General features: G+C 35.5%; 3 protein-coding genes, 1 non-coding gene and 1 pseudogene across 8 annotated transcripts; 3 read left to right on the forward strand and 2 right to left on the reverse strand.

Moving 5' to 3' along the window:
• Positions 1-667: 667 nt before the first annotated feature.
• SGCE (sarcoglycan epsilon) lies at positions 668-63,331 on the reverse strand. Of its 5 annotated transcripts, XM_036230359.1 has the most exons (12): positions 63,112-63,300; positions 37,580-37,702; positions 35,818-35,975; positions 31,944-32,016; positions 26,848-27,046; positions 23,925-24,032; positions 17,598-17,760; positions 15,027-15,238; positions 14,038-14,064; positions 13,115-13,303; positions 3,705-3,748; positions 668-949 (listed from the first exon to the last, which is right to left on the reverse strand). In XM_036230359.1, the coding sequence occupies exons 1-12, from the start codon at positions 63,218-63,220 to the stop codon at positions 933-935; spliced, it is 1,422 nt and encodes a 473-aa protein (XP_036086252.1). In that variant the 5' UTR covers positions 63,221-63,300; the 3' UTR covers positions 668-932. The 5 variants fall into 5 exon arrangements, with proteins under 5 accessions (XP_036086252.1, XP_016016353.1, XP_016016352.1 ...); XM_016160867.2 differs by lacking the exon at positions 23,925-24,032 and having other exon boundaries at positions 63,112-63,331; XM_036230360.1 differs by lacking the exons at positions 668-949; positions 23,925-24,032 and adding an exon at positions 2,741-2,823 and having other exon boundaries at positions 63,112-63,331.
• Positions 63,332-63,470: 139 nt separating this feature from the next.
• PEG10 (paternally expressed 10) lies at positions 63,471-76,030 on the forward strand. The gene is given in 3 exon segments (XM_016160872.2): positions 63,471-63,721; positions 69,683-70,848; positions 70,851-76,030. Coding segments are annotated over 3 exon segments (2,340 nt in total). The 5' UTR covers positions 63,471-63,716; the 3' UTR covers positions 72,020-76,030.
• Positions 76,031-79,456: 3,426 nt separating this feature from the next.
• LOC107518808 lies at positions 79,457-80,004 on the reverse strand (annotated as a pseudogene).
• A 12,086-nt stretch (positions 80,005-92,090) lies between these two features.
• On the forward strand, positions 92,091-92,196 carry LOC118610863. The gene has a single exon (XR_004954125.1). It is a non-coding gene; the product is annotated as a U6 spliceosomal RNA (small nuclear RNA).
• Positions 92,197-109,609: 17,413 nt separating this feature from the next.
• LOC118610799 lies at positions 109,610-111,692 on the forward strand. Its single transcript, XM_036231054.1, has 4 exons — positions 109,610-109,629; positions 109,663-110,284; positions 110,321-111,317; positions 111,430-111,692. The coding sequence occupies exons 1-4, from the start codon at positions 109,610-109,612 to the stop codon at positions 111,690-111,692; spliced, it is 1,902 nt and encodes a 633-aa protein (XP_036086947.1).
• The last annotated feature ends 32,487 nt before the right edge of the window (positions 111,693-144,179 follow it).

The following is a 144,179-nucleotide window of genomic DNA, read 5'->3' on the forward strand; positions in this document are numbered from 1 at the left end:
TCCCCCTAACTGGGGAACAAGTTGTTGCATATGATACTAACAGGGAATCTTTTGGAATTTTGCAGTCAGATTAAGGTAGTATTCATATGTCCTCTGGCCAATTAACAAGGAACATGGAAACCTGCCCAGAGCAGTATAAGAAGGTTTTCTGGCTCATCCACCCTGCTTGTTGTGGCCTGCTAGCTGGCCTGATAACCATGTTGATCCAATAGAGTTCAAGATGCAGGCAGCAGGCAGACATGCTATGAGGAAACTCTGCTAAGCCTTGAAAGTAGTGTTATTAGAGGATAGCCTGGGGTTTTGGAGCAAATACCCTTATCAACAGGTAACTATTCTCCTGGCTTGCTTCCAAAACCAAGTATCTGATTGTGGAATCAGGTAATTATACAGCCTGGGATGCTCTGCACCCACCGGGCCTACCCTAAGACACTCTAAGAAGTGGTATGTATATAAAAGAGCAGGTTTTATGAGCCACAAGGATAAAAGTATTATTTAAATAGGTTGCTCACTTAGAACACAGAGCCCAGACATTTTACATATTTATAAAATCTCGTTGAATGAAGAATGAACACATGGACCTGTTCCTTAATAATAAAACATTCCTGCTACATAGGAGGTGACTGAATACTTTCTGAAGTAAATTTCACCAGACATTACACTTCATTAATAATATTTCTTTTAAAGGCCACTTTTTATTGTAACAAATATAAAGTCATCAGTGTCTTACAAATTGTCAAAATGCTTTAAGTACAAAAAAAATCCATTAGTAAAAGGAAAGTTATATTGCATTATTTGGTACATACTTAATGCTGTCAACATGCATACCATACGCCAGAAAAGTTCATGCATTATTGGAAGAGAGAAGAAAGAAATAAGCTATAGTTGCTAGATTGTCTGATTACAAATTTATTGCTTCAGTCAGTTTTCTTTCTTCAGGGATTCCATTTACCTGCAGTGTGGAAGAATGAACATGGGCACGTGTAAGTCAGGGCACGGACACTTGCAGATTTTGAGCAAAACAAATCTTCTATCTTAACATCATTTAAAATAATTTCTCTTCATTGAGTGTAAACATTTTTAGAAATGAAAATTCTAAATTAGTCCTCTTCTTCTTGGGCCAAAGCTATAATGTTCTGTGTTTCTCAACAGCCTGAAAATTCCTCCCACGATAAACAAAAAGAACACAGTTGACTGCAGGATGTATGACTGTACCTTTTAATCGTGGCTTTTTAGAAAATATGACGTGGGCTGGAAGGGCTGAGAAAATAAGAAAATCAAGAGGGGCATTGACTTTCACACCTTGCACCTGGTCCAAACAGTTGGGCTATTGTCAGCTTTTAACGGCTCCATTAACCCAGCCAGTGCTTAAGTCCAGGATAAAAACACCAGCAGCTAGTTCATTTCTCAACTTTGGATGACCATTGAAAAGACAATAACTAACCAAATGAAACAAACTTCAAAATAGTCTCTCCCCTGACAAATTCCATGCAGGTAGTTACATATAAAATTTCTTGGTATCCCAGAGACAGACCTTGTGCTTAAATTACCTTCATAAAGAAAACTGACACTTAACATAGTGCCTTGAGGTACTTGAGAAAAGCAAATTATTCTTTCATGATAATCATGCACAAATATTATTGCCTCTTTGGGGTACTAGGATAACCAGGGTGGAGGAACAGGAAAGCTGGTGTACCCATGAAAATAACATAAACAGCACTGAATCCGTACATGTACAACTTAGAAACTGAACAGAACAACTTAGAAACTGAGGAACAAACTTTATTCATTCAAACAAAGAGAATGGGAGTAAAGAACATAAACTCTCCATTTAGCTCTTCTCTCCAGGAGGCATAACTCTATTTGGCTTTATATTTCTTAGAGGCAAAAACACAACAATCTGTAACAATCACACACTCACAAAAATGCTAGGGTGGTCTCTCTCCCTTCAGCACTTAGATACTTTGGGGACTCACCCAAAACAAGAAGAAAACAACCAAGACGGAATAGTGCACTTTAGTCAATAATATGCTCTAAATTACAGAAAAATGTAAGAAAACAAGAAGGTAATAGGCTATAGTGTTAACTAAAAGGGAGATCAAAGCTTCTTGACTTAAGCAAATTGCCTGCTCCCCAAAACCTGTTTTAGGAAATAACTTAGAAAATTAGGTTGAACCACCTAAAATCCCTCTAGGGAAATTCCTTGGCTCTTATCTTATTTGCTCAGGTATAAACTGTCCTTGGATTTGGAAATGCTGCCTATTACTAAAAAGAAGCACACTAACAGGTCTACTTGCTAAAAATCTATATGACTATCAAATAAATCTCCTTAATAGTATCTACTTAAGTTTCCTTACTTCTACCAATGGGGGAATAAGTAAAATCTGGGTTTTTAAAATACTCAGAAATTTTTTACTATTTTGCTAGATACTCTCTCCCTTCTACTCACTCCTTGCCTGAAATAATGATTAATCAGAGGAAAGACATCCTAGGAGAAATGGGAGTCTATGAACTTAATGAGAAAAGAAGTTTTAGCATTGCCATTGTAGAAATATTCTTTAAAAACTGAGGGAGTGGGGATTCATTCATTTATTTTTTGCTCTTTAGATAACATGTTTGTAACAAAGTTTTTCCCTTCATCCAGTGTCCTGAATGCTTACATCAATATATTGAACAGTCTTGTTAAAACATGTTAGCATTTAATTAAAACAAGTAATCAAAATTGTGGGGGAAAATTCTGATAAACATTATCTCATAATTAAAATCTGATGAACAGCTTCATTATACTTGCCTCAAATCTTTGAAAAGTTGTCAAACGAAAATCTCCTTATATTCCCGAAAGCAGTAATAAAGAAGATAATTTTTGAATAAAAATATCCAATACATTTCTATATGCGCCTAAAGTTTTTAAGAGGTGTACTTAATAGTTTCCCTACCACAATACTAGCATTCATATTCAGAATTCCACATCTGACTTACATTTTTAAAACTCCTTTTGCTCTTCCAAAAGAGCTACAAAGGCATTACTGGTTGCCTGGCAATTAGAACTAGGAATTGACCACTAATTAGAAGACAATCATGAATAAGTTATCTACTCAGTACTAAGATGAATGAAATAATTGGCTGTGGAAATTTTTTAGGGATACTTGAAAGAAATAAATTTAAAGAAAGCAAATCTTAGGGAAATAAGAATAGTCCAGGGAGAATTGTCCACCATCTTGTTGTCATTGGTCATGTTACAACAGCTTTTTAAAGTGGCATTAGAACCAAGCCAACCATTTCTCATTTATCCCCCTGAAGCCTCAGTGATTAGTCACAATGGTTTCCTTTTGTAAGAGTCAGTTTCAAGCTGCTCACTTACTGAGACAAATCCTGGATGCATCTAAGCAAAGAATCTTTCAAACCAACGGGAAGAATAGGGAGCTTCGCTGAAGGAAGAGGATTTCATTCAGCCTTCCTTAATTAGACAGGACCTCCATGGATGCTTTTGCTCTAAGATCATTTACTCTGTGTTTATCACTCTGATGCCAATCTATGCAATAATCTAAGCTACTATTTGGAGGTTCTAACTCTGATTAAGGAATAACAACATAACTGTTTTACTTTACCTGGTGAAGCTAAAGCTTCATAAATTATATAGTACACTAATTATCTTTTAATCTATTAACTTCATCCATATATATCAACTTATTATTTGTAGTACTCACCTGTAGTCTGCTGTTGGGGAATCTGAGTCTGATGTGGCAAGTTCCTAGAAATGATTAACATTTTTTGAGTAAAACCATGTTTATTTACATACATGTAAACAAAGAGAAGACATATTAGAATGAAAAACTTTAAAGCTAGAAAGGATCCCATAAATTATCTAATCTAGCACCTGCCCCACCCCAGTGAGTTTGTGGATGAGGAAACTGAGATTGGAGGGAGATAAATAATAACAATTTTAGTAACATTCATGGAGTTGCTACTACATGCTATATTTTACTTCGCAACAACCCTAGGAGGTAGGTATTGTTTTTCTCAGTTTACAGATGAAAAAATAGGCTTTGAGATCCACGACTGTATAGCTGGAAGTGGTGGATGAAGCTGTGAAACCAAAGACTCCAGGGCTTCTACTTGTAATCTGTACACTTTCAGATCTTGGTTTAAGAGCACACAGACACAGTCACACACTCACAGAACAACATATTTAACCATCTTCATTCACTATGCCTAACCTGTGCTCCTCTATCCCCATCCCAGGAAATGACCATGGCCATCCACCCCACTGCACTTGTCAAAATGTAGACGTCATCCCTGGCCCTTCCCTCTCCTTCAGTCCTCACATCCAGTCACTTGGGAACTCTAGATGATTCGCCTCAATTTTTTGAATCTGTCCCCTTCTTTCCCATCTCTATTGCTAACTTGGTTGAAGCCATCATCATTTTTCGTTTGCATCTTTGCAACTGATCCAAATTGTTTCCTTAGTCCTACTCTTACTCCTTTATAATCCATTGTGCGCATTGCTGTAAGATGGTCTTCTAAGACACAAATCTCATTATGTTATTCAAATACCACACATTTTGTTATTTCCTTACACCTACCTGCAAACTAAGTTTCAAGTGTTTTAGTGTGTCCTAGAAGGCCATCAATATATCTGGTCCATAAATGCAGCTTTCCCTAACTGCTCGACACAGAACCACCACCACCACAACCCACTACCATTTCTGGCACCCAACTAGTTCCCATTTGTCTTTGCAAATTCAACTCAAACTTTGTTACGGTGAACACCTATTACTCTTACGCTTATAAAATATCCCACAGGATAGTTTGTAAAAATTTTAAGTTATTACTATTTTTTTAATTAAAAAAAATAACCTCTCAAATACCACATCTTCTATGCTTCCTCATCCTCTAAGCATTCCCTGAAAAGGTTATCGTGTAGCATGCTTTCATATACATGCTGATCGTCACTGTACTTCTCCTCACATGTTTAATTGCCTCAAAGTGTCTTAACAGTAAGAACCGTCCTATTTTGTTTGGTATCCCCAGCAACAAGCATGCAATAAACCATGTTTGAATAAATATACGCAAAAAAAGATACTTGTAAACATTCACATAATACACACATGTATTATCACTGACACACACCTGTTTAATTTCAAGTTTTGATATTAAAATTAATTTACAAAAATGTACAATTTAGATTCTGTGTGGAAGAAATTCTAGGAGTCAGTTCCTTGCTACAAAGTAGGGTTTGTTCCAAACCAGGGATTTTCTAAGTTTTTTTTGTTTCTATTCAGCAATGGAATTCCTTTTAATTGAAATACTAAGCAGACTCTCGATGTACAAAAGAGATAAATGTGAGGTTGAACGAGTTGGCAAGAGAGGCGGAATCCTACCTGCTTTGTTTCCTACGCCCCACATGCTGGTTCCTGGAGCATTTCTAAAAAACCTCCAAGAAGCAGAGTTTGAAACATATTGCTCAAAATCATGTGGGCCAGGCAAATATTATATTCCAAATACAATGATCTAAAGTAGAAAGCAGTACATGCTAGTTAAACTCTTAATCTATAGGAATGTTAATGACTCTGAGTAATTTCTTAAAAATTTTCAGTTCCATTTTAATATATTGTTAAAGAAATAACAAAATCAATTCTAACTTAAATTGAAGAAGTTACTTAATAATTCATCTCAGTAATTGCATTCTTTTTTGCTATTACCTAATACCTATTTATCCCTATGTGGTCTCAGGGAGGTTGTTTTTTTTTTTTTTTTTTTTTTTTGGTTTGTTTATTCTTTTCATTCACACAATGTATTTAGAGTGGTTTTGATCATGAAAGTAGAAAGATTAATTTATAAACCACAAAGAGGAAATAAGTTCTAGATCTAAAGTGGGAAAACGAACATCTTTAACTACAGAAGTAAAAATTCAACTTTGTGGGCATTTGGAAGGGAAATATGAATTTTGTTTCAACTTCTCAGATAAAATTGATTTGGGTCTATCCTACATTAGAAACTAATAGAGCACCCCTTTACACACAGGCGTGTGCACACATGCAGTCATGCATTATGCACACACCCATGCAGGCCCTTCTTAATTTCTTATCATCTCTAGCTCTATCTAGCCTATTAATGGATTAAATCAATACATTTTGATAACATAATAATACCAAAGAGAAAAATTTAAAGCGCTTCAAAAGCTTAAGTATACCCAAAATATTTAGATGAAGTCATCAGAACTCCCTCTCCCATTGGCCAGCCCAACTTACCCTTCTTTGGAACACAGTCTGAAAAACACTGATCAAAATCAATCCTATGACCTGCCATTTCTCTTCTAGCCTTCATTTCCCCCTCTTCTGCTACACTGCTGAATTTTTTTTTTTTTTTTTAACATAGCAATGGTCTTGGCTAGATTTTAAGAGAAATGGTTGGTTGAAAAAGTGCCACGCATAACCTAGCAAGAAATCTGGAGCAGCTGTGTGAGAAAGCAACTGTGTGCATGACATTGGTTTGGGGATTTAAAAGTATCTGTGGTACGTATCCCAAGTGGTTACGTTTGAACAAAGTACATGCACACCTTGCAACTTCAACTGAAACTTAGTTATATAAAAGTGCTTATTTGTGCAAAAAGGTGCTCAACAAAAAATATGTGGAGAGTTGACGTCCCCACAGTCTCCAAAGTGTGCACACAGAGCTCTGTTTTTGTGGTTGTCCAAACCTGTGACTACATGTGAGCCTGTGAGTGTTAGCGTGTTAACGTATCTATGATGGGCATATTGGAAGTGTATGTTCCATATAAGAGTTGAAGATGCCAAAAGTGCACTCCTTCAGGCATATTGGAAAAATGACTATGACTAACTCTGCAATGGTTAAGCAGCAGAGAACACAGTGAAGAAATGGAACCATTTTCATCTTTGGTGAAAGCAGGTTGCTAAAGGCAATTATTATACAAGACAGTGGGGGTTGACTTCAGATAGCAGTCCTATAATTCTTTAAAGAAAGGACTTTCATAAAGTCATAAAACCAGAATAATTGAGTTATTAATGGACTAACTGAACAATTATTTTGTGCAAACTGCATTACACAGAAAAAAGATTTAAGAAAACTGAAATTCTTTAAATTATTAGCATTAATTATTTTCTGATTTTACTACCATTAATTACATGCATTTAATAGAAAATTATGTAAATTAGCTATTGCACAAACCTCATTCTTTAAGAAGGCAGAGGTAATAACTTGGAAATTAATAAATAAATGATTTGGAGGGGAGAGTATGCAATTATTCATTATTTGCACAACCATTTTAAGGTACTTTGACATTCCTGGATATCTTACAGAGTAATTCTATGAGTAAGGTTGCTGATTATCAACCCAATATACCACTATTTGCTTGAAGACTCAAAAGCAAAGAAAGGTTAACTGATTTGTATAAATCCACAGAATCAATGCCAGAGTTTAAAATAAATGACAGGTTAGTTATGTGGAATACAAAATATTTCTCTTTTGAATTAATATGGAATCATTTAACAATAAGACATCATAATATATTTTTAAAATTTCCAGTTATTTCAGCAAAATTGACATTCTCCAAACCTTGCTGATTTGGACCCTGTAACTTTTACTAACGGCACAGGCCATTATGTGAATTAATAAAAGGACACAAAGAAACTGGAATCACCATTATTTTTAATTTCAAACTTAACTTTAACCAAAATCAATGCATAAAGGAGAAAGAAGACTTTCATTTATTTAATTTTTTCCCTGCTGGTATAAAGCCAAAAGCAAGCCTACCACAGCTTCAAAATGGTGCAGTACAAACCTATAAAAACAAAATTCACCAAAGAGATAATGCATCTATTGCTTTTAGTGTATACTTACTAAATTTAAAAAAAAAAAAAAAAAAAGTCAATGGCTCCGAAATATCCTTGGCTGGTTGACACTTCTTGTCACCAGGAAATCATTATCTTGGTCCCCTGAAACATTCTCTTTAACTGATGCTAACTTTTATTGAAAACTAATTTTTTATTTATGGAATTTTATCATAAAGTTATTTCTCATTATTACCAAAGGGAAGACAAGTGGAAAAATACTTCAGATGAAAGCTAAAATAATTAGATACTAAATATCTTTAATTAGAAGACTTAATTCTACTTTTATACTTGTTAAGTTGCAAAAGATTAAGCACAACAGACCTCCTGTTTTAAGGGAGACCCAATTACCCTGGATTAGGTATTATGTTTTGTATAATGCATAAGGAAAATTTTTGTGTAGCCAATTAAAATCTTCCAAGAAAATGTTTGGGCACTTCCGCTATTATTCGCTACATTCAATCCTGTAAGAAGAAGCCTCCCACTCAGGAAAAATCAATTGACAATTGATGTTGGTATAAGAGAAGAATAACGAGGAGGCAGAACTACCCCCTACAAGACCACGTAATATAGTACGAATTTAAGAATAAGTTATTTTTTAGAAAATTGAATATTTGGTGGCCTCCACTCAATCCCTGCCATAACATTGCAAAGTAAAGACGATTTCCCAGTAGTGTTTAGCTTTTCAAAGTTTAGCATTGCTCTGTCCCATTCAGGCATTGTTTCCTAATCAACACTCATCTCTCACTTCCCACCATGCTCCTCAGGCAGCTTAAGGAGGTGTGAAAAGTCTAGAGGCTGATAAGCATAAACCCACAAACGGCCACAGCACTCTAATAATGTGCTGGGCTGCCCCCTTTCACACTTTTCTTTTGCACATATCCCTCAAGGAAAATTAGGAGAAACTGTTCCTCTTTTAAAACTCCTCTAGGTGGAAAAGTGTGAATAACAACCCCTTTCCTACCTCCGCCCCCAACAGAAATACCAGAAACACCAATCTCCTTTCTGAATCCTAACACTTGGGTCCTTTAAGTGTTTAAATCAGGGAATCTCAAGCTTTTTACCTGCTCCACGATGACACATATCCACTGAGATTCCTAATCTCCCGGAGGGAGGGCCCTGAGATTTGCACCATTAAGAGCCCTACAGGTGAGTGTGACCAGCAAGTTGGTTTGGGAACAACCAGGCTCTATAAGCTATCAACATCCCTTTTAGGACTCGAAATTCTATGACTTGGAATTTGATTTTCTTAAATCATTACAAAGCGCTATCTTTGAGGTACATCAGTTAAATCTGTAATATATTTTTGATGTTAAATCTTTGGTCAAAAAACATAATCCATACTCACAACAATGATTCTTTGGGCAAAGCAAATTTATTTTTAAGATTTTATAATGTGAATTCCAGCAATGAATTTGTAGCAAATAACGGGACTGCCTATGGAGGAAAAAATTCTTCTTACTATCAATGGTAATATTTATTCACTGAGCTACAAAGATAACTGATTAAATACAGATGCAGAAAGCCTGACTGTACTAGGGGATAGGGGGGCATCTACGGAATACATGCTCCTTAAGACTTTCAAGGTGATGGGAATCAAGAAAGGTCTAAGACACTGCCCAGATCAGAGAAAATTAAGATATGCAGTTATCGTACCCTAGACAGAACCATGGAAAAAAAAAAAGGACATTAGGGGAAAAACTAGTAAAATCTGGGGGAAAAAATCTGATGTATGGCTAATAGTAAAGCACCAATGTTGGTATCTTAGTTGTAACAAATATAACAAAATACTATAAGAAGAATATCTAGGAACTCTCTATCATCTTTGTAACTTTTCTGTACCTCAAAAATCATTTCAAAATAAAAAGTTTATTAAACCAGAAATACATTAGTGAAGTTCAAATTAAATTTAACTTATGTTTCTATATTATGTGATAATTTTAACAGCCTGTTTGTATTGTCTCTATAATCTGAAAAGTACAAAGAACAGTGTACAGATGAAATCCCTCCTTTCTAATCACGTGTTCCATCTCCAGTTTCTCTCTCCACTATGCGCTCACTCACCTTGTAGGTAACCTGGATGAAGAGATCCTCTGACCTTCTGAGGTCAATGACCACATTATCTACCCCTGACTTGATCAAGTAAATAATCTAATCTGTTTTGATCTGATTTAGCTTTGTCTCTTATCCGGGTCTCAATTTTAACATCTGCAAATGATTAAACATTTGTTATTGTCTAATTTAGGATGCCAGTCTGGACTCCTATGAATCACTATTTTACCAAAACCAAAACCAAAATGACCGTTGCTGTGTAATTGATAAATAACTCTGACAACTCCTCCTTACACAACTGCTGTAAGTTCTCTACACCTCACACTGTTATGAGGTTCTTTATACCTCCTGGATCAACTTGTTTAAAAGACCCAAAGAAATGTCTATGCAGCTTTGAAGGAAAGCTGTGAATGTTCTTGAGTCTTGCAAAGAAGCTAACATAAACTTTCAGCCACATCCTTATGCCTGAATATTTCTGGTGCCGAGTCTGAAGAATAAACACAAAATACTGTAGCTAGCCGATTTATGAGTGGTAAATTCAGTGCAGTTGCCATGAATATGTGAAGATGAAATGCATGCCCTTTTACGAAGAGTTAATTGATAAATACCAGGCAGCATTATCTAAGCATATACCCGGTTATCAAATACTATAATTCCTCATCAAATAGTTCACTTTAATGTTGAGAATTCAGTTCAGTTAAAGTGACCAAAATATTTGTATATGTGTATACTTGATGCTGAAATAGAACTTTAAAGACAGGGCTGTGCTTTTAAAGTAAGGAGTAAAAGCCGAATTTGTGTAAAGGGCAGTTGTGACGAACTTGATACAATGAATTCCCTATCATCTGGCATGGTTGGAAAATGAGGTTAATCACAAATTCTGGCTTATAGGGAGTTACCATAGAGACCATGCACATTTTATCCATTTCCAAGAATAAAAGAAAGATAATATACACTCAACACTGAAACTACACCGAACGTAATTTAATTTTCCTCTGATGAGTCAGACGCACTTGATAATCTCGCAGTGCCTCAGAATAATCATTGTGAACATCACCAATTATCTTTGTACCCTATTTATACAGAAGTACTAGTTAATGGAGTTTTCCCATTAGCAGAAACTTGAATAATATGAAGGTTTTCTGGATTTAAAATACATATATGTTCCAAGTATTTACAAATAAAGAGATATGATCAACAACAGTATTGATGAGATTATAGAAGGATCAGGAAGATGTATTTGGTTGTAAATCGGATAGGAAATTTTATTTTGCCTGTATGTTAATAGCAACATTGCAAAACCCTAACCACAGGGAATCAAAATGATTTTTAAGTAACTATTTTTGTGCTCAATATATATGGTTAGGAAGCATATTTAAAAAATGGCACAGCCTTTTTCCCCTCCCTTAAACTTCACAAGCAATAGAATTTTACTGATTTGCAAATATATTCAAGTTCCCCTACTCACTACAATGAATATTTCTCTATTCTAAAATTCAATAGCATTGGTATTTTGTAAATAGAAGCATCTCCTAAAAGTCACATTTTCTGACCTTTTGTACGGATTCACAAAGCATGTCAACACACTAAAAGCTCTGAGAACTCTTCTAGTTTAAAAAAAAAAAACGCTATTTCTCAAGTGTATTTGATCATTTCATTTTTGAGAATATGTATCAACATTTGAAGAAGATATATCAACATCTTACTAGTACTCTTGGGTACAGAGTATAAGAAACAGTAGTGTTAAAGAATTCTATAATTCTTTTCATTCTGAAAATGAATGATAAAGCTGTTTATAATTTTCATGAAAAAAAGGCAGGAGAGATTGCTAAATTGTAAACTATTACAATATTTTTGAAATTTTACTAATTTTGCTCATCAGTATCTTACCCTGATAAAAAGGATATTATAATGATCCATTAGCCATCAGAAAACATAAAAATCCATCCCTTTCATTCAGTACAACAAAACTTTGTGGACTTTAATATTAACATCCCTTATAGAATATTGTTTCCAAAACTCAGAATTTTTAATTATGTAATTTTCTCCACTGTTAATAGGACTTGAATCAATTGCTCACACACATATGTACACAATAACACAAACTTTTGCCTATTCGACACTAAGTAAATGATGTTAGAGGACTTCAGGAAGATATAATACTTTTAGATTTCCAAAGTATTTTGAACAAATTTATTGAGTTTGTCTATTCATAGAAATTACTGTTTAATCTTAAAATGACCACATGTATTTTACATGGTTACAAAATAAGTATCACAATGGGAAAATATTTGCACCCTCCCAAATAAATCTTTAATCAGTTAAGAGGTGACTTTTAAATCATATCCTAAGGTTTATGGGTATGGGAGAAGGGAAATTTTTCTGCATATCCATTCAATTCACAAAAGTGAAAATGAGGAGGCTCTCAAATGCAAACTTGTGACTTCCTTGGGGAAAATGAATTTAACTCATTTTGACATATGGTTAAAAAAATAAAGCCACATTATTAAAAAAGAAATGACAGTTTTACCTACAATTCCCTAAGTCGAAGTTGATCCAAGCATATATATAGATTCTTGAGAGCTAATGGGTAACCTCCTCAAGCCCCCCCATACCTACCCCTTGCCAAAGCCTCTTCTGGCTTTCTAATCACCGTCCTCCTAGTACTAAAAACTGTGTTTATAGCCAAGAGAAGGTCTGCACTAAAAACTGTGTTTATAGCCAAAATTGGAACCATTCATTCTGATATATAAACAGATCACAAAAACAACCTAAAAACCTTTATCCAGAGGAAAAAATTTAAAAGGTCTGTGGTAATAAAATTTAAAAAATAGGTTAACATAACCAAATAATTCTAATAATAGATTTTAAAAAACAATCAATTTATTATGCTTTAGGATATGCTTCTCTTCATAATTAACTCATCTTTGAGCAAACATGTTAGTTTTTTAGCTGTGTCAATTTCTTCAATAGTAAGGTAAATGTTATCTAGTTTGGATACGTGAAGGAAAAGTATTTCCTGAAAATAATTCTATTTATTTGAGTAAGTACAGCGAGGTTGGAATCTACACTATCAATGTTCTTTTGATCTTTTCCAGTTATAAACAAACACACACACAAACGAAAGGAACAATAATAAAAAGTTCTGGTCTTTATGGGCATTAAGTAGATATACTCATGCATATTAATAATCACTGTCCCAAGTGGATACTTACTGCTGTGTTTGCATCAGTGGCATATTAGTGCTCTCATAATTGTCTGAGTGTAGAGGAGGTATGATTTCCCCGGTCACAGGGTGGAACACAGGAAGCGTTGACAGGGGCCATGCTATCTCTCTATTCTTGGACATGTCACGAAGTTCTTTGGTAGATTTCTGAATAGCACTATGATGGACCAGTTGGATGCTAGGTCAAAAAGAAATAAAACAACAGATATTTAAATCACATATTAGCCCAATTGGTCATCAATTAGAAACAATTTTTAATTTTTTTTTTAATTTCTAAAAATAGGAAAACATTATTGCATTTTGGGCATTCTACAAGTTATCTCAGAAAAAGATACATTTCATATACTTTTAATAGAGCAATACTGAAAATTATAAACTAATTTAAAATAAATGTGTCTCATTAAACTAAGCTATAAAGCATTGTGTTAATGTTACAGGCCTAAGTAACAAACTAGCATTCTATTTAATGTCTATGATTAAGATTAAACTACCAGAGCTTTTATTTTGTTGCTTCTGATGGGGCATTTTTAAATACTCACAGAAGTTTCATTTTATGGTAGGTTATTATTGTAGATTCAGGAAAACGTGTATGAAAGGTCTTTTCATCTGTTCTCTGGTTTATAGAAATGCAGATTGGGAAATCACATAATATAAATGGCAAGTTAATATTCTGAATCTGAAATATTTTAGGTTTAGTTTTTATCTGTATAATCTTGGTTTTCAAACATTTTTTATTTTTAGTTTCTAACCCTCCTAAATATCTCTATTTAGAAAGCAGCTTTCGCATTTATGAAATAAACTATGAAAGATAATGAATGAAAAACAAAAGCATGACACACATGTGTGAAGCATGATGAGCAACTGAGAAGTGAAAAAAATGGTAAAGAAAATAACAGGAAAGAAGACACTTACTCTGGTGTTTGCATGTTTCTCTTTTCCCTAGAAACAAAACAAAATTTATGAATTAAATAATAGCATTGATATTTAGAACATTAAGACTATATGCTCATGGGATCTTGCATGATGTGGAAATGCTGAGACTGTTACTATTAAATGCCACCAGGCAGCACTTGCCGCCAGGTTTACAACATTACTTGGATGACTACACATACAGAGATGGAATACTGATGAGAAACATACAGAAAAATGAAAAAAAAAAATGGAGATTAAGAATCAAGCTCTTAGAAATAAATTCTATGACATAATGAAATCAGGCTACATGTAAAAATGGAAGAATTTGTTACTTGCTGCTTTATTAATTTTTTATCCTTGGCTTTGGTACCCTGACTTTCAGATCATCTAGGGAGATTATTTTAAATTGACACTGATGTCTTAAAAGTACTAACTATTCATGAAGTGGAGACTCATTCCTCAAATAATACCCTTATTGTCATTAAAATACTCCTAAGTTTATATATATATATATGTATATATACACACAAGTATATGGTTATTTAAATATTTAGATTGTGTCACCCTGTTTGACAGCAAAACAATTTCAAGAAGAATTCTGATCATTGCTTCTGAACAGCTAAGGCAATTTATTTAAAATGTAATTACCATGTCAACAGATTCTGAAGTCTTTGCTTACACAAGGTGGCTTGTATAACCAAACTATCTAGCCTCAATTATTGTTGGGACTGTTTTTGCCAGCGTGAATTAAATCTAGCCTTAATAATTTTTGAATAAAGTAATTATATCCCCTAATTTGATTTATATTAGACTCAAAACTATTTTAATTCATTTTGAAAGAATAAAGTACTGCAGTTTGACCTGAACGCAATTTCAATTCACTTATAAAGTGTTTCATGAACTAAATGAAACTTGGTTTTTGATGGAATCTTGTATGTTGTTATCTTAGTAGGCTCTATAACTTTTTATTAGTGTTTTAAAGTACTCACACGCCTTCCCGTCGGCAGCACATGATATAAGCAAGTATTAGAAAAAGGACCAATGCTACTGCCGAGGGCACAGCCAGTGTAATTAGGAAATCCGTATAATAGTCTCTGCTTTTCAAAGAATCGGAAGGGGGTTTGTACTCTCCACCATCAGGTAAAATCCCCTCTCCACGAATCACTTCCTGATAGGTGGACACTTGCTTTGTTTTATCAACCTAATATAAAAGAAGACAATTACACATCAAATTAATAGCTGCAAACATCACGAGATTTTAAGATCTAGACATATCAAAACAATCTTTGACAAATTTCTAAAAAGCAAATTTTTCCAATTACTTTATCACCTTGAACTTGAAATTATTTATGAGAGCTAGGAAGAAGTATTGAAAAAAACTGAAGCCTTTATGTTGGCCTACTTTCTGTTCTTCTCACAATACAGACACATCTGTGCACGTATATATACCTAACAAATGTGCGTGTATGTAGTTGTTCTTTTCCTCTTTCCTTTCTCCAAAGCAGAAGTCCTTCACACTACTATGTAAATTTCTTATTTCCTAGTAACAAACCTCTATTGCAGATGTTAACAAACCATAAACTGGCTGATAATCAGATAGGCGAATTTGGTTTCTAAGGTTAGCGAAAGAAAAGGAAAAAAAAAAAAAACCGAAAGACGACTTTTCAATAATTACAACCTTGATCTTACTGACATCTAGTTGACATAGTTTTTAGAAAAGACAGTCTAAGGAACATGTAACAAAAGCAGTGCTACGGTTTTACTAAATTCTATCCCAGATCAAAAGATGCCTACTTATATTAATTTACCTCCACAGGAATTGAATGGCTTCCACTGAGTTGAATTTAATTATGCGAAGGGTTTTACCGAGGGACACTACAAAAACAGCCATGTGAAATTTGTTACTACATTTGACACCCTTCAAAAAAAAATGTTGGGGAGAATTAGTTGTGGCGTTTCTCGGTATCCTGTCTGGGGGAAAAAAAAAAAAAAAAAAAAACTCTACTTAAAGAATTTTGTTTACAACACAGTGCTAGTAAAAACTTTTTTTCCTGCTTTTAAGACTTAGAATATCTGATGAATTTCCACTTTTAAGCCTGAACATTAGGAGGTTTGTGGTTAAACTCGATCTTAGACTTTTTTTAATTTTTAATTTAGGTCCTGATTTTTCATTTCTTTTATATTCGATTATGTTTATTCACTGATTCTTTCACTTAAGTCTCCTGAAAACTTCTGTGGTAATATGTAACATACACATAAATACATGTAAAATAAAAAATGAAAAGTCACAACCTTTCTATTTATGAAGTTGTACTACAGAAACTAAAACATTCAAAGCGTAAGTCACTTTTAAACCTTTAGAAATTAGATAATATTCCTAGACATAAACATTTTACAGCACAAGCACAAGTAAAATGGCGGCTAGGCTACCCCCTGCCCCCACCCATCCACTGACTCTGGTTAGAGGCATCTATTTAAATTATGATCCCAGCCACTGAGTCTCTCGCACCCTGTGCCATTAGCACCATGACTGAAATACTGCGCTTTGTAAACTCAACATTTATCTATAATACATATACACATCATCTCAGGAATTTTACTTGATTTAAGAAGGCAAAGAAAGAGCATTATTTTCCTAAGACACAAGCGACACGAAAAGAGGCCAGAGCCAAGGGCTACAGGTGGTAAGTACTGCAACGTGAGTAAGATGTTCTCCCCTACAGGATCCAGGAAAGTTGCCTGCAGTTGGTTCTCTGAGACATGAAGTGACAGTTTGTTTATGTGTCAGTAACTCTGTTCAAATGTCAACTTTAAACTTAGATCTAATTCAGTCACCACTAATCATCAAGAGTTGACAGAAGTTAAATCTAAAGGTTAGAGAAAAAGGACTTCCTTAGCTTCTAAAAAGTAGGATCAAAAAATATTATATAAATACTATATAAAATGTTATATATCTATTTCTTACATACATATAAAACTGTACCCACATTTTCCTAAGTCTTTCAGCATGCTAATTAAAAAGTGGTTTAGAAAGAAATATTTAGTATTTATGGGGCTGTGGGTAAGATTCTAATTTTCCTCACTTGGAGCTGTTTCTTATCCCTGGAACTTTCCCTACAATTTGAGTTTCTAGGACACTGAATCACAGCACAATATTGCTTCCTTTTCAGATCTATTATTGTACTCTGGTCTCTCCTTCCACAGTGCAATAGTAGCAGCATATCTGAGACTTTCTACACATGTCACACTGGCTCCACCATAGTCTGCCCTGATTTAGCAGCCACCTGGGTGTCCACGTTGAGCATTTGGACCACCTGCCAGGCTAATCCAGCCCCAGCAACTAATCAAGGGTAGACTGAGAACAAAAGTGGAGATACTCTCTCCCAGATGGATGCACTGTCAATGAGCTTGTCAAATCCTTAAAGCCACGGAGAGTCAATTTCAGTTAACAAAGTAAACCCAGGATTTGTTCCTGAAAGTAATTTGAGTTTTAGTCAAATGTTATCTCCAGTTCACATCACTTCTAATTACATTTGCAAAAACAAAATATAAAAACTCACCAATGAAATTTTGCACCAGTCAATGTAAAATTGAGTACGAAATTTTTTATCACATGTTATTACAGGCTCCATCTCTTGACTGCATCTCAACTGATTCTGTGGATTTTCAACTTCTCGTAAACAAGATGAAAACGGGACATCTGCACCAACCATGACATAAACACTGCAAAAATGTGAAACTTGCATGTTATCTTTTAAGAAAATTGAAAACACTGAAAAACAATCTACCCTGAAAGCAGGATTTATCTTTCTGAATTAAGAGATTACTTACAATCATCCCTAAGATAGGGGCATGGGCTTTAAAGGCAGTGATTCATGTAGAGGCTTCCTTTCATTCTTTTCTTTATTCAACCAATATTTACTGAGTGCTTTGGTGCACTAGACACTCTCTTGATTCTAAGATAATGTCTAAAAAATTTTTTTCATCCTACTTAATTCAAAATAATCATGTGTCCTATTCTGATTACCATATTTGGTAGATTATTTACATTTAAAATTATTCTTAAATTGTTTAGAAAATAACACTAGTGCTAAAATAATAAAATAATTATTAGTAATGAATCTTCACTTGAATTCACTAAAATAAGATTGTGAAATTACACCCTTGGAGGTATGGAGCTTTAGGCAGCCTTAACTGTTTTTACCCAAGAGTTCTGTTTGTCAGCTTTTCTACTTCACAGACGCCTACTGTTAGATCTTTCAATACAAGGTCTCTCAGTCTTCTATACAAGAAGTTAACGTAAGAGAAAAAATTTTGTTTGGTATATACAAACTAGGCAAACAAAATTTCTTTTCTTGGTGTGTATCTTAGCAATTATGGGGGAATAACTCTACTTAATTGGCCAATAAGAATTTCATGATAGAAAATAAGATAATGCATTTAAATAATTTTGGAGCAGCTTAAGATAGAAATTTCCATAAGACATTCAAAAGAAAAAACAAGAAAATTACTCTAAATTAAATATTATTTCTCTTCCTAATGACAATGCTATAGCAACTTCTAAAACAAAATAAACCCATTAAAGTTCAGTTGTCTTCCTTGCAGAAATTGATAAACATCCTAAAATTCACATGGAAATTCAAGAGACCCAAAATAGGTCCCAAAAAATCTTGAAAAAGTTAGAAGACTCACAAGTGCCAATTTCTAAACTTACTAAATTTTGAAATTGTAATCAAGACAACATGGTACTAGCATAAGGACAGACATATAGATCATGGAATAGAATTAACAGTCCAGAAATAAACGCTTACATTTAGTAAATGGATTTTTGTCACGAGTGCCAAGACAATTCAAATGGGGGAAAGACTACTCTTTACAACAAAGGGAGCTGAGACAAACAGATGTCCACAAGCAAAAGAATAAAGTTGGGCCCCTACCTCACATCATATAAAAACATTAACTCAAAATTGATCTAAGACTTAAATATAAGGGCTAAATTTATTAAACTCTGAGAAGAAAACAGGCATAAATTTTTGTGACCTTGGTAGGCAATGATTTCTTAGATATGACACCAAAAAGTCCCAGTAATAAATGAAAAATAATAAATTGTACTTTATCAAAATTCAAAACTTTGTGCTGCAAAGGACACCACCAAGAAAATAAAAAGGAAATCCATGGAATGGGGGAAAATATTTGCAAATTATATATCTAATAAGAGACATATCTACAATATATAAAGAACACTTACAACTCAACAACAAAAAGACAAATAATCCAACTTAAAATGGCAAAGGATTTGAATAGACATTTCTTTAAAGAAGACATACAAATGTCCAATAAGTGCGTGAAAAGATGCTCAACATCATTAGCCATCAGGAAAATGGAAATCAAAACCAGTGAGATACTGGTTTTGGATGTGCTGGGAAGATTGTGAAAAAATTGGAACTTTCCTACTTTGCTGGTGGGAATGTAAAATAGTGCAACTGGTTTGGGAAACAGTCTGGCAATTCCTCAAAAGGTTAAATACAGAGCTACCATGTGACCTAGAAATTTTACTCCTATGTATATAACCTAAGAGAAATGAAAATACATGTCTATACAAAAACTTGTACATGAATGTTTATAGCAACATTGTTTCTAATAGTCAAAAAGTAAAAACAATCAAAATTTTCATCAACTGAATGGATAAAAGGTGAAATACCCATACAATAAAATATTGCTAAGCCATAAAAAGGAATGAAGTAATGATACATGCTACATCATGGATGAACCTTGAAAACAATAAGTGAAAGAAGCCAGTCACAAAAGACCACATATTGTCTGATTCCAGTCATATGAAATGTCCAGAAGAGGCAAATTTATTGACAGCAAGTGAACAGTGGTTGTCTGGGACTGAAGGGGTGGTGACTGCTAATAGCCATGGGAGGGGAGTGCCGAGATATTAAAAACGTTCTAAAATTGCTTGTGGTGATGACTGCACAACTTTGTGAACAAACTAAATCCAATGTGTTATATACTTTTAATAAGTGAATTATATGGCATATGAACTACATCACAATAAAGCTGTTATTTTAAAAATAAAATATAATAAAAGTACAGCACAAAAATTCAAAGCTATGTCAATGTAAGTATGACGTCACACCCTGAGGTGACAGCTGTGTTCCGGAGCACAATGACACAAACTCATCTGGTTGCTGTTTATGAGGTTTATATTCAAACTTATAATTCATTTGAAAGAACATTTAAAAAAAAAAAACTATGGTGCCTTTGGGAGACAAATAGTGTATAATAAACTGAAATTAAAGATCGAATTAAAATTCAGAACAAAAGGAAATGTAAGAGACCATTGGTAAAGTATTAAGATAAACATATTCCATTTAAAACAAGTTGTTACTTTAAAGCTTCAAATAAAGCCAATTTCTATATCCTTATTAACGGCCTAGCAAAGACCATTATTTTTCCTTGATAACTGTGAAGTATCATTGTAAATGCAGAAGTAAAATGAATATTTCTTAAAACTGTTAACAATTCTCTCGCTTTAACATGACACTGATTTACATTTATAATTAGCAAGATTTTAAATTAAGTCACTTCAAGATAACATAAATGGGCACAGGCATAAGTTATTGGTGCTCTGAAAAGTTTTATTTTTTTCTCAAATTATAAAAGCAATATGAAACACTACATAAAAGTTGAGATAGAAAACAGAATATTACTAAGATAACTATTTTTTGTTTTCCAATGTACCTTGTAGAATATTTTTCAAATGCATATATTTTAACTTAACTGCAATCACCTCTAAAATACAATTTTGTATCCTGAGTTTCACTCAGTGCACATCATAAGCATTTTCCATATTGTCTTTATAATTATAGTTTTATGGCAATATAATTTTTTAAGTGCACATGATTTATTCAGCAATTATTTCAGAGCTGGATGTGTAACTTGCTTCCAATTTTTTGAAGTTATAAATAATATTGCAAAGACTATCTCTGTGCATTCTTTAATGTTACTATCTTAGAAGAGATGCCTAGAAGTGGAAACATTTTTATGACAGTTGACACATACTGCCAAATTACTTTCATCTCTACTTGGATGATCCATAAGCTTCACAAACTTAATATGTTCCGAACTGAGCTCATCATCACCCCACCCCACCTCCACCTGTTCCTCCTTCTATCTTCTTCTTTTTCTTGGTGACTGGCATGGCCAGTTGCTCAAGCACCATCATCTTTGACTCCTGTCCCTTCTTCCCACATAGTCAATCTATCATCAGTCTCTGACATTCACCCTGAAAGAACTCTCCTACACACCTGCCCACTTTATTCCATCCCACTGCTACAACCTGTTCTAGGCACCTTCACTTTCCACAGGAAGCGAAACAACAGACCCTTAATGATTCTCCTTGAAACCCAGTCTTCTTCAATGTCCTCAGGGAGCCTATCTGCAGAATAAATGTATAAATGGAAAACATCATACCAGTTTAAAAACAAGCAATTGTGTATTTGATAGTTGCTGAGAGTAGTTCTTAGAAGTTCTCATCACAAGAAAAAAATGCATAACTATGTGAGTTGATGGATGTTAACTAAACTTATTGTAGTAATCGTTTTGCAACGTATATGTATATATCAATCATTATGTTTTACACCTTAAACTTATTCAATATCATAAGTCAATTATATCTCAATAAAACTGGGAAGATAAATAAGTTAATAAAATGCAAACAGACTACAAATGTAATGCTCAAGAGGAGATATGGGATTTAATTTGTAGGTAAAATGTATATCTATTGTTCATTTTGTAGTACCAGTAAGTTTCAACATGTTGGTTTTAAAGAATAATTTTGTATGAGGCCATATATAACAATAACTGTTATATATGCTAAAATTACATTTTTCATTATCTGTTTTCCTTTCAGCTGGCTTTTTAATATGCAGAAATTAAAAACTTTTATAAAGTGAAATGATGATGATCTTTGCCTTTATGAACTTAGCCAGCTATTTTCAAACTTTTGAATGTGCTTTAACAGATGAGATGGGAAGATACTGTCAAAGACAAGCTCTCAAGCAGTGGTATAAAAACATGGTGCCTCAGAATCCTCAGAATTGATAAATACTTGATAGAACTTGTTCCTTATAAAGCTTTTTCTTCCAATTTAAACAACTCAGTTTTCCTTGAGGTAAAACACATTTACTAAGGCCTTAACACATATAATGTGAAGAACTGAGAAACAAGTAAAAATTTGAAGTCAAAACTCTACCTTTTTCAGCAATAGCTACATAAATGTATCCAATGATCAACTTTTTTACCCAATTGTCCAAATAATTAATGTATTTTATTCTTTATTTTTTTTGTATATCGAAGACAAAAATACAGTTTAGAGAAGAATTTGTCCACATATGTTACATGTTACCTGAGAATACTTGAGCTCTTAAAAGAAAATTTACCATGATACCTGCCTCTGTCTCTGACCCCACTCCTTTGTTCTGTGCATATCTGTAATCGATCAATCAAAAAATAAGGTGAAAATTAAAGAAATTAAAGAATAAATAAAACTAAATAAAGAATCCAATACAGAATAAAAATAAAAAATAAAGGACTCTTCTGATCTCTAGTCTTACTTACTGCTTAGTCCTCTCCATTGGAGAAGGAATGAATTATCAGAAGAGGGAACAGGCACATAGTTTTGGACCCTTCTGGGTTTTTTTTTGGGGGGGGAGGGGGGGTTGCGGGTTCCTGCTTGCAGAAAGGAGACATTTAGGTTTGCTCTATTCTCTCATGTGGCTTGGCAGGCCCACCTGCTAAAATGAAAACTTTAATATTAGCCATTTTCTGCGAAGGTCCCTAATGCTTCGGAATAAAGTCTAAACCTGTTTTCCAGGCGTGCAAAGGCTTATGTGGCCTGGGCTTTGCCTCTCGGGTAGCCATCACTTCTGGATCCCTGTCCCCCCATTTCCACATGAAGTAAGTTTCCAAATCTACCAGGCTTTCTACTACCTAAAGGTTTTTGCCCAAACTGCGCCCTCTGACTAGAATCCCCCTTACTCATTTTCTGAGCAGGCTCATTTGTACTCATATTTGAAACGCAGATCAGGCTTCACCTCCTCTATGAACTCTTTCCAGGCATATGCCTGACATGGGGGACGGTGACATGAACCACATTATTTTAAAAAAAATAATCTGATTACTTGCCTGGTCTCCTAACAAATTGTGAGCATAGATTGTATTTTTTAAATCACTGTACCCCAGAGACTAATACACTATTCTTCCATTAAAAAGTACTTAATAAATGAAAGAGAAGCATGAATCTATGCATAGAACTTAGAGGAATAGATATTAGACATCTAGTTGCATTAATTTCATTTATTTGTATTCTCATAAAAATAGAATTATATGGGTCTCTAATTTTTATTAAAAGCTTTGTTTCAAACATTTTTATGTCATATCACCATCATTCCAAAAAAGAAAAGATATTTGCACCAAAAATATAGGAGGCACATTAATTCAGACTAAAGAACAATCTTGTAAGTCACCAAACATGGGGACAAATTCAGCAGAACACAACACACTGGACCCAGGATCATGACCTTGTATCAGAGCAGTATTTGGCAGCCATTGACTTATATTCTCTTCCTCAAGTGCAACTTCTCACTGAGGCCTTTGTAAGGCAAAAAGCAGACAGACACTTAATTCGAGGGAGTACTTTGTGAGGTTGTCTAAAGAGTAAACTAGGATTCTCTGTTGCTGACTGAGGCTAGATCCACATGCTTTGGTAACCAGAGGAAATACTGGAAGGTTTGACAATCTCTTATGAAAAGTGAGTATATTCTTTAATCCTCACACCCCATCATTCCCTTCATAGCCACCATTTACACCACATCACTCACCCTGGGTTGGCAGCTATGCCACGTCTACAATGAAACATGAACCTGCTCCAGTTTCCACCAGCTTTATCCGAGGCTAAATGCATCCACGAGTCCTTAGCCTCTGGCTCCCTGTCAGGGGTAAAAGCAGCACCAAGACCACACTCAGAACAGTTGCCCTAGGTTACGAGTCTGGCAAGGGAGAGGGAGTCTTTCCAGGAGGCTCAGCTTCCTTTGCAGGAGCTTACTCACTTTGAAATAAATCTTTATAATTGTTTTCTGTTAGATTTAAGAGAAGTTTGAAAGCTGTCAGTGATTTCTACAGATATAAAAAAAAAAATACACATCTAGAAGGATGAGGGCTGGGATGCTGCTGAGTGGGTTCTTGATGATCGACATTTAATGGCACTTTGGGCTGTGGAAGGGCAGTAGGTTTACACTGAGGGTCTACTGTGAGAGCTTTTCTTACGCACCTCCTGTTTTTTGATTACACATAGCAAATACGGAAAAATCTTCAGTTAGTAGATTATGGCTGTCACGAGAAGTAGGAAATAATTTCATGGAAAAATTTTTTTTTTAATCAGAGACTGACACTTATACCAAGTATAAAGCAGAAACATTGTTGTCGGGTGCTTAATTAAAACTTCTAAAGTATAAGAGTATATTTTTAAATAAAATTTTAGGAAAAAAAACCCCAACGCAATGTTTTTGGTATTTCTGTCCCTCCCTACCTGTTGACCTTTTCAATATTTCATTTTTAAAAAGCATTTGTAGCCCATGTTATTTTCAAAAAATATTTAGGGCAAAAAGTTCATTAAGTGAATTAAGAATTATGACACACACCATTAAAAAGAAAGGAAGGCACAAAAGATGAATTAAACATTGGATTTCTTTCTAAATGTAAAGCAAAAGGGTAAAAAAATTATTTTTGCTACCATGACACTGTGTAATAACTAAAGAAAATGTGCAAAATCATTCCCAGGGACAATTTTTTTTCTTCTGGAATTATATTCAAGGAGGATCTTGTTTCATCAGAGCTTATATTGAGATATTGGAGTAATAAGAGTTGGCACCGGGTACAATTTATAGAAATGCTATTTTGAAAGACTTATCATATGAATACTTTGTAAAGGTTATGGCTTAACATTAAATTAAAACTCATGGAAAGCATTTCAAGTTGGGAAGGGATCTGAGACAACAGGGTCCAAATAAATGCCATGGGACTAACTTAAATATCTGATGGCACATGCCACCCTCTAGCAGGTGTTGGGGTCAGTCGGCTAATGACTGAATTCTCTAACAAGTACTTGAAGGACAAAAATTCTGTTCTTAATTTAGAGTCACATGCTCAGGCCCCAGACTCAAAGATTCAGACTCTCTTGGAGGAATCAGAGGCCAGGGACCTGTTTATATTTTAATAAAGCTCAAGCAGGACACGACTGGGATGCATGTTTTAGGTCAGAGTTTGCCTTAGAGAGTTATTCAGTTCAATTTAGTTTAGTTGTTTCTGAAAGTGCCTCTATGGGTGAGGCCTGCACTATTGATGAGAGAAGGAGTGAGCCCAGAAGAAAGCACCATGATTGAAAACCACTGATGCTTGGTTTTCACGTTGCTTCCTCCAACATCTTTGCTCATTGTTTTAACTATTACCATGGAACACGTTACTTGAACAAAGTGTTGAAAAGATTCCATATTTGGAGAATGTTTTCAGGAGAGAGACCCCTGTTCGTGTCTTTCCAAGGTTCTTCCTTAATACTTAGAGAACCATGTTGTAACTCTGAAGTAAAACTTTAAGCTCTAAAATTACATTTTCATACAGAAAGCCAACCGACAGATAGACAAGAGAGAAAGCAACTATTTTACTCAAAGCATTTCCGTGTGTGCTTGACTGACCTCAGAATCCATTACTGTAAAATACAAGGTACAATTTAATTCTAAAATTTGTAAGCTGGACTTTACAGCTCACTGCTTATCCCGTAGCCCCCTTTCTTTTCTTTTCTGTGTCTATGCCTTTTCCTTTATTTCCTCAAGTTTAATTCTTATTAATCCAGGTACTATACTTAATTCCAGATTATTACCTGTATAAAAATGTTATCAGGAATATGGATAAAGGAGTTGGGAAAGGATATGCTTCACAAAATGTGACTCATTTCATATCTCATATGTTTGTAGGATTGGGTTTAAAAAAAAGGGGAGGGGCAGATCTGTCTCAACAGGTTAGAAATTAAAGATCAAAGCTTGGTTTGACGCTGACATTCAACCCTTTCAATTTACCCAGGCATAAGGAGTGTTTCTTAATCTCAACAAGAGAATAAGTCATACTTCGTAAGGCTTGAGAACAGACAAATCTCTTTCAAATGCATTGTCTCATTTAATCATTTATAATGACCTGAGGGAGAGTAAAATCCCCATTGAACCAAAAGAGTAAATTAAGGTACAGAGGAGTGCAGCATTTTGCCCAATGTCACCAAGTTTGTGAGTGACAAGGCCAGACCTTCGGAATAGGTTTCAAATCCACTCTAGCCATCAGTCATCAACACATGGTGGAAAGAATGTTAAAGGCAAAGAAATAGTTTCCTAGAATAAAGTTACAGCAGTCTTCATGTCCTTCTGCAGCTGATAACTGGGGCATCAATTTCCTTTGAAATTCCAGGCCCTAAATAATCAGCTTCTCTATGGAAGGTACAAAAGGCAGTGCTGTAATTTATGATTGCTGATCCTGATCTACAATTAGATTTCACAGGACTTGGAACATCTGATATAAAGAACCATTAACGTAACCTCTTTGTCAATACAGAAAATTGCTAGTATTTTCGTATCTTTACAATACCCATTTCTTATTAAAAAGAAAAATGCAATTGGCCATCTTCTATCTATAATAAGTTTAATAAGATCACCGTATTTAAAAATCCATGGTTAAGGCAATGAGAGATAAAGGTCTGCTTACCCCTCCTTCATGTCATTAATGGGCAGCGGAACCCTGCCGCCCCTGTCCAGGGCTGACGTGATGTTGATGGCATTCAGACGCTCTGGCTGCCACACATTTTTCACTGCCCCAAGGAAGTCTCCAAGTACCTCACTGGCCAACATTTCTTCTACATTCATATTTTTAATGAAGAATTCTGCTTGATATGGTAATGGGAAGTCTAATTTTGGTAAAAAAAAAAAAAAAAAAAAGAGAGAGAGAGAGATGCATATCTTTAATGAAACAGTCGTTCCAAAGGGGAACAAAAAAACAATTCTAGATTTGTTGACTATTGCCATAATCCTGGCTTTGGGAAACTATGTTAATACTGACTATAATAAAGGCTTTCTGTATAACATAGGATATATATATATATATATATATATCCCCTGAAAAACATAACATATTTGACACAGAATTTTATGTACAAACCAATCAAACCCAAGAATACAGCAGGGCAATTTACAATGATAGGATATGGCCAAAAAAAAAAAAAAAAAAAAGTCAAATCAGGCTCCAACTTGCCAGGGACCTGCTGGCCTCCTCTCCATCTCTCCCAGGCGTAAGGCATACTCCCAGAACTCTACATGGGTAAGAATAATATTTTGTATTTGGAGAGTTTTAAAACTGACAGATTTTTTTTCAAATACATCATCTCATTTAATCATTACAACCCTGGGTAGTGCTACTCCCATTTGAACAGAGGAGGAAGTTGAGGCACAAAACAACATCCTTTTCAAATAGAGAAGATATTACAAAATATCTGCATTTGCTCATGGATTGCTGACATGTGATTTGAAATATCATAGTTTAATTTTGCAGTACAGTCATGTGTTCCTTAATGACAGGGATATGCTCTGAGAAATGCATCATCACGCAATTTAGTCATTATGCGAACATCATAGCGCCTACTCACGCAAACCTGAATGGGAGAGTCTACTACATACCTAGGCTATATGATGTAGCCTATTTCTCTCAGGCTATACACCTGTACAGTATGTTACTGTAGTGAATACTGTAGGCAACTATAACAGTATATTTGTGTATCTAAACATAGGAAAAGTACAGTAAAAATACAGTATAAAAGATAAAAAATGGTACCCCTGTATAGGGCTGTTACCATGAATGGAGCTCCCAAGACTGGAAGTTGCTCTGGGTGAGTCAGTGAGTGAGTGGTGAGTGAATGTGAAGGCCTAGGACACTACTGTATACTACTATAGACTTCATAACACTGTACACTTAGGCTACACTCAATTTATTTAAAATATCACACCATTGCATTGTGATGTTACGGCGACTATAGAAATTTGTCAGCTCTATTATAATCTTATGGGACCACATAGTTTATGTGATCCGAAAATTTTTTATGTGATGCATGGCTGATCTTTTCGTAGCATGCTAAAATATTACTTTTTACTTAAATAAGTCATTTTTAATAAGAATTATAAAATCATAATAATTTCACTATTTGATCACTCTATAAATGTCTATGAAATATTATAAGAGAAATTATATTTGAAATTTCTCATAAAATTTTCTATCTCATATTGTTAGAGATTTAATTAGCTTTTTTCCTCCTCAATGTCTCATCACTACTTCCCTTCAAAGATTTCAAAATTAATATTTTAAGCCAAACTATCGTCCAATTCAGACTCTCAATGTAAGAAATTCTAAATACAATTTATTTCAGTTTCTCAAATGTTGTTCTTCAATTACAAATCGTTTCCCATATTCTAACTGTTCTAAGATAAAGAATAGCTTTCTTTTTGTTTAATATTATTTCTGTAATAATAAAGTTTGCTTTTAAAAAAAATACTACGAGGCAGGACAAACTAAGGGACTGAAGTGAATTATCGCATTTAATACAACCAGAGTGAGCACATTCTTATCGTTCTCCGTATTTTCACAGTGGAAGCTGATCTTCAGTGAAGTCTAGGAATTTACCATTATTTGAACTTATGTGATTTTTATCTAAGCTAAAGGAGACTATATATAAAGTGCCCAGCAGAGCTCCTAGCATAAAATAAGACCTTACAAAATATTAAACTTTAACAATTAGTATAGTAAAATGAACAGGTTGATTATCTGAATTCTCCCCTTTGAAGGAAAAAACAATGTTTCTGGGATATGCACAAATTTAAAGTCCCCACTAGTAATTATAGTATGCATACCCTCTGATTTATTTCATTAAAACTTGTATTCTAAAACAAACGAAAACCTTGTATATCTATACAGTATTCTGCTACTGCTTAATACTAAAATAAAACAAAAACTACACAATAACTAACTAAAATCTTAATTACTTCATTTCTTATAATGCTTCTTTATTAGTAAGGGTATTTGCTGCCAGAGGTGATGTCAGGGAAGATAGTCTGCCTTTACATAAGTTTTAGAGAGTTTTCTAGAGTGTCGTGTCTCTTCCTAAAGACTGAGTTTTTCAAGGCCCTAAAGGTTCTTTCCTCATCTCCTACACCATCATTTGCTCTGCTTATGGTTTGGTTAGATTTGTCTGATATACAGGCCATCTACGACCTTCTAAAATATGAAATATTTAATCACTTTTATGTAGATAAGTTTCCAGTTTTATAGATACACAGCCAAACACTAACTTAATCATATTACATTTTCCCCTACACCAAGAAATAGTCATACAGAAATATGTCACAAAGAACAGGTCCTTGGCAATAAATAATATTTTAAAACAATGCCAAATACAGTTTCTGAGTATGCTGGAAATCTATCCTCTATTAATTTCATCTGGTGTTTTTATAGCCACTTTTCCAAAGAAGCATGCAAAACTGGTTTCATTATCAATGCTACGTTTTGGGCGCACTGTTATTTGGCTTTTCCTAATCCATGTGACGCAGTTAGGTGGCTCCTTCACGAGACAGGCTGCCACACCCCTCAGAGCTCTGGGCCATGCAGCTGCCTGCTGTCTACCAGGCCAAGCGTGCCTGCCAGGACTCACAGAGATGATTCACTGGCGCTTTCTAACTTTGGGGAAATCCCATGCCTGCTATATTTGAACATCACAGAGGCCAAGAGAACAGTAGGCCAACAGATTGGTGGCAGGTCTCTGAGGCACTAAACCCAATTTAGAGAATCACTCTGTGTACTCTCCTTGAGCTCTAGGCTGCGTGAGTCTACAGGGCTATTAGGCCTCTCAATGCAGGAGACAGCTGGGCAAAGAGACAGACTGAGTGATTATCCTGATACTCAACTCTTATTATTTCTTTTCCTGACCTTATCTGGGAGAAAGGGCATGTGTGTAGGTTGTGCACAGAGATGTACATCCTAGAGCCCACACAGATTCCATCTATACCAGAATGGAGAAACAATGTCATTTGGTTCACTGGTTTTCATAGTGTTGGGCCACTGAACGCTCTGTAAAAGGTAGTGGAGCAGTTCTGCCTGAAGTAAAAGTGGAGACTTCCAAAACCCATCTACTCTTCCTCCTTCATCATCTTCACAAACCCCCCTGATTTAGATAAACAGACCCTAAACCCACTTTCAATCCTACAGTTGTCTAGCAATCTTCCATTAGCATCTGCTTGAGCATGGGTCCCCACTCATCAGTATCACCTACTAGGATGCCTGTGGACTCTGTAGCCATAGGACTGAGGCCAGACTTCAGAAGATAGACTAGGCTACCTTTCAGTTTGTAAGGACTTCTGTCCTGGCAAAGTGTTTGAGTCCCTATGAGAACATAATGATAAGGTTAGTGGTACAAGCCCACTGCAGTGTAACTATATAGCTAACAATACTGGTGAATTACCTAGGAGAAAGGGAACCGTGCAGTTATTCTGCTCATTAAGGGTATTCCAATTCTACAGGCACCACTTAGATTGGATGCAAGCATCCAAGTACAATTGGAGTCAAGAACAAAGGTTTCCCTGATCCAAACATGAATACCTACCCTTAGGGAGTAGAGAAATAGACAAGGAGTATAAATCTTCTGTCTAGGCCCATAGAACTGGCACTTGGACTTGCTTTTCATATATTACAGTCTTTTAAATTTTAAACTAACACATTTATTGCATGCAATTGATATTGCTAAAATACCCGGGGAAAAATTCAAATATAAAGGGGTTTAAAATCTTTAAGCAATCTCCCAAATTATGTACTGCATTACCAAGTCTATAGAAAATGCTTTCTTTTGTATAGTGTAAAGGCAATTTTTAACTCAGCCTTTACTGAAGACTTTAACCTACTTTATTAGTAGGTTCTGATAAAATGTTTTGTTTACACATTTGTTTTTAATTATAGTAGTCAATAGAAGAATTCTATCCAGTACTCACAATTGTTTTACTGTTTCTGGGTTGGGGGGGGGGGTGGGCACTTATGTCCATTCTTCTCTTGTTATCCTCATAAATGATATCTAGTATACAGAGGAGTATCTCATGACTTATACATTTTAAGAACAAAGTTTGCAGTGGTATGTATTTTTCTCAAATGACAAAATAGGGTAGGAATATGTGAGAGTGCAATTCCTGGAATATTTCCTGTGTCCTTAACCTTCCAAATTCTTGGGAATCACTTAGAATTTGAGTATATGTAACTCTCAATCACTGATGGACTCCAGCTACTTAGAAAGGAGACTGTGACCCAAATTACTGTTTATTTCTTCCTATCAGTAACTCTTTATCTTCACACACAATTGGACTACTTCCTATAATAAGTTTTAAAGTAAAATAATGAAACTACCTAATAATTACTGATCGTGCACTCTGTTCTCAGCCCTGTGTTAAGCATATTTCAAGCCTGACTCATGGAATGCGTATCTTAGACTTATGAGAGAAATGCTATTTTTGGTCCTATTTTACAGATGATGAAACCAAGGCCTAGAGAAATAAGTGGCCTGTTTGGTTCCTGATCTTGAGCTTCTCAGCACCATAAAACATCATGACATTTTATAACAAATTAAATACTGCTTAGTTTTCTTTTCTATATTTTACTATTTCATTAGTTATATTAGGATTCTGGTACTTTTGAATCCTTAACTATATTTCACATAGATATAAAACATAACAATACTTCTTGTAAATAAGGAAATGAGCGACATGTTTTCTCATACTTACCTTCTGCTGACATTATATTAATTATTAAATTATGCCTTGCAGTCTCAAAGGTACGCCTATTGTAGGCAGTTATCTATTAGAAAAAGAAAATGATATTAAAGAAGTGAAATGTTATTTGGAAAATGAAATTCGTTAAGGACAAAATAAAAACAAATTGTCGTTCTTTCCATTTTCATTGTTTGTTTATATGTTTACAAAATATTCCTTCTCTGGGCAATAAGAACTCAGAGCTTTTAGCAATATTACAGGAAAATAAATAATTAGTCAGGTCTATTTAACATGCTGAAACAAAAAGTTAAAATCAGAAAGACTCTTTCACCAAAGACCCCCGTTAAATGCTAATCGCACTGCAGATGCACCATTAGTAAATGGATTAACCATTATGAATTACTTACCAGTACCGTTCTACAACTTCAAAAAAAAAAATCAATATATTTTTGTATTTTTAAATGAAGCTTAAGGATTACACTGGAAAGTACACTTTAAAGCAAGCACATCTCTGTTGTTTGCAGTCAGTACTAAATTGCACAACAACCAGTCAAAAAATGTCATGAATTACCCTTTGGAAACCATATCTCGCTTATGGGATTAAAGCAGTAAGGATCATGGTCTACAAAGCTTATGGCACATGCTCAAAAACACAGATCAATCCTTTGGAGAGTCAAATATTAGTAAACATTTGCAGAGCCAATGAACTTACATCAAAGTCAACTCAGAAACAGCCACTGCAAACGACAAACAAAGCAAAGGCCAACAACAGGATAATACTTCGAAAATGAAAGAATAATTAACTTTATAACATATCAAATCATTCAGACAGGTCTGCAGTACCTTAAATAAAACAAATGATTGTGTAAAGTCTTAGCATCCCAGCATTAGCCTTCTGGCAGTGATTGTGGCTGTAGTTGACACTGAGACAAAAGGGTGGGACAAACCTGACTCAAACTGAAAAGAAATACCTTGCTCAGTTAAAAACGAACACTGGAGATTTTTATAGGATCATATATGAGCTTTAAATGAAGTAAGTCACATTCATCAGAAATATTATTTGCAAAAACAGTAAAAATCAAAATTTTGGAATAATTCTGAACCTTTAAAAATATTTAAAAGTACATGTTATGAAAAGTATGTCATTCTACCAAGTTAAAAGAACTCTCCACAATTTGTCAAATTCCTGTTGGATTTAATGACTTCCTTGCTGTTATTTGCTGAGATACATGATTAATTAGGTTCACATTAAATGATGAAATTAAGACTAGTCTTTAAAAATAAACTAGGAACTATTGTTCACAGAGAAGCAAATGAAAAAATGCAAAAACAGATTTCATTTGGGAATCTTCATGATTTTAAAAGTTTACCCTGCAAAAAACTTAATCACATTCTTAATGGGGAAAAAAAAATAACTATCGATCCTCTATTTGCTATAATATCTCAAAGATAAAGCTCAGAAAGAAATATTATGACATTTTCAAACAAGTGGCAATATTTTTATGGCTAGCCTTTCCATAATAATCACAAATTTCATTATTGCAAATTTCATAAATTCTAAGAAGTTCTTTTTTCCCAAAAACAGGCTACTGAAGAAAGTGAAGAACATTACATAAATCAAGAGGAAGAATTTCATTATCTGATTTTATATTTAGTATTTAATTTTAAGAGCTATAACAGAATGTAGTCCTATCAGTTCTAATGAGATATTTAAATACTATAATAACCTCAATCAAATTTTACTTATCAAAATGATATAAAGATCTTCACGCCAGAGAGGTATGCATGTGCTTGTGTGCATGCTTTTTTGATGCCCTATTTCTAGAAGGGTGGCTGATCTATGTTAGATGCTTCATAAACATCTATGTAATAAATTATTTGGTGGACTTATATATAATTAAATATTAGTTTAAGATATGCAGAACTCTTTTGACTGTTATTAATAGAATATTTAAAAATACTGTAAATGTTACTAAATATGGATGTAGAAATGAGTTATTTACTACTTGTGTTAGATGAAAGATGTGCTAAATTTTCCTCATAGTTTTAGTATATTTGATATATAGTCATAACATCATATCTTAGTTATAAGAACATAATGAACCCCCGCAAATCCTTGCACAACACATTATTTCTCTAGCCCCTAGCCTTTCTCCAACCGCAAATGGCTATTTTTAATTTTGTATTTATCATCCCATTCATTTTAAATATAGTTTTGTTATCGATGCATGTATGCTTAAAATACATTGTTTAATTTGCTTGTTTTTGAGCTTTATAAAAATGGTAAACTTTTGGGACTGATTTTTACTATTATTCAACATTATGTTAAAAGCATTGAGGTTGGGCAAGCTTAAGTTTATTGTCGCTGTAAACAATCACTGTGTGACTACAGCCAAGACTTATTTACCTATCCTCTTGCTGGTGGACTTTGCATCTATTCTCTTCCTGATGGACTTTTGGGTTATCTTTGCTTTGTGAGTTTCCAGTGTTTTGCTACACAAACATTGCTCAATGAGCATGACTGTACCTGCCTCTGAGTGGACATTTGCAACTTTTGGGTATGTACCAAGAATTGGGACTGCTGGGGTAGAGGGTACAGTAATTCTCAGCTATGTGAGCTAGTCAGTGCTGTTTTCCAAAGTGGCTATGCCAATTCCCACATCCAACCACAATGAATTTTACTGAGGGTAAAATTCTCATTATGGTCTTAATTTGAATCGTTCTCATTACTGATGAGAGTAAGCTTCTTTACTTAATTAGCATTTATGTCTCCTTTTTAGTGAAATGTCTATTCATGTCTTTTTCTTATTGAATTGTAGGAGGAGTTCTTTTATATATTTTAGATATTCACCATCAGTCAGATACATATTTAAAATATCTTCTTTCAGTTTGTGCTTGGCATCTTTTGAACAGGAGTTCACGAGTTTAATATGATAAAAATTTATCAATCTTTTCTCTTAAATAAAAATATTCAGGTATTAATAAATCCTTCCCTACCTCCAAACTTAGATATTCTTCTACATTTTCATATAATAGCTTAAAATTTTGCTTTTCACATTTAAATCCTCAATCTAGACTTGAGTTTTATATTTCCTGTGCGGTGAGAATCTAATTTTACGTTTGCCATATGGCTAATCAATCGTCTCAGTACCATTCAATAAATAGACATCTTTTTCCCCAATAATCTGTGACACCATCTCTTCAGACGTGTATCATTATTCTTTATGTAGATTTATATGATTTTTTTAATGCCTTCGAGATTTTGATGTGCTGTTTCTTCTGCCTAAAACAGCCTTCCATTTTATGAATTGAATTCTCAATTACTCTCAAATGCCACTGCTTCAAACAGCACCTTCTTATTGTAAGAGTTACGTCGGCGTTGCAAACGGCACCTTATTATGAGAGTTACGTCAGTGTTGGCTAAGTATGGGCTTCCGTTCCATTGCTTCAGTCCCTCAACTCCAAGACATGGCAGGACTCATCATTTACTCGTCTTCCTTTCACCAGCACCTATCATAGTTCTTAGCACATGGAAGGGCTCATAAAATGTCTGCTTAATGACTGTATTTCAATGAACGTAAAAATTGAAATTAAAATATAGAGCGAATAAGTTTGTATTTATTTTCTAAAATAGCATTTGTATTATAGTAATCCATTTCTTTTAAATGTCTTTTATTTTTTTCACTAATTTAGACTGCCCTTCTTTATCTAAAAGATGAAAATAAAAACCGTGCAGATGAACAGAAAAAAATGATACATTTCCAAATGTGTGTGTCTCCATGTATAAAATACTAAAAACTATTGCCATGTAATTTTTATTTCGACATCTGAAACTCGAATTGCAAAAAACACAAAAAGATAATTTTGTTCATTCTGAGTAAATTACCTCGATGACCGTTGGTTTCCCCACGTTTTCAGCTGTTGGAGACCCATACAGGACGCCATCACTATATGGTGTCCTTTGGATGTATCGAAGCCATCCAGGTCGGTCTGGGTAACCCATTAAATTTGTATTAAATGTTATGGGATCATTACTAATCTCGCCTAGATAAGAAACAGAATTAAGATATGTCAGTTATTTTCACACATGTTGCTTTGGTAGTTTCAATCAAAATATTTGTCTAAAATTTTTTTCTCACATTTGTAGCAAACTAAATACATACCCAAAAAACAAAACCATCTGGGAACTCGGATTTGGCCCTCATGTAAAGAAAAAAATCTTTTTGGTTGTTTAGTTTGTCTAGAAATTTAATGCAACAAAGAAAGCAGATTCATACAACTTTGAGGGAGATTTTCTTTTTTCTTTCCTTCCTTTCTTCTTTTTTTAATGGGGGTGGGGATGGGTCACTTAGGAGTGGGAAACTTCTACCAATGAGATAGAAAAATCCCCTAATATGTTGATGTGTTCATTCTCTTGAGAAGCCTTCCTGTCACAAAACTCTGGACACTATCAAAATAATCTTAAGGGATATCTCAAAATTATAAAACTATCATTAAAACAAAAACAATGTAATTTTAAAGCAATGGAGGATGAGTTGTAAAAGATGCTACAAATCCAAAAGAATAGTAATAACAATTTATTAATGATAAGTAATAACAGCATCATTTATTAGCATGCGCCTGGCCCTGTTGTGTTTGGCTTCTACAAGAACTATTTCATTGGATTTTCAAACATTCCTATAAAAGTAGTACTATTATTGCCCTAATTTTATTGCTGGAATAGCTAATTTTCCACGTTAAGTAACTTTTCTATGGTTATATTAAGTGGTAAAACTAGAATTTAATCTTGGCTGATTCCAGAACCTATGCTCTTAACTACATGTTTTCTTCTCAAATACTGGAGCTGCTGCTCAAAAGGTTTAGCTATACTGTTTTGCAAACACAGAATGCAATGTTTAAGAAACATTTTTAAAAATAATTGATGAAAAGACTACTTTTTTTTCTTGAATGCTGGTGAGAACATGGAGAACTATATTTTGAGTATGCTACTCATCATTATCTACAAAATCATATTTATATTAATTCTAATGCTATAATTCTCAGAGAATTCATTTTTATCTTTTACTTAAGAGTTATAATTTATTTTCTCTTGCTAGTCTTTCTATATCTTCATTAATTTGGTGGCATTTGTGACAACTTGACATAACATAATGTAAACCAAAGTGAATTAAATAAGACTTTGATATTGGTATTACCTTGAAGGAAAAATTAATCTTCATTGTATTATTATGAAGTTGTATAAAATTATCTCATACTATAAAAGATTTTTCAAGAATTCTTTCTTAATACCATATTTCATTCTCTTATACAATATATGTATAGTTTTCCGAAAATCAATGTACTATGTAAGACTGTCTTAATATGAAAAATCATAATTGTACAGTTATATTTATTTCTACGCAAATGTAGGTAGATCATTTGTCAGAAGCACTGAGAAACCAAAAATATTCTTTAAAATTCAAAAATGAATAATTTCCTTCTGTAATTAAATTTCTAGTCTTAAAGTGGGAAATAGCCTATGACAAATTTATCAAGCATCCAGACCATTTCAAATAATGTTAATAATATTTTATATATCATCTAAAATATGCATATTGAAAAAAAAATTAGTAAATTAACCACTTTTTCTTCCCCCACCAAGAACATACCAAGTTTTGGGTAAGGTGGAAATTCTCCCTTAAAAGACTCTCTTTCCAAAACATGAACAAAGAGGACACCAGCAGATGGGTATACATCCCGATCGGAGTGCACCTTCGAGAAAATAGTGTACACTGAAAGCAAAGGAAAGATAAGAGATAGACAAATAATGAAACATGCTCTTGATAATTCGCTTACTCTGTAAAGAAGAGTTTCGCTAGGGATTCCTGGGAAAACTGAAGCAGCATGCAAAATCTTGTTAAGAAGTTTGTTTTAAAGGGAAGTGATTTTAGGACACAACACGAAACAAATCTTTCAGCTTGGTGAGTTTAGAGATTTTTCAAATACTACATAAACAAAATTAGGCACATTTAATACTTAAATTGTTATTAAATAATGAAGACATCCATGTTATCTTTTTTGGTAATTTCTTTTGATTGAAATTATTATGATGAATACATCATGAGAAATGAACACCTACATACTTGCTAGCTTTTTTCCCATTTTCAGAGCAAAGTTTAAAGAGTAATTTTTAAACAGTCAGCATCTACACTGTGTTAACTGTTTGCTAGACAAAGCATATAAGAATATATAACACCATCACTATATGTCAGGCAACTTTCATATATACTTATAAAAATGCACTGGATACTTTTTCTATGAGTATTATTTCTCATCACTCTCCAAGAAATAATTTATTCCATTTTATCTGATCTTGACTTTTAATAATTCACACAATATAATCTATTCTATTATGCTACATTCTAAATAATAACAATTACATAATAAAATTCGATACCAATAATTGCTTTAAATGAAACGGGGCAGATTTCATGATTTACTAGTTACTTAAGATATATGATGTGAGTACATTAAAATGGTTGAATTGGTTTGATTAGTTTCCACCTATTGTTTTTTCCTCTGATATCATTATCCCTACCAACCCATTACTGCCATTACCCTTGTCACCTCTACAATCTCTTTTGGTTTTCTATCTTCCTGACTGGCTAGTAGCTGCAATTTTTACACAGATAAACTCTATCAGGCCAGTTCCTTCTCTTAGTCAGTGACGGATTTGTAATTAACCTTAAGAACCCCAAGACTGCTTACTCTAGGCTCACGACTAACTAAAAGCTTTGAATAGCAAGATCGCTGACAGTAAATTTTTAAGCATAAAAATAAAAACTTCCATAAAATGTTTCTTTATCTGTGAAAACTTGTCCCTGCAGTTCTGTGGATGGCTGCCAAAAATGGAAAACTAAACTAAAATATTTGGCTTGTAGCTTCACGTATCCATAACATTACTACTAAAAACACAACTTCAAAGGCTATTAATGGAAGAAAAGAAGCTGCAAGCTAGGTTTAAACTAGGTATGTAGGGAGACTTGTCTCTTTCTGAGTCATTTTGTATGAGTATTTATAAGTAGCCTTCCCATGGCATTTAGAGTACACAACTTCTACCCAAGAATAATTAACTCACCGGTGGAAGTGGTTCCATTCCAAAAAACGTGTGTATGACTCAGAAAAATCATGAGGATGAGAACTGGAGATTTTTTACCAGTTGGATTCCATGACATCCTCTGAATACAAGGTGCTGTGGAGAGTGTGGAGATGAGGGAGACCCAGGCCCTGTCTTCTGTGAGTTCACCATCTGATTTGAGAGAGCAATGCTCACCTAACTAGGTATGATCCCTGAGGTATAAAGTGCTGTGGCAATACCTTGAAAGATAGGTGATGAGGACCAAAGAAGGCTGGAGAGATCTGGAGAAGATTTATATAAGAAGTAGAATTCAAAATGGCTCTTAAAGTACTAGCAAAATTCTGAGACTCAGAGATAGGGAATTTGGGCATTTCAGCAGCGAACACATGTGCATGACACAATCGTGGAATACCATGGAGCCCTTTCAAGGAAGGGGATTAAACCAGTGATGCTAGATCTTGAGGTATATTTAAGGAAGGGGAAGAAAAACTGGGAAGAAGAATCAAATAATGGAGAGTTGTAAACTCCTGCTGGGCATTTATTTCTCTCTATATGTAAAGGAGTTAACATTCTAGATCACAATCCTATATCCAAAGCACAGGGATATTTTAAATAATCTAAAGGAATCTCTTTGGAGCATATCTGATTTATTCTTTCTAGAGATTAAAAACATCTCGAAGTCAAGCACTGAATTTTATTTTCCTTCATTATTTTCTCAGCACCTAAAAGGTATGTGGCATATTTGAATAATTTTATCAATGCCTAGTGAATGGATGACTACATTCTAATACAAAGCACTGCGGAGGTCAACACAGGTCTCATGTTTGTGGACTAAATACGTAATATCCAATTTAAATTTCAGTTTTATAACTTTGATTAATTCTCCTATGTGTGTAGCAGTTTATAGGTTACCATTCTCTGTTTACATTATAAACTACTAACCGTCTCCCTTAGTTTGGGCTTCCATAAGGTGTTAAAAGCTAGTTTATAAAGCAAAAAAGAAAGGTTGTTGGTATTAAATAATATTGAAATAATTCTATTTTCTATATAGCCCTTGGCAGGGCCTGAAGTGGAACCATAAAAGGGTACCTGCCACTTCCTATTGCCTCAAGGACCAGTACAAAACATCTATCTCAGTTTCTGCTTTCATAAAAAAAAAAATTTCTGCGATCTATAGAGCCAAACCACAATCTACCATGGCCCTCCTGGGCTTTAAGATGACATGTACATTTCTTTATTCATCGGTACTCTATTGCCTTTCTGCAATCTGCTGAACTGCATACTTGCTGGTCAGTTACCTTGGCAACTCACAGAAAAGCCTGCTTCACTTTAAATATATAGTATGTCATTTACTTTGAGAAAAAACATGATATAGATGTATGACACATTCATCACCCAGAAATGGAAAATGACTAAGTGACTATGTTTTGTGAAAATAATACTTCCTTTCTGTAGCATCAGTTTAAATTATGGGCGCCCACACAGCATTTTAGAGAAGTAGTCTTTACCTTTACCTTTCTCGTTTAACTTGCAAAACAAACAGCTCTTAAATGGAGGCTATTTGGGCAGTAGTTACACTTTACTTCCTTTTGAAAACAATGGGTGACACAAAATTCGAAGTTATAGGCTCTTGTTCTAAATACAAGCTGTATAAATAAGGCTGATAGGGTCTGCAGCAACACCCACAGAGGCTGTTACTAACAGTTAACACGTGTTGCACTCCTCTGTCTAGGAGCTACTCAAACAGTGAGCTTGAAGCATATTGTTTTTATTAAAAGCAAGTCTTTAATAGCAAATTTAAATACTCTAAGAATCTGCAGTACTATAATATAATAATCTCAGAAATATACACGTGTATAGTACCATGCTAATCAAGCGGAGGTCACAGGGTCTGGCCTCTCTGTATCACATGGTTTTGCAATCGTCTCCGGCTGCAAATCCATTACCTCTGCAAACATGCCACTGGATACAAATGAAACCGGAAACCACTGTGTGGCTAAATCCGTGCAAATCCATCACCATTAATGGGAAAAACAATTAAACCAAAAGTCCAATTCACAGAGGGTCAAAAACATGGTCTTTAAACAGTAAGGGTAATTAGATTTGCAAGGATTAAAAACTAAAGACAGGTAGTCATAAAAGATTTTTTTTTTTTTTTAAGAAAAATTACATAAGTGAATTGAGAAGAACAAAAGGGTATACAGGGAAGTGCCCAGGGCAATTATTTCATCTACCTTAAATGTAGCTTCAATGTTCCTTGTTACCATGCTGGCGAAATCGTTCCACAAAACTGTTCTCTACATGTTCATCATAAGGTATAGAAACTAGAGATCATGTCGACAATGTACGGCAGAGAGCAAAGAACCAAATAATGGACGGTGACGGCAGTAGCAGTAACAGCCCATTTAACGTGTTCTCCCTAGGGGAGCAACATCATAATAAAAATATGATGATGTGCTTATCTACAATGACTTACAAACAAAAGCAAATCTAGATGTATAAACATTAAATTTTGAAAAAATTATAGTAGTGCATTGCTAATAAATCTATAGCACATAACTTCACAATTATCACAATGATTATTTTTAATGGCATCTAGGCATGTACAAAGTCCCTTTTCTACAAAAAAAATCCAGAGAACAAACACTTATCAGTCCTTTCTGTAAATCACCAAGAACAAGTACATGGCTATAAGGATACACTAGGTACTGAGTCTAAGACCTGGCAAGACCTCGTTAAATTTCAATCTTAAAGCTCTCTCTCCTCTGAAATCTTTGAGAAGAAAGTCATAAAGTAACGTCCATATTCATGTCCATGTGACCTTTATCAGGTATCTATTACGTGTACATCTCTCAAAGATGCTTTATCAACAAATTAATGACTTTTATAAAGTGCCCATTTATTTCATTTTTTGATTTTTATGGTTTAAGAGATTACAGTAAAACCTCAGTTTACCAGGAACCCCAAGAAGGAAACATTTCAGAGAGCCGAGTTTTCAAAAATACTCAGCAGTCGATGCTTTTTCATGACAGGAGAAGATCCTCATTTGGTACATCAATATTACACTCTGCTCTATTATACAGTGACGCCTTTACGGACTGTTTGCAAGCCTTGTCATTTACTGATCGCACACGTGCTAGCAGGTCCCCGTCTGCTAATGCTTTTTAAGGCTGTGTGTTTTATAGATTTTCTGTGTTCTCATCTGAGGACAGGTTGTCAGCTGTCATTTCTCATCGCCATCCATATGTTTCCCATATCAGCTTTTCTAGCCCTTCTAATTTGTCGCTATTAATCTGCTGAGAGTTTAGAAATGAGGTGGGATTGCGTGTTCAAGTAGGAACAAATCTGTACTGTCTTGACGCACACTCTGTTAGATGTGGAAAACAGGAGCCTGCTTTTGCAGCATCTCTTTCGGCTATCCAAAGACCCTTTCGTTGCACATTGCCTGGTTCTTGGTTGAGGCAGTATACTTCTGAATAGTTAATCTTACTACAGTCAGGATATAGGCATTATTTTGGGGAGTGGCAGTGTAAACTCCATGTATTAAATGCATTCAGAAATAAACAAGTGTACCATAGAAAGTCTTAATTCAATTTATATTACATAAACAGGAACTGTCAAAACAAAATGGATTAAATTGTATAAAATAATTTCTTATACATTTGATGTGTGGGAAATATACTGCATAATTTAAACAAAGAGATCTATTGATTAAGTGATCTATTACCTTTAGCAATAGCTAAATCAGCCTACGAATATTGTAACCCACTATAATGAATAAGGAATTAATTAATAAGAAATTAAGGTCTGTTTCTAAATGCATTTCAAGTCTGTTAATTTGCCTTTCATGTTCAGAGAGTTTTAAGATGTAAGCTATTGACTGGGAAGCATGACATGGGTGCTTTTTATGAGTGAAAATTACTTAAATAATATAGTGCATATTTTCCAACTATTGATAGTATTGCCTTAATAGTAAGTAATCTGGAAAAAAAATTGGATAAGAATGATGAAGATTTTTAAATACAGCTAAGATATCAAGATAATAATTAATAGCTATTAATTTGGTATGGCTTGTAAAAGAAACTTTTGCCTAAACAACTAGACATCCAATTCTTCAAAATTCTATTTACAGAAGAGACACCATCCCCCTGCTAAAGTTAAGAATTGGAATGTTAGTCTAAAAGAAAGTTACACCAAAAATATAACTGATAAACTTATTTAACTTTATGATCACCCCTGATAATTAAAAATTGTAAGTACTGACGGGAAAAATAAGGCCTGTCTTATATTTTATAGTTTTAACGGCTAAAAGCTTTTTGTGAGGCTCAGAGCCCCTGTGGACACAGCACTCCAAGAAGCTGCTACCAATTCACTGGAATTGTTTAAAAGAGATGAATCCCGTTTGCTATCTCTGTATCAAGAGAACTCATTTCAGGGTTTTCGGAGGCTGATACTTTATGATATCTTTCCTAATTTATTTTTAATGTGTTATTTATATAGTGAAATGGAAATTAAATTAAATTAAATAATTGCTACAGAAAAATATTTTGAGAGACATCAATATCCAGCCATGTGTACACAACCTGTTTTGTTTATTTTTCCCTTAAGATTTACCTTGTGTTTTAGCAATCCAGCCTTATAAATTTTGGCTTTGAATCAAAAGCTTTTCTCAGCAGTCTGCCCTTCACCTTTCAGTTTACTCAACATCAAAGTGATACAGGCCATTCACATGGCAGGTGTCGGCTACTGTTTTTATTTTAGACAAAGATAGCCCATGACTGGACTATACAATTCATCGCAGGGAAGGCGTTAAACTGTCTCTTTAAACTTCATTCTTCTAAGAGATGTGGCCACTTTTTAAGAGGCAGAAGAGAAATCATTAGTTGGGTCTCTTTCTATAAAAAGCAGGGTTTCTTCCTGAGATTCCCCTCCCACTCGCAGCGCCCCCTCTCCTTACCGCCCCCGAAGGCACTTACTGAAACCATTTTTCTGAACTGAAGTTAAATATCTTGATTTTCCATGTAATGATAACGTGGGTTTGTTTTGTTTTTTTCTTAAATGTCAGTTGGAAAGTGGTTGCACACCATTATTAATTGGTGATCAATAAACTTAGTCTCACAGAATGCTGCAGTTGAAAAGGGCTTTAGATGTCATCCTGTCTGGTCATGCTAAGAGACAGATCATAGCATTACTTCCTACTGGGATATGGCCTCAGCATTCTACTCAACCCAGAATTCCTGGCACATACTACCAATTGGAGTTGGCATGCATTTGCTCTCCTGGAGAGTTCAGTCCTTCATTTTACAGATAACGAAATTGAACCCAGGAAGACTAAGTGACAAATTCAACCCTATAGGACTAGTAAGAGGACAAGCCAAGACTTGAACTTGGGTAATCGTGTATGTTGTTGATTTGAGAACCTAAGGTAATACATTTGGTGACTGTACATAATAATATTACAACCTACAACAGTAAGTTCATTATCTAGCATAACACCTTAACTTTAATTCTCTCTCTTGTTTCACAACAAACCAGAATTTGACCAGATAAACCAAGTTCATTCTATAATTTCATGAAATTATCATAATTACACTGCACAATAAAAAGAAGTGAGTTGATAATCACAATTCCAAGAAACAAACCAACCTGAAATTTCTTTGGTTTCAAGAAAGAAAAAACCTGAAGGAGACATTTTGGCCCTAGAAGTCCTAGAAGAGGGTGGGTCCTCCCTCCTGACTGCCACATTTCACAAGCAAAGAAGAATACACACTTTAAGCCCTGCTCCTGGCCAACAACAGAGGAAGTCATTGAGAAAAATTTCTGGCTTCAAGCTGTGCAGTCCCTTGACCATCAGCAAGCTAAGGAGGAGCCTTCTTTAAAATGGCAATAGAGAATTCTACCAAATTATTCAGAGTACACATTACTTCATTCTCATGAATGTCCAATTAAAGATTAATATTTAAGTTGAAAATAATTAAGAAATCAAGACAGAATCATTTTGATTTTCTCTTTGATTCTAGGGGAAAAAAATGAAAGTTCATCGGTAAACTTAAGGCTAACCCATTTTAGAACACAAGTGTCCTAAGTAAGAAAGGAGAATCTGAAGAGGTTTATCTAAGCGAAGTATATACAAGAATAACATGAAAGCTTAGCCCTTTTTATTTAAATTATTCCAGGAGTAAATTTTAAGTTCATCTACCCCCACTCCAGGAAAAAGAAAAAGGAGTTCATATTTAGAGCGCCCTTTATGATTTTTATAACCATTTAATGTGTCAAGGTAGAATGATGCTCAAAGTGTTGGTCTGAGACATTTAAATTCCTTGAAATCCTGTTTATAGAAGAGGCACCATCTCACTGCTAAAATTAGGAATTGGAACATTTTTAAAAAGAAAGTCACACAAAAAAATGCACTTGGTAAACTTTTACTATGTAAATGCTCTTATAATATTTGTGCTCTCTAGAAATTGTCAAAAAGAGATGACTGGGATTCATGGTTAAGAATATCTCACAGAACATTTGATAGATCTGAAATAACATTTAAAATGCCCTACTATACTATAAAAGCTATTAGAAACAATTTTCTTCACACAGTTGATAAAACTTATTACTCTCTGTATAAGATATTTTGGTAATACAGAACTATAATAATAGAATTTAAATTGGACGAGGTAGCTAGAAAGGGAGAAAAAGCAAGAGGATGAGTAAAAGAGAAAATGAGGAAATAAGAGAGTGTGATAACCTAAACTGGTTATTTCAGTAGTTCAACATGCATTGATCATTTCTATTTGGAGAACTACAGTTATCACTCAGGTTCCAAAGGAAAAATAAGTTTGAGGTCTAATGGGAGCATGAACTTTGAAACAGGAAGAGACATGTATCTTTTGGAGACTCTAGAAAGTGCTCTATGTAAAGGTCTTGGAAAAGTGAATTTCTCTAAGAACAGCACCACAATAGATGACTTACTTGATGGGGTTTAACAGCTGGTTTGAGAATAATGTTTTTTGGCAAATCAAATAGAAAACAGAGGAACATGGTCGGAGAGAACAAGAAGTCTAGGAATCAAAGTTAAAGAGAAGAAATCGAAGAAAAGGGGAAGGATAACTGTAAGTTAAGGCAATATGGTATCAAGTCCGGGGAAGAGTCTTAGGGGATCTCATGTGAGGCACCAGAATCGGGGCAGGTCCCAAGTCTTTGGGAGATGACAGAGTAGAAGTGCACTGCAGATGGCAACATTGAGGGCCACTTGATGACCATGACTAGAAAGATTAGGGAACACGAAGAGTGAAAGTGCCAAAGAAGCTTAAGGCTCTCACCAGCTTGATTAAGGAAGGAACCAGCTACAGTAAGGCAGTCAGGGGTGATTCCGTTAAAGAAACCAGGGAGAATCCCATGAGAAGATCTAAGGAGGGTGTAGGGAAAGGGCGATGGGACGATGGGGTAGGTCCTGGAACAAATGCATTCAGTACTACTTAAAACGAAATTTTGTAATCTTTTTGTGGGAAGTTACTAACATAAAACTCTGTGTTTTCTTATAGATATTGGCAATGAAAACTCCTTAAAAATGCAAAGGTGCTTGTGACTTTGTTTCAAAGAAGCAGGGTAGAAGAGATGCTGGGAGCCTTTGCCTTACTGTGAGACATATCTGGGGGTAGAAGATTTCAGCTGAAGAACAATTTGATACTGGCTAGAAAAAAGTTAGAGACCCTCACTTCGGGGATCTATAAAGAAAATGAGGAAAGCCAGGAATCACTCTACAAGGTACCCAGGAGGATTTATCTGGCAGAAAGGCCATTTTAGCTCACACGATTACTACTCTTTTAAAAATATTTTAAAATTGTTATTTTTACAAACATTTCAGTCGCCTCAAAGTTATGGAGACCAGGCTACCATCCTACTAATGTTCATGACCACATATAGTCAAAATTGTGTGTATGCGTACGTGTGGTATAATGGTGGGGACGGAGGTATCAGAGGGATGGTAAAGGCAAATAATCGAGAAATACAATATTGAGTGAAAGCTCATGGTCATCACTGATATTTTGAAAACAACTAATCTTTCGGTTATTAAGTAAGTCTTTTTCTCCTTGAGGAAATGCATTATTTGAATGGTCCTGGCATATTGCTAATGAACACATTTATAGATATGAAAAAAAAATTAGAAGGAACAATCGATTATTCAAGAGTCAGGTCATCTAATTATTTAATAGCAAAACATATCAATATGGTTTTGCAACAAAAATCATTCAAAAAATTATCTATAATTAGCCGAAATATTTTATGACAATTTTTCTAAGGTTATATAAATACTGTTTTAAAGTGATTTCTGTTAAATGTACTTCTTAATGTTTTTCAATGTTATACATAAACTGTTATAATAACCACACTAGGACAATTTTTTATAAATGGCAAACCAATGACTGGATAAGGGGCAACAATAGGTTAAGAATGTAAGAATTATTTTTAGTTTTAAAAAAAGGCATAACTATAGCAAAGGAAAAACACTTGGAAAACAATGGATTAAGAACATAGAGAATCAGAAGTTTTAGAAGATTAGGAAAACAAAAATTTAATGTTTTCAGATTGATTTATCAAAAAAAAAATATCCACACATGACTAAAAAAGCAAAAGGAATACTGGAAGCAGAGTTAATTGACTCCCCAAAAGGGATTTAGATTTACAACCTAAACTCACCATCCTTCTTCCCAGCAGCCATTTTTCTGCTGATAATAAAACTGTTGGCCTGTTTGGTCTTCCAGTTAACTGTTCCATTTATGCCATCAGCACAGCTTAATAAAAAAGCTTTTCAGAATAAAACAAATGCACAAAAAATGAAATTAATGTTCAATTAAAATGACTAACATAGATCACCTACAACTAACTGGGATCGGATTCCTTCCAGCCCAGCTAGCTGCTTAATTCCATTCAATAAATATCTGTTGCATGTCAATACAAGGAATATATGAGGATATCAGGTAAATACTGCACAGTTCCTGCCCCTCACGGAGCTTACAATCTATAGGGATTAATAATTCACGTACAGAAATATATACATAATATATAATATGTATATAACAATTACATATAAATATACCATGATAGAAAGCATAAGTGCTACAAAAGCACTGAGGGGGGAAGCAATTATCTCTGGCTAGAAATGAAGTAATAAGTTCAAAATGTCTTTTAAATTCACAGTTGAGTTTTGGAAACATTACACTGGCAGCAATGAATAGAACTGGGGTTAGAAGATACTAAATACGGCGCTATTCCTGGATTGTAGAGTAGCATCCAGCCCATTACTTAGCAGTTGAAGCAAAAGGAAGTAACAGTGGGGCCACCAGAAGACATCATGGAGATAATACTGACAATACTTTTCCAATTGCTGGATGTGGACTAAAAGGAGAATCAAAGATGGCTTTGAATGTCTGATCCAGAAGGACAGAACAGTGATACATTAGGAAACCCCCTCCCAAAAAAAGGAGTTGGTTTTAGGATAAACACGATAAATTTAATTTGGAATATGTTAAATATGGGGTACCAGCTGGATATCCAAGTGAAACTATCTAAGAAGAAAATGGAAATAGAATGATTGTTGATGCCAAAGCCGCACTGTAATTCCTTGAAGAGATCATACTCCCAGGTAGCACACATTGGGCACCGGTGTACAAAGTGATCTGGAGAAGATATACATTCATGTTCTGGACACATGTATTTATTCGATTTTCCATGATATAAACTAGCAATCTTACAGCTTACTCTTCCACTTTCTCATTCTTACCTTTCAGACTTGATATTTGGGCACCATTTTCCTGACTACAACATTGGATCTCCATTTCAATCTCCCTTCCTCTAGCCATCTCAGGTACATTCCATCTGGGTTCAGCTCAGTCCAGGGATCCCCCAAGGTATACCCCATAGTTTTGTCCTAGCTCCTAGAGCTGCATGAAATATAGCAAGAAAGAATGCATGAAAAGTGGGCGGGACAGCGAAGGCAGAAGACTGTGTTAATAAATACATTTATGTAGCAAAAAACAGAGGACTTAGCATAGGAGACAGGCAGTCAGAGAGGTTGGACAACTGAGACTTAAGTGTCACATATGTCAACAGAAAAGTTGTCATGATCAACACCCTCACATACTGCAGAAAATTCTAAGAGAACAAGAACTTAGGAAAGATTGCTAGATGTGGAAAATGAGAAGTTACTGGTGGCTCCTGCAAAGTGAAGTTCCAATAAGGTAATAGGCGCATAAGTTGCAAAAGGTCAAGATGTAAATGCAGCAAACACAGTTAATCTTTCAAGAACACTGGCTGCGATCAAGAAGCAAAGATATAAAAAGAGACTGAGGAGCAGCAAGGTGAGGAGAAGGGTTGGTTACTTCGGTGTGGGGGGAAAAGATTTTGTTCTCAAGCTTTTGAAAAGACAAAGAGATAGAAAGAGCCTAAGAGTAAAGAAAGGGGGCATAAATAATGAGACACAATCCAAGCAAAATTAGAATGGGTAGGACCAAGTATAAACAAGGAAAGAAAATACTTCATGAATGAAAAAGTAAAGACAAGAAAAGAAACATTTGTTGGGGTTCAGGAAACTTAATGTTGAAAGAGTTTCTCATCTTACTAAATTAGAGATGAAATGTATATTTCCTTCTCAAACTAAATGTCAAGTAAAATTCTTAACTTACACTAAATTATGGGAAATACAGAGTTACCTTTGAAAGTGAATAAAAGAATACAATTCAAAACCCAAGTTGCTAAAAACAAACAAGCAAGCAAGTAAATGAAACCTCAAGTGATTGTTTCAGTGATACCTGGGAATGGAAATCAAAGTCCCTAGCACCCCAAGCAAATAAACAACTTGGTTGGCATTCCATTTTTAAAATACACAAACATAAGTGTACTAATTTTATAGTTACTAAAAGACCAATCTTATGGCTGATTCACTTAATAACTGAAATTATATCCTTTTAAATCTACATGAAAAATACAGTAGTAATTTCCTAAATAATTTAGGCTAAAATAGAATCAGAAATGTTCACAGTCTCTTGGGGCAAACTATCCCACCCTCCTCAGATGCTGCATAAGAATCACTTATGGGCAACTCTCTAAAAATACATATTTGCATGTACCCACAAAAATATATAATAAAAAAATTGAAAAACACATATTCATGACTCCACCACGGAAAGTCTAGGTAGACAGATTACAGAATTTTATCAGGTGATTCTCACACACAAATCTGAACTCTAGAAGGCCAAGAGAAGACCTACAGACCTCAAGGGTGTATAAGATATTCAACTGAGTCACATCATATGCACCAAATGCAGGGCTGACCTGAGAACTGAAAACCTCACCCCCTTCTACCTCCAACTGGCCCACACGTGCAGCCAATTTGCGAGAACATGTAAATCACTGCTGGACTGTAGGAAGTCTCAACCTAGAAAGACAGGAAAAAGCAACCAAATTCTTCTCTACAACTTTCCAAAGAACAATGACAAGAAACATTTAGATTTAAATTTAAATGTTCATCTGATCGTGAGCAAGGTGCTTTCATGTATATTGTCTAGTTCAATCCCGACAAAACCAAATGACTCTATTATTAGTCTGAAGATGATCAAGGCTTGGTCTTAAAAGAGAGTGGAGTAAATCCTGCAGGTATACAAGCACTCTTCAGATTTCTCCACTTTTCCATAGGGGAGTTACCATAAAGAAAGAAGAGGCTGAGTGTCCAGACAGCACCCCCTTTGTTCTTTATTCTAGCCCAGTGTTTCTCAAATTATGTTAGGCATAATAATTATTCAGAGTTATATATACAAAACTACACATAGTATATTTCATGGGTGATTTAAAGGATTTACTAAGATAACTTAACTCATGGAATTTTTCTTTCTTTGTTTTACAGTCTGACTTTTAGAAACTGACTAAGCCAGCCTAAGATTTAACGCTACTTCAAGACCTTGCCAGGTGAACCAACATAGCATTGCTCATACTTTCTGGGTCCTAGATAAAGGCAGTCTATTTGTTGGCTTTTACAGAATTCAAAATATAAATCTGATTGGTGCCTCAACTATTATAAAATAGAGGCAGGGTAAAGTAGTTTAAACACATTCCACAGATACTGCTCTATTTTAAGGACAGCATTGCTTTGAGCACATTCATTTTTTTAAAAAAGTTCATATTGCTCCATCTAAAGTCCTAATTTGACAACCGAAGGCCACAGTCCAATAAATCTAAATAAAATGATAACTTTTTATGCCTATACTCACCAGACAATGTCACAAAAGGCAAGAAAGACACAATACCACGGATGATGTATCTGCCTAAACATTCAAGTTTCACCCCTTGAGGGGAAAATCTCAATGATATGATAACTGCTTTTAATGGCTTGCCCAAGATCATAGATCCACTTAACTTCCTGAATAAAAAATTATTGTGATCTGTACACTGACAAATGCAAAATACTCACTGAAAAAAGCTAGTACTTTAAAGTTTGATTTTCACTAGGAAAAAACATAGCATTTTTTTTTTCTGTGAAAACGAACTCCCTTAGGATGGGAAAGTATGACTTAAGTTATGCATAACTTTTCAAAATTCCAATGCATAAAAAAGAGTAAGTCAACTTGTATAGACTGGTTCTTGGACTCTTTCTGAAGATAATGGCCCATCTTCGGAAATCTTGAAAGGAACTCTGCTGTGCTCACCAGGTTCATAATAATCTATGCTACAGTTGTACTTGGATGTGAGTTTTGCTCTAATTCATAAACACAAAAGCAAAGAATAACACACATATTGCATTTACACAGCTCGAACTAAAGAGACATTCACATGATTAGCCAGCATATCAAGACACATAATTTGTTCAATTCCTCGATGCTCCCTCTCAAAAATCATCGAAGCCCAAATTAATCCTAAGGTAACTGGCATGCCCTTAAATTCCCTAGAAACCACACAATACTTAAAGTTTGTCTTAAAATTCTATGATTCATTCTGAGTCTTGTAGCAGCAGGACTACATTTCATCTGGCCTGGGGCAAGCACTCTCTGAAGAGACATCTCTCGTTCCCAAACCTGAATAATTGGCAGAGTAGGGGAGGAGGAGTCTGCTGCTTCATAAAAGCAATTGAAGAACTGTGAATAGCGACTGATTGCTGATGAGCTAATCAGAATATCAAGGAATAGAAATAATAAATAATAACTCACTCCAACATCACTGTCCAAGTAAACAGCAGGATATGGCAAACGAAATTTAATCTGATTAACACGGTCACCTTAGAATCAAACTGTCAAGTCTTTCTCTGTTCGCTGCTTCGACTCTTTTCATATTTTACTAGAAGAGGACACAGACTTTGTTTTCATAAACAGGATATACAATTTATGTCCCCCACATTTCTTCCCTTTTCTCACCATTCCTTATGTCACTATGTTGGTCGCCTGTCCTCAACATTTTCTCTTCCCTTCCTTTATGTAACTATCTGTAATATTTTTTAAATTGTCTCATATTAATATATGGTTTTTATATTTTCCTCTCCCAGAAAAGTGTTAGTTGACATTATGATTAGCTACTGTGTTTTTTGTGCTAAGCTGAGGCCCTATGCTAAGGGTGCTATACATATTAACTAATTTAATCCTTATGTTATCAGTTTTGTGCGGTGGGTATTATTAGTTCCATTTTGCAATGAAGATAAGAAGTCTCAGGAATTTATGTTGCTTACTCCAGGTTATATGGTCAATAAGTGGCAGAGTTGCATTTTGAACCCATTTCTTGGCTGACTCCAAAGTCCGTGTCATTTACCCGTCAACAACCTCCAAATGGTTAAATGGAAAAGCAATTTGTAAACTATATATTTTAATGTAATTTGAAATGTTAGTATTATTACTAGTATGTCATCTTTAATTTATTTTTCTTTCCAGAAAAAAAAAGTTTCCCCTGACTGCTGGATTAGAAATGGCTAGCAATGAGGCAATGCCCATGGAAATTAATTCCATGTACTATATACATCTGCACTATATACATCTACACACATATATACAATTCATTAAAAGAAGAAGGCTAAAAAATTAGTTGGAACCTATGGAGAAAAAAGACTTTGCTGGGGAGGACCATCCACCCCAGCCTCTGAAGGCAGTCAGGAAAAGATATTCCTAAGAGAAGTGTCACAGTGAGACTGTAAAGCAAGAATGCCAGAATAAGAAACCTCCAAGCTTTGTTGAAACAGAAAAGCCTGGCAAGACATAACATAAAAGTAATTATTTAATACAATTAAAAATTATTAGAATTTTATAATTTTCCCACAAGCCAGGGAAGACATTAGACTCTAGAGTGAAATAAAATTGTAGTACAGAAAGGTAGTGTTTAATAAGTCTCTGGAGATAGAGTGTCTAGATTCAAATCCCAATTTTTGTCCACTGGGCCAGTTATTTAGTGTCTCTGTTTTCTCATTTGGTAGGGACAAAATAGTGCCCAATTTATAGGCATGTGAGTATTAAATGAGATAATACATTTGAAGCCCTTAGAAGAATGCTTAGCACATAATGATGTTCTCAAAAAATGTGAGCTACTATTAATCTTCAACTAATATGAAAATTTTAATTTCTTTAAATGTGATTTTTTTTTAATAACTGTTCAAATGAAAGAATTCATTGTTACTATGGCCAACATTATAGAATATGGTACTTTCTTTTTTCCTCACAGACATGAGACACTTGAAAAATGACAATATTTCTGTGGCTGTGTGGAACAAATGCTGGAGGCTGCTCAGAGCAAAGGCAACAGCCCAGGGTCTCTAACCATCCCAAACACTACAGGGCTTTTAGAGGGCTAAGATGGTACTTTTAGTAAATCTTCATTCAGCACTGGCTAAGGCGTACTGAGTGAGAGCTGCAGTTTAACCCTTTTGAGGAAAGCCAGATATAATAAGAAGCAAATCTGTACCCTCTGACTCTCATAAACTCAGGTATTTAGTCTGTGGAAATAATGCAACAAAAGCAAAACTATATGGGCACAAGATACAACTTTGCATTACACATATCGAAGCTGGGGGGAAATTAATGTCAATTAAAAAAAAGAAGAGTTGGTGCATAGAATGGTTACTGGAGAAGGGAGGGTTCCCTCGGTCCACTTTTCTGGGTAGTTTTACTCCTTTGCTCAAAACGCCCAGCCATGGCATATCCAGTATGGGTTTCTGATGCCCGGGAACGGTACTGTCTGTGTTCTATCTTGGAAATATTAGATGAATATGGAGCATCAGTGGGACCCTTATCAAAATGAATACTGAATACGTAATACATGCAGTTGTTATGGGCACCATTACAATTTAATGTCCTCATCAGCAAAACATTGGGCTGTTTTGAAATTGATAAAATTAGTGAAAGGCAGAATACAAAATAGTATGTAGACTATGTGAAACCTACTGTAATGGTGCAATCTAGTGGAAAAGGATTAAAAGGTAAAGTGTAAAAGCTACTGGGTTAGTGAAGTAAAGCTGTAGAAAAAAATTGTTCCAAATAAAAAATAAAATAATGCTTACAGGAGTTTCCAATTAAAAAAAAAAAAACTTTAAAAAAGAAATACTCTTCTATTGGGTGTTTATTTGAAACTGTCATTAATTTTCTTTTTTAAAAAAGCCACACATTCTTATTACAATTCAAATAGTATAACTAGTAGGGTATAAAATATAAAAGTTCCCTTTCCAGTAGCTATTGTCATCCCACCAATGTCGCTACCTGCAGTATTAACTCTTAGTAGTTTTTGCATCTTTCCATATTCTATGCACACACGAACATGTTTGTACACATATACAAATAAACACACCATAGTCTTTTTTACAAAATGTGATCACATATTTTTCACTTAGCATATCTCTTGAGCATGCTTGGATATCATGTTTTAAGATTCCATGGCTTTATGTTGTGTGGCTCAATCATAATTTTTTACTGTCATCTCAAATTCAGCCTGTCCAAACTGGGATTTCTTATCTTTCCCTTAAAGTCTGGTCCTCATCTGGCATTTATCATCCTGTGAATGGCACCACCTCTCATTCTCATGAATATGACAGATATCTATAAATCATTTTTGACATCTCTTCCTGCCTATCTCTACCCCAACTTAATCCACTACCCATTCTTGTTTATACCTCAAAATGACCCTCCTATCTGCATCTCCCCATTACCACCCTAGCCCAGGAGGTCATCATCTCTATCCTGGATGACGATTATGGTAGCCTTTGAGGTGGTCTGCTACAATCTTTTCTGACTCTTCCAAACTTTTCTTCACAAAGCAGCAAAAGTGCTCTTTTTGAAATGTGAATCTGATCACTCCTGCTTAAAGCCCTCCCAAGACTTCCCATAGGTTTTAGGAAAAAGACTTCTTTAAAGTGGTCTAACAGGTCCTGCAAAATACTTCCCTCACCTTATCTAGCCTCCTTTCATATTGCGCTCCCCCTTCTCTATCAGCTCCAACCTCATTGGACTTCTTCCAGCACCTTCTATTTGTCATGTTAACTTGCCCCGGGGCCTCTACAGACTTCTTCCTTTTACCTCAAATATATCTTTCTTCTTCACCTCACTAACATTTACTCATCCTTCGGCTCTGAGTACTTGCTCAAAGAAGCTTTCCTTAATCCCCCTGTCTGGCTAAATCTCCTACTTAGAAATTCTAGTAGTGTTTGTAGCACTTATCATAGTTCTAAGGGCACATTTATATGTGTGATTATTTGATTAATCTTTGTCAACCCCAATGATGTAAAAGTTCCATAATGGTTGGGACCATGTATTCCCCGGCAACTCATATAGAGTTGCAAATCCAGTCACATTTAAAAAAGATGAATAAAAGAATTATTAGTTAGTAAAGATGACCACTATTTTTTGTTTTTCATAATTAATATCAATACTAAATAAATAACTTTATGCTTTTATCTTTGAGTGCGTTCACGAGTATACTTGTACACTAAACCCCTAGAAGTAAAAGGGCTAGACAAAAAACATGCATTTCAAATTCTGATAAGCACATGTAGCAAACTGTTCCGTTTCCATTTCTGCAGTACTAGTCTTTGACTGAAATCGACTCTATAACTACAGAAAATAAAAGATGTTAAAAGTGCTACACTGATTAACTATTTCATGAGAGAAAAGCCAATGTCATTTTACCTAACGGCAAGAAACACCGATGTCCTGAGTAAAAAACAAACAAAGCAAAACAAAACAAAAACCTTGGGCTATATTTTTCTTTTCTTCTGCATTCTAAGGTAAAAGACTAACTTTTCTTCTTTGCCCTTTGCTGAAGAAACTGGGAACTAAAATATTTCGCTTTAACTATTATAGGAAAATTAACTGTGATCTTTTCTTTCAAATTCCCAGTGAACCCCAAATCTCCATAATAATCAAAGTGGTGACCAGATGAATGAGTGAAAAGCTAAAGAATGGGAAAGAATTTACACCAGAGCTGCCTAACTCTTAACATTTTTGAAAGGAGCGGCTTCATTTGTCAGAAAAGTCTTCCTTCCATGTCACAACAGATGCTCTAGCGATTCCCGTGGTACAGAATGCCAAAGATCTATTCTAAAAGTCTGATTAGTCTGAGGCAATTAAGTAGAAAGTGAAATGTGCTAAAGATTAGTGCATCGTAAGTAATTAAACATTTAAATTGCTATTGCACCAATATTGCATAAAATTTCTTAGATGAAGATAAACAAAAAAAAATTTTACAAAGTGACTCAAGAAGAAAACATTTCAGCTGTACTAACATATTTTTTTTTTGACACTACAGCATTACTAATTATGCCAGCAACTTGTGTTCTGAAGCTTCATATTTGTTTGCAGAAATAAATTCTTGAAGTTTTAGAATTTAAACATTGGGATTATATACCAACCAAGCAAGCGTTGCATTCAAGGAATTTCAAGTAGCCGCCTGCGGATCAGGTGAGCCAGCAGTGCCAAGCCAGAAGCTTATCTTTGAGCGTTTCTCTCTCAGAAATAGGAGCTCAGCCCAGGACTGCCGGTGGCATCTTCAACAGCTGGGAAGTGAGCCATCAGAAGTTGCCCTGTGCATTATTAGTCTTACAAAAGTGCACAGCACTTGTATAAAAGATATAGAAAATAAGGAGAACCTTGTTCAACATTAAAAGTACACACTTCGCATAGAGTTACAGAGACCATATTTCCGACCTAACCATTTGAGTAGAGGTTAAAAGTTCTGGGTATGGAAGGGAGAGGCAGCAGTGAAAGCAGCAGGAAAAAGTTGGCTAAAAGAGATGTGAAGAATGTTCTTTTCTTTCTTCACATCCTGCACTGGAGGCCCCCTTAAGTTTTCAAGGCTCCAGGGCATAAAAATTAATTCCGTGGAGTCATGCATTATAGGTTATCACTCTTCGGAAGTGAGGTCCTGTGTGCATACTCCACAAATAAATTTTGAGCCATTACATTTTCAAAGTGATATGGTAATCAGAATAAATGATCAATAGGCAGATGAACAGAAAAGAAAAATCTGCTCCAAGACATGTTTGAGACGCTAAGAATGTGGCCCTGAGGTAGTCAGAAACCACATTAACCTCAAATGGAGAGAAATTAAAAGAGCACAATGTCAGAAACTACTTTTGATGGAAACTACTTTCTGTTGTAAAGCAAGACATTTTAAGTATTGCAAGGATATATAAGGTGTGTGTGGGGGCGGGGGAACAGACAGTAGAAGGAAGAACTACCCCACATTTCCCCTGGATAAGAGGCTCCACCAGTGGATGGCTGAGCTGCCCTGGACCAGAAACCAGCAACGACCTGATCCCCTTAACCCTGGGTGCCCCCAGTGTCCGTCACCACTCTGCAAAAGCCTTCTCCCAGCAAGCCAGAAGCATCAGGGAAGGAACAACTCTAGGAAGCAAGTGAAGGCCAGCATGCTTTGCAGGAAAAACAAACAAAAAAAAGTCTTTTAATTCTCTTCCCAAATTTTCATGTATAAAATGGAATGAGAGGGGAGGAAGGAATGTGGCTGTTTTCAAGTTGTAAGAGATCAACTTGAAACACAAAGGACTATTCTTTTCAGATAATTTATTGGAAAAAATAAAATGTTTCTATTATAAGCATCTTTGCTGTCCTTTTCTAAAATGTTATCATGGCTTTCAAATTAAATATTCATTGTAAAAAAGGTAAATATTTCTAACATTTTAAAAGAATAGGCCAAGTGAAGGTGTTAAGTTGATTCCCTTGCTGAGCTACACTGTTAGAGGGTTGAAATCCATCCCTACCCTTCACCCACTGATGCTTACTGAAGCAAACAGAAGAGTTTATGTCTACTTTTACTACACATTTTCAGACCCTTTGAGGATACCTCCTATGACAGGCTCGCCAGACCCCTCTCCATCCCCACGGACCGTTCTGGAAGTTGTCTAATTTGTCAACATCTCTCTTTAAATGTGACAACCAGAAATGGACACAATATACAGATGTAGTTAATTAGAGTAGGGTACTATTAATTTCTGTGACATACGGACACTATACTATTATCAGGATCTAAATTTGATTTTATTTTTTGCAGCCACATTATGCCGCTGGTTCATATTAACCTTTTTCCTCAAAAACTGCCACCACATAAAGTCGCTTCCTTATTTTATACATCAATGAATTATGATGCATTTACTACTATAAAGTATCTTTTTGCATGGTAGTGCAGCTTATTTTAAACCATGTTAACACGAAATTCTGTTATCTATTTGTAACAGTTATCCCTTTCCAAGTCATCCATGGATTTTAAAGCAAAGTCCTATAACTTCATCAGAGTCATTCATAAAAATTTTGTAAAAGAGAAGAACCAAGGCAAAGGCTTGTGATCTTTCACTGGGCACTAACTACTCCGAACCCAAACACAGTAACCCGCACACCTGGCAGGTACTGCTTCAGTCGGTCTCACACTCACAAAGCAATCTTGCTAGTCTACATACCATGTCACATACAAGAGCATTCTAAAGCCTTGACACATGCTGCAGTAAAAAGATGCACATATATTCCAAAATAAAGTGTGAAAAAATACATATATTAAAATTAGAGTCATGTAAGAATATATATACATACAGAACAAAGACTAGAAGGGAAGGAGCATCTATAAAAATGTTTGTTCTAGTGTCAGGCTGCGGAGATTGCTTTTAATTCAATACTGTCTTTTCTATAGTTACATTGTTTTAAAAATTGAAGACACCTAGAGTTTTGCTTAGAGAAAATTTTGCTTGGAGGCAGTTCATGTGAAGAGCTTTAAGAGCACTGAGACTTTATCTGATCTTACCAATCTGAAAACCGCATCAAAAAAATAGTCATTTGAAAAGACTTGTTGATTCTTAGAAAAACCAGCTTTTTTTGTTTGTTTTTTGTTTGTTTGTTTGTTTTTTAATTTTTCATTGTTGCTTTTGGCTTAATATTTCTGGATATCAGGGAGATGGCAAACTAGAAAACTGGATCCTTAAGTTTAGAAAAAGAGTTGTGTGTGTGTGTGTGTGTGTGTTGTCTGTGTGTCTATCTGGCATGTCTGTCTCTGTCTTTGCTGAGAGGTTGGAAAGGATGGAAAGAAAAACAAAATCATTATGCTAATATTTTTGCGAAGTTCTGTACTAAAATAGAGCTCCAGCCCAAGAATTTCTAGTGGACACATAAACCCATATATCATCTATTTACCTAGAGTCCTGTTTACACTGAAAGTAGAATCAGCAATATAATTTGCACTTTGGTGTTCAGAACTGAGGCTAAGTTTTATGGGGTCAGATAGAGTAAGGGTGGTCAGCTAGTAAAAATGAAAAAGAAACAAAGTGGCTAGCTATTTTGGAGGAAGTGTGATCTACAAATGTACTTTTTAGATTTCCAAACAATTTGAGAATTTTTTTTTAACATATCAGAGTTTCTTTACTGTTTCAGCATTTTGGCTTGAGCACGGTTTTCATCAGTGGAAAACCAGTTTTAGAAACTTTATACATACATGTTATCCTTATTTCTTTGAGGTTGTCTCTCACCGGTTTTATTCATCAGAGACAAGTGAAAATTCCACTTTGCTCAGAAAACAATTTGTCCAGCATACCAGAAGCTAAATATATGAAGCTTTTAGATTTATGGCAAACTCTTATAGTTAGTGGATAAAATGATCAGATACTAAGTACAGGTAATATCTGACTACTGAAAATTTTGTTTTGCTTAGAAATAAATATCCTCCATCATACTAAAAGTTAAGCCAAATCTGTGCAGTAAATCAGCAGGTTCACAGATCTATAGCAAACTGTCATTTAAAATAGATAAAATGACCGACTAGAAAGTGCAATTATCATTTAACAAATGAAAATTCCACTTTGTTTTGAAATAGAATTTACCCACTACTTAAATACAGGTGGTAAATCAAGAGGTTCATAGATCCACAGCAAATTCTCATTAAGATGGATTAAAATATCCAAAACAATGCCCATGTACTGTTTGATAGAACAGATAATGCACATTAGCAACTCTTTTTGCTTTACATGTAATCTTGTGCAAAATGGGTAAGAAATAGTCAACACTGGGAACAAATATCCGAGGAAATCCAAAATTCACTTACAATACTAAATGTCAAAAATGTGTTTAAAATTATTAATTTTGGGGGTGTTTTTTAATGTTGCTTTGTTGCTTTAGATAACACAAAAATGTTATCTAAAGTATTTGTCTATTAACCTTGTATTTTGTTTTCATTTTTAATATTGTTGTTTTAAATAAGTTCTATCAAAATTGCTTATCTACTAATGTTTTTTTTTCATAGAAAATTCTATTTCTAAGGCAAAGTAAAAATTATTATATATGTAGAGGAATAAAAACCACAGGGAAATATATCAAAATGATAACTATGTATGTTAGAATAGTGAGATCAGACAAAATTTTCAGTTCTCTGCTTTTAAGTACATAGGTACTAATGCTCATTTAAATTTTTAATTTTAGAATAATGAATATTTTTTCCTTTTTTAAAAGTCTCTGAAAGTGTAATATTATTTGGCGGTTAAAACTCCTTGAAAAAAATAGTGGAGAAAAATTAATATGTGCCCATTTTTAATTTTTATAAATTACACATTTACATCACTATGAAAAATATATATTAGTTAGGTACGTAGATAGGCATAGAAGAAGTCTGGAAAAGTGAATTCCATAATGTTTATTGGAGTTATCTTAGAATAAAGTGGTTACAGGTGATCTTGATTTTCTTCTTGATTTTTTTCCAGTTTTCTGCAGTTTTCTCCCCTGAATTTTGTACAACAGAAATTACTCTTATTATGATAAAAATACTAAAGGTTTTTTTTAACCAAAATAAATCCTGTAACATTTTGAAAAAATCAAATCGATTCAAACTTGTTCATACTTTAAAAGTCTTGAGATAAATTTTTAAACTAATTTTTCCCTACCATCTATGCTGGTCTTTAATCTCACTTTTTAGAAAAGGATATCTGAGTTAACAACTAGGTTAAGTAACTTTTCTGGATTTAAATAAAAGCTAAGAATTTGACAGTACCGCAGTCGCAATAACAGTACTCTGGCAAACATAAGAAATCCTGATATTACTCTGTCTTGCAGAAAAGGATGCACATTCTAAAGATTAAAGAGTTCTTCTAAAAAGTATAATCGTGTTCCCCCAAATTACTAGGAAAATATTTTCCACTCCTATATATATCTAATGGCCAACATTTTATTTCTGATAAATAAGTAAAATCTCAGCAAAAGTGCTACAGTTTTTATTCCTAGAAAGTTTTGCTTTACGTATGATCCTTGTCAACCTGTCATCTATAATGAGTCAAATTCTTATTTATCATCTACATATAAAATAATCTGTAGCAATGTTACTAAAATATGTTCAATTTTATTCTTCAAATACAAATGTGCCTCCTTGGTGTTTCAGGAACTTCACTCAGTTGTAGACAATTTGGTTTTTCATTTTAACTTAAACTTCTTTTACTCAGATAATCGATTGTGCGTTTTCTCATGCCTAACACACTGAGGTATTAAAAAGGAAGATCTGTATTAAGGCTTTTCTTTTTCTTTCTTTTTTTTTTTTTAAAGCATCCTTCCTCGTCAATATTTTGAGTCTTGTTAACTCATTGTAATTTTCTGTAATGTAAAATGTTTATGTAAAGAGGTACACACAAAGATATGAGGCCGAATCTCGGCAACACGCTTTAAAGTATTAAACATGTGGTTGCCGTGACTAAATGTATTCATTCACTCTACAAGATTTAAAAAATCTAATGTAGCAGGGAGAACTAGGTCTCTGTGAAAACCTCGTAATCACCACCAAAAGGCTGTGCCTGCGAGACTCTGAAGGCCGCTGAGCACATTGAAGGCATCCACAGCTGTTTTTAATTGTTTTTGCTTTCTCGAAATAGTGCCCTTGGTGGGGCAAATGGTCACGTTTGTAGCGTCTCTGGCCCCCAGCCGGGGTTAACCCTAACCTGAACGCTAGTTCAGCTCCAGCATTTTATGACTCTGCTTCCCTGATCCTGAAAACCTAAGAAAAACCAAGATTTCCTACGCCGAGAAATGCGCTTAGTAAGAGGGGGAAATTGAATGTTTCAAATGCATTTGCGTGTTCTCTCCCGATCCAATTCAAGAAAAAAAAAAGATGTGTTTGTGTAGAAGGGGCCGCAGCCTGACACCCATTTCCTATGGCTCGCCTCCGGGCCGAGGCTGCAGAACCCCATGCGCGGAGTAACGGACCCCTCCAGAAAAAAATGAACTACGACCCCCAGCTCTTTGCTGCAGGGATCGGGAGAGGTCCACCAGAGGGCTGGAAATGGCGGGGGGGGGGGGGTGAATGGAAATTGGAGATGGAATTTCAGTGATCTCTGGGCAGGGAGGGGCCCGCGGGGGGCGCAAAGAAAAAGAAAAGGCCGGGGGGGGGTCAAGCCTCCGGAGCAATGAACAGGGCCCAGAGACGGGGTGCGGGGCGTCCTATAAGAGGGGTGCAGCGGGGGGACCCTGGCAGCAAGAGGGAATGACGCCCATAAAATGCACCTGAATACCCAAAATCTGGTGGGGGATGGGGAGGCGTCGGCCTGTTGGCCCCCGGACCTCCCGTCGCGCGCTGGTCACTAACCTGTCAGCAAGAAGGTGCCAATGGTTGCGGGGTTCATCTTGCGTGCCCCCCAACCCAGTCTTGTCCAAGCACAAGGGTCGCCCAGCTCCCACCACCGGGGTAATTGCATTCTTGGCCTGGCTAGGCCGGCTGTCCTCGATTCTCCCCTCCCCTCTCTTTCTTCTTTCCTCCCAGCTTGGCCAGCTCAGCATCAGCATCCTGCACCCCCTCCTTAATCCCGTACTCCCTCTAGCGGCAGGCCAGTGTAGCATGGCCATCGCCCCCGCCCCCTCCCCCAACCCTCCCGCCCCCTCTACCCCCTCCGCCCCCCTAACCCGCGGAGCACGCTGGGATTTGGCGCCCCCCTCCTCTGTTCAGCCTATATAAGGCTCCGAGTCTGCGATCCCGGTACACGCGCTACAACTTCGGTTGGTGTGTGTCGAAGAAATCTGACTGCAACCTGAGAGAACAGCGGAGAGGGTCCACCGAGCCTCGCGGAAGGTCCGCTGAGCGGGCTCGCGGCCGGAGCCTCTCCGGTCTGCGAAGCACCCAGCGGGACCCACGCCTGGCACAGGTGTGGGACCCTGTCCTTCCTGTCTTCGTGGAGGAGTCCACGCGTGGTGAGTATGCGGTGAGGACGGTTTTTTTTTTTTTAGATGACATTTATTCCCCATTCTTATCGAGAGCTGCGGGAGACGAAGTAACGCCTCTGAATGTCTCCACGCAAAACTTGTCACGCCTTCACTGGCTGTACCCCAAAACAGAGTGGAGAAACCAAGCCTTTAGGGCTTTGATCTCCAGGACCTAAGTCCAGATACCGGTTGTAGACAGACATGAGTTGCGGACAGACATGGGCTGCAGATGGAGATGAGCTACAGACCAGTTTGCTCTTCAGATAAGCTACAAAGTGATACGCGCTACAAACTAATTGGCGCTTCATGCGCTACAAACTGATAAGCGCTTCAAATGCGCTACAGACTGATGGATGCCTCAATTGCGCTATAGACTGACGGGGGCTTTAATGCGCTACGAACCAGTATGAATTACTGCAATGTGAGCTGCAGACTGACTTGCGCTTTAAATGCGCTATAAAAATCAGAGGCGTCAAAGATTAACGCTACAAAAATATGATTAGTACTACAACAAGGCTTCATTGCGCTATAAGGCACAAGAACTGCAGAGGTACATGAGCTGCAGAACAATTTATACCCTCGAATACACTACAAAGTAATAACAGCTGCAGAGGTGTCTAAGCTGCACAGTTTTCGTGCTACAAAGAAGCCAGCTCTAGAGGAATATGAGCTACAGAGTAAGATACTCTTGCTTTCTTAGACGTGGACCTCACCCTTTGTCTTTAACACACCTTTTGGAATGGCTCCCAGTTTTCTGCAGGACGGTTCTCTGCATTCTATTAGACAAAATGGAGCTCCGAATAAAAAACCGGTATTTAACATTCTTGCCACAGTATTCCTGCTATACAGTGGAGTGGGTTCTAACTTGAGTGTTAAAAGGGAATCTTTTGGTGGTGGCTCAGTGGGTTGATTCAAGTTGTGGTGTAGTTGTAGTGGTGGCGCGAATTGGCATCCAGCAACAGTTTGTGGAAACTGTTGGTTTGCTTAGTATTGGAGAGCAGATTGGATGGCGGGCAATTGCTCTCGTTGCATTAAATGAATCTGGCTGTTGGAGGCTGGTGGGAGGGATTTTGGGAGGGGGGAATCCTGGGAGAGGTTTGTAGCCAGTCTCAGACCCGCCTCGCCAATTCTAGCGCGCCTTCTCTGCAGTATCCGCTCAAAGCGGACTTAGCGCCTCCCAGCGCCTACTTAGAGCGCGCCTCCTCTGCAGCGCGCCTTCCCAGAGCGCGCCTTCTAGACCTTGCCTCTCCAGGCCCCGCCTCTCCCTGAGCCCACCTCCTCTGAGGGGGGCTCCCCCACACCCCGCCTCTCTCAGCCTGCCTCCTCTGAGGGGCTCCCCCTGACCCCGCCTCTCCAAACTTGGCCCCTCCTTGAGCCAGCCTCCTGAGTTTGCCTGTGGCCCCGCCTCCCCCGAGCTTCCTTGCGCCTGCGCAGTGTGCGCCTCCAGCCCCTCCCATCAAGCTCACCTCTGCGCTTGCGCACTTTCACTGCCCTGCTTGACTGCACAGCCCCACCCTCTTGTGGTTTCTGCGCCAGTTTTGCTTTTTATCCATTAGTGTCTTATAAATATAAGAATAATTAAGAACAATTAACAAAAATAGCAATTATACCTGGAATTTGTAAGCCCTTTAAAGTGCTTTGCATACGTTAAGTAACGTCCCATAGTTTAAACTGATAGTCATGAAGCGTGCTTCTAGGTGACATGGCTGGCTCTTTCAAAGACGATCCAGCTAAGTGTCCTTACTACAAATTATAAAATGTTTTAAATACTTTTACACTTAAGGTTTGGTTTTCGGGGTTTGGGTTTTTTGCTGGGTTTTTTTTTTTTTTTTTTGAGACACTACTGTACCTTTGTGGTGGGACCTACTGGAATTAGATACAAAATAAAGAATAACTTGAACTGTTTCATGGGAATTTTAAATGGATTACTGGTGCTGCTGACTTGGACCCTGAGAGAAAAATGAGGTGTTTATCTGCGTACCTATGAAGCTGGGGTTTTTTTTCTTGGAACTCTAGGTGATTAACCCTAGCCGTATTGCCTATATATGTACTAATTGTGCCTGGCACATGATAGGCACTCATTAAATATGAGTTAAATGACCAGAGTAAATTATTCAATGCTTTTCTTTGCGTCTGCAGGTTGTTTCTAATTTCTTGCTCCTGGTTCTTTCCTGTGGTGCTTCGCTGTCCAGTTCAAGGCAGTGCTCACCTTTATCTGTCACATATAACAGTATTTTTTTAAAGCATGCATTTTAAAACTAATAATGTAAGCCGTCGTTATAAAACAACTAAATTAATTTAAAATAGTCAAAATAATTAGCTTTTTAAAAAATAAAAGCTAATGAGTTAAATTTGGGGCAAGTGGATTATTTCCTGGTACAAAATTGTCATATTTAAAGTCGGTATAATGTGACATAAAGTGGTTACATTATGAGATAGATGGAAAGTTTTAACTGGCATTATTAAATATATAAAACAAATTTATACTTTACTTCCAGTCAAATGTACCATGTTTATATTTCTAACTAAATGAAGAAATTTTAAAACCTAGTTCCATATATTATAAACCAGGAGCCAGGACTTTGTTAAGGGGGATTTGGGCCTTGGGTTTCAAAAATATACAAGTATACAATCTATGGGTGATATGTTCTTATAATAACAGCTTTCAGTAAGTCCCCAGTTCCCTTTTACCCTCTTTGCCACCCTGACCCCTTCTACTTGGAAATTTTGTATCTGCATTTTAAAGAAGTTCAAAACAATAGTAGTAAAAACATGCAAATCAATTAACTTACATTTCACAAATAGTACACTTAGTACTCAAAAAGAAATTTGGACATTTGAAAATGTAAAACAATTAAGTTGCTTAATGAAGTGTCATTTCCTAATGGGATGTTTAATGTACAGAAGTTTTTGGCTACTTTTGCTCTTTAGTGTATTTGGGAAATAGAAGTTTTTAGAGATCATCCCGAAGAGTCGAAGATTAATCAAATGTATGTATGTAATTCCTAAATAGGCTACTAACACTGAACTATTTTTCATATGTAAAGATGGTGTCCTAGGTAGCTTGGAACTGTGTGTACTTTCAAGTTTTAGGAATGGGGCCTCAATGCCCCAGCCCCACCCCCTCACTCCCCCATTGAGCCCCTGCTAAGGGAGCATTTAAGGAGCCATAGTTCTGTAATTTAAATCCAGTCACAATGCTCCTGTTTTCTTGTTAACTGTTGCTCCAGTTGCTGTTTAAATGTTTTAAAACTTAAACTGATTGTTAACCTGACTGCTTACTGCTCTAACACTTTTAGTGATATTTGTCTCTGGGCATTTATCTCTTTTAGGACTTAGTATCTCACCCCAAAATTACAATCTCTGGGGATGGGGACTTGAGGCCTGATATTAGTAAAGGTCAGGGGTCTCAAACTGTTGACCTTCCAGGCCGAATAAGGCCCTGACTTTGTCTGAGCAGCACTGGATTAAAATGTTCTAAAGAATTAAAAGAATGTCCTTGGGGAGAAGATCATGCATCCCCAAATTATATATTTGCAACCCCTCCCTATTATCTTAACTCCAATCTCTTCTCACTTTTATATTAACTTCCTGTCTACTAAAAGCGTTTGAATTTTAAATCCTTGTAGATCTTCTGTTTCCATAAACAATTCAGTGATTGCTGATTTCCTAATGTATTATTATTTCTGATCTATCACTGTATTTTGCAGACTTTAAAACTGTCAGACCTGGGCATCAATAAAGCCCATCCCAGTGACTGTGATTGACATGTAGGTTATTAACTTTTCTGACCTGGGTCAGGCTGTGCCAGACCATTCAGTAAATGTCTTTTCAGAAGTTGTCTAAGTTTTAAAAGTTTTAAGGGTTAGATGAGAGAAGTGGCACCTAAGTTACCTGACCTGTGCTTATTAGGTGTTTTTTAATGGGACATTAAAACTTATTCTAAGTTTCGAAAGTATTAATGTCTACATGACAAGTGGTACCTGAGTCATTTGACCTGTTTTTATTAGTTTTTTAATGGGATATTAAAACTCTTAATTTAATTTATTAAAAGCTTAATAAATGACGCATTATTTTGTGAACTTATATTCTGAGTGTCACTAATGCACTTGGCTTTAAGGAGTTGGAAATGAAACTGAATGTCAGACTATGATGTGTTAATTACATCTTCTAATTTTTTCTAAATTTGAATAGTTTATCTTGAAAGCCAATTATTCATTGTTTTTGGTAGCTTAAGTTATTAAATTAATCAAATAGCAAGTTAAAACTATTAAAATGGGACAGTAAATCTGTCCCTTAAGGACTCCTTGGAGAGGCCACACCAACAGCACAGGGCATAGGGAGAGTGGCTGTTTGTGGTGAAGTTGGGGCAGGAGAGGGGCCTAAAGGATTAGGGAGGGGTCTTAGGAAAGAAGGTAAAGGCTAAAGTTTATTTTTCACCTAACTTCTCTGAATAATATATGTTTATCTCTACGATTTTATTTTATGTAATTAACTTGTATCCATTTTTGCCTTTATGGGTCATTCAGGTGGCCAGGACTGCCAAATTAAAATTTAGTGAATAGGCAAGCTACCTGCTTTATATATTATGGCTCTAAACTTTTTAGTAGTTTCCTAGAGTTCCAAAAACGAGAATTTGATGCTCGTTTTGAAAAATCATTGATAAGTCAAAATAATTAAATTACTCTAAATACATTTAAACCTATATTCAGGAAGCATATCATCACTGTGTGATGACTTATTGTACGTGTGATTTATTGTCACCATACCCATAATTAGGACATTAAATCCCCTCCTTCCTGTTCCCCCCCACCCCCCCACTATTTGAGTTCAGCCCTATCCTGCTGTAAGTTACAACCTTTCAGGTGGGGCTGCACTGACAAATCTTGTTTAAAAGCAGGGACTGTACATTGGTACCCTGCAAGTCAAATAAAGCGCTGGATTTGTTTGACCAGCACAGTATTTTGAAAAAACAACATGTTTAGGTGGGAAAGGCATGCCTAGGTTGCCATAGCTGCAGCCCAGCCCCTTCCTATATTAATACCAACCTCTTTACACAGAAAGTTAACTTTCTGGTTTCTTATTAATGTCTACTAATAGTTACTGAACATTCACTGTGTGCTTCACCTGCATTATTGAATTAAATCTTTATTGTAAGTTTCAGATGTACTATTACTGGGTTTCTTCTGATGTCACATTTTTTAGCCCAGCTCTTCCTAGGAGGTAGCAACTAATGTTTGTTAAACACCTGCATAATAAGGAGGAAAATCGATGTACACATGTTGCCACTCAGTGCCATTTCTGTCTCGTAGGGAGTTCTCTTTGGAAAATCAAATTGTGGTCAGAGAAGTAATTTAGACAGTCCTGTGGGTTTTATGGCAATTGTCTGTAGTGGTGGACCAGGATGGTGGGGTTGGCTGAATGCCCCTACCCTCAGGGTTGATAAATACAGGCATTGTGATTTTAATTCCCCCTTTATTTCTTTTTCTTTTTTTTCTTTTTTGGAGAGTTCCCTATGGGATGGAATATTATCTATTATTCAAGAAATAACTTTTCTAATAACAGTTAATCATTTTGGCTTTATTTTATGTAATGTATTTGATAGTCATCTTTGCCTTGAAAGTTTCTTGCTCTATTCTCTGGATACAAAACTACTCATTTGGAGGATCTCAGCATTCTCTTATAGTTCGTGCTGTTAATACAGTTGTATATTGTTAAATCATAATCAACAGATGATTTTGAGGAGGAAAGGGTGACTTGGACATCAAAAGTAGTGTGGTTTTCCTTAACTATTGTCTCTTTGCAGGGTTTTTAACTGTTAATGTAAGCAAATAGACCATAGAGCTACTTTAAATACTTATGTATTTAAAGTACTCTAGTATACACTTTAATGATAAAATCTTTATATTGTACTGTTTTGATTATATATATTTAATTTATGCTTTTATGTTCATTTACAGAAATAGAAAACTTTTGAAAACAAAAAGAAGAAAGGGTGGAAGAGGAGGCCAGGATCCAGGCCTCCATCCTCACAGGAGTGAAGCTACATTCGGGAGGTCCTCTCCCAGCCCAGCTCTCACCCTGGGGCCCGACTGCCCTCCTCCTCCTCCTCCTCCTCCCCCCAACGCTCCCTCTTCTTCTTCCTCTCACAGCAGCGCAAGGGGCCAGTACATTCCCAACCTGGCTGAACACCGGCGGGACGATCTCTCCGAAGAGATCAACAACCTCAGAGAGAAAGTCATGAGGCAGTCGGAGGAGAACAACAACCTGCAGAACCAGGTGCAGAAGCTCACCGAGGAGAACTGCAACCTTCGTGAGCAAGTGGAGCCCACCCCCCAGGATGAAGAAGATGACCTCGAGCTTCGTGGTGCTGCAGCCGCTGCTCCCCCACCCATTCTCATAGAGGAAGAGTGTCCCGAAGACCTTCCTGAGAAGTTTGATGGCAACCCAGACATGCTGGTTCCTTTCATATCCCAGTGCCAGCTCTTCATGGAAAGGAGCACCAGAGATTTCTCAGCTGATCGTGTCCGCGTCTGCTTTGTGACAAGCATGATGACCGGCCGTGCTGCCCGCTGGGCCTCTGCAAAGCTGGAGCGAGCTCATTACCTGATGCACAACTACCCAGCCTTCATGACCGAGATGAAGCATGTCTTTGAAGACCCTCAGAGGCGAGAGGCTGCCAAACGCAAGATCAGACGTCTGCGCCAAGGCATGGGGTCGGTCATCGACTATTCCAATGCTTTCCAGATGATCGCCCAGGACCTGGATTGGAATGAGCCTGCGCTGATTGACCAGTACCATGAGGGCCTCAGTGACCACATTCAGGCGGAGCTGTCACGCGTCGAAGCCCCCAAGTCACTGTCTGCACTGATCGGCCAGTGCATCCACATTGAGAGAAGGCTGGCCAGGGCAGCGGCAGCCCGTAAGCCACGATCCCCGCCACGTGCTCTGGTGATGCCTCACATCAGCCACCACCAGGTGGATCCCACTGAGCCCGTGGGAGGTGCCCGCATGCGCCTGACCCAGGAAGAAAAAGAAAGACGCAGAAAGCTGAACCTCTGCCTCTACTGTGGAAACGGAGGTCACTACGCCGACAGCTGTCCTGCCAAGGCCTCAAAGGCTTCGCCGGCGGGAAACTCCCCGGCCCCGCTGTAGAGGGACCTTCAGCGACCGGGCCAGAAATAATAAGGTCCCCACCAGATGATGCTTCATCTCACTTGCAAGTAATGCTCCAGGTTCATCTTCCGGGCAGACACACCCTGTTCGTCCGAGCCATGATTGATTCTGGTGCCTCTGGCAACTTCATTGATCATGAATACGTTGCCCAGAATGCAATTCCTCTAAGGGTCAAGGACTGGCCAATACTGGTAGAGGCGATTGATGGACGTCCCATAGCATCAGGCCCAGTTGTCCACGAGACGCATGACCTGGTCGTCGACTTGGGAGATCACCGTGAAGTGCTGTCATTTGATGTGACTCAGTCTCCATTCTTCCCCATCGTCTTAGGGGTTCGCTGGCTGAGCACACATGATCCCAACATCACCTGGAGCACCCGCTCAATCGTCTTCGATTCTGAATACTGCCGATACCACTGCCGGATGTATTCTCCAATACCACCAACTCTCCCACCACCAGCACAGCCGTCTTTTTACTACCCAGTTGACGGATACAGAGTTTACCAACCGGTGAGGTATTACTATGTCCAGAATGTGTACACTCCAGTGGATGAAAACGTCTACCCAGATAATCGCGTGGTGGACCCTACCATAGAAATGATACCTGGAGCACACAGCATTCCCAGCGGACATGTGTACTCACTGTCTGAACCGGAGATGGCAGCTCTGCGGGATTTCGTGGCCAGAAATGTGAAAGATGGGCTAATTACTCCAACAATCGCACCTAACGGAGCCCACGTTCTCCAAGTGAAAAGGGGGTGGAAAATACAAGTTTCCTACGACTGCAGAGCTCCCAACAGTTTCACCATCCAGAATCAGTACCCTCGACTCTCTATTCCAAATTTGGATGACCAAGCTCACCTGGCGTCGTACACTGAATACGTACCTCAAATGCCCGGATACGAAACTTACCCCACTTATGCCACGTACCCGACCTACCCAGTTGGATTCGCCTGGTACCCAGTGGGACGAGATGGACATGGGCGCTCGCTCTATGTCCCTGTGATGATCACCTGGAATCCACATTGGTACCGCCAGCCTCCGGTCCCCCAGTATCCACCTCCGCAGCCGCCGCCGCCGCCGCCGCCACCGCCGCCGCCACCGTCCTATAGCTCCATGTAAACGCTGTCATGTCCCTCAGGATCTCTGCCCTCATTTTATTCCTGTTCAGCTTCTCAATCAGTGACTGTGCTAAATTGAGCTCCTGCATCTTCAGGCCAACCTGAGGCAGTCCTCTCTGAAAGCCTAGAGAAGGTCAGGGCCACCCTGGACTGGCACACATCCTAAAAGCACCAAAAGATCTCCACCATTTTCTGGGAGTGACAGAATATTCACCAACAAATTATCTCTCAGTTTTCCACCTTGACTGCCAATCTAAATTTCCTAAGTTTACTTCCCAGTAAATCCTGGAAACCTCAATTAACATTTACAGAGAAGCTGATGGAAACACAGGAAATGCTGTTTTCTTTGTGGAGGGGGAGACAAGGAGGAGGAGGAGGACATGACTTTTCTTGCAAGTTTCGGTACTCTCTTTATACATCATTGGAGGACCGAGGCCTTATTAAGGAAGCCACAATTATTGGTGCAGTGTGAAATGGCTTCCGTGATCTTTTTGCTGCACCCTTAGAAACTTCATCATCTTCATACTTTCATGGTTCTGTTAATTCTCAAGGAGCAGCAACTTGACCGGTTCTCCCAGGAGCAGGCAAAATTCCTGCAACAGAAACACCTCAGGCCTGAGAAGGAAGTACCCTCTCAGACGGACTCTTGCATGTTGAGTGTGCCTTCACATCCTGGTGCAAATCACATGTACCCAAGAACTCTGGCTTTTTCACAACACCTTACCATCATCATGCCAGCAATGGCTTCTTTCAAAATGTTAAGCTGGCAACCAGAGATTGTTGGTGGCTCCAGGAGTGTTGGATGTTTGTAAAATGTGACCACCTTTCAGTCACATCTGAGGGCTAATGAATAGCAAATCAAAAGGACTCTGAAATCTTGTACCCAATTCTTTAAAAAGGGACCCTGAGTGAATGTTTTCAACTTGTTTTAGAAAGAATGTTTGTGAGCGTTGTTGTTTGGCTGGAAGAATGACACCAGAAGTCTTGGGAACATCTATCCACGTCTCTGCCTCCGTATGCATGTGGGCATTTTCATCATCAGTCCCCTCACTAAACTGTAACGTCAGGATGCTCAGAGAGGGGAAATGATTTTAGTACCCCCACCCACACTACTATGCCTGGGAGGGATGTCTTTGAAGAAGAGAAATTGGGGCACTAGACGCTGTCTGGAGGATATGGACTTCTTTAGTGAGCTTCAGATCCAGCCGTCAATGAATGAAAGGCCTCAGAAAGCAACTCAGAGGATTCAAAGCGAGTGTTGTCTTCAGTCCAGTGACATCATCTGATGTTTCCTGGATACTTTGTGCTAACCTGGGACTGCCTGACTTCTTTTAGCCTGGTCCCTTGCTACTACCTTGAACTGTTTGTCTAACCTCTCTCTTTTTGTTTAATTCTTTACCGTTGCCATTAACCCTGCTGCAGGATTTGTGTCATCCTAACCGCCTGGTTGCCGAGACTCCATTTTACTGCCATGCATGGAGAAGAAAGAGGCAGGCTTCAAGGAATGTGTGTTTCACACATGGTGTCCAATTGCCAAAACACAGTTTAAGCAGTAGAAAACAACATGGTTGCCTATCAGGAAGAGGAGTCTAACGGTGAAGTTCCATTTTTCATCAATATCATCTTTCACATATTCACTACCATTCACCCTTATTCTTGCATGTTTAAAAACTTATATGTTTTAGCTGTAGATTAGCTGTGTTCTTAGTAATGTCGTAAAGTGGTGACTGCTCAAAAATTATTTCCATTGAATTACAAAATACTATCCAATTCTTATTGTGTTAGAGTTAAGGTAATTAAAATTGATAAGTAACGTAGTATAAAATATTTCTTTACTGTGAACTCTTACAACACTGTGAATGAGAGGCTCCTCAGAACTGGAGTTTTGTATAATAGTTCATCCTGTTCATCTTCAATCTTCTATTTTAATATCATATATAATTTCAGTTTTATCAATTAGGCCTTTAAAAAGCACACAAAAGATACAAATTCAAAAAAGATGCTTAATTGGCTATTTAATCCAAAACAAATTTCTTTTATTTCTTTCTCTTTTTCATTGGAATCAGAATACTTGTCAGTCACTCATGTGTTTTAGAGTACGTGATTATTTTTAAAATGGTGCATTTGTGCTTCTGGACTGTTCCGAAGCGTCACTTCAGTTTACCTCAGATATCAATCCATCCTCCATACATTTGAATTCAAGTTGTATTGTGTCAAATTTACAGTTGTCAATTGATCTTTAAGCTACAGAGGGCCTAGAAATGGGTCATTGTCTGCAGTCCCGGCATGTGCACACGGACATTTGCCATCACTGCAAGCAGAAGGCTGGAGATGTTGGCCATTGACAGCAGCAGTCGGGAAGAGTGTGGTGGTGTGGGTTAACAACTCACAGATGAAGTCTCTGACACGCATTTGGCTGTTTATGTAAAGCTAGTGAAAAACGTATGGCAGTGTGTACCATGCTATCGCTATATATGCTATCTATAAATGTAGGTTTTAAGGATAAGTAATCTGAAACTTATTGTTCTATAGTATCAGAATTTTATTAAGTTTCCTTTCACTCAATTGACTTATTTTGTTGTTGTTGATCAAATTTATGTTAATTGGATACTTTGAATTATTTGGCATTTTCCAACAAAAACTCCTTTATTTATAAGAAAGGACAGAGCAAAAGAATTAAATCTCTATCCAAAGAAGTTAAAAAGGGAGCAAAATAAAGATATAAAGGAGATAAATAAAGCAAAATCAGAATTATTAAAGCCAGTAAGTCAACCCTTTGAAGCAAATTGGCAAAATTGATTGACTTTTGGCCCAAATATGCAGTGTGAATTTAAAAATCAAGAAAAAGATAAGAGCTCCCATTGCCAGGCAAGCCTGGAGAAAACTAGCGAAGGTCATCATGCTAGGATATTGAAATGGAAGAAGTTTATGTATGTTTCTGAAGGGTCAGTTCAGTTTGAATAATGAGGTATTCGTATTAGATATTGGAAAAATAAAGAATTAGTTTGATTAAATCATGTGAGGTAGTAAACTGGTAGGTGCGTAAAGTAAGAGAGGCACATCTATGTAGTGCAGTCTGGATTTCTGTTTAAGTTTGCAGGTACCTCTTAGACTTCTGAATTGATCCAGGTGTCATCTACCACAGACATGTAACATCAGAAAGAATTCCAAGACTGGCAACAGAGAACATTGCTGGGAAGACCTGGGCAGAAATGATGGACCACCTGCAGAGGTGAAGAGGCCAGTGGGAACAACAGCATGTTCATCTTGGGACCGAAAGTTCTTTGTTGTTTCAGATCGTAGAATGCTATTGAATTGGTCTGTGGGAAATTGCATTGTTTTTATTTCTTTGAGTAATCAGTTAAGTAATCAATTAAGTAATAGGGGATATATATAATCATAAGTATTTTAGGGTAGGAGGGATTATTATGTAATCATAAATGGGTGGGGTTAATTAAACAGCATGATTATGTATTAGGTATCTCTATAAGTAGACATATGTACTTGTGATTCTTTACCTTGTGATTGCTACCCTTAAAGATTTCAAATAAACTTGGAGGGAACTGCAGGGAGATCAGCCTTTTTAGGGCGAATTGGAAATGGATAAAACTCTAATGGGAGAAAGTTCAAAGGCGATTAGATAGATGATTTAATAGAGGTTCTTTGCCCTGGGTATTAACTCCAGGGACCAAGAGTGTGAGCAAAGCCTTAAGAGAGTTATAGGATGGCTAGATACCCTTTGAGAAATTGTCACTGGAATGAAGTTGATAATGATGGATGGTGAATATTCATAGAATTCATACAAGAGTGATGAATAAGAACGCTTGCTCCCATCAGTAGCCCTCCTCTTTACCCCTACCTCTTCTCCCTACTCCTACACCTACCTACCTCTCCCACCTCCCTACCCTTCCCCATTCTATTGCTATATTCTCTTATATTCCTCTCAATTTACTAATAATGCATTGGTGTTATAATAAATTCAATTAATAAAGATTTAGTGGTTAAGTGCAAACTGTGTCCTGACCATTTCAGCGGCCACCAGTATCAAGGGAACAGGGGAGGGGGGTGGGCAGGGTGGAGGGGTTGGGGATGTGGAGGAATAGGCAGGGGTGGGGAGTGGTGGGGGAAGATGAGGGGAAGGAGTGCGGAGAGGGGGACAGTGGGTAGCAAGGAGGGTGGGGGAGTCCAGAGGATGGGTGTGGGATGGGAAGAAGAGGTGGGAGGGTGGAGTTCAGAAATGCGGGGGGTGTAAAGTATATATTAATCAAGCAACCCCGTATCTATTATTCAGAATACTCCAAAAAATAACTAAAGCTTTCCAGCTGCAAAACTTTAACATGTAAAATAGTCACAATTAACAGCAATTCTATTGTATAAAAAACTTTAAGATGCAAAACTTTAAAGCTGCACAATTTAATGACAATATAAAAAAATTTTAAACTGCAAATCTTTAACATAAAACCACAATGGAGATTCTATTGACAAAAATTTATTTTTAATATCAATTTTAATTATAATACTTGAGATTTGTTAAAAATTATAAAAACTTAAGATCAAAAGGAAGGCATACCAGATGAAGTCGGGTGGTGATGTGTGGGGAATTAACATACAGATGTTTTTAATACCAGTTAACATAGTATCAGAGTGATCATGAAAATCATCTAAAGAAGTGACATGTTCACGAAGCACTGGTCCCATCACATTTCAAAACAATGACATCGGAGTTGTAGAATAATGGGTTGCATACAGAAAACCTGAATTAAATAGCAGTAATCATTTTACAGTATATATGTCAAACCATTATGCTGTACACCTTAAACATATGCGATGATGTATGTCAATTAGGTCTCAATAAAATGGGAAGAAAAACATTGCCAGTTCACCACCACCCCTGCCAGGGGGCGGGGGAGAAGCTTGAAAAGGGGACTCTTAATAATGTACTAGTTTCAAAGAGTTGCTGGATTCATATGATGTGGTGGTCACATAAAACACTGGCTTTTGGGGACAGATATGAAAGATGACTAAATGATAAAAAAAATTTACCCAATGATAAATGATAATGATAAAAAAAAAAATGACAACTTAAAATACTTCTTGGAAGCAGGCTACCCTGAATATTTGTCCATCCAGCCCAGAGTTCACAGACTTCAGACTTCCACGGTGTGCAAGGTAGTGGGTGGAGTTGGAGAAATTGGGAGGGGACACAAATGCCCACCAAATGCCTATTTGAAGGGTTACTTGTTTAAACCATGATGTAAAGCTAGTAATCGAATCACTCAAAGGAAATTATTCATTCCTTTTTCACACCTAGACTCCTCCCTGCCTCACTATAAACCACATAATTAGACAAAACTTAAGGGAAATACTGTTGAGTCTTAAGATTGTATTACATTTGATTATGCAGCTGGATCACAAGGCTAGTTCAGAACATTAAACTTATTGTATACAGCAATGGCAATATTTGTTAAAAACACATATCGGTTTTGCAGAAGAAGTGGCTGCCCATAGAAGTATCAAGTCTGTGTATAGCTACAGAAATTATGTAAAGTATCTCTCTTATCCAATGTAGTTGAGGCCAGTTATTAACCAAAACAATTGTTAAAATGAGGACTACACTATGTTAAAACACATAAATGTACCTTCATTGGTCAATCTTGATAGAGGCCTCTATTTTACTGATTGGAGCTCTGAGTTACCTTTCTTGAATAAATTGTATAAGTAACACAACATTGGGGAAATACAGAATTTTTAAAAAAATGAGCAATTAAATATTAGTGTATAGAATCACTTTTGATTCATACCTCAAAAATACACTAATGAATTATGGATCAAGAACTACAAGAATAAAGAAGAACTTAATGGTGGGAGAGGGTAAATAATTATTTGTGGAATAATAATAGCAATCCAAACCAAGACAATGGTTTTGAATTCATAAAGAACATAAAAAACTAAGACAATGGTTTTGAATTCATAACAAGAAAAAATATTTGGTACATTCCCATAAAATATGTGAAACCCAAACACCTAATATTTTCCTGGAGAAATTAAATACCTTACTCTCACCCTTCACTCCTTTTCTGGTTTCTTTGAATATATAGATAGAGAAATCTGGATGAATAAATACTAAATGATAAATAGATAGGTGGATAGATACATAGATAAATGAATAAATGTGTGTTTAATAATTTTTTAAGCTGTTTCAGAGATAAGTAAATACCCAGTCCTTACCCTTTACTCTTTTTCTGGCTTCTTTGAATATACGTAGAGAAAAATCTGGATGGATAAATACTTAATTAAATGGATGGATGGATAGTTAAATGAATATATGTGTTTGTGTGTGTTCACTAATTATTGGTTTATTTTAGTGCCAGACACTGAGTGAGGTGTTGGGGAACACAATGCTGGACACAGACCTTACACTGAGACACCTAACACAATTGAAGGATGAGCACTCAATGATTCACCAGCCAGGCAGGTACCCCAACTTTCTTAGGCACCATGGTTGCCCAAGTTATTTGGGAGCAGGCACTATAATATCAACATTTAGTGCAGACAAAGAATGTTTCTTAACATATTTTTTTACTTTTGAGTTTTTTCTACAATACAACAAATTTCTTATATGTTTGTTTATTTTTATTAATGTTTGGAATTCAAAAGGATTAACAAGAGACAAAGGCTAGGTAGTTCTTTGCTCCCAAATTAACCTCCTAAGAAACCACTTTCCCACACAATAAAGCTCCCTAATTTGATTCCCAGGTATCACCTAGAGATAGTTGACACATGTACATTAGGGATCCTGCTTCCTGGTAACTCAAAATAATTTATGGAATAACATTTGACCCAAGACAATAACTCTAAAAAGAAAGCAACCTCTGGAAGATCATTAATTCTGTTTTGTGTCTGGCTTTGTAGTACTTACACAAGAAAATCACTGAATTTAAACTGTCACCTACTCGTATCATCGGCTCGTTCTTTTCAGGGAGTCCATGCCATAAACCAAGAAAGAAATCCAACGTTGGGTTTGTGAGAGTGTTCACTAATCACCTCTCTTCTCTTTTGAACCTACTTGAAAATGAACATAGGAAGTTAGATGTGAATTAAAGTGTGTCCTTGAATAAAATTGAGATATAATCAACATATAACATATTAGTTTCAGATATTAACCCCTTATCAGATACATGATTTGTAAATGTTTTCTCCCATTTGGTAGGCTGTATTTCCATACTGTTGATCGTTTTCTTTACCGTGCAGAGCATGTTGGTTTAATGTAATTCTCCTTGTTTATTTATGCCTCTGTTGCCTGTGCTTTTGGTGTCACAACCAATGTCACAAAGTTTTCTCCCTATATTTTATTCTAAGATTTTTTTTCTTGCCCAAACTTCATTATTTATAGTGTGTATACATCACAATATGTCCTCCCCACAGCCGAATCAGAAATCTACATAAACATAAATTTAAAAATTTTGATATCTAGAATTAGCCAGCTGGACTCAGTTGAGATGATCCCAATTTTGTTGGCAACAACCAAAAAGCATCATAGTCGGGAGCCAGCTGAACATATGTCTTTTAATCTCTATCAGGCCCGATTGGGGTGTTGACTTTGGCTATGTCAATGTCACAGAGCTTCTTCACAGCCTGTTTGATCTGGTGCTTATTGGCCTTGACATCCACAATGATCACAAGTGTATTGTTCTGTTCTATCTTCTTCATGGCTGACTCAGTAGTCAGGGGGAACTTGATGATAGCACAGTGGTCAAGCTTGTTTCTCCGGTTGGGGGTGGGGGAAGGGTGCTCTTCTGAGGATATTTGGGTTGCCGTTGTTGGAGCTACAGTGCCTTGGGCCATTGGAAGGTGGGTGACGTGTGTATCTTCTTTTTGTGTGTGGCTGTAGACGCCTTTCAGCACTGCTTTCTATGCCTTTGAAGCCTTCGCTTTGGCTTCGGCTTTAGGAGGGGCAGGGACTTTCTTCTTCGCTTCTGGCGCCATCTTTGTGAAAAGCCATTCTAGGACTTTTATAGATATTTTTTATCAAGTCATGTTGAGGATGTTCCCCCCCAATCCTATACTGTTGAAAGTTTTTGTCATGAGTTCATATTGGAGTTTATCAAATGCACTTTCTATTTTTATTGATATGATCAGGTGATTTTTCTTTTTTAGCCTATTGATGTGATGAATTACGTCAATTGATTTTCAAATGTTGAACCAGGCCTGCATACCTGGGATAAATCCCACTTGGTCATGGTGTATAATTCATGTTATACATTTTGTTGAGGCTTTTTGCACCTATGTTCACAACAGAGATTCATCTGTATTTTTCTTGTAATGCTGGTATTAGGATAATGCTGTCCTCATAAAGTGTGTTAGGAATTATTCTTTCTGCCTCTACCCTCTGAAAGAGATTGCAGAGAATTGGTAATAAATGTTTCCTTAAATGTTTGGTATAATTTACTAGTGAACCCCTCTGGGCCTGCTGCTTTCTGTTTGGGAAGGTTCTTAATTATTGATTCAGGTTCTTCGATAGATTTAAAGATTGTTTATTCCTGTGTGAGTTTTGGCAAATTTTATCTTTCAAGGAATTGGTCCATTTCATCTAGACTATCAAATATGTGGGTATAGAGCTATTCATAGTACTTCTTTATTATATTTTTACTGTTCATATGAGCTGAAGTAATGTTTCCCCTTTGATTTCTGATATTTATAATTTGTGTCTTCTCTCTTTTTTTATAATTTCTTGAGCCTTCTTTGTTGACCCATGTGTCATTTAGATGTATGTTGTTTAATCTCCAAATATTTGGTAATTCTTTGGATAGAGAATTTTCTTGATCTGGTTTAATTCCATTGTGGTCTTACATTACTCTTTCTATGATTTCTACATTTTTAAATTTTTAAACGTGCCTTTTATGTCCCAGATTGTAGTCTACATTTGTGAATGTTCCATGTGGGCTTGAGAAGAATGTATATTGTATAGAGTATTCTATAAATGGCAATTAGATCAAATTGATTGGTAGTACTGTTTTAGTCAGTCATATTCTTAATTTTCTTTCTGTTTGATTTATGCATTACCTACAGAGGGGCTTTGAAGTCTCCACATTTAATCGTAGATTTATCTATTTCTCCTAACAGTTCTATCAGTTATGCCTCATGTATTTTCAAAGTCTGTTATTAGGCTCTTTGGAGAATTGACAACTTTACCATTATGTAATATATATCTTTATCCCTAATAATTTTCTTTTCTGAAGTTTGCTTTTTTTGAAATTCATATAGCTACTCTAGCTTTCTTTTTTTTTAAATTAATGTTAGCATAGTATATCCTTCTCCATTTCTTCACTTTTAATCTATTTGTGTCTTTATAGTTAGAGTAACTTTTTTCGTAAACAAACTATAGGTCGGTTTGATTTGTAACCACTTTGACAATCTCTGTCTTTTAATTAGTATATTCAGCTTACTAACATTAAAAGTGATTACTGATACAGTTTGATTAATATCTACCTTGTTTATAACTCTTTTCTATTCATTGTACTTGTTCTTTGTTGTTTCTCTTACCTACTCTTTTTGTTTTCTGTGGTTCAAATGAAAATTTTGTGATTTAACTTATCTTTAAGAATGTTAATTATACCTCTTTTTAAAAAATAATTTAGTAGGGGTTGCCCTGGAGTTTGCAATATTTTTTTAACTAATAAAATTTACCTTCAAATCACAAAGAAGACTGGGGAAGCAAGTGTCTGGCTTCTACCTTGGCAATGCTCATAAAGCAGGAAATTCTGCAAATACTGGAAGGTTGTTCAAAATTGCTGAGAAGCTAGAAAGAATGATAAATGTCTACTCAATATTTTCTTAACCATTTTTTCCCCGTATTTTCCTCCTCTTTGCTTATTGCCTAAAATAGCAAATTCCTTTCTATTTGATCTTCTGGTAATTAGGTCGTTCTACAATTATTTTATTGCTTTTCAATCGTACGGTTGAGTTCTTTTTCAAAAATATCATAGTGTCATGCTTTTAATTTCCAAGAATCCTCTTATTCCGATAGTTTCATTCTTTGGATGCAATAACCTTTCAAATCTATTCTAAGGTATGAATTTTAAATATATAGGAGGTTATCTTTTTTCTTTCGTATTTGCGTATTCACTTGATGTCTCTTTTTCTTGCTTTTTGTTTTGCTCAAAATTCCTAGTAACTCATTTTTTTTGTATTCATATTTATGAATAAGGGATTCAGTTCATCAGTATAAGTGTCATGGAGGTTTTGGGGGGAGCCATTTTCAAGCTTTTTTCCCTAGAGATAACTGCTCTCCAAAAAAGAAATATCTTTAGGGTTCCATAAGAGTGGTGAGGAAAGCTTAAGAAATGCTGGGGAATAAAGGGAAGCTTTTATGAAGGGCGCATGAATGAGAAGCAAACAATCTACTGACCTTCCTGAAATAGTGAGATAAGGAAAAAATCACTGTGGTCCAACTCATTTCAGCCTGAAGCTACATGTTCTTGTTGTTTTCTTCATGTCCATTTATGTTCATTTGAGGGTCAGATTTTACTTTTTTACCTTACCCCAACCCTGAAGCTCATGGTAGATCATCGTTTTAGGTGAGTGAGAATTTCTACCTTATTTAGCACTTCTAAAGAGATTTATCCCGTAGGCTAAAGAACATTCAAACTGGGACTGTCCTAACTATTGCACAATTATTTAATGAATTGACTCACTAATTGGCCTGTGGCCAGCTCCCATTACTAACTCTGGAGACTCAATGTTTTGCATTTCTCTGAGGTTTCTAGCACTCATCTTGCTATCAACTGTGTATTTTATAGAAATTCTTCAAGTTCTTAGTATGACAATGACATCCTGCATTGTCTCCAGTGCTGTTACAGATTTGTTCCTTTTCTTGTATCACTCCTATTTTTAAAGGTGATTTTATAGATGAAAGCAAATAATGTCTGTCATCTTGATGTGGTGGCCACATTTGTTTCTTCCACTTCACAATGGGTGACTAAATCACCGGGTAAAATCAGAATGAACAGGTTAGCCTAGACTACATATGCATTACCCTAATTGAAAATTCATATTTTTTCATCTCTATATTTGGAATTTGTGCTTTTGCCAAGATTCTTCAACATGGGCATCTTTACCTTCAAATGCAAACTATTATTAAATGTTTGTAAAATTCATTTCAGTACTTCCGAGAATTTTTCTTAGCTATTCTGAACCACATATATGCTTATTAACATAAAAACACATGTTGATATAAATATATTTTTATATGAAGACAAAAATATTTATTATGGTTATTCTGGAAGGTGGAATTTTGAATGATGTTTCTGCTTTTAGATTCTATTTTTCTAAAATTTCTACAATAAACATGTGTACTTGAAAGGGAAGGCATTTAAAAATAAGTGTATTTGGTTTGTTTTCTTTCAGTTTGCTATACAAATGCTATACTGTGCCCATAGCTACATAGAGAAGTAATCACATTTTTGAACAATAAATTTAAGGTATGGAAAAATCTAAAAGTGTAAAGAGACTTATGTGCATCAGTTGCGTAGAGATTTTTGTGTGTGTGTACTATGAACTTTAAAACTTCATGCATTACTTCTCTGCTTTTTCCTGCCAGCTGCTGATCTTCAAAACAACATGTTATTGAGATGAGTCACGAAAATCAGTGTGAAATAGAATGCGTTACTGCTGGAAGTTCTTCCTCCTTAGAGTGCTTAATACTATTTGGCAGTATTGTATAAAGGACGAACGGGGTTATAAAAACCGAGATTAGAAATTAGTCCTGTCAGCACACCTTAAAAGAATTATAATTTTGCCAGGAATGTGCAACAAAAGAATCAATGTTAATTCATTTAACAATAACATTTGTTATGCAAAATAAATAATGCATTACGAGCATTACAAGTTGAGATCTCTTCTAAGGTCAAATATAGGACTTCGTAGGCTCCATTATAAGTTGGCTAACAACAACTCACATCTCACAAATTTCTCCATAAGCTATAGAAAACTATAGGCACAAAGATAATTTTATTAAAATATTATAACATTAGCATTTTTTAAATTTAATATTTGGGACTCTTTCCATAAAAGTGCCTGAGGAGTAAGAGGCAGAATATGGCTCTAAATGTAAAAGTGACATTGGGAGGCATTTTTGAAATCTGGGGAAAATGATAGACTTCAAAGTGTTAACATTTTCATTTGCTATGAAAAAATAGGCAAAATTTGGAAGTGAGGTGAAAAGTTGGATGCCATGTCGCTTTGGTGTCATCCTAAAGTGACAATCATCCCAAGGTTATCTAGGAGCCTGGTTCTCAAACTTCACCATGCATTAGAATGGACTTTACCTGAAGGACTTACTAAATCACAGAGTTGGGGTAAACCCTAACCAGAGTCTCCGATTCCCTAGATCTTGCACTGGGCCTGAGAGTTGTTATTTCTAACAAATCCAAGTCATGAGGATGCTCTTGGTCCAGGGACTACAGTTTTAGAAGTGCCTACTTATGCTTACTGTACTCTATCAATTGAAGTTTTCAGGTATCAATTTATAGACTGTCAAATTACTTAAACAAGGAAGTCATTAGTCTAAGGTGGCTCCAACCCCTCAGTGTCTACATAAGCAAACTGAAAGCTAAGGCAAGCCTGTAAATGCTTTAAGATTACAAAATCAAAACCTGAAGACAACCAATCATAAACAGCCAACTAGGCTTTAAACTATAGCCGATCAAATAATTTCCAATCAAATAATTTTTTTGGCTGCTGTTGGCTGAGTGCTACTAACCACTTTCTATTTTGTGCTATCTAATTTAAATCGATTTTTTATTTTTGCTCAATTAAACTTAAAATTTTTAATATGCCTCAGTTTATCTTTTAACAAGACTTTAGTTCAATAGAAATGGAAATAGTCTCTGTCCAGTAAAACAGATAACACTGTTTGCCCTATAAGACATTATCTTACCCAATCATGTTATCTAAACATTTCTGTGTGTGTGTGTGTGTGTGTGTGTGTATTTGTATACATTCAAACACATATGTAATAGCTTCTCAAATGTGCCTCGAATTGGTTTTAACAGCTTACTGGTTTCCTCATAAATGAGTTTAATAACATTTAGACACAGTTTCATATTATATTTGTATGAGATTCATAATGTTACTTTTATAAAAATATACTTTAATATATAGTAATGAATCAATTTTAACTGAATATTGTGGCACTCTTCTGGACTTTATTATATTTTAACCAAGTATTGTACATAGACCATCAAGATAACATCTTTTAAATTGAAAATTACATATTTTGTGAAACATTAAATTACTTTGAAATTTCTTATGTTATTTCAACAGACTTCCTTTTCTTGCCTCAGATTTATGTGCTTCTGTATTTTCTTAAAGCTTTATCATAAAGTTGTATTATATGATGATTATCAATCAGAAATCATTTTCTCTTTGTTTTCACTTAAGTAGCTAATAAAGAGTGTTTTTAATGTTAACATGTAGAAATATATAACATCGCTCTATGTATGTCTTTCATAAAGGTTTGGTGGCATCCATATTAGGAAATAAAAAATATATATATATTAGCATAGAGAAATAATAACAGAACATGGAAGCCAGAAGTTTATGTGTGTTTCTAGGAATTATGTAAATAGTTGGGAGATCAATAGCTACAAATTCAACTGCCAATTTAGCACTAATTTCCTGTGGGTCTTGGGAAATCACTAAGCCTTTTCATTTTTTTGTATCATTGTTTGCCAAGTATTATAATATTTGCAGGTATATGATATGGTAATTAATGAAGTAATAAGCAATGTTTAAAAATTGAATGGCCTAGTGCAAAAAAAAAAAATGTAGTATTGAAAAATATAAATCTTCAAAACCACCATGAAATAGTATTTCACATCCATTAGGATGGCTACGAGGAAAAGAAAATAACAAGTGTTGGCAAAAATGTGCAGAAATTGGAGCTTTTGCGTTTTTGTCAGTGAAAATGCAAAATAGTACATTTGCTAGGGAAACACTATGGAGATTTTTCAAAATTCTAAAAATTAATTCACAAATGATCCAGCAATCCCACTTCTGGGCATTTAATCAAAAGAATTGAAAGCAGATTCTCAAAGAGATATTTGCACACCCATGTTCATAGTAACATTATTCACAATAGCTAAGAAGTGGAAGCATCCCAAACATATGTGATATATTTGCAAGGAATATGATTCAGCCTTAAAAAGGAGAGAATTCATGTCACATACTACGACATGGATGAATCTTGAAGACATTATGCTAAGTGAAATAAGCCAGTCACAAAAAGACAAACATTATGATTCCACTTATATGAGGTATCTAAAGTAGTCAAATCCATAGAGCAGTGGAAGAGTGATTACTAGAGGCCTCAGGAGGGGAGAAACAGGGAGTTGCTTAATGGTTTTAGAGTTTCAGTTTTGCAACTTGAAAAAGTTCTAAAGATGCATTGCACAATAATGTGAATACACTTAACCCTATGAAACTATACACTTAAACAAGGTTAAGATGGCAAATTTTACATGTTTTTTTTTTAACCTTAATTAAATATGGAAAAAATAGAAATCCTTCTGGATAGGACTAATATTTTATGGCTTTATAAGAAGGCAGCTACAGGAATGTTATTTAAGGCTTACCAAAAGATTCTCTTCTCTCTAATCTGTCTTTATGACTTAAATGTCACCCATAGAGCGTCATACCTGTGATTATGAGTATATTTCGTATTGTGAGTAAATACCTAACATAATGACCTATAATCAAGTATTTACATTTTAAGAACATTATTGCAGATTGTTGAGAGTAAGCTTTGAAAGAATAAGGGAGGAAAAAGAGCAGGAAGGCAAGGAGTCCTTGGTGAAGGGAAAGTCAGAGCCTGGGGAAGCCTGATTATATACTGAAAAATTCACCTATTTAACTCCACCTCAGACCTGCAAAATATTTTCCCTTCCTACTTCCTGTTGCCCTGGGGAAAGTTGCTGTTACCATAGAAAAGGGGTTGTGTGTGTGTAAGCTACGCATTCCTTTTCAGACAAAAGAAACATTGTGAGGGAATTACTTTTCAGAGATCCTAACTTCTAGTCCGTTAGCAATATTTTTCCTGATTTTGAAGTTAAATCCCTTATAGATTGTTTCTCCTCATTTCCATATCTTCCTTAAGTTCAGTTGAGGAACTTTATTTTATGATCATTAAAAAGGAACCAGAGTGTTGATCTGTGTTTCAATTCAAACACAGATCATTCGCCTCTTAGTCTGAGCTGTGGAACTTTGTTCTGGAAAAAATTCCATTCTTAATTTTGTGATTTTTAAATGTATACATTAAAAAAAAAAGTGGCTATCATGGAAACCTGGGAGTAAATAGCCTGGTAACTTTACCAGGATTGTGCACTTGCTATTGCCAAAGCTGGAATAACAATTGTGTGTTTACTGGGGAATATGGAACTTTCTGTCATAAAGTTGGCTACTTTTTTTAGCCGGGTGTTCCATAACTCTTCAGGTGTATTCCCAAAATAGAAATAATATATTCTGTACTGAAGACATAGAAAAATATTTGTTATTTTGATATAGCAGTATGGTAGTTAGTGAAAAAAATAAAGTCTTATTTTTATATTACCTTATGCGTCTACATTTTTCCCTTCTCTTTTGTCTGAGTACTCAAAGGATGTTCATGAAAGTGTTGTGGGTTTTGGTTTCCTTTATTTTTAATTAAACTTTGAAGTGATTTATTATACAAAATATGGAGAGCAGAGTAAAATGTAAAGGTGAAAAAGCCATAAACTCATTATCCTGAGTCATTTTTTGTTAATAATTTGATGTATGTTTTTCCAGAATTTTTTCTTAAGCATTTTTTATTTATTATTTTTTTCACAAAGCTGAGATTATTAAGGCTTTAATTGCAGTTGTAAAAGGAATTGCAGACTCCTTGCTTAAGTGGCGAAGAAACCTGTATAAAATTGCTTCATTCAGTATTTCTTTACCTTTATTCTTCAGCAATAGAATCTATCTAAGCCATCTATCATTAAACATTTCTTATTAATAATACGCTCTCAATTTTGCTTTAAAATGTTTATTTCCCTATTTGACAAGTAGGGTTTATGTAATTTTTGATTTTTTATTTGATTAAATAATTCTTATTTGATCAATAAATATGTGCTATGAGAAAGAAACTAAGCAATACTTTTAGCGCCAGAGGATCAGAGTCTGGATTTAGCTGCAAAATATTCCTGGCTGACAGGTGAGTGCTATGGGATTTAAGATGCCAAGAGGGCATAAGAGATGATGAGATGAGACTTCCATGGCTGAAGTTGGTCAATGGTTGTTCCCTTCATCTCTCATGATAATGTCCCTAGCTGTGTCTTATGGGATTGGCTTATGAGGTTGTGTTTTATGAGGTGATGAGGCTGAGAATGTGTGCAAGTGAAAATTGCAAGGAACTAGAAAATGTAATGGATTTACATAAGCTTTCTTGAAAAGGTACTCTTTATAATAAGACTGGAAATATTAATAGCTTTTCAGGATACCAATACATAACGTTTATCGAGTGCTTACGATATATCCGGCACATAACATTTGTTATGGTGTCCTCTCAAGAGTCCTATAAATTAAATAGTGTTATTTTGTCTCATTTTAGCAATGAAGAAACTGTGTTATAGAGAAAATAAATAATTTGCCCAAAGTCAATAGCTAGTTAGTACCAGAATTTGAACTTTGGCAATCTGACTTGAGAGTCCACTTTGTTAACAATGTTTTACTGTGTCTCATCTGGAAAATTCAGATCAATAAACCTCAAGATTCTGAGTCTTGTTATTAGTCTTTTCTGAAAAAGTAACACCAATTTCCAAACGTCAAATATAGAGAGCTTTTGTCAGTATTTTTAGATCTTGGAGGACATGAAAACTCAAAACGTTTTAAACTCATATTCTTCTTTCTTTCGAACTGGACCAAAATGACTTATTGAATGTCTTCAATGGAAAATTAAACAGTTGCTGAAGAACACCGTAACTGGTATCTGATTCTGTAGGTACCCTGTACTTTTCATTTTCTTTGAGCTATTTTACAATTCTTATAAATTATAAATAACTGATAGCAATGCAGATGATTGCTGTCTAAATTCATGCATGTGAATTTTGTTTGGGGTAGGTGCAATTGATTTATCTCTGCCCGTGGAATAAGCCAGATTTACAACTATTTGTAAATTAATTTCAACATACTTAATCTCTATATATGTGTGATTCTTTAACTCTCACTTGAATCAGTTGATACATCTATGACTCCTTCATTAATTAACAAGTAAAATACAATCTGGCAGGTGTCCATTTCATATTTGTATGAGAGTCACGATTATATCCTCTTTTAATGCCTCAAACTTCCTGTTATTCTTTTACTCTAATCAGCCTCTGTATCCTATACATCCTACTTCAAACATATTTTAACCCTATCTTTTCTGTCCCTTTTTCCTTATTTGGATCCTCATCATCTCATCAATACACTGTATCAGAAGTCTAATTGACATACGAATGTTTGCTGAATAAATGCAAAAGATAACAGGGCTCTAGAAAGTCTGCTCTTTCGAAAATGTTTCTGAAATATGGTTTCATTGATACTTCTTTTTCTGATAAAACATTTTAGTGCAATATGTCCATTCCTTCAACAATAATAAAATTGCTCTTGCACCCATAATTCAACTGACTTTGCAGTGGCTGATACCTGGTTACATCTTTTCTTCTCTTCCATTTCTTTAGGCATGGCTGGGTGACAACAAATAGTTTGTTCATCACCTAGAGCTTCTACTATTGGGATATTCCAATTAATGGTAATCCATTCAGCTGTTTCTTATTTTTTAAGCTTGATAATAGGATTGGGTTTGACTGGTCATAAGGGATGAAGAAGGGGAATCATCAATATATAAAATTTGCTTTGCTAATTCAGAGTAGTCAATATTTTAAGCTCTTCTTCCGTCAAAGAATACTCCTCAAAAATGTCATTTGTGCCAAATTGTTTTTATTACTGTTGTCGTTCTTGTTGGCACTTTCCAAGTATACCTCTGGTAGGTGCCAACTTCAACATTCATTCTTGTATATGCTTGTGGTAACATAAACAGCATAAATCATAGCCCAGAATTTCCCTAACCTAATATATTAATTTTTGGGTGAAATAATGCCCTTATTCAAAGCCTTGATCTTCAGGATGACACCTCAAACCACTGTTTGGAATCTAGAAGTCACATGCAGGGGCAGGTGGATAAAAAGTATTTTCGAACAATCCTATTTCCTGAGTTTCTGTGACTGCACACACAAAATAATTAAAAATTATACTTCTTGAAAGGTTCAGGAGCCATTCCAGCACTTGCTTAAGTATCATAAGGAATAGGAGGCTTTAACATTCTTGAGAGCCAGAGGTATAACAAATTTGCCATTAGCAAAATGTTTGCATTTATGAGGAGCAGAAGCTGGAGAAAAAGAAAGGGAGCTTATTCTGTCCCTATTTAAGTTGAAACTACAAAAGCTGTATATGTGTCCATTTTCAGTGGCCCCATTGTTACTATGTAAACAATACTAGGAATGTTCATTTTATCTAGATGTTTATAAGATAGATAAAATGTCAAAATACTCTTCTAAAACACAGAATTTTAAAATTGAGTAAAACTTGAAAATTGAACCTCTTCAGTATTTCTTAAAACGTAACACTTGACCACAGATATGAATTTTGTGAATGCTTAGACACAATTAGAATTTATGTACATATCTATTAGAAAATTTCCCTTTTTATTAAGAATTATTTTATTATAAAATTATGGGGTTTTTTTTACTAATATACACCTTTTATTAACTTATATTAATATAATTATCTCTAAGCTAGTATATAATTACGCAACCTAACATTTTCTAATCTTTTCTTGCTTATGAACTCTCCGAAGTTTTAAAAATCATTTTATCTATTTTTGTATGATATACAATAAAAAAATGAATTTAAGTAAAATATTTTTACATTAGCATATCAACATATAATCTACATTCTATCAAAATAATTTTCCATCTAAAAATGTAGAGCTTTTATTTAAAATAACAATTTTAATATTTAAAATAGTTAAAATTTATTATCTGATTATTTAAAATATATATAAGGATAAATTTATAATCCTTCCTAGTCAGTAAACAAAATCAAGGTGCTTAATTTCCTTTAAATTAATAATGTAAAAAAAAGCCTATCTTGTCAAAATGATATTTAAAATGAAATTTATTTTCTTTTGGGACTGAATATATGTTTTAAATATATATTAATGTGTAACTAAACATTATGCAACGAAAAGAGCAGAAAAACCTTTCACAATCTTGGAATTTCAGTATATTTTTCAAAAACTCAACTGTTTTATTTATTACTTATTTGTTTGTTTGTTTATTTTTCATTGACGAAGCAAAATCTGTGTTTTGAGGCTATTTCTGAAGATCTTTTCATAAATAAAATAATTGCTTTAAGGTATAGTAATTATTTCACAATACGTGGATTGCATATTATGTTTTCTCTTTTTTGAAGCCCTTCTCTTAAAGAACTATTTAAAAGTGTAGCTTCTGATCTGGTGAAGAATAGTTTTTGTATTATAACCACAAAGAAGCAGAACTTTTTGCTACATAGTGTGACTTAATTGATGAGATTGACTTTGACAGTAACTAACAGTATCAAAATTGAGGAGAGTAAATTTCTCCAACGGGTATAATACACAACTCTTTCATAACAATTTTATCAATATTTTTCGCTGGATAAGATTATATCATAGACAGTGAGGACATTAACAAATCTCTTGAGCTTGTTGATTTACTTTGCACAATATACAATCTCAGAAAATTTTATATAAACAACATTTTATCTGTAGAAAATTATTCTTTCATTTGACAAGTCTTCCCATAAGTTTCTTATAATAGTGATGAGCTAATTCAGAAACATAAAAAATAATCAAAGCAACCTAAAATATTTCTGCCATCTCTCTTTTTATAAGATAAATGTATAAATAGTTGTGATTTTCCAGGGGATCTTTGAGAAATCTCAAAGATAGTTTTAATTTTAACTGTAAAAGACATCTAGCACTTGTTTTGGCAGTACATATACTAAAACTGGATTACAGAGAGAAGATTAGCATGGCACCGGCACAAGTATAACATGCAAATTTGTGAAGTGTTCCATGTTGTCAGCAAATGATGTTGGGAAAATTGACTATTTACATGCAAAAGAATGAAACTGGATTTATACTAAAGATTAACTTAAAGACTTAAATGTAAAAGCTAAAATCATAAAAATGAAAATATAAGAAAACTTGGTAACATTGGATTTAGCAACGATTGACACCAAAAGCATAGGCAATAAAGGAAAAAAATAGATGAATTGTAGTACATCAAAATTTAAAACTTTGTGCCTCAAAGGATACCATCAACAGAGTGAAAAGGGAACCAATGGAATGGCAGAAAATATTTGTAAATCACATATTTCACTAAGGGTTAAAATCCAGAATATATAAAGAACTTCTGCTACTCAACAAAAAAATACCCAGATTTTTAAATGAGTAAAAGAATTGAATAGATAATTCTCCAAAGAAGATATGCAAATGGCCAATAAGCATGTGAAAAAGTGTTCAAATCACTAATCATTAGAGAAATGTAAATCGAAACCACAACAAGATGTCATTTCACAACTATTTGGATAACTGTTATCTAAAAACCGAAAATAGCAAGTATTGGCAAGAATGTTTAAAAACTGGTAGTCTTGTTATTGCTTGCGCAAATAGAAAATGGTGTAGCCACTCTGGAAACTGATATGGCCATTCCAAAAAAAAAAAAAAAAAAGAAAGAAAGAAAGAGCTAGAACTACCATACGATCCAGCAATTCCACTTCTGGTTATATACACCAAAGATCTGAAAGAAGGGTCTCAAAGAGTTATTTATGTTCATAGCTGCATTAATTCACAATAGCCAAAGGGTGAAAGCAATCCAAGTGTTCACTGAAGAATGAGTGAATAAACAAAATGCAGTATTATTCAGCCATAAAAAGGAAGAAAATTCTGATACATGCTATAATATAGATGAAACTTAAAGACATTCTAAGTGAGAGAAACCAGTCACTGTAGAACCACTTATAAAAGGAATCTAATACAGTCAAATTCACAGAGACAGAAAGTAGAATGGTGGTTTCCAAGAGCTGGGCGGAGGAAGAGATGGGGAGATATTGTTTAATGGGGATGGGGTTTCAGTTTGGGAAGATGAAAAGTTCTGGAGATGTATGCTGGGAATGGTTGCACAATAATGTGAATGTATTCATCATACTTAATGCCACAGAACTGTACACTTTAAAATGTTTAGGATGGTAATTTTTATGTTCTTATATTTTATCATAATAAAAAAATTGAAATTCTTCAAAAATAATTTTTCTCAATTTAGAATTTGCTATTGGGGAAGCAAAATAAAAATTACCAAAATATATTTGGTCATTTGATTGAGAGAAGAGTAGAATAATCTGCAAACAGTGAAGAGTTATAGCCTAAGTCATCATAAATCAAAGTTACAATATGTTACAATAAAAATAGAGGGTAACAGAATTGTGAGGAATGTTAGCTGTTCTGAAGAGATGAACTTAAAAAATAAAATTCCAGTGTTAGATTAATTCAGTCCTCCACAGTAAAGGATATTAACATATATTTATAAATAAACTCTCCAAATTAAGGAAATTTTGCCAAAATTTTAACATATTTTGTCCGTTTCCTTTCAGACTCAGATATTATAAAGTATGGCAAATAAAGTTCACTTTCCTCAAATCTCCTACAACTTGCTATATACACTCAAGTTTTATCCTTCCCTGTGTTCTTTAAAATACTGGAACAAAGTGACTTGACTCTAAAATAATTTTTTTTTTTTCCTCAAAAAACATGCCAGGCTACCTCTCATGATTGTCAAGGGCTGAATTTCTCTTTCTCATCTTTTATGATTTTATTTTTTCTTTATTTATTGCGACTCGTTATATGACCCATAGTATGGTTCCATGTTCATTTGAATGATCAACATAAATCTCTCTCTATCCTAGGTAATATTTTCTTGTTTTGAGGTATAGATTATATGAAATTAATATAGACACTCCAAGTTTCTTTTGATTAATGTGCATGTCTATATATGTAGACATACACATATAAACACATATATGTATGTTTATATGCATATCTCTTTAATCATTTTAACCTATCTATTGAAAAAAAAGTAGGGAATTACAAAAGAGCATGAGGAAGTTTTGGGACTGATGGAAATATTCAGTATCTTGATTGGAAGTGATCTCATAAGGGATATATATATATAAATATATTAAAACTCATCTGATTGTATCCTTGAACTGATCGCAGTTTTTGGTACAAAAATTATACCTCAAAAAGATTGATTGAAAACAGACTATTAATAATAATAAAAATCTACAAACTCTCCAATATTTGGAAATTAATGAACATCTAGATAAACCATGGGTTAAAAAATAAATCACAATGAAAATTTCAATTATTTTGAACTAAATAATAATAAAAAAGACTTCAGACAGAAGTATCCAGGATGCAACTAGAGCAATGTTTAGAGAGGAATCTATAGCTCCAAATGTTTATATTAGACATGAAGAAATATTTAACAATATTGATCTAAGGCTTTACCATAGGAACCTAAAAACAAAAATCAAGTCCCAAGTCAGAAAAGAGAAACAATAAAGATCAGAGCAGAAATCAATGAAATTTAAAATGGCTGACCATAGAGAAAATTAACAAAGCAAAAAGTTTGTTCTTTGTAAATAATACAGTTGATAAATTCCTGGATGGGAGACATGCTGTTTGTTTTCTTTTGGGATGTGAGTGCACTAACCAAAGAAAATTGAATATCTCAGCGTTCTACATAATATTAATTTTACCTTAAATATTACCAAGACGACTATGGATCTTAGCCTTTACTGACAACTTTAGGTAAGATTTTGAGGGATACAAAGAAATTTGCTGTTTATAACAGTAAAGGTAAGGTAGGGACATTCTCAGTACCTGTGCAGAGACTTCGAATTATGGACAAGCATGTATGGTCACAGTTTATGAAAAATTATCCAAATCTTGGAAATAAACCAAGAGAGTACAGTATATATTTTCAGTGGATAATTATTTAATAAAAACATCTGAGGATTATTTGATTCTTTCAGAAAATTAAACAGACACTTTTACCTGTGTTTTACTTTTCTCCTTACTGTTTCATTAGAACCCCGACACTGAAATGTATGTAATCTTGCAGATTACTAAGTGATTGAAAAGTTAACTCCCAGAATTATGCTTTTTTTTGTTTCTTTTTCACTGTAAAGTAATGAGTTTTGTTTGTAACCTAGCAATCTTCTTCTAAAGCACCTATAAATAGTTCCTCAAAATGTTCTTTGAATTAGTTATATCTTACTTGTTAATGTTAAGAGACATTTTTTCTTAGGTCTCTCACGTTGCTGTGTATCTTATGAAAAGAGGTGCTAACTGCCTTTGCTCTAGATTATCTTTTCCGAGGATGTTTGTATACCAAACAGCCTTGGAAGATACAGTATTTGCTTCCAGAACAAAGCTCAGGTTTGCTTAGAGCCTTGAAAGATATCCTGAGGGTGGGGAAGGTGATGGTCAGGCATGCTTTGTGTGAACTACCTAAGCTCAGAGCTCCTCTCATGGAATACAGCCACTGCAAGTGCAGTTGTCACCTGGTCTCCTCCATATCACTCTGTAGAAATCGTGGTTCAAAGAAGTGCACCAAACATGATTACACTTATGCTGCTTGATGTGCACTGAGTAACAAATTTCTTTTAGCCTCTGAGCCAGGCAACTTGGGTCTTTTGCCAGCATCCATGAGTCCATGGCAGGTGACCATTTAGTTTGCAAGTAGGGTAAAATAAATTCTTTACAGTTCTTGACATGTTCTTCATTATTTAAAAAACTGGACAAAATGCTTGACTCGTGTTCATTCTATATTTGTTGATAGTTCATTTACTGAGATACCTGAGTGGACTTACCTGCTGGATTCAAGAATGGCGTTGTCTGAGAAGTGAACTTAATGAGCTGTTAAGCTGAGCACACCTTTTCTTGGTTCCTGTAGTGATTCCCAATCAACAATAGATATTTACCTTTCCTGACTCACTGTTTCTCCAGTTTTTTCCCTTTTTCTTTTTCCCTCTTGATTTTCATTTTCTTTCTTGGTTCTTGGTCAAGTCTGTTAGTTGGTCTATGTTTTGTCTAACCGGGTGTTTGGGTTAAGACGCTTTCCACAACAAAGTACAGGGACAAGTGGCCTAGGAGGCTGGTCTTAACTGGCATAGTCAGTTGAGCACCTTGTGTATACATACATTTAATTTGTGTGTGGCCAATAAATATTTCCCAATTGATTGCAATAATGATTGGTAATCTGTTTGTATGATCTTGCCATTTAGTAATCTCTATAAGGGTGGTAGGGATCTGTTTTTTGTCAAGTAAGGAAAAACAGAGAATCTGGCTTCTTTTTCTGTTTGACTATTTGTGAACTCCTATCAATTAAGAAAATATTTGTCTGTTGGAAAGGAGAATATCCTTTTAATATCTAAACTACAGACTTTTCTGTTCTGTGTATACTTTTACTTGTGACCAAGTTTACAAAACTAAACATGCAAACTATTTCTGCATTTTTTTCGTGTGTGTGTGTGATTGAAAAAAGTCTTTAGCTTTTTTTGGGTAATTTAAAATACTTTCCTATCTCAAGAGGCTATTAATAAATTAGATTGTAATGTCTTACAAAAGAAAAGAGCTCTATTCTGATTGGTTGATATACCTTAATAGATTATTATACAAATCTAATATTTCCAGAATTTCAAGAAATTAAAGAAACTAAAATTTAATGTTTTATATATGTTAGTCTTTTTAAAATTCCTTTCTAGAGAAACTTAGTTCAGAAGCATTTTTATATAAAAATCCAAATTCATGTTATCAAGGTAAAATATTGGGCAAATCAGACTGAATTTATAATCTTAGTTTAAACCAGGGTTTCTCTACTTCAGTACTATTAATATTTTGAGCCAGATAATAAGAATTTAAAAGATTACACTTTTTCAAAAGATATCTTTCATTACATTTTCATTTAGTATATGTGCTGCTGAAGCAAGCATTACATTTTCATTTAAACACACTTCTATTTATTTTTTTAGTTTTTAAAATTTGTGAAAACAAAAATAACTTATTGGATCTGTGGAACTAATGTAGGAAATCTTAAACATTAAAATCACGACAAATTAAGACATTTTGTACTGAAAGATCTTGTTAAAAATTTATACATTTTGTTAAAATTAGTAGGGACACACTATTTAAGAAGAATATCTTTTTCAGATTTTTCAAATATAAATAAATCTCTGTAATAAAATATCAAAAATTGTAAAGGCTGTGGAATTTCACTACAAGTACTTGGTATAGTTCTCCTTTCAGGTAGGAACCAGGTCTATTACCTAAACTCTCAATGAATTTTCTTGAGTTTCATTCCTTGGATAGGGAAGATGTGCAAAAGAGCATAAACATTTTAATATTTCCTCTGTCCCTTTTTTGTTTTGGAAATCCTTGACTTAAATCTACACTAGATCTTCCTAGAATTTACACATAATGATAGAGCAATGTTCATGAACAAGGTAGTTTCCAAATTTCCAAAAGAAGGAAAGAAGAAAAGTAAAAGAAGGGGGAAAGAAGAAACAACAGGATGCAAGCTTAAGACAGGTATAAAATTATCACTGTAAAAGTCTAATTTTCTAAACTCTGCAAGGAGAGGAGAAAGATTAGATGGAAGAAGCCTTATTTTTATAAATACATACACTAATGAAAAGCATTACATTTTCTTTAAACGATAGCTAGGGCCTTTAATGATTATATCAAAACTTATGATTAAAAATTGGTACTTAGTAATCACCAAAGTAGAAAAATTTCAGAGGGTGATCTCTTACATTAAAAAGTAATCTCTCTTTTGGACATACAAGTTAGAGAATGTCCAACCAAGTTTTTCTTTCCATTTGTTCTCATTTGTCCCTCAAATGATCCATCTTCTCCATTTCAGAAATACCCCAAAGTGACCACAGTAATTCTAAATTCCTAATTGGTGAAATTAGCCCAGTTAGAGAAATATGTACATGAATGAAAACATGAAGGCAGCACATGTGTGGCCCAGAGTGTCAAAGAAGACCCCGTGAGAACTACAACATTTGGTAAGAATCTGGCCAATTAGCAAGTCCCACAGCTTTGAGACTTCCCAGCTCTAGGCAAAAGAAATTAAATGAAGTAATTCTCAAAGAAAAACAAAGGCAGGTTTAAAGAAAAGTCTTATTAGGCTCAGATAGATGACACAAGGCAAAATTGGTCCTATAAGGATGTTAGTCTGATGAGACCTTCTGAACTTATCAGCCCTAGAGGATGGATTGAGAGACAAACTGTTGAAGCTATACTAATCCTCTCTCCTCTGTATTTTCTCTTATGAACTCCCAGCAAAATTAATAAGAATAGAAGAAGAAGCAAGCACTGTGTTATTAGTAACAGGCTTCCCTCCAACTATGAGAATCTTCATATCTGACCAGTAACCAAAGGATTCCTAAGAGGACTCTCATTCCCAAGATACAAAACAAATTCAGTTTTAGAGAGATTCACATCAATCTGTTAGACTTAAGCAGCAGAGCAGGGCCTGTCTCACCACTGCAGTGGGAGAGACCCCTGAACATGAGGTTCAAGAAGCCTCAAAGGTGCATGTGATTTCAGAGCTGACAGCCTTGAACCATGTCAGACAGGAGATCTCAAGTAGGTCTTGTGGCCTCCAGGATTGTCAACGGCAATTCCCCAGAACATCTGTTGATCAAGCACAGTTAAGTTTACTAGACTTATTGTAATAGCGGAAAACACCACTTTGAAAGTAGTGTCTCAGAAGAGAGATTTCAAGGGTTAATATTTGTAGGGTTTAAGGAGCTGGGCTTCTGAGGTTTAAAGGAAGTCCTTCGGGGCAGGTTAACAAAACTAACTTGTGATAGATTTGACACAACAATTCATGGACACAGCAAAGTGTTTTGATGAGTGAACTGTTGAAGGATAAGCAAGCTGTTTGCCCAAGTTAGTTATCTATTGTCCTAATAGCAGAGTTACTTATCCAAATGGGCAAAGTATTTGCCGGGATGAAATTGGTTTGCAGAAATTTCCTGAACAAATAGCAAAATTTACTGATTTCTAGTCTTATCTGCTTGGGCCAAAGTTCTCTGGAACAAACAGTTGTGTTACAATGGCACAGGTGGTCTGAGTTCTCAGGACCTTACTATTCTGCAGCCTTTGTTATTAGTTCACCCAATGGTGTGCCTGGAAGTTATGATTGCCTTAAGATGATTTCCCACTTAAAAAATAAGTTAATATTTTCCAGAGGAAAAATTTTTCTGTTTCCTTAGAATATCCATTTTCTTTAGAATGATATTATTCTTTCATTGATCTGGTGATATTTCCATTTCCATTTTCTTGCAGAAGAGTTACTGGTTGTTAATATATTAGAGTTAAAAGAGGTTTTGCCAATATTTGACTCAGATTTTTTCAGGCTTCCTGGATACGCTAGCCTATCCTTCTTTAACTTGTTTCCACTCGTATCTAGCAAGTTTTATCAAACTTCTAAGGCTAGTAACAATTTCTTTTGACTTTAATTATTTGTAGTTATTTTCATTGAATTCCAGGTTGAGAAAAATTAACAGCTTGCCCTATAACCCTTTTGTAAAGCAAACAAGTTGGATATTTTCTTTCTAACATGATTGGTAAAATAAAAAAAAAAAAAGATGAAAGAGGACAGAATCACTTTGGACATTTGGTAAAATGAGCTATTTCATTGTTTTAGACTAGAGCAAAATATCTTTGTCAATTATAATGCAGCGAAGTAGTTTCAATGGAAGCCTGAAACACATATTTTACTGCTTGTGATTATTAAAATAAAGAAATTAAAACTTACATTCAATTCACTATATTTTAGAAACATTTCTGTAACCCATCCGAAAGAGTGTTTTAATTTGACAAGCCAGATTAAGAGGCAGACATGCAAGTAATACAGATACATTAAAAAAAAAAATCATACTGCATGTACAAGTGTCAATAGAAAAATCTTAAAAGTCAACAGTACAAAAACCAGACAAAGCCAGGTGGATGCCTGGATCTTAATTAGATATCTTCTAATATTTATAAAAATTATAGTCCTAGAAGATAGAAAGAACATAAATACAATGTAAGATAGTGTCAAGTCTAAAGGTTTTTGAAGGTAGAAGATATTCAGCCATCTTAGACATAGTGAAAAACCAACTGAGATGATGAAGCAAGTGACTAGTGTGGACTGCACACTTCTTTTAGAAGACAAGTGTAGGCATTTCCTGATTAATGTCAGTAAACTGTTCCTGACAATCAGCACTTACGTATGAAATTGTTAACAGAAACTTATGTCCAATTTTTTTAAATAGGAAAAATTTTAAAAGGTTAACCATTGTGGGGGCTAAAAGAATGGAATAATTTTCCTCTCATCTTCTAAGTTCTTCTAGCTGAGTTAATAATCAAATTAACAGAAACGGATTAAAAGGAGAAAATCAATTTTTAGTATGCTCACGTGAGGAATTCACATAAGCATGAAAAACACAAGACAGTGAGGGAAAATTGGATACACATGTCATTTTGGACAAAGGAGAAAAGCAGGGTAGGGGCCTGAGACGTCAACGATAGTAGGCAATTTACAGGTAGTTTAGGAAGAGCAGAACATACATGGCAGGTGACTTTTTCCTAGGCAAAGGCAGAAACAATGAGACACAGGTAATCTTGTAAACAGACTCCTGCTGGGTGCCCTCCCATCTACCATATTCAATTTAGAGTAGGCTGCTAAGGGGAACGTTCTAAAATTTCCTTCCTGGAGTAGGTCTTTTCCTCTGTATCTCTTAGGCAGAAAAGGGGGGAAGCATCAAAGGTTCTTTGAGTTTTTAATTTCTTTATAACCACCTTAAAATCAAAATCCTAAAAGGAAGCTTTGGGGTGGCAAAACTTTGGTGCTCTTCATCATCAGTTCAATGCCTCCAACCAATTTCTTAAAACACAAAGAACAGTTGCATATGAGTAACACACTCTAATGTTGGGATGTGATATTATTATAACTAAATATTGTATTATATGCAGTAATGCTGCAGTGCCTCTCTGTACACTGTGGACATCACATCTCTTTTATTGACATTATAGTATGCTTGTCAAGGCTTCTACACTGATTCTGTCATTCTGTCAACTGCATTTGGATCACAACTCAAGGAATTTCATCATTTTGGTAAAAAATATTGCATTGAGCTTTTGGGACATAAATATACATTTTTCCTCATATAAATACCAACCTAAAATATTGTTTTGAGAGATACATATGTTTTATGAAATTAGGGGTATTAAAATCCAAGAGGCATCCTAGTGGGAAAATAACTGAGGTGAGGATTGGCAGTTTATGTTTGTATTAGGAAATTTATAACTTATCTGTGACTTTGACTCATGAACACAAACTAAGTAAAACTCTTCTCCATCCCCTTTTTAAAGGTATTTTGATTAAAATTATGACTTGGTTTAAGCCCCTCACTGTTGTCATTAAGAATCATTCTGACACCTACTACAATAATGTGAATGAAACTCTAGGACATTCTGCTGAGTGAAATAAGCAATCGCATGAAGACAAACTCTAAATGATGCTACTTATTTAAGGTGCCTAGAGTAGTCAAACTCATAGAAAGAGAAAGTAGGATGATGATTGCCAGAAGCTGGTGTGGGAGGAGAAATGGTCAATTATTTAATGGATATTAGCGTTTCAATTTTTCAAGAAGAAAAGTTTTAGAGACTGGTTATACAACAATGTGAATAATATAGTTAACACTACCAAACTCTTCATTTAGACATGGTGAAGATGGCAAATTTTATGTTATGTATTTTTTGGGGGGCAGGGGGGATACAATTTAAAAGAAAAAAGAAGGAAAATAATTCTAGAACTTTATCTTACACAGAGGTGTTTTCAAAAAAAATTTTAGCATGACTTAATTATCTCTTTAGTGATTAAACTTATTTTCACCCAGGAAGAATTAGGAGTATGTATAAAAATCTTAAAATAAAACCTATAATGTTAATATTTTGCATTAGGGAATCTTGCATATTTGCTACTATATTTTCTTACAATATGTATTTATCTTCCTAGCCTTCTAATTTCATTTTCTAAAGTATAATTGTGAGTTTGGCTTGTGATTTTAAATTCATTTATTACTAAATTTATTTATATTCTTGAAGAATTTAAGATAATTTGAGGTATTTACAAGTTTAGTTTATGAGATTGATGATGAGTGGTCGGGAAGACTGTATGAGTTAGATAATTATATCGCTGGACAGAAATTGAATATTTGAAAATAAAAAAACTAAAAGGAAATTTAATAAATTGAGATGTTTAAGGGAATTTAATAAAGCACTTGTAAAAATTGGCTAGACATTTTAAAAAGAATTCAGACTATATGGTAAATTAAAAGCTAAACAAAGTATCAAGTAAATAAAATTTTCATTTAAATAGAAACAGGTAAACCTCTAAATAGTCTTTTCTACGCATAAAAGCTGTCCTTGAGGGCATCAAAATACCGACTTTCACAGTGGCAATAATATTGAATATAAAGAAGAGATTGAGAGTTGGGTGGCAATAAGCTAACAAGTAGTTGTTAACTGCCACTGACAAGGTGCGAGCAAGTCAGGTATCTTATAGAAGAAAAACAGAACAAAATCCAATAACTTCTGAGAACCACAGATAAAAAATGTAGATGTGTAATGCTAATTAATATGATGGCTAAGTGGAGGGCCATGGGAGGGAGGGAGCAATTAAGGGGATCGGTTTATGAACAATATAGATGTCTAATCAATGTACTATATACTTGAAACTAATTTAGATAAATAAATTTATTATTATTTTTTAAATATAGATGTGCATTATATCAAACCCTTCTTGGTAATTTTTAACCTGAGTCTTTACTTGGTCCTTTATTCATTAACTGAATCACCAGCAGGCAATTTGTGAGTTCTAGGGTCGGCCTGAACCTGTGGGGCCAAGACTCCCAGGAGCCTTGATAATGAGCCTAATTCTCTTTTTCCCTGGGGCAGAGTATCTTATCCTGCTCAGGTGCAAAAACAGTTTGAAACTGACTGTGTCTCCAGTTCTCAAAGATTTTCTCACGATCAAAAATAGATTTTCTTTTCTTTTTAAGTAATCAGGAGAGCACCCTGCTCAGTAACATATACATTTAATAATTTGGGGGGAAGATAATAAGGATGACCTGGTGTGATACCATTTTAATGAACTGGTCTCTCTCTAAGGAAGCTCTGGGCTGTGGTGAATCTGATGTATTTTTTTTAAATGAGTCAGAATCACTTATTGATCACCCTCAGTGTGAAGATGACTGTGTTAGTATTATTGACAACTTAAAAGAATAACAATAGAAAAAGCCTTGGACTTCAAAGTGTTTCTAACAGCCTTTTGGAATATGGAACACTTTTAAGCAGGCAAAGCCAGGGCAACATGCTGCAGCCAGATGTCAGCTTCAGGCACTAGGTCACACAGCCGGAGACCAGGAAAGGAAATGAAAACTAGAAGTGGGCTATAAAATTGCCTCCAAAGAAATCCTCAAGACCAGTGGTCCAATGGAACATGTCAGAGACTAGAGAAACCTATCCAAAATTATACCCCTTACTAACCATAAGACTTGGTTCAACTATCAATTCAGTGAAGACTTTTCGAGTTAAAAAAAAAAAAAAATCACTGTTCTCCTAGAGAGACTGAAAATATAAATGGATAATATCAGAACCTAGATGGTAATGCCACGCCGCCCCATAACCTCTATAACCCAGGTCCATCAGGACTTGGTCAATGACTGCCAGCTTCCTCTCACTTTTGCCCGAGCTTCCATCTCAGGACCAACCAGCGAAAGCCAGATAGCTTCTAGCTAGCCCACCTCCAGGCTCATCATGCCAACAACCTCCAATCAGAGCACACTTGAGGCTTATCTTTTTTTTTCCCCCACTATAAATCTTCCCTGTTGGACTTGGAGTCTCTGCCAAAAAAAGCAAGTGATAGTGGATGACTCTCCCATCAGAACAAGCTCTGAGTAAATAGGCTTTAACATTCTCATTTCGGTGGTATTCATTTATTTCTACAGTTTTATTGGAGGACCCACCTAAATATAGTCTGCACTGCCGGTTGCCGTGAACCCCAGCTTCCAACTGGTTGCAGTAGCCGTGGAGGAGCCAGTGGTGCCTTGTGGCTTGCAGCCTGTGAGTGTTCTCTGATGTGGTAAGTCAGGACGGGGTTTGAATTTGCTGTCTCTGCACTGAGTTCCTTCATTCTATAAGCAGATTTTGTTATTGAGACTCATTTGTTTGGCATTCTTGGTGGAATTGGGTCATTCTTTTTCACCCCTTTTGCTGTGTTTTATGCTTCTGTTTTGAGTCATGCTGTCTGAAAATGTTATTATAAGAAGGAGAATTACGAGTGAGAGCAGAGGTCCAGGCCCTATAAGGCTGTTGTTTCAGCTGACCTAGTAGACTCACGAATTTGCTGTTTTTACTGGACAGGAGTCCATTCAGACAAACTCTGCTGAGAGTCACCAAAAACCATAGGAGTTTCTCCTTCTGTATTGACTTTATCTCTTGAGAGCTTGGCTTTGATCCAAAGATTGTTCACTCTGGTTTTCCACCTGCAGGGTGGGGAGTCGGGGGCCGGCAGGGGTGCAGGTTATTGGGTCTGCATTTGGAAGCCAGTCTTCAGGTTAGAAGCCCAAAATATGAGGTGCACAATTGTCAGTATTTCTACTGACAATTGCCAGCCCTCGTAGAGTCATCTAAGCCTAAATCCTTTCCTTCCCTAGAAAAACACTCCTTCTTATATATACTCTCATCACAATACTATTCCTGCGCCTATGTTTCCAAATGGCATAACTTCGTCAAGGATAATTTGGGCCTTCAGTGACTGCTCTGGGGAACACTCTACCTGAACAAGTGTTCGCTTTTGAGAGACATCTTAGAAAAGAGAGAGAATAGAATTTCTTGGTCCTAATGAGCAACATTTTTAGTTAGTATACATGGAACTCTAAATAAAATTCCAAACAGAAAAATGTTTCACTGGAAGAGTCTCTGTCCAAAAACAATGAGCAATTTAACAAACAAGCAAAAACAAATAAGGCTTATCATTTCCCTAATATGTTCTCCCCTCCTTGCCTCCACTTGCCTCTTTATATCCAGCTTTTTCCTCTTTCCCTATGTTCTGATCTCATTCTTTCATCATCTCCCTGAACTCCTCTTTGTTTTTTCTCTGGTTCTGGAACTTTTTTTTTTTTTTGCCAACAACTCTCCATAGATCTGGAAATAGCACTTCACTCTAAAGATCCATTACTCCCATAAGTGAAGATTGCAGGCAACTATAGAATTTAAACCCTTGACTCTAGGTTAATTAAAAGTTGTAATTAAGGATTTCCCTAAACCCAGACAAGACCAGCAACTATTCAGAGATGAATTTAGAATTATAATGGGTGCATATGGCCCAGGATTCCTGGTCTGTATTGACTTGGACACATGTTGGTCAGAACCTCAGACACTAAATCTCAGATGGCAAAAGTTGATTGTATCAACTCGGAAAAGAACCTACGAGTTCTCTGTTTTGGCAGCAAACCTGAAAAACAGTCAAAAAAGAGGTCAAAGTTTCCTAAAAACCATACTTGAAATATTTCCAATAAAAATGGATTGGATCATAAGCGAATTATGGAGACAGAAAAGATGAAACTATGGGAACAGGTCGTCAATTAAGATTTAAAAGATCTAATTTCTCTTGTGGTTCAGTTGTGATATAATATGTAGATTATGTCATGGTTTGTTCAGAAGAACAAGAAAGCCTGTAGAAAAGATTTCATTTATTTTTTCTCAGCCATAGCAAAAAAAGAGACATAAAGTTTCAAAAGATGTTACAATTTTGTCAAAATACCGCACATTATTTAGGGCATGACATAAATAGGAAGGGAAAGACATTCTCTCTAACAGACTAAAGACTATCCAAGTTTATCCTATACCAGTTGCGAAAGGACAATTGAGAGGATTTCTAAGTTTCACTAGATATTGCAGACATTTAGTGCCAAATCTTTCTGAGCTTATAACACCTCTTTATAAATTGAAAAAGATCTTGCAGTGCAGTTGACTGTAGAGATGACTAAACAATCCTCAGCTGGTGACGATCTGGATCTCTAACATTCCCTGAATTGCTCAACCCCTCACAAGTGGGAGAGTGATCAAAGGGGTGGGGTTGGGAGTACGGGATGAGAGATTAAATATACAAACTGACAACGGCCAGACCCTAAGTGCAGTCCAACTTTGATGCACAGCCTTTGCTGCGATCGGCCCAGAAGGATCAGGACTTGGCCAATAACTGCCATTTTCTCTAATTTTGCCCTGCCTTCCAACTCAGGATGAACCAGAGAAAGCTATATAATCTCCCTGAAACCAATCGCATAGGATACCCCACTTCTAGTTAGCTTTTTACCCGCTACAAAGCTTTTGCGCTCCCCTGTCTGTCTTTGAGTCTCTGCCAAGTGCTAGTGATGGAGGCTGACTGGTGTGCTATAGCAAACCCAATAAATGAGCCCCGTCTGGTCTTGCTTGGGTTGTTTTTGTATATTTCAACATCCTCCACTTAGAATTTTCCCATTTGGAAAATTTTGATTTCTAGTTCTAAGTTCCTGAGCATCATCAATCATACCCAGAGCCAGTATAATGATTATGCTACTCAATCTTGAACTTCAGAGTCAACACGTATGAGTGAAAATACATTTTGTCTTACTCTAAAGAAATATATAGACACGTATCATTTATCTATGCCCAAAGCTGCATGGTGACTATGAGTTTATTAAAAAATGATCTAATTCTCAAGTCAAAAGTTTTTTTGGAGTCAAGCAGACTTATTCATGCTTGTCTATCTCTCTTTAACAAAAACAGGTTATGATGATCTCACTCTTCAAACTGGCCTCTGAAAATTAACCTTATAACCATAGATACGGATCCTGAGTAATAAATTTCCAGTGACTTCGGTCTTCTCCAGTAGCAGAGATTAGAAGGGATGCTGGTAAGAAAAGTTTGGAGAATACATTTTCCAATCATGTAGTTTTATAGAAATGTCAAAATTACACTCAGTAAAATACCAGCCAGCCCTACAGAAAACTAACATAGTATCTCCACGAATGTGACAGAAAAATTATCAAAATATTAGAAATAGGCAAAGGTCAGTACTGGATATTGTTAAAACACAGTGCTGGGCTTGGAGCTTTGATTAGATTCTTATTGCCTTCATTGTTTTGCAACTCTGAAGAGACAGAAGTTAACATGCAGGTTTCTCTCCAGTTGAAGAGGAATTTTCACCTAAAAGGCTAACCTTATAATCAGCTCTTTGTTCTGCTTCTGTACGCATGCTTGCCACAAAGGCCATAGGGCAGGGTGACCTCGAAATTAACTAAAGATTCATCCTCCCTTTTGCTTGTTCTGTCTAAACAACAACGGTAATACCTGCAACTCATAGCAACTCCTGCGCTTTGTAACCGTCTGAGGACAAATTAACCAATCGGCCCCTGCCAAATAAGCCCTACATAAGCAAAGTTGCAACTGAGCTCAGGGCCCAGATCTTCAGAGCACTAGCTCCTCTGGGAGCGCTGGCATAATAAACCTGTTTCTAACTCTCCGAGTGCTGCTTGATTTCTTGCCGGTGTGATTTTTGCAACATTTCTGCAACATTTCTGGGGGCCCCAGTGAGATTTCAACCACACCAGCTCTTTGAGTCACTGGACCAGTGGCTCAGCCAGGCCGGGGCGGAGGGGCTTCAAGACAAACGAGGAGACACGTCACCTGACGGTATTCCGGATTCACTTTCAGACTAGGACTTCGACTCTCCAGTCGGCCAAGTCCCCAACTGAACTCACAGGAGGGACAGACAAACTCACCAGGAAGAGACACAGAATAAGGTAAGGCCCTGGGGCTCAGCCCCCTTGTCAAGTCCCATTTCCAGACCGAAGAAGAACTTGATCACCTTCTAAAGTCTTCAGTTAGAAGACAGGTCAGGGTCTTCCCAGGAGATGGGGGGTAGAAGACATCAGGGTCTTCCCATGGGGGAAGACAAAGGTCAGGGCCTTCCACAAAGGGGGAGGCAATGTTTTAACCTGGTGTATAAATGAGTGAGTGAATGAGTGGCCTGGCCAAGTTAGGTATAAATTTGTGGCTCCATGGTTGGGCACCCACTGGGTCCCCTAAAGACTTCAGAGTCTGAATGAGCTCATCTGTAATTCCGCGGTTTACAGCATACAGTCTATGGTGGCACTGGACTAGCGTCTGATTGTAAGTCACAAAGCTTAGTCCACTACACCCAAGTATCACCTAAGCTCCTTCAGGACATGGCCAGATGAGCACCTGAGTGGTCTCCTCTCTGCAGGAGGCACCCGGCCTTGTTTGTCTTTGCGTCACCAACACAGGGTGAGAGACATGAGGGTGGGGGCACTTAACCACTGATCCGGCCTAAGAATTGTCTATCTCCAAACAGCCCTTTTGACACAGGGGTTCTCTGTTGAATTATTTTCTTGAAATTTTAAGGTCTATCCCCTCCCCCATCCCCAAAGAAACCCCCTAAGCAAATATGAGTTCTTCTAAGCCAACCGTCTTAAACAGTTGAAAAATTTTAAGAAAGACTTCTCAAGGGATTACGAGGTCAAGTTGACCCCAGGAAAACTTAGTACTCTTTGTAAGCTTGAGTGGCCCTCCCATGGTGTAGGATGACCTTCAGAAGGGACCCTGGACCTCCCCACCATTAGAACTGTGTACTAAGTAGTGACAGGGACCCCTGGACATCCAGACCAGTTTCCAAACATAGACTCATGGTTGCAAATTGCTACTGTAGTGCCCCCTTGGGTCCAGGTCTGTGCAAATAGGCAGAAACAGAGTAAAGTACTTGTGGCCCAACCAACTCAGGGAAAGAACAAGGAAGAGCCAGCAAAAGTCATCCACCCAGGGGACCCCGAGAAAGAACATTTTTTTCCCACCACCACACATCCCAGCAGCTCCGCCAGTCCCTCTCAGCCACTCTACCCCCAATTACCAGACAGCCCTCCACCATCGGTGTCTTTACCACCCCAACAGCCTGAGCATCCGCCAAGCCCAAGTCTACAGTGTTTTCCCTTGGCTACACAGCCAGCCCAGCAACATGCAGCATTCCAGATGCCTCTCCGAGAGATGCAAGGCCCTTTTGAGATTAGCAAAGCTAGCACATTCCATGCCAATGGCTCCCCTCACAGATGGGCCATGGGTACTGTGCTGCCCACTCATTCTGCAAAGCCTGCTTATGTCAGTTCGGGGGCCACCTAGTGACTCACGAGTTCCTGTACCTACCAAAGTGCCCCATCCCCTTTTGGGTAGAGACTTATTAACAAAGCTTGGAGCACAGTTCACCTTTGCCCAGGAAAGCCTACTAGTCTTACCCTGCTGAGCCAACCTGCTCTAACGATGGCTATGACTGTGCCAAGGTAAGATGAATGATGATTCTATTCTCTGGAAAGAAAACAAACAAATCCAACCAGCCTGCTAGAAGAGTTCCCTGCTGTCTGGGCAAAAAAGGGACCCCCAGATCTAGCTAAAAATCATGTGCCCATCATAGTGGACCTGAGGTCAGGAGCCACTCCTGTCACACAAAGGCAATATCCAGTGCCACAAGAAGCACGCTTGGGGATTCGGGACCACATCCAGTGTTTACACAATACTGGAATTCTAGTTGTGTCAGTCACCTTGAAACACCAAGACACCTTAGAAAGAGCTCCTATCCCCTTAGGGAATTGGGTCCGCCCCTATCAGCCAGGAGATGAAATATGGGTTAAAGATTGGAAGAAAGAGCCACTCCAGCTGATCTGGACTGGCCCTCACACTGTTATATTAGCAACTCCTACTGCTATCAAAGTTGCAGGTATCACCCCGTGGATCCACCACACCTGGGTAAAGAGAGCACTCCTCCGGAAAAACAGGAGATTTGGACTGCAGAGCCTCTTCCTGATCAGCCACTCCGAGTCACATTCCGGAGGCAGCAGAAACCCACCTGAGATCTTCAGCCCTGCTCTGGCCACCCCGGAAGCTGGCCAGTCCACGCACGGCAGAAGCTTGAGGATCAACCGTCTGGACTCATCAAATGTATTGTTATCATCCTTTAGCCCTAACCCTCTTTAGTATTCTTGCCCTACTGCTTGCCTCAGGGTTGGCCTCAGCAGCACCCGCCAATTGGACCCTGAGTCAAAGAGTCATTTTAGCCCTGACCTATTTAGCCTACGTCGGGGTCCTCTCAATTCTTATATGTTTGATACATTTCTAGAAACTTTGTCTAATTGCCTTTGGTTGTTTCAACTTCCTATAATCATGAGGAAAATCTTTCTTTTGTTAATTCAAGTAGGATTTTGTATTCAGGTAATACAAGCAATGGTGTCTCCCAACCCACCCTGCAAGGGAATTATGGATACTGGGCACATATACAGGAGTCTATTAATACTTCTCATAAGCTCACCCTTGAGGGCAGCCACTGAGCCTCAATGCGATAAATGCGTAGAGGCCATCCAAATAGGTGGTCAGGTCCAGCAGGCCTTTAGCTCATATACCCATCAACCAGCCGCTTGTTACGAATCGGCTACCATATGCACTTATGCTGGCAGAAGGTACTGGATGGGATGGATAAAAACCAAATATGTAGCAGGATACATTTGCCAAGGGCCACGCCCAGGGGCAGCAGGAAAGTGGGCCTGTTGGACATACTATGGGCAGACAGGTATCTCAGATGGAGGGGGTGTCCAAGACCAGGCTCGAGACCAGCTAGTCAAGGAGACTGTACAGCGAGTAATAGAACAAACAAAACCTAAACCACTTAAAAAGACCTTAGGTCAAGACCTAGACCTCCCAACCCTGGGAAAGAACCTCTTTGTTGACCTAGCTGAGAGGATAGCCCATGCAGTTGGTGTTACTAAATGCTGGGTTTGTGGAGGAGCACTCATGGGTGAAGATTGGCCTTGGAAGGGAACTAGCCTAGATGCCTTTTACCTCCTTCAGTGGAATCACACGGTGGCTCAACATGAAGAGTGTCGACCCAGGACCTGGGTCCTCTCCTCAGAAGTAGTAGGAGAAGAATGTCTTACACAGATAGGTCCAAGTTATACTCAGCGGGTTGGAGAGACTCCATGTAGAAGAATTCTACTTTAAAACCACACAGACCTAAACTGGTGGCCCAAAGCTCCTTCTTGGTATTGGGCCAACAGTACAATAACTAACTCCTCCTCGTGCCACTCTTTCAGCCAAAGTTCCTCCTCAGTCACAAACTGGACTCTACAGGAGGGCACGGTCCCTAACCCCTTCCATGCCATCCCAGCTATTGGCACATTCTGGGAAACCCTCAACTCCACTGGCCCTGGGAGTTGGAAAGCGCCAGATGGGCTCTTCTGGATTTGTGGGAAGAGGGCTTACACCCAACTCCCAGCAAACTGGAAGGGAAGTTGCACCATCGGGATCATTCAACCTGGCTTCTTCCTCCTACCAGACCAAGGAGGAAATGAGCTAGGTGTTCCCCTCTATCAAGACTTAAAGGCCAGGACTAAGAAGTCAGTCGAAGTAAGTGGACAACAAACAAGGGAGGAGGGTGAATGGCCATCTCACCGTATTATCCAATACTATGGCCCCGCAACTTGGGCCCGAAATGGGAGGTGGGGTTACCGGACCCCCATGTACATGCTCAATCGGATCCTTAGGTTACAGGCCACACTAGAGATTATTACCAACCAGATGGCCTCGGCCCTAGAACTCCTGGCCACGCAACAGTCCCAGACGCGTGCGGCAATGTATCAGAACCGTTTAGCTTTAGATTACTTGCTAGCAGAAGAAGGGAGAGTATGCAGGAAGTTTACCCCATATGATTGTTGTCTCCAAATAGATGACAATGGCAAAGCTGTAACTGACACAGCTACTAATATCAGAAAAATGGCTCATGTACCCACCCAGAATTGGAATGGGTGGGGCCCTAGTAACCTCTTTGGAGGTTGTTGGTTCTCTGCTTTCAGGGGCTTTAAGATCTTAGCTGGGATAGTACTCCCCCTCCTCGGGGCCTGCCTCCTTCTCCCATGCCTATTGCCTCTTGTTATCCGTTCAACTACTTCCCTCATAGAGGCTATAGTAGAAAGAAAAATTGCAGCAAAAGTCTTCATGCTGTGGAGGTACTCGCCCCTGCCCCAGGAAAATCAAGAGATCAATGCCCTGTAAGACTTTAAAGGGCATCAAAAAGGGGAAACGAAAAGGAATTTTTACTCAAAAGACTAACCTTATAATCAGCTCTTTGTTCTGCTTCTGTAGATATGCTTGCTGCACAAGCCATAGGGCAGGGTGACCTCGAGTTGCAACCCATAGCAACTCCTGCGCTTTGCAACATATATAACTGCCTGTACTCCATAGCAACTCCTGTGTTTTGTAACTCTTTGTAACTCCTTGCAACCCATAGTAACTCCTACTTTTGTAATCGTCTCAGGACAAATTAATCAATTAGCCCCTGCCAAATAAGCCCTATATAAGCAAAGTTGCAATGGAGCTCAGGCCCTAGATCTTCAGAACACTAGTTCCTCTGGGGGCGCTGGCGCAATAAACCTGAGTTCTCCAACTCTCTGAGTGCTGTTTGTTTTTTTTGCTGGTTTGATTTTTGCAACATTTCTGCAACACAGTAAAGAGGCAAATTGCCCTGTAAAATATGAACCAGTATAGTATCTACCCCAGAAATCTAATAATAAGATTCTATTATTAAATTACTTACAGATTCCTGTCTCCTCAAATGCTCTCTGGACTAGTTTTAACATCTTACTGATTCCTGCTTTAGCTAATGAGTTGAATAAAATAATCGATACGTGTTACTTTGGTATTTTCATGAATGACATCATTTTACCTTTTCGAAAATTATACTTTAACCATTAAAAATTTAAACTCTTAAAGGAAAGAGCTTAAAAATGACTGTTTTTCTTCTTAAATATTATAATATGATAATATGTACTAATAGCTATTCTCATTTTGAATCAACCTTTCACTCCTGGTATATAATATATATAATACTATGCTGTCAAATTCTACTTGCTAATCTTTATATTTAGGATATTTGCATTTATAATTATTAGCAAATAATTTTCAGCAAAAGAGAAAATCACATTGTTGGTACAGATGTAAAAATAAACACATGTTAAATAATTTATTTTATCCTATCATGTGAGGGAACCAAACAGATGTTCTGTCCAGTTCACAGGAAAAGTTGAAATAGAAAAAATCATCTTGAATAAGGGAGTTGAAAGGAAATGCAAATTGGGACAAAACTATTTTTTTCCAAAGAGAGGAGAAAATTAATTAAAATCATTACCAGACAAGGCAGTATTTATATATTTATCTGTTCCCTAAATATAAAAAGAGATGCAAAATACCTCAAAGACAATGAATTGGATTAGAATCTGATAACCTGGGAGGGTTTGATATAGATAATAGATCGTTTCCATTGAAACGAAAAAAATTTTTGATACTATTGGTCTGTAATTAAATGTTTTTATGCAACCTTCATTATATTTTGGTATTAGGAAATTAAAAAAAATTTCTCCAACTTGTCCATTAAAGAAGAATTTCAAGATGCATGAACATCAGTGAAAATGGTGGAGTAGGAACCTCCAGGGGCCTATTTTTTCCAAGAAATATGAAAAAACCTGGCAAAACCTTTCATAATCGACCTTATAAGAACCCTGGAAGATAGTCAAAGGTTTGCAGCAACCAGGAGAAAGGTCACAGATGCAGGGTATAACAGAATTTTGTGATAGTTAACTCATCCTTGCCCTGTCCTTCTCCCCAGTACGATGGCTGTCTTGAAGATAGTAAACTGTGTTCCTAATGTGACAGCATAGCTCCAGAGTGAGGCAGGCAGACTTGTTCCTGGAAACTGTGTTTTGCTCTTTCGACCTGTCCATGGGTTCTCTGAGGAGCTGATGCTTGGGCTCTACCTTTGCTTCACCTAAAAAACTCTCTCAAGGTAAAGAAACAGCTACAAGGAAGATGTTCCTCTAAAACATCAAAAGTTAAAAGAATGAGCTTCTGCCAGCTAGGGCAAAAATTACAGTTAGGACAAAGGCTAAACATACAAAAAGCTAGGAATAAAAATTTGAAGAATGAGAATCTATGGGGAACAGGGCTTTGAAAAGCTCCTGCCTATAATGGGGAACCTAGAAAGCCGCACAAGCCCAGGGCTGGATGCCTGCTCAGAAAGACCTGAAAAGGCCATAACTTTTCACTTTTGACTAATGTTTAGGTTCAATGAAAGCAGGAAGTGAAGGCTAAGTGAAAGTCATAACCAGACTGGCTAAGCAAAAAAGAGGTGCCCCTCAACACAAAGCCAATCTGCAAAGTCCTTCCTTTCTTTTTGTTTTTTCTTTTTGGCCCCAGGAGTTTAAGGAAATCTCTGTCAAGCAATTAGCTAAAAACTGAACTAAGGAACAGAGACTTCATAGACACAGGACAAAGAATACAGCCTTTACAGAAATAGCATATAAAAGTCACTAAAACAAACAACTACACCCCACCACAAGCAAAAACAACAAATCTTGAAGAGAAGGAAGATTTTAATTTTACAGTTACCACATTATAATAGTCAAAGTATTCAGTTTTCAACAAAAAAATTTATGAGACATACAAAGAAAGAAAAAAATATGACTCACAGGAAAAAAGAAATAAAAACTGTTCCTAAGGAAGCACGAATAACTGTACTAAGGTAGACAAAGATCTTAATAAATGGCCTTACATATTCTCAAAGAACTAAGGGAAACCATGAACAGAGAAATAAAGGAACCCAGAAAAATCATATTTCCATAGAGAATATTAACAGATAAAAATTATAAAAAGGGAACAAATAGCACATTCAGAGCTGAAAAATACACTAATTGAAATGAAAAATTCATTTGAAAGTTTCAATACCAGATTTGAGCAAGCAAAAGAATCAGAGAACCTAAAGATAAGTCAAATGAAATTATGTAGTCCCAGGAGCAGAAAGAAAAAAGAATAAAGAAAAGTAAACAGAGCTTAAGAGAATTGGGGACACCATCAAGCGTATACGATAGAAATTCCTGAAGAATAGGAGAGAGAGAAAGGGGCAGAAAGTCTTTTTTGAAGAATACTTACTATTTCAAGAAATAATGGCTGAAAAATTTTTACTTTAATGAAGACATGAATCTATGCACACAAGAAGTTCAACAAATCCTGCGATCAAGCAAATTTTCATGCTCATAGAAGTCACTCGTGCTTTTTATTCTGTTAACTGCCTTTTCATTTTGTTCATTTTGCTAATATTTGTGTACATATATTTGGTGATATCTAATATAAAAACTATTGATTTATATATATTTATTGTTAGCCATTTATTAAATTCTCAAACTGGCTGTAATAGTTTTCAAAGTTGAGCCTCTTGTTTTTTCTAGGTACATATTGATAATAACTATAATGATAATTTTTAAAATAATTATACTTATTCCTTGTGCTTGTTACATTAGCTAGAATCTTTAGAAAACTGAATAATAGTGGTAATAGTAGATATTCTTGCCTTTTCTATGGTTTTAATGGCAATGCCTTTAGCATTTTCCTATTTTGTATGGGTTTTGTTGGTGTTGGTGGTTTTTGATGAAGACTCTTTTCTGCCTTTAAGGAATTTCTTTCTGTTCCTTTTTGCTTAGAGTTCTAATCAGGAAAGGCTGATAAATTTTACCAAATTAGAAATAATTATCAATTGAAATCATCATATATTTTTGTAAATATTACATTGACAGATCATCTAACTAAAATCACCTTTCTAATGTAAATCCTACTGCTCTTTAAGTAAAATCCAGACTTTTTATCTACCTCCAACATCTTTCAAATCATTTTTCTCCTTGGCCTTTGCTTGATACTCTGTCGTCCTACTAGCCTGACTTTTACTTCCCAAGATCATTAAGCCTTTCTTACCTATCGCTACCTTTGCCAGGAATGCTCTCTTCCTAGTTCTTCACATGTCACCATCTCAGCCTACAGGCCTCTGTATCTCCTCTGACTGGCTCTCCCTGACCAATATATCTAAAGATGACTCTTCTGGGTATTCTCTATTTATAAATTGCTTTATTTTCATTCCATCAGCTTTTGAAAACTGTAATTATCATGCTATTTCTTTATGGTCTGTTTCAAGGTCAGCAGTTTTGTTTTTGTTTTTGTTTTTGTTTTTTCCCCATAAAGATCTAGGTAGTAACTAGTATTTTAGACTTTGTGGTCTCTGTCACAACTACTGGATTCTACCACTGTTGTGTGAAAGCACTCATAGACAATACAGAAATAAATGTGGCTATGTCCCAATAAAACTGTATTTACGAAACAGGCAGCAAGCTGGATTTGACACATAGGCTGGAGTTTGCTGACTGCTGGTTTACTGTATGCCCTACCTCTCCAGCCTATCAAATGTAGCGATCCTGTAGATTGTGTGTGTTCACTGTTATGTTCCCGATGACTAGCTAATTGCCTGGTCTAATAGTAGTCAGTACTTTCTGAATAAATAAACTTTTACTTTCCTACAGTCCAGTTGGCTAGTTTTATTTAACTAATTGACTTAACCATTCTTTTAAAAAAAATTTGAGCATCTAGTTTCATAAATGATGATAGTTTTTTTTTTTTTGAGTGCTATCATCAGCAGTTTGTGGCATTACAAATATTTTGATAACTTTTTCTTATGTTTCTATAGTCCGATTAGCTTAAATAACAGGTTTTCTATTCTTTTTTTATTGTAGATTTTAAGCAAATATTTCTTGATTTGCTCTGAATTTTCCACTTCCTTGGGGGAAATGATTAAAGTTTATGTTTTAATAGAAAGGCTCCTATTTATGCCAGATTTTCCAAGTTATTCCTATAAAGTGCCATACATTTATGATAGATTACAAAAATATCCCCAATTCTTTGGAACTTTTTCCATCACCAAGAAATTGGATCTATTTCCTCATATTTTGAATTGAAGATGGCCTCTTAATTTGTTTTTGCCAATAGAATGTGGTAGAAGTGACACTGTGTGAATTCAGAGCCTGTACCTCAAGAGGATATGTGTGCTTCTGCTCTTGCTGTAGAACTCATGACATCCATTTGAACAAGCCCTGATAAATTGATAGCAGATGAGAGACCAAGTGGAGAGAGGTCTCAGTCATTCCATCCATCTCAGGTGAGGTCTTCAAAAACCCGCCAGCCTCAATTGACCCACCTGCTGATAGCAGATACTGAGGCCAGCAGAGATCAGCAGATCTCAGTTCACAGCAGAAAACTTGTTCAGCTGAGTCCTAGCCCAACTCACATAGCCAAACTGCTGAGTTGCAAACTTAATAAATGTTTTTGGTTTAAGCAATTAAATTTGAGGATGGTTTGCCATACAACATAGGGTAAATAATGCACCTTTAATTAATTTCAAATTTTACCTCTAATAATTTTCTTCACCTTTAAATATTAATTTACTTGTTTATTGCTTTTGTTGTTCTTTTTCTCAATTCATCAAATTAAATATCAAGAGTTCTACTTGAAGCATTTCATCAAGTACAGGTTTAGCTGTATTCTTTTAGGTTTTTATCCAATATGTTATCTTTTTCTTTACTCTCTTAGTAATTTTACCTTTCATTTTAAAATTAATATTTCTTTTTCGGATCATATTAAAGAGTGTTTTCAATTATGAAAGAACTAAGTTTATATTGTTTCTTTGTTGTTGATTTTAGTTTTTTTTCCATTTCAGTGAAAGTGTATTTCTTACTCTTTATTTAATATTTTTTCAAGTTTTTTATCTGTCCAATTTCAGAATATTTTTTTTTACAATTGTTCTATTTTTATCATTATAAATATCTTTTTCCTGAACTTTTAAATTATACTGCATGTGATATTAAAACTATAATCCTCTAATTTTTTAAATTTATATTTGCCTAACATCTTTATCACTTTATTTTTATCCTTTACTTGTTTCTCGTATTCAGTATATGGCTATATTTTATTTCATAAACCAACCTGAAAGTCTAACTTTTCATGGGAGAATTTAACCAAATCAATTATTCAGTTTAATTTTTTGTATTTCACTTCTTTTATATTTACTCTTTAGTATATTTTGTTATAGTCTTGTTTTCTCTTCCCATGTGTCTTGCATTGATCTTTTAAATAATTATTTTTCTCCTGGAAATACATTCTGTTATACAGCTCTATTTTAATCAATAATATTTAAACCCCTAATTTATCTATTGATATACCAAAATGAAATAATAATTATTGTATTGCTCTGCCTCAACGCTCTCTCTTACTATTCTCTGCTTTTTCAGATGTGGGGGATTGCTCGTCTCTGAGATACAAAGCAGAGAGTTGTGGAGGCAGAATATCAACTCAGATAATTCTCAAGGTCTCTTAGATATTCTAAATGAATGTAGAAAGAATGAGCTAATGAGGAAGTGGATATAAGGAGAATAATTTCCTCCCTCAGAAAGTATTTGCATTGAGAAAGTGGTGTCCAGCCAATTTCCGTGTCATTGACCCTCTTCCTGTCAGAGGTCTGCATCCATTCCCTATTGCATTGTTCCAGGGCAAAAGGTCAAGCATTCATTGGCTATGATTTGACTTGTTTAAACCTTAACATCTGTTTGCAATTAGTATGAATCCTTCCAAGGTTTTGATATATGATGAATTCTAATCCTTTGTTTCCAGAGCCATTGCACATGTTTTTCTAATGTGTGTTTTCATAGGTAATTCATAAAAATTTTGAAGATGTTTTATAGCTATTGAAAATGTAACACACAATATTGCCTAACATTTGAAAGATGCAGAAAAGTCCCCCAAAATAAAACACTCATTATCCATTTATATAGATATAATCTGTTATCAGATTTTTTATATATAATTCTTATTTGACATCTATTTTTCTAATGCTAGAACCAATATATCTGCAAACTATTCTATATTATTTAATTTATGTATCAAGAACATTTTTTCATTTTACATAGTATTCTTCAACAGCATAATTTTTGTTGCTACTTATAATTTCCACAGAATTGTTTTCATATTTATTAGTAGAATTGTCTAGTATTTTCTTTTCACCTCTTAGGATCCTCTGGACTCTGCATATATACACTTTCTCATTTTTAAGTTTATTTGTGTTTGCTTTCTATTATTTTTTATTAGATTATGGAAAGTTTATTATATTTATCTCTGCGTCTTTTTAAATCAACACTTTGAAAAACTTCTTTGGTAAATTTTTTTTTAACATTTCAAACTTGTACAGAAGTTGAATGCATAGAATAGGAAACTCCCTTATACCATTTTGTTCATTTGCTGTATTATTTTATATATGTACATTATATGTAAAATATATATCATCTATGTACTTATAATACTATTCTACATTATGCTATTTTTTCTGAACCCTTTGAAAGTTGAAGATATCCTTAGCTTTTCCTGATTACTTCAGTATATATTTCTTAAGAACAAAGATTTTTTACTCAAGCACAGTACAGTTTGTCAAAATTAGGAAATTAGACATTGATACACTATTGTTGAATCCATAGTTCATATTCAAATTTATCTATGCCTAAATAATGTCCTTTATGGCATTGCTTTAGTTATCACATCTTTTTAGATTCTCTTTTTTTTTTTAGTATGGAAGAACTCAGCCTTTCTTTACCTTTCTTGACCTTGAAATTTTGAAGCAGGCAAGGCAGTTATTTTGCTGAATGTCCCTCGGTATGACTTTGTCTAATATTTCTCATGATAAGATTTAGGTAATGCATTTTGATGGAAAAATCACAGAAGTGATGTTGTGTCATTCTTGGTGCATGATATATGGAATAATGTGATGTTAGTTTTGATCGATTTGTTAAGGTGGGGTCTGCATGTTTCCTCTTCAGAGTAATTGTTTATCTCTGTGTCATTAACAAGCAATTTGTGGAGAGATAATCCAAGGTTTTTGAAAATGTCCTGATCCTTTTCATTCACTAATTTTAACATCTTTTGATGATTTTTGACTGAATTATTTCTTCTTGACATTCTTATTGACATTCTACTGTAAAAAAGGCTATTTACTGTCTTATCTTTACATATGTATGTGTGTAGAGGGGTTATAAATTCTTATGTTGTTAAATTGGTTATAATCCATTGCTATATTTAGTTTGAGAGACAATTCATCCTCAGGTTATCCAGTATGAGTCCCTTGAAGTTGTCTTCTTTATCCTTTTTTCACCTTCAAATAGTATTGTTTTTTCATTAGCTCTATCAACTGTTTTCTGTTTTTAAATTTATTTCCAGGAAAAAATAAGGATATCTTCAAATTTCAAATGATTCAGAAAAAAATAGCCAAATGTAAAATAGTATTTGAGTACCTGGATGATATATATTTTATATATAATATGGAAATTTATTTTCATACACATTAATACATTGAATTGTGATGTATAGGAGGTGCTTTATAAACTTTAAACTTTACTCAAAGTTCTCTATTCCCTAATAATCTTGACTTGGTAAGAAATTTTCTGCATTAGAAAATAGCTTACAAGTAAAACAGAACATCCTATCAGATGTCAAACACACTAACCTTTTCTCTTTTGTTTTTCACCCTTTTATTTTTTAATATGGTAACTTGTGGAAAAGTGTCTGTTGTTTTGTGTTTAGGATAACTATCTTCTTGATATGACATGGTAAGAGGACCTCATTAGATTTGTTAATGTTCTAATAACACTCCTTTAGTGTTTGGGCCATGAATCTGTATCACCTATAATGAAATTTTGATGTTTAGTAACCATTTCCTCATTGTAAGAGTTTGTCAGTGTGTTTGTAAATGTACAAAGACGATGGAATTTCCTCTGAAATTTCTGTCCTAGGTATATGAAAAAAAAGAGATGAGTCCAGTCTTGCTTTTATAAATTCATGAAGAGAAATTCTCTGTTGCTTATCACTCTTTTTGTCTTGAATGTTTCTAACCCTCTTTGAATGTATTTGGGATTCTTTCTTCCTTAGTCTCTGATTTTGACCTGATGTGGTGAATTTTTTATCTGTTACTTAAATGTCATTCTGAATGAGTCTGTTTGAATGCCAAAAAGCCAGTTGGTATTTGTTGGAAACTTTTCTTCCTATGATATCATTTTTGACCAATACTCCTTCCTGCATGGCCTCCTCTCTACTCAGCAGTAGGGGCCACAGGTTGAAGTGCATGCTTCCACCAAGGATCTTCTTTATTCTTTTGCAGTATCTCCATGATTCTTTTAATACATTTTTACTTTTATTTTTTAAGGAAACCTGGTTGTTTTCATTCAAGAATGGCATTTAGACAGTAAGATCTGCATGCCATGTATGATCATTGCTTCTAATATGTCATTGCCTCTAGTCTCTTCAGCAAAGAGAACTAGGAACTATATCTATCTATTTCTATCTATACACTATATCTGTATTTATTTTTATACCTCTGTTTCTATTTCTATATCTAAATAAAAACTATGAGTTTCATTTTTAGTTCAATCTAACCAGGCACATACTTGTTCTCTCCTTTCCACATTTTTATCCCCTTTTCACTGTTCCTGAATTGTTCACAGATTCAGTGAAATCTGGATCCCATTATCCTCAACATTTTTCACTCATTTGCACAACTCTGGAAAACACAGAAGTTAGTTTCAAAATTCTTAACTCATACAACTGAGAAAAGTAAGACTTCTAATAAGAATCTGTTCGCAGATTTTATTTTAAGTAAAATTTATATACAGTCAGCCACATAAAATCCAAGTTTGTAATTGATGAGTTTTGAAAAGTGTGTACATGCATAAACCCACATCCTCAGAAAATAATTTTCCTTCTAAAAAGTAGAGCTTTTGTATGCATTTAAAGTCATTATCAGCTTAGAATAGGCTGTTATAAATATAACTTGTTTTATGTTAGTCTCATGGTAGCCATAAAGCAGAACCTATGTTAGAAACACAAAAAGTAAAAAGAAAGAAATCAAAGTATGCCACATAAAAAAAAAAATCATCGAATCACAAAAGAAAAGGGAAAAGAGGATCGAAGGAATAAAGGAATTCCAAGACAATCAGAAAAAAATTAACAAAATGGAAATAGTAAGTCCATATCTCTCAGTAATTATTTTAAATATAAAAGCAATAAATTCTCCAATCAAAAAACAGAGTGGCTGAATGTATAAAAAAACAAGATCCAGCTGTATCCTGCCTACAGGAGACTAACTTCAGCTTTAAGGACACACATAGAGTGAAAAGATGGAAAAAGATATCCCATGCAAATGGAAAACAAAAGAAAGTAGGGTTAGCTAAAACTATATCAGATAAAACAGATTTTAAGCCAAAGATTGTAACAAGAGACAAAGAAAGGCATTATACAATGATAAAGCATTCAATTCCTCAAGAATGTATAGCATTAGTACATATTTATACGTCCAAAACAGGAATATCTAAATACATAAAGCAAATTCTAACAGATCTGAAAGGAGAAATAGGTAACAATACAATAATAATAGGAGACTTTAATATCCCAGTTTCAATACGATAGATTATCCAGACAGAAAATCAATAGTAAAACATAGAAAGTAAAGTACATGTCAGGTCAGATGAAACTAACATATTTACAGAACATTTTATCCAACAGCAATAGAATACATATTTTTCTCAAGTGCATATGGAATATTCCCTAGGATAGTTCCTATGTTAAGTCACAAAACAATGTTTAAAAATTCAAGAATTTTGAAATCCTAAAAGCACATTTTTCAGTCACAATAATATGAATCTGGAACTCAATTACAAAAAGAAAACTGGAAAATTCACAAATATATGGAGATTAAGCAACATGATATTGAACAGTGTGTCAAAGAAGAAACAATAGATTTTTTTTTTTAAATCCTGAAATAAATGAAAAGGGAAACACAACATATCAAACTTATGGGATGCAACAAAAGAATTCTAAGAGGGATGTTTATAACAATAAACTCCTACATTAAGAAATAAGAAAGATCCCAAACAACCAACCTAACTTTACACTTCAAGGAACTAGAAAAAGAATAAACTAGGCCCAAAGTTAGTAGAAGAAAGGAAATAACAAAGATAAGAGCAAAACTAAATGAGACAGAGGCAACAAAGACAATAGAAAAGATCAATGAAACTAGGAGCTGTTTTTTTTAAAAGATAACAAAATAGGCAAATCTTTAGTTGACTCACCAAGAAAAAAAGTTAGAAGACTCAAATAAATAATATTATGAATGAAAGAAAAGACTTCATAATAAATACCACATAAATGCAAAGGATTATAAGGTACTTCTATGAACAATTATACACCGAAAAATTGGACAACCTATAAAAAATGGATAAATTCTTAGAATAATGCAACTTACCAAGTTAGAGTAATAAAGAAATAGAAAATCTAAACAGACTACTTATTAGTAAGGAGACTGAACAGTAATCAAAAACATCCTAGTAAAGGAAAGTCCAGAACCAGAGGGCTTCACTGGTAAATTCTATCAAACATTTAAAGAATTAATACAATCTTTCTCAAATTCGTATAAAAATTAGAAGAGGAGGGAATACTTTCAAACTCATTTTATGAGATCAGATTACCCTGGTACCAAATACAGATAAGGACACTATAAGAAAAGAAAATTACAGATTAATATCCCTGATGAATGTAGATTCATAAATCCTTATCAAAATATTAGTAAACCAAATTTAGCAGTAAATTGAAAACATAAACCATGAATAAGTGGGATTCATTTTAGGGATGCAAGGAGGGTTCAATGTATACAAATTAATCAACCCGTTAGACCACATTAACAAAACAAAGGATAAGAATCATATGATTATGTTAATAGATACAGAAAAAGCATTTGGTAAAATTCAACATTTATTCACAATAAAAAATCAAACAACAAAGTGGGTATAAAGAGAATGTATCTCAACATAAAAGTAAGTCCACATCTGATGTCATAATCAATGACAAAAAGCTGAAAACTTTTCTTCTAAGATCCAGAACAAGACAAGATGCCTGCTTTTATTTGATACAGTATAGGATGTCCTAGCCAGAGCAATAATGCAAGGAAAAGAAATAAAGGGCACCCAAATAGGAAAGGAAGAGAATGCTAACACTAACAACAAACTATCAGAAAGAGAAATTAAGAAAATAAACCCCATGTATGATAGCATCAAAAAGAATAAATACTAATGAATAAATTTAACTAAGGAAGTAAAAGATCTAAATACTGAAAATGGTAAAATATTGATGAAAGAAATCGACACAAATAAATGGAAAGATTTTCCATGTCCCTGAATTGGAAGAATTAATATAGTTAAATAAAGTTATCGGATTTCAAATAATAGTAAGATTCAGATATTTTTTTCATAATATATTTATTTGGATTAGAATTGCCATATAAAGTACTTACTATAACAAAATCACAGATTATCTAAATTAAGCCCTTACCTAAGTCTATGTTACTTTTCATCTGATACTTGAATCCTTTGAACCAAATCACTTAGTGATATTCATCACTGGTGAAAATCTAGCAAAAGAAATAGTGCTAATACAGGTCATTCTAATTTTTCATGTCTGATTTCCCCATGTTGGTTTTTTACTATCCACCTCCAATATAAACAAATAAATACCTTAATGAGAGAATGAACTTTTAATCAGTCAAGATACCTCTTTGGAACTTCTCTTTCTCCTTAGTGATCAAATTTAAAAAAAAAGTTGATAATTGTATCTAGACATAGTTAACTAATAAAATTGTAAACCTAGAAGAATGAAAGGTCTCTAACTTGAGTCACCAAATAATATTAGATAAATGTTTAAATGAGTCTACATTAACAATTTTTTAAAAAAGCAAAGCAAAGTGTAACATCAAAATCAACTCAAAATTATAACATAATAGGTTTGAATTGAATAACATTTATATGAAAAATTCCTTTTCTTCACAAAAAAAGTATGTTGTAGCAATGGATTAGAGCTAAGAGGGATCAGTATAAACTCATGCTTAGATTAATATAAATACAGATGGTTATATATAAGAATATTTATAGTATATATTTCTACTGTGGTTACTAGGTATATCTATTTCCTTGTTCTGAGAGTACTTGAAGCAATGACACCCTAGTAGAAATGAGAATATGTGATACCTAGATCTTGGTTTCTAAAATTGTTCTAGAAAGAAAGAAAGAGAGAGAGAGAGAGAGAGAGAGAGAGAGAGAGAGAAAGAAAGAAAGAAAGAAAGAAAGAAAGAAAGAAAGAAAGAAAGAAAGAAAGAAAGAAAGAAAGAAAGAAAGAAAGAAAAGGATACAGTATGGAAAGGAGGGGAGAAAAATAATTTCACAGTGTAAAAACCTGGCAAACACTACCTCATCTAATTGATAAAGGTTAACATCGACGATATAAGTTTCATTAATATGTACCCTTGATAGAGGGTGATGGAAATGATACTTTACCTCTATGTTTTTCATTCCAGAAACTCATAATTCCAGTCTAACAAAGAGAAAAATAGCAGACAAATTTCAATCCTAAAAGGAGAGATTTCCACAAAATACATGGTGTTAAGGGTGGAAAATCTTCAAAGTGAGACAACTAGCTAAGTCAGCTACAGGGAAGAAATATCTTTAGATACCAGAAGTTGTCCTACTTGCTTGGGTGTGGGTTTAGGAAATGTATTGTATAGGATATGAAGATGGCTAGTGTCTGCTTCTGTAATCTGCTCACTTATTGACCAGAGTGTAGTATGAGGTGATGCATTTGTATTGCGTTAATGGTCGACTTCTACTTTCTGTAAACTGCTTACTTGTTTAATGTAGTTTTGGGCTTTGTGAGCTGCCTCTTTTGAAATTGTAAGAGTTAAGACTTCCCAGTAAATCAGTAACAGGGAGGTGATTCCTCGAGGCACTGAAGTCCCAGGAAGAGGCACAACATTCCAAGATACAGATAACAAGACTGTCTACCAGGCTATGTTTGATCTAGCAATTCCCCAGATACATTTATCTTTGTAAAGGACATTAACAGTTAACTTCTGCTTTCTGGAATTTCCTTACTCTCTCTTTGTTCTAAGATGTAAAACTGCCTCAAACAAACACCCAGGGCTGATCTCTCACCCTGCGTGGTAGAGTTCGTAGCCGGCCGGCTAATAAAGGCTCATAATTAATCTCAGTTGGCTCCATGGGTCTTAGATTTGAACACACCACAACAATGGGAAGCTGTCGAGGTCATCAAAAAGTAGAAAAGTCTGAGAAATTTGTCACAGCCAAGAGAGAACATGATGACTAAATGTACTATAGGATCCTGGATGAACTCCTGCAACATGAAAAGGACATCAGGCTAAAACTAAGGAAATATGAATAATATATAGATTTTTAGATAGTAATAATGTATCGATATTAGTTCATTAATCTTGACAAATATATCATACTGACATAAAATGTGAATAAGAGAAACTGAGTGTGTGATATAAGGAAACTCCATAACATCTCAATTTTCCTGGAAATATAAAACTATTTTGAAAAATAAGGTCCATATTTTAAAAAGTATATATTAAAGTATAAAAGGCCTATATGGTTTGGGATTGTATGTATAAACTCTTAGCAGTCTAAGGGCCAATTGTATTGAGTTATTATTTATTATTCTCTCCTTGGTTTACAATGTTAACTGCATTCTTTTCATAAAATGCTTCAGTTATTTACTTTGACTCCCTCAGGCAAAAACTTCTGTATATGCTCTGCAATATGCTTTTCTGTAACCCCACACTGCAATACTATTTAATAAAAATTCTTTTCAGAAACAACACGTTATGGAGTTCGGTTTTCAACTTTATTGAGTGAAGGACATTAGTTCTTCCCCTTATATGTTCAAATAAATCTTACATTCAAGATGCAGATCTCACGTATATTACTTTTAATCTGAAAAAAAAATACCTTTTGTGAGATAAACATAATACAGTGCAATATGCAACAATCGTGTCTCTTGAGGGCTGAAAGTGACCCTGAAACAAAACAAAAAAAACACACAAGTACAACATCGAACAAATTATTCCCACAATAAAAAAATTATGGCAAAAAGAAAAGAAAATAAACAAAACAAAACAAAAAACCCAAAGCATAGCGTAAGTTGAAATATTTATAGATGTTATAAACAACTTTCATATAGTAAAGGTCATCATTTTTCTTTTTCAAGATTTCTCAATATGGCATAGGAGTTTATTTGAGGGCCTGTTTGCCATATTTATATTAATATATAGTAAATTCCTGTGTTCTTGTTTTTGGAATATTAAGATCAAAGCCTCTTCCCTGATATTGAAATTCTGCACAACTCTGAAAAAAAAAATCCAAAGGGAAAATTATTTTTCTCTTTGTACAGGAATACATATTCTGGATGCTAAGGGGGCGAATTCAATCCAAAAACGGGGCATTCCCTAAAACATGATAATGTTAGAACTACAGAAAGCAGCCTTCAGGTATTGGGGGGAAAATTGGTACCAAAGAAAATTGTATCAATTCGAAATAGGATAAAAGCATGATTGTATGCCCTTTCAATATTGCGTTGAAACTTTGTTCAACAGGACCATCCAAAGATTATCTAATTCTCTAAGTTAGGAGTCTTCTCCCCCCCAGCCACAGACCTGTACCAGTCAGTGGCCTGTTAGGAACTCGTGCACAGCAGGAAGTAAGCAGTGGGCAAACAAAGCTTCGTCTGTATTTGCACCTGCTCCTCAGCGCTAGCATCGCAGCCTCAGCTCCACCTCAGATGACCAGGCATTAGATTCTCATAGAAGCACCACCGGTCCCTGGTGCCAAAAAGTTTGGGGACCACTACTCTAAGGGATGTACCTTTTTTTGACTTACTAGTTACCTTGGACTAAGGCCCACTTTCTGTGACTTACATGTCAATAGTATGGATTTTTTTCTAGTAGAGGTGAAAATTATTTCCTCTGGTAGAAAGCATAACCCAGAAGGTTATAATTTTATGGCCCTATAGGATATTAGTTTTCTTTCTTGCTGAGTAAACTTATTTTAGCAAGTCATATTTTTTCCTAAGTGGCAGTTAAAATCAATCTCTCTGTGTGTGCATATATGTGTGTGTATGTGTGTGTGTGTAAATACACGCATATACATATATAAACATATATACAAACATATATAAATACTATGCATAGTGTGTGTGTGTGTGTGCACACGCGCGTGTGTATCAAATGTTATTTGAACCAGCTTAACTATTCTACTCGCACCTTTATTAATAAGTCAAAAACATCTTTGACACAAGGTTGTTCTATTTTTGTATGAGAGTCATGTTCTAAAATAATTCAAAGTTATTCATTTTCAGCTCCCCGGTGACACCTTCCACATATACTCATTAGCCCTCTAAAACATGTTACTGAAAAAAAGATTTATCCATATATTTTTTGGTCTAGAGCTATATTATTGCCACCAGAATATATCTCTTCCCTGCTGCTATATGTGTTCTTATCTATTTACGATTATGAGATGGCTCAGGACAGTGAGCTATTATCAGTGGTGAGAAGACTAGATGGCTTAACTTTCACAAAGTTGAATAGTTTGAGCTTGTGATGGATGAACAACTTGACTGTATCATAAGCGTCAAAGCTTTTAAGCAGATATCAATTGGAGAAAATGCTTTTAATATTTATACTTTAAAAGAAAGCCACTTAATTGATGAAAATCAATATTTACTCATCTCTCATCAAATATTATCATCAAGGAATGACATAGATTTCAATCTGTGGGTTATGTGGGGAGAAATAATATAATCGATGAACTTTATCAAGTAGTCAATTATAAAATGTGTGTCTTTTGTGATGCAATCACAAAATTCATTACATAAATGATTGAAATATATAAAACAAGGGTAAAATAACTCATGTTAAATTTCATTAAATAATCATGTAGACAAATTAATGAACAACAACTCATCTGGCAACTCTGTCAGCCTAGGAATAAAGTCAAAAGATGACAGTCATCCTTGAAACTTTCCAATATATAGCTTCTGGGACAAAATTAAGAAATGTTGGCAAAATGGTCTTGTGGTATAACCAGTGTTGAAGATGAGAAGGGCCTAATTGTTAGATCTTTACATAACACGGTCAGCATTTACAAATAAATGTCTGTGGACGTGCAAATCTTGTCCCAGGGAAAAACCTTTGCTTCTCCTACTTATGTTCACTTGTCAAGGGTCTTACTGAATCTCATCTTCAAGAGCCAGTTAGAGACTTGGCTGGAATTTGAATGCAAGACTTTTAACTATTTACCCAGTGCTTCCTCCAAAAGACAATAGTGTTCATATTCTGCACATCATAACTTTACATCATTTCAGATCTGGGTTTATTAAAACCTTGTTTTGTGTTTTGGCATGCGAAACAATATTTTCAAAGTTTCATTTCATAGGAATGGGATATGCACATATATAGTAAATTCTGAATCACTCAGGCCAATAAAGAGAAGTAGCATGGAAAATGAAAATGTCATAATTAGTGTACCACTTGAACTATAGCTAGGTCCCACCTGCAAAGAAGTGAATGTGTGTTCCACGTCCATTCGCATTTATATGTTTCATGATGAATATCATATAGTCAACTCTTAATTGTTTCCCACATATTTTTTTGTGCAAAATATTTAGTTTCACCCTCATTGGGGTTTCTGAAAACACTTATATCTAGAAAACTTGGATATATGTGTTTTATTTTAGTATTGTCTCTATTACAGATATAAATTATACTTTCGACCAAAAGATCATCGAATCTAACAAGGCTTTGGGTTCTTCAATTACTTTAATAGACATACATAGCAGTACCATTTGGATAGTCTTCAAATACAAAGGTGACTCATAACATGTGGAAAGGCCAGCCACACTGGCTTGGGGACTAAGAATTCAGTTTCCAATGGAGTTCACACTACTGTTGTGACAGGATGCAAGTGGGAAATCACCTCAGACTGTTTTCCTCAAATGGAAAATCAGAGGGCTGGGCTGACTTTTAGAAAATGTCTGTGTTCTTTCTCTTCCATACTGTTATTCATTGACTTCTCTAAATTTTTCCATCATGATAAATAAGTTTCAAATAAAATTCTTATATTTATGAAAACATAAATAAACATCTAAAAGTTAGATAGGTATTTCTATTGGGGGGAAAAAAGAAAAATAGTTGTCTCAAATGCACCCAGTTTTTACACTTAATCAAAAAAGCGAAACTAACCTTTATAATACAACTATGAATTTTTATTACTAAAGAAATGTTTAATGTATTATAACAAAATTTGTAACTGCACCAAGACAAAATCATAAATATCTCTTAAACTTGGACATTCTGCAGTATGTTTGATATATTGATGAAAAATATAAACTGTATTAAATGCTAAGGATTATAAAATAACATTAAAAAATAAGCATTTTATAAAGTAAGTCACTTATTTATATGAGAACATATAAGTACAAATTATCATGAATCATAACATTCACTTTTGAGTATGACTGATAAAGTTAATGGTAAAATCTACATAGCTGAAATGTCCAACTTTGAAAGCTAAAAAACTTGTCTGTGTGAATTCTATCAGCTTTTGCTTTCCAACCCTCTAATTCTTTTTCCTTATCAAAAATTTTTTTCATTTAAGTATTATCTTTGGGATTATTAACAGCCAAGTCAATGTGGTCTGACTGAATAATTTGGCATCTTAGCTAAGGCAAAAAAAAAAAAAAATTAAAATATGGCTCTTTCTACTACTGTTGGCATTTTAGTTTTGCTCAGAGACCCTTTCGAATTTAGCTGGAGACAGTTTCCATGGTGACTGAAGAATGTCTCTCTGATGAGTCTTGAAACAGACAAATAAGAATCTTTGCTTCTTAAAGTGGGCAACAATTTACCTCTTTAATGCTTAATGGAAGACAGTTTAATCAATTTTGCTTTCAACAATAGCCGGAAAAAAAAGTCAGTTTTGTCAATTATACAAAATCTGAAAGGTAGATATTAGTAAATTTGGGGTTAGTACAGGATACTGATATACATCCCAGCTGTTTTAGCCTTTCCAAGATTTGTTTTCCCAAAAGAAGACTATACAATCTGATAATAAATATCTTATACTACCATGAAGAATGTTAAAAACTAATTTTCTTAGTTCAAGCAAATATAGCACTTTCTATTGTCATTGTCGGTTTTTAATGAATTACTTCTTATGGAACATAAAATGCAAAGTTGTAACACTGGAAGGAGTCAAAATGGTATTTAACTTTATATTTTTTTTGATAGAGAAAAATTTAGGATAGATTAATGGGAATGTTCAAGTCAGTACATGAAGGAATGAAACACTTGCGAACTATTAAATTGAAAAGCAGATACAGCCTTTCGAAGTCTAAAAAGAAAAAACAACCATGACTCTAGAAAAGAAAATCGGTATTACTCAAGAATAAGGCACGACCCTGCTTGACAGTCTCTTTGCATAAACTTGTATAGCAAAGATAATAAAAACAGATAAATGTACCCTAACCCAAAAGACAAAAATCAGCAAAAAGGCAGTCAACTCCCTAGAAAGGAATGTCTGTTTCCCTTGGTTGTGACACTGGTTACCAAGGTAATAATTATATTTGAGAGGCCCCTGGCTATAAATCCATTCTCTTAAAGACCTTCAGTAGAATCTAAGTCAACAGACCTTTATAATGGATTAACTTGTGCTCCCTAGTGCTCAAACGCCTGAAGCATAGCAAATGAAACTTCTCTTGTGGCAAAGCAAAGGCAAAATATCAAGGTAACTATTGAAAAGTTTCATTTAAAATTGCTTTTACCTTAACTTTCTAGAACAAAAAGTAAGAACATCTGGCATTATTTAGAACCCCTTAATCCAGTCTCTGTGACTGGCAGGATAGCTACTAACCAATTTGATGTTTTTCTGTGATTGAGAGGATAAAAATGCCGGTGGTGAGACTTACAGCAAGTGAAGCACAAGCGCATTTAAGCTCCCCCTCACACCTTCATGCAGACATATTTGTGCAGTATGTGAACTGGTGGTCCTAGCACTGAGTCTTGATTGTGCAGTAATGAATAGAACATTGGTTTTATCCAATATCTAACAAGCCAATCAATACCAACAGAAAACAATGATTGAGATCTAGTTATTAAAGGACTATTATTATTTAAACAAATTTGATTACCATTAATTGAGAACCTACTATGTTCCAGTAATACTGTGTAGGATTACAGAGATGGGAGGATGCAATCCTAACTTTAACAACTACAAAAGAATTCTCAGCACAAGGACTCCTGAGCTAAGAGATTTACCAAACCAATCATGGGTCCTGGAAGCCTAAGGCCACGTTCCAGGGACTCTCGAGACCTTCTTTGAGTCCTTATCTGAAACAGCTCAAGGCTGACAAAAGAATTTACTGTTGGTTTTATCCAATATCTAACAATAGGCATCTGCTCCCCCACTTCTTAGAATATTTACTTTAAAAAGACTTACAATGATCAATCCTTCCCCTGTCCCTTTGAGATATATATGTATACATCTCCTAAGAACAAGGAGTGTCTTTCTCAAGAACCTGAAAGCCGTTTCTTAGAAATGAAAATTTCGGGTAGAATAGAACATCTGTGTTCCAGTCTCTGTGGGAAAACATAATCCTAACTTCAATAATTGCTAACTAGCAGACCCAGATGGCCTACTCACATTCACACCGTCTGACCCTTTTACCCACTTTTTGTAATTTTTTATATCCGTGACACCGCTTGAGCAGTCCCCTTTCTTTCTGCCTCATTCTCCCGGAACAGTCAGTCACCTCTGCACAAGTTGGAATGGAGCTCAGCTCTTTCCCCTACTGTCAGCAGCTATTGAATAAGATATGTTTTCCACCACTTTAACTAAAGTTTGACTTTGTTTATCTTTGACATATCTAAAGAAAATATTCTAGTGTAAAAAACAAATATCTTCAGAAATGACCAAAAAATACAGAAAATACTATCATAGTACATTTGATTAATTAAATTGAGAGTATGTAATATAAGGCCTGAATATTGGTACAGATAATAATATACTATCCAGAAGAAGGAAAATATCCACTGGGCAGAGGAGGAAGGCAATATGGAAGAAATGGAACTTTGTCTAGGCTTTAAGAGTTCGCGTTTGCATAAGAAAAGATGAAATACTGCCATTTGTGATAACATCAATGAATCTTGAGATTATCATGCTAAACGAAATAGATCAGACAGAAAAAGTTGAGAACCATATGATTTCACTCATATGTGAGATATAAAACTAAAAATAACAAACAAACATGACAATTGGAGACTCATGGACATGGACAATGGATTATTGGTTACCAGAGAGAAGGTGGGGGGCAGAGATAAGGGTTAGGAGGATCAAACATTTGGTGGCAGAGGAAATTTAACTTTGGGTGGTGAATGCGCATGCAATATACATATGACATGTTACTGAATTATACACTTGAAATCTATCTGATTTTATTAACCAATGCCACCCCAATAATTTTAATTGACATAGGTTCATATTATCCCAGAAGATATAAGAATTGTCATAATCATACTAATAAATTCCAAGGTCTATAAGAGGAGACATCTTGTCAGATATTTTTTTCATATCTGCATCAACAATGTATAAAATACAAAAGGCTTCAAAATTTATTAAATTAACATATAAATGAGATATTATATAAATAAGTTAAATATGTGAACTAAAAGGCAGTTTATGTAAACATAATCAGAAATGAAAGAAGAGACATGACAACTAATGCCACAGAAGTAAAAAGGATTATAAGAGACTGTTATCAACATTGATATACACAAACAGGAACCTAGGAGAAATGGATAAATTGTTAGAAAAGCACAACCTATTAAAACTAAATGATAAAGAAAATAGAGTCTGAACAGATCTATAACTTGTATAGAGTGGATTCAATAATCAAAAATGTCCCAACAAAGAAAAGTCCAGGGCTAGATGGCTTCACTGGTAAACTCAAACAAACATTTAAAGAAGAATTAGCATCAATCCTTATCAAAACTCTCCTAAAAAATTTGGGAACACTCCCAAACTCATTTTACGAGGCCAGTATTACCCTGATACCAAAATCAAAGATACCACAAGAAAAGAAATTTACAGGCCAATTGCCCTGATGAATACAGATACCAAAATCCTCACCAAAATACTAGCACACCAAATCCCACTGCACATTAAAAGCATCATACACTGTGATCAAATGAGATTTATCCCAAGGATGCAAGGATTGTTTGACACATAAAAACCAATTACCATCACACACTACATTAACAAAATTAAGTATAAAACCACATCATCATCTCAATAAATGCAGAAAAAGCATTTGACAAAATTTAAGACCCTCTCATGATAAAAACACTCAATAAACTGGGAATATACTTCAACATAGCAAAGTCATATATGAAAACCCACAGCTGACATCATAATTAATAATAAAATATGTAAAGCTTTTTCTCTAAGATTAAGAAGGAGGCAAGAATGCCCATTCTAGCCACTTCCATTCAACATTGCACCGAAAGGTCTAGTCAGGACAATAAGGAAAAAAACACATCAAAATTGTAAAGTCAGAGTAAAGTCATCTTTGTTTGAAGAAGAGATGATCTTATACATAGAAAATCCTAAAGGCGCCACACACACACAAAAACTGTTAGAACAAATAAATATTTAGTAAATACGCAGAATACAAAATCAATACACAAAAATCAGTTGTGTTTCTATACACTAACAATGGACTTTCTGAAAAGGAAATTAAGAAAACTACATTATTTATGATACGGCCAAAAAAAAAAAAAAAAACCCTTAGGAATAAACCTAAGTAAGGCAATAAAAATCTTTTATACCAAGAACTACAAAACGTTAACGAAAGAAATTAAAGACACAAATTAAAAGACATTCTGTGTTCATTAGTTGATAGATTTAACATTGTTAAAATGTCTATACTACCCAAAGTGATCTACAGACTGAATGAAATTCCTATGAGAAGCCTAATGACTTTTTTTGACAGAAATAGAAAAAAACAATTCTGCAATTCTTATAGAACCACAAATAGCCAAATCAATTGTGAGAAAGAACAAAGCTAGAGTCATCACATTTCCTGATTTCAAAACATTACAAAGCTATGGAAATCAAGAGAGTATAGGACTGGCAAAAAGGTAGATATATATATAGGTTGATGGAACAGAATAAAGATTCCATAAATAAATCCATGCATATATGGCCAACTGACCTTTAACAAGGGTGGCAAAAATACATAATACAGGAAGGATAATGTTTTCAACAAATGGTTTTAGGGAAATTGGATATCTGTGTGCAAAAAAATAAAATTAGGACCTTATCTTACATTATACAAAAAAAAAAAATCATTTCAAAATGGACTAAAGTCTTAAATACAAAGCCTGAAACTGTAAAACTACTGGAAGAAAACATAGGGGGTAATTTTCATGACATTGGTCTTGGCAATGATTTCATGGTTAAGATACCAAAAGCACAAGTAACTAAAACTACAACAAACAAGTGGCAATACATCAAACTACAAAGGTTCTACACAACAAAGGAAACAAGAAAAAGAATGAACAAGCAACCTGGAATTGGATAAAATATTTCTCATAATATCTATATCTGGCAGGGGTTTAATTTCTAAAATATATAAGGAGCTCCTACAATAGCAAAAAATAATCATAATAAAACACACTAAAAACCCAATTAAGTAATGGGCAAAGGGCTACAGTAGACATTTCTCTACAAAAGACAGATAAATGACTAACAAGTACGTGAAAAAATGTTCAGCATCACTGAATATCAGGGAAATGCAAATTGAAACCATCTGGATACATATTATCAAAAAACAAAAGACAAGAAGTGTTAACAAGCATGTGTAGAAACTGGAACACTTGCATATTGTTGGTGGGAATGCAAAATAGCACAGCTGCTATGGAAAACAGGATGGAGATTCATCAAAAAATTAAAAATAGAGCTATCATATGATCGATGGAATCTACTTCTGGATATTTAGCCTAAAGAATTGAAATCAGGACCTCAAAGAGAATTTAGCACTTCATGTTCAATGAAGTACTATTCACAATTAAGATGTGGAAACAATGAAAATGTACATCAACAGGTCAATGGATTAAGAAAATGTGATATATAAAATGGAATACTATTGAGCCTGAAAAAAGGAAGGAAATTCTGTAATATGCAACAATATGGATGACACTTGAGGACATTATGCTAAGTAAAATAAGCCAGTCACAGAAAAAAAAAAATACTGTATGATTTCTCTTATATGAGATATCTAAAATAATCAAATTTATGGAAAGAAGGAGTAGAATGGTGGTTTCCAGAAGCTGGGGGTGGGGGGAGAATGGGGAGTTACTAATCAATGGATGGGCATAAAGTTTCAGTTAATCAAGATGAATAAGCTGTAGAAATCTTCTTTATAACATTGGTCACCTATGGTCAGCAATAATGTGTCATACACTTTAAAATGTATTTAGAGGATAGATCTCACAATAAGTGTTCTTACCATAATTAAATAAAATAAATAAAATATTTGAGGGCATGTCTTGAGGTATAGGTAAGTTACTTGGAATAATAGCTGAATCTTTTTGAGGTTTGAGTTTTAAATTTCATTAATTATATTATTGTCCTGGTATTGACAGCCTTTAATCAAAGGCTAATTTGGCTCTACTGCAGAGACACTGTACTTCCAAGAACTGTATTCAATGCCCCATTAAGAAGACATTTGACTTAATATGGTTAGAACATAAAGTGTTCCTACCTCTCTCTAAGCTCTAGGAATTGTATCTACTTCTTCCTGGTGGTATTTTTTCAGCATTTATAGTTTCTTTATGTGCATGTGCAAATTAATATTCAGTAAAAGACTTAAGAGGACCCACCTGCACAGCAACAGAACCCTTCCATGACAGCCCCATTCTCTTTTAGTACTATGTCCTGAAAATTACAGCTTCCTTGGCCTCCACAACATTAAATTCTGTAGCCTCTACTCACCAACAATAGTAGGCTCTGTTTGGCATTAGCCTATGTGTGAGGCTAAGTGAACACTGTCTCCAGGCAGTGATCTATAAGGCTTACCTTCTTTGTTTTTCTACTCTCCAGGATATAAAACAATAATGAACACAGACTCCTGGTCATAATAGAGTAAGTTGGGAAACAATGAAATGACATATTTACAATGTTAAAAGAAAATACTGACAATACAGCAAGAAAAATTATTTTTCAAAAATAAAAACAAACTAAAAACTTTTTTAGACAAATAGAAATTGAAAGAAATGTTAAAGAAAAATTGTAGAACAGAAGAAACATAATACTAGTTGAAAACTTGGACGTACACTAAGAAATAAAGACTATCAGAAGTACTAAATCCAAGTACATGAAGCACAAAAATGATATAACTATAAAGAAAAGTAGATGAATCCACAGTAAGAGTTAAAATATGTTGACACAACTTTCTCAGTAGTTGATAGAATAAATAAAGACAAAACAAATAAGATATAGAAGATATGTACAACATTATAAACCAAGTTGACCTAATTAACATTTATAGAACACTCCATGAAATAACTGCAGAATACATATTTTTTTCAAGCATAAATGGAACATTCATCAAGATAGAGCATTTACTATATCATAATAAGGGTCCCTATAAATTGCAGACCATGTTTTTTTGACTCCAACAGAATTAAAATAGTAATCAATAAGGGAAAAATACCTGTAATAGCTCTCAAATATTTGTAAATTAAATAACATAGATCTAAATGAACGTGAGTCCAAAAAATTACAATGGAAGTTATTAAATGTAAACTAAAAGAAAACGAAAATAGAACATAAAAAAAAATGTGGGATGCAACTAAAGCAATTAATTAGAAGAAAATTTATAGCTTCAAATTCGTATATTAGGTAACAAGAAAGGCCTAAAATCTATTATCCAAGATTCTCCATTCGCAAGCTGTAAAAAGAGGAGCAATATTAAAAATATTGTTACATATATAATTAAGAGAAATGACATGTCCAATAAAAGACTTACACGAGAAGTTGTGTATAAGAATTTGAATAATTATCATACTAGTTCAAATCTGGAAACATTCCAAAAGTCCATTGTTTGGCAAATGAGTAAATTGTGATGTATTCATACTGTGGAATACTGCTTGGTGATTAAAAAAATAATAATGACCATACTACCAATACACGTAACAACATGGATAAACTGCAGAAATAGTACGTTGAGCAAAAGAAACCAGATACAAAAGAGCACATACTGTATGATTCCAATTTTAGCAAATTCCAGAAGAGACAAAATTAATGTACAGTGACAAAAAGGAGATCAATGGATGCTTTGGGGTTCAGGATAGAGTTTTACTTCAAAGAGTTCAAAGTATCCTTTTAGAGTAATTGAAACATTCTGCATCTTTCTTATAGTGTGGTTATCCAGTTGTAAACATTTGTCAAAACTCATTAAACTGTACACTTAAAATGTGTGTATTTTATTTTATATAAATTATGCCTACAGAGAGTTTGTTGAAGACATAGTCCAGTTACATAAAAGATGACTTGAAATAACAAACTCACAGGTGAGGATATTGTAAATAAAAAATGTGGTGTTGGATTTGAATACAGTGAAACATAGACTTAAAAATAACCATCTGGTATCCACACAAAATACAAGATGATTTTTAAAATCAAAATTGAAAAGGTATCGGTAATTATAAGACAATTCAGTAAGGTGGTTGGACACAAAATTAATTTTAAATCTTGATTATTTTGCTATTTACAGTTTTAAAATGTAATGGTAAATATTTTGTTCAAAGTAACAAATATGAGCAAAAACACTTAGGAATACATTTGAAAGGAAATTAAAGGACATATATGAAAAATATTTAAAATATGTAATTCCATTGTGGAACACAAGATATACTTAAATAAGGAAGACTGCTTTGATTGTTGCCACATAACAAACCACTCCACAACTAAGTGGCTTAAAATATCTACTTTTTGTAGGTTTGCTGAGGTTTAGATGGCCTGGGAGCAGCTTGGCTGGGCTGCTCTGCTTCTCCCTACAGTTCTGCACGCTAGCTGGTGTGCTTCTTCTTCAAGTTGTGGCAACTAGAGTAGATCTGCTCTACATATCTCTCACCTTCCTCCTCTACATATCTCTCATCTTCTTCTGCCATTAGATAATGCTCTTCTAACGGCAGAGGCAGGACCAAGACTCAAGAGCATTTCAAATTCTGCTTATGTTACTTCTGCTAATATCATTGGCCAAAGCAAGTTTGTTCACCCATGGCCAAAGTCAATGGACAGGAAAAAACTACACCTCCTATGGAGAAGTAGAAGGGACTGCAAAGTCCCATGGAAAGGTTGTGTTATGGTTCAAACGTTTGTGTCCGCCTTCCTCAAATTCATATGTCGAAGCCCTCACTCTCAATGTAATGGCATTGAAATTTAGACCTTTGGAAGGAAATTAGATTTGATGAGGTCATGAGGATGGAGCCCCCATGATGAGATTTGTGCCATTAGAAGAAGAGGAAGAGACACTAAAGCTTTGTCTCTCCACCATCTGAGGATACAGCAAAAAGGCAGCTTCCTACAAGCCCAGGTAGGGAGCCTTCACAAAACCCAAATCTGCTAGTACCTTCGTCTCCCTAGCCTCCTGAAATGTAAGAAATAAATGTTTGCTGTTTAAGCCACAGTCTCTAGCATTTTGTATAGCAGTCCAAGTTGATTAAGACAGATTGTCATTAAAGGGTTAGGTGATAATGTAGGCCAATAATGCAATCTGGATTTTGGACAGAAAGAGTCAGTACTTGTGATGAGCTTTAAACATTTACACAAATACTTTGACAAACTAATTCTTTAACTTCTCCTATGAAAAGGAGTATATACTATTCCTCTATTTGAACCTGGAAAGCCTTTGTCAAAAAAACCAGAATGTGCCAAAAAGATGCTATATGACTTGTGACACTTTGTTAGCCAAGTCTGTGCTTTTAAAAAATGCCTCAATACTTCAGAATGATTGTTATTGTGATAAATAAATTTATTACTTTGCGAATGTGTTAATATATGTGTTTTAGTTTGAGTGATTAAAATGTGTCCAATAATTAACACCTCCAATTGTGCTTACCTTTACATTTTAAAAATTGTTACCTAAAAAACCCATGAATGAATTCAAAAGTAGACAGACTTTTAGCTTTGCTTACAGCATTCAACTTTCAAACCATATGAATCATAGTCGCTAAGAATAAAAATTAAAAAATTGTAGAAGATCAATGTTTCCTGATTATTCTACAAAGAAGTTGTGAGGGGCTGGCTAGAGACTGTGCTCTTGGTATGTGACAAAGCTAAGGGTGGGGGAAGTTGAGAAGGCCAAGTCCCTGTCAGTGGAGTAAACTACACAAAGATGAGTTCACTAACTGACAGAGTCCTGAAGGTACCGTCAGTGCAGAGCCGAAGTTATTTTGTCCTAGACCAAAGTTCTCTGTCTTCACTACCTTAAGAACGAACTGCATTGAGGCAGTCAGTCTGCTCAAGCTGAAAAGCTGAATTCACAGCACCACAAGTCAGCTGGCTAGGACATGTGTGAGAACAAATAAAGAGAATATTACTAAATGGTGTTTGTATGTTGTACAGAATTAGGGCAGCTGCAGGCAGAGCATCCAAACCCAAATTCATAGAGAGAACACAAAAACAAAGCTTAAATAAAACTGCTTAACAACAGAATGGGGGTGTGTAAAAGTTGACAATAGAAATTAAATGGAAAGGAATCAGAGTAAATGAATTTTGTTTGTTTGTTTGTTTGTTTTGTTTTGTTTTGTTTTAGCAGGACTAAGATGTGCTGTCTGTGAAATGGAGATCAGTAATACACAAGCACTGAGTGCAGAAACTATAGCTTCCCAGGAGAACAGCATGAACTTTCTACGTCTACTTGGTTCCTCTAAAACAAAATGTGAGAACATATCTATCTCCTATTCTCTCTCTCTGTTCAAGCTCTTCTTCTAATTTGAAATTACTTCTTTAGTCCTGCTACTACAACTCTCTTAGCAATTTTTACGTATATAATACATACAATACTGTCAACTATAATCACAATTCTGTGAACTAGATCCCCAGAACTTATTCATCTTCTAACTGGAAGTTTGTACCCTTTGACCAACATCTCCCTAATTCCTCTAAACCCCAGGCCTTGGCAACTACTTTTCTACTCTCTATTTCTATGAGTTCAACTTTTTTAGATTTTACATATAAGTGATATCATACAGTATTTATCTGTCTGACTTATTTCATGGCTAGACTCACTGAAGAAAAAAGAAAAGACACAAATAAATACAATCAGGGATGAAAGAGGGGAAATTATGACAGACACTGTAGAAATATAAAGGATCATACAAGAATACTATGAAAAACTATATAACACCAAATTCAATAACCTAGAAGAAATGGACTAGTACTTAGGAAAAAAACAACCTTCCTAGACTGAATCAAAAAGAAACTGGAAAATCTAAATAGACTGATCAGCTAATGGAAATTGAAACAATTATCAAAAACCTAAAAAAAAAAAAAAAAAGTCCAGGACCAGATGGCTTCACCAGTGAATTCTACCAAACATTTGAAGAAGCTTTAATATGTATTCTCCTTCAACTCTTCCAAAAAATTGAAGAGGAGGTAATACTTCTCAACTCATTTTATGAGGCCAATATTACTCTGATACCAAAACCTGGTAAAGATAACACAAAAAAAGAAAACTACAGAGTGATATCTCTCATGAATACAGATACAAAAATCCTAGATAACATGCTAGCAAACCGAATACAGCAACATATTAAAAAGATTATACACCACGATCAAGTGGGCTTCATCCCTGGGGAACAGGGATGGTTCAACATATCAATTAATTTGATATACCACATAAACAAATTAAAAAATAAGAATCACATGATCATATCAATAGATGCAGAAAAAGCCTTCAACATGACACAGCATTCATTTATGATCATAACATTTAACAAAATCAGTATAGAAGGAAACTACCTTAACATAATAAAGGCCATCTATAACAAACCCTCAGCCGACATTACTTAATGGTGAAAAATTAGAAGCCTTCCCTCTAAGATCAGGAACATGGCAAGGCTGTCCTAGCGAGTGCAATCAGGCAAGAAAAAGATATAAAAGGCATCCAAATAGGAAACGAAGAAGTCAAACTCACTGTTTGCAGATGACATGATTCTCTAAATAGAAAACTCTAAAGGCTCCACAAGAACACTACTAGAAACAATAAGCAAATACAATAAAGTCTCTGGATACAAAATCAATGTTTAAAGATGCATAGCATTCCTATACTCTAATAATGAAGTGTCAGAAAAAGAAGTGGAAAAAAATAATTCCTTTTGCAATTGCAACAAAAAAATAAAATAAAATACCTAGGAATAAATCTCACAAAACATGTGAAGGACCTATATAAGGAAAACTATAAGACCCTATTAAAAGCAACCGAAGAAGATACAAAGAAATGGAGATTCCACGTTTTTGGATTAGAAGAATCAACATAGCTAAAATTACCTTATGACCTAAAGCATTATACAGATTTAATGGAACCCCTATCAAAATCCCGTTACCATTTTTTAAAGAAATAGAACGAAAAGTTATCAGATTTGTATGGAAGTACAGAAGACTCTAAGTTGCCAAAGCCATCCTGAGAAAAAAGGATGAGGCTGGAGGCATCACTCTGTCCGACTTCAAATTATACTACAAAGCAACAGTAATCAAAACAGTATTGTATTGGCAGCAAAACAGCCACACAGACCAGTGGAACAGAATTAAGAGTCCAGAAGTAAACTTATATTTATATGGGCAAATAATTTTTGACAAAAACACCAAAAATATACAATGGAGAAAGGAAAGTCTCTTCAATAAGTGGTGCTGGGAAAACTGAAAAGCCACCTGCAAAAGAATGAAACTAGATTGTTCTCTATCACCACACACCAAAATTAACTCAAAATGGATTAAGGACCTGAATATAAGACCTGAAACAATAAAATGCATAGAAGAAAACATAGGAATGAAACTCAAGGACCTTGGGCTTAAAGAGGATTTTATGAATTTGCCTCTGATCAGCAAAAGAAACCATCAACAAGCTAAAGAGATAACCATCTGAATGGGAAAATATATTTGCAAGCAACTCCTCCGATAAAGGCCTAATTCCAAAATAAACAAAGAACTCATACGACTGAATAACAGCAACAGTAAAACCAATCCAATCAAAAAATGGGGCAGAGGACCTGAACAGACACTTCTCCCTAGAAGACATACGAATGGTCAACAACTATATGAAAAGATGCTCAACATTGCTAGCTATTAGGGAAATATGAATCAAAACCACAATGAGATACCATCTCACACCTGTTAGAATGGCTATAATCCACAGGACAAGTAATAACAAATGTTGACGAGGATGTGGAGAAATAGGAACCCTCGTACACTGCTGGTGGGACTGGAAATTGGTACAGTGACTATGGAAAACAGTACAGAGGTTCCTTACCATATGATCCAGCAGTCCCTCTACTGGGTATTTACCCCAAAGACTTGAAAACCCATATCCAAAAAAATGTTTGTACACCGATGTTCAGCAGCATTATTCACAGTGGCCAGGACATGGAAGCAACTGAAGTGTCCTACGATAGATGATTGGCTAAAGAAGCTGTGGTACATATATACAATGGAATATTACTCAGCCATAAGAAGAGATGAAATATTGCCATTTGCAACAACATGAATGGACCTTGGAATAATTATATTAAGCAAAATAATCTAAACAGAAAAGGTTGAAAATCGCATGATATCACATATGTGGGATATAAACCTAAAAGGAACAAATGAACAGGACAAACAGAAACTCATGGACATGGACAATGGACTAGTGGTTACCAGAAGGGAGGGAGAGGTGAAATAAAAATAAAATAAAATAAAATGTTTTTAAAAATTATGTATCT

Source organism: Rousettus aegyptiacus, unplaced genomic scaffold, assembly GCF_014176215.1.
Source record: "Rousettus aegyptiacus isolate mRouAeg1 unplaced genomic scaffold, mRouAeg1.p scaffold_m13_p_13, whole genome shotgun sequence".
Classification (NCBI taxonomy): domain Eukaryota; kingdom Metazoa; phylum Chordata; class Mammalia; order Chiroptera; family Pteropodidae; genus Rousettus; species Rousettus aegyptiacus.

What these genes read in the sequence shown, in the direction of transcription:
- SGCE (XM_036230359.1), bottom strand. Translation starts at nt 63,220, where the DNA reads ATGCAATTACCCCGGTGGTGGGAGCTGGGCGACCCTTGTGCTTGGACA. An exon ending in GGCATAGCTGCCAACCCAGG is followed by an intron (nt 17,761 to 23,924) that starts GTGAGTGATGTG and finishes ACATTTTTGCAG; the next exon opens with TGTTTATGTCATGGTTGGTG. An exon ending in TGCTGCCGACGGGAAGGCGT is followed by an intron (nt 14,065 to 15,026) that starts GTGAGTACTTTA and finishes TTTTGTTTCTAG; the next exon opens with GGAAAAGAGAAACATGCAAA.
- LOC118610799 (XM_036231054.1), top strand. Translation starts at nt 109,610, where the DNA reads ATGGCTATGACTGTGCCAAG. An exon ending in ATGGCTATGACTGTGCCAAG is followed by an intron (nt 109,630 to 109,662) that starts GTAAGATGAATG and finishes TTCTCTGGAAAG; the next exon opens with AAAACAAACAAATCCAACCA. An exon ending in ACCGTCTGGACTCATCAAAT is followed by an intron (nt 110,285 to 110,320) that starts GTATTGTTATCA and finishes AACCCTCTTTAG; the next exon opens with TATTCTTGCCCTACTGCTTG.